The 142982-nt window shown below is 38.4% G+C and overlaps 10 protein-coding genes and 1 pseudogene across 19 annotated transcripts in view; 2 read left to right on the forward strand and 9 right to left on the reverse strand.

Annotated features, from left to right (window-relative positions):
* Positions 1-549: 549 nt before the first annotated feature.
* LOC132141963 (T-cell surface glycoprotein CD5-like) lies at positions 550-6154 on the reverse strand. Its single transcript, XM_059551608.1, has 7 exons — positions 6074-6154; positions 5446-5497; positions 3025-3420; positions 2706-2825; positions 2078-2122; positions 1934-1996; positions 550-999 (listed from the first exon to the last, which is right to left on the reverse strand). The coding sequence occupies exons 2-7, from the start codon at positions 5495-5497 to the stop codon at positions 923-925; spliced, it is 753 nt and encodes a 250-aa protein (XP_059407591.1). The 5' UTR covers positions 6074-6154; the 3' UTR covers positions 550-922.
* Positions 6155-8708: 2554 nt separating this feature from the next.
* LOC132142593 (vacuolar protein sorting-associated protein 37C-like) lies at positions 8709-15413 on the reverse strand. Its single transcript, XM_059552571.1, has 5 exons — positions 14914-15413; positions 12848-12956; positions 11426-11597; positions 10202-10284; positions 8709-9471 (listed from the first exon to the last, which is right to left on the reverse strand). Exons 2-5 carry the CDS (start codon positions 12938-12940, stop codon positions 8854-8856), a joined length of 966 nt encoding a protein of 321 aa, XP_059408554.1. The 5' UTR covers positions 12941-12956; positions 14914-15413; the 3' UTR covers positions 8709-8853.
* Positions 15414-27191: 11778 nt separating this feature from the next.
* Positions 27192-33216, reverse strand: LOC132142594 (uncharacterized). 3 transcript variants are annotated; one of them, XM_059552572.1, is made up of 9 exons: positions 33050-33215; positions 30586-30632; positions 30153-30440; positions 29780-30064; positions 29065-29270; positions 28804-28902; positions 28395-28469; positions 27905-28009; positions 27192-27428 (listed from the first exon to the last, which is right to left on the reverse strand). In XM_059552572.1, exons 1-9 carry the CDS (start codon positions 33211-33213, stop codon positions 27321-27323), a joined length of 1377 nt encoding a protein of 458 aa, XP_059408555.1. In that variant the 5' UTR covers positions 33214-33215; the 3' UTR covers positions 27192-27320. The 3 variants fall into 3 exon arrangements, with proteins under 3 accessions (XP_059408555.1, XP_059408557.1, XP_059408556.1); XM_059552574.1 differs by having other exon boundaries at positions 30586-30628; positions 33050-33214; XM_059552573.1 differs by lacking the exon at positions 28395-28469 and having other exon boundaries at positions 33050-33216.
* Positions 33217-56452: 23236 nt separating this feature from the next.
* Positions 56453-84905, reverse strand: LOC132142595 (lysine-specific demethylase 2A-like). 6 transcript variants are annotated; one of them, XM_059552578.1, is made up of 22 exons: positions 84617-84905; positions 79695-79833; positions 79533-79611; positions 79328-79374; positions 79059-79237; positions 78862-78968; positions 78549-78642; positions 76078-76231; positions 75762-75877; positions 68437-68563; positions 68109-68341; positions 67812-67889; positions 67005-67256; positions 66806-66922; positions 61918-62004; positions 61495-61653; positions 61138-61164; positions 59473-60614; positions 58752-58915; positions 58453-58599; positions 58156-58371; positions 56453-57257 (listed from the first exon to the last, which is right to left on the reverse strand). In XM_059552578.1, exons 1-22 carry the CDS (start codon positions 84665-84667, stop codon positions 57076-57078), a joined length of 3897 nt encoding a protein of 1298 aa, XP_059408561.1. In that variant the 5' UTR covers positions 84668-84905; the 3' UTR covers positions 56453-57075. The 6 variants fall into 6 exon arrangements, with proteins under 6 accessions (XP_059408561.1, XP_059408562.1, XP_059408559.1 ...); XM_059552579.1 differs by lacking the exon at positions 84617-84905 and adding an exon at positions 83520-84284; XM_059552576.1 differs by lacking the exon at positions 84617-84905 and adding an exon at positions 81173-81323.
* Positions 84906-85525: 620 nt separating this feature from the next.
* LOC132141964 (syntaxin-3-like) lies at positions 85526-92407 on the reverse strand. Its single transcript, XM_059551610.1, has 11 exons — positions 92153-92407; positions 89436-89510; positions 88987-89086; positions 88802-88876; positions 88596-88666; positions 88410-88518; positions 88213-88286; positions 86674-86808; positions 86448-86558; positions 86032-86117; positions 85526-85966 (listed from the first exon to the last, which is right to left on the reverse strand). The coding sequence occupies exons 1-10, from the start codon at positions 92180-92182 to the stop codon at positions 86040-86042; spliced, it is 858 nt and encodes a 285-aa protein (XP_059407593.1). The 5' UTR covers positions 92183-92407; the 3' UTR covers positions 85526-85966; positions 86032-86039.
* Positions 92408-93265: 858 nt separating this feature from the next.
* Positions 93266-96864, reverse strand: LOC132142596 (NADH-ubiquinone oxidoreductase subunit 8-like). 2 transcript variants are annotated; one of them, XR_009434085.1, is made up of 8 exons: positions 96778-96864; positions 95865-95921; positions 95665-95730; positions 95500-95589; positions 95216-95388; positions 94997-95125; positions 93667-94035; positions 93266-93629 (listed from the first exon to the last, which is right to left on the reverse strand). XR_009434085.1 is itself a non-coding variant. In XM_059552582.1 (7 exons), exons 2-7 carry the CDS (start codon positions 95905-95907, stop codon positions 93904-93906), a joined length of 633 nt encoding a protein of 210 aa, XP_059408565.1. In that variant the 5' UTR covers positions 95908-95921; positions 96778-96864; the 3' UTR covers positions 93266-93903. The 2 variants fall into 2 exon arrangements, 1 of the variants encoding a protein (XP_059408565.1); XM_059552582.1 differs by having other exon boundaries at positions 93266-94035.
* Positions 96865-116789: 19925 nt separating this feature from the next.
* Positions 116790-119258, forward strand: si:dkey-9i23.8 (C-C chemokine receptor type 8). The gene is made up of 7 exons (XM_059551611.1): positions 116790-117000; positions 117218-117357; positions 117610-117799; positions 118244-118382; positions 118457-118621; positions 118839-118917; positions 119046-119258. Coding segments are annotated over exons 1-7 (927 nt in total). The 5' UTR covers positions 116790-116999.
* Positions 119259-120061: 803 nt separating this feature from the next.
* On the reverse strand, positions 120062-120782 carry LOC132141687 (transmembrane protein 187-like; annotated as a pseudogene).
* A 1478-nt stretch (positions 120783-122260) lies between these two features.
* On the forward strand, positions 122261-127480 carry LOC132141966 (uncharacterized). 2 transcript variants are annotated; one of them, XM_059551612.1, is made up of 6 exons: positions 122261-122452; positions 124486-125406; positions 125553-125641; positions 126387-126891; positions 127039-127129; positions 127228-127480. In XM_059551612.1, exons 1-6 carry the CDS (start codon positions 122432-122434, stop codon positions 127314-127316), a joined length of 1716 nt encoding a protein of 571 aa, XP_059407595.1. In that variant the 5' UTR covers positions 122261-122431; the 3' UTR covers positions 127317-127480. The 2 variants fall into 2 exon arrangements, with proteins under 2 accessions (XP_059407595.1, XP_059407596.1); XM_059551613.1 differs by having other exon boundaries at positions 125556-125641.
* A 6668-nt stretch (positions 127481-134148) lies between these two features.
* On the reverse strand, positions 134149-135391 carry LOC132141967 (lectin-like). Its single transcript, XM_059551614.1, has 5 exons — positions 135262-135391; positions 134835-134977; positions 134572-134712; positions 134379-134493; positions 134149-134255 (listed from the first exon to the last, which is right to left on the reverse strand). Exons 1-5 carry the CDS (start codon positions 135329-135331, stop codon positions 134167-134169), a joined length of 558 nt encoding a protein of 185 aa, XP_059407597.1. The 5' UTR covers positions 135332-135391; the 3' UTR covers positions 134149-134166.
* Positions 135392-136799: 1408 nt separating this feature from the next.
* LOC132141968 (P2X purinoceptor 3-like) overlaps positions 136800-142982 on the reverse strand; it is a 6503-nt gene continuing 320 nt past the window's right edge. Inside the window, exons 1-12 of the mRNA XM_059551615.1 lie at positions 142537-142982; positions 142008-142143; positions 141010-141081; positions 140841-140910; positions 140180-140273; positions 140021-140098; positions 139778-139919; positions 139268-139404; positions 138940-139033; positions 138771-138836; positions 137543-137620; positions 136800-137435 (exon numbers count right to left, since the gene is read on the reverse strand). The exon at positions 142537-142982 is cut by the window's right edge and continues 320 nt beyond it. Coding sequence (XP_059407598.1) covers positions 137307-137435; positions 137543-137620; positions 138771-138836; positions 138940-139033; positions 139268-139404; positions 139778-139919; positions 140021-140098; positions 140180-140273; positions 140841-140910; positions 141010-141081; positions 142008-142143; positions 142537-142679 — 1239 coding nt within the window. The 5' untranslated portion in view covers positions 142680-142982 and the 3' untranslated portion in view covers positions 136800-137306. The remainder of the gene's footprint in view (positions 137436-137542; positions 137621-138770; positions 138837-138939; positions 139034-139267; positions 139405-139777; positions 139920-140020; positions 140099-140179; positions 140274-140840; positions 140911-141009; positions 141082-142007; positions 142144-142536) is intronic.

Consider the following 142982-nt stretch of genomic DNA (forward strand, 5'->3'; position numbering starts at 1 on the left):
CCAAGCTTTTTAACTTTCTCTCTCACTGGTGCACTTAGAAAGAGAGTTTTACTTAGCTGCCATCAGTCTTTTAAACTGATTAAAATGATTTTAAACTGCACTCTGTGAGCGCAGTATTAAAAAATCTTCCTGAGTCAGCGAGAGAGAAAGAGAATAGATAATATTCAAAGGATAAAAAACAAGGAAAGAAAGAAAGACAATGAAACCAATTGAGGAGAATGAGCACATTGAGTCTACAGTATATATAGAGCATGAGCAACAGAAATAACACAAACAGGAAGTCAATAGAATAATGACAGGAAACCAACATTGCTGCACAATTGTGCATTAACACCACATTCCCTCTCCCAACCTTAACTTCACTTCCATGCCCCCTCAGAAGACATTTCTCATCACATTTCTCAGCTCAAACATAGCTTATAATCATAGGTATTGTTCTACCAATTTACTCCCAATTTTATTCTGATTCTGCACCAAAAGTCAAGTCAAAAGTCACAAAAGATTTAAATGTTTGTCTTTGTAGTTTATTTAAAATTATGCATACTTCAATTCAAAAATCAATCACTTTCATAAATAAATAAGAAAAAAAAGTCAACATCTTTCAGGACATAAGCAAAATCCTATTTTGTTGCTATTTAAAAACAATATCAAAAAACAATCATAGCAAAATCAAGTAATCACTATATATATATATATATATATATATAAGCATGTTAAGTGGTTGTTATGTTGAGACAATCATTATTATATATTTTTTATACATTTTATACTAAATGGATTTCTCAGCTGGACTTTTCAAAGATATATACACCTTCCTTGACTTGCCAGACAACCGAAGGAGTGCAATGTAAACCAATGTGGTGATTGTTGATGACGGGAGACTTGTGCTTAGGGTCAGTAAGTCTTTTGTGAGCACAGGTCTTCAGCTGCATGAGTCATAGTCACTGTTTCTGTTGGATGAGGGCTCTCGGCTCTGGTTTACCGTCAGCCTCTCCAAACCTGACAACACAGAAAGATGGGTACCAGTGTGAGCATGGCTCTTCACAGACAGAGGCTGAAACTCTTAAGACAAGACACCCCAGATGAGGATTTAACTAATAGAAAGACTTAACTTACAGAAATCACCAAACTTAATTCTTAATTGATTAATCACATTAAGAATTTCACACTTTTTTATTTGTACCTATATATTTTTTAGAAATGTTACATTCATGGTATTATCAAATTATATACTAATTTACATTAATTTGCAGAACAAAAAATCTGAATGTTGGATAAAGCTAGGTTTATTGTTTCATTTTGAAGATATATTAGAGTCAAAGAGTTTGGATTTCTCTTTCTAACGCTTTACATTAATCAGAAAAAAAATCATTTTCACCATGTCTTTTGGAATTAAATATATAAAATCAGATGAATGATATATCATCAAACCTGTCAGTAAAAACAGAATACAGACAGGAATAAAACTGGAAAGTGTAATAAATGTAATTACTGCTGAAGTGGAGACTTCTGGCTCAGTGCATCAGAATAAATGTATTTTGAGAAAATAGCCTTTCAAATATGTATTGTTATTGAAATCTATACAGACCCCACATTTGAACATTTGGGACAATATTCCTTTTTTTCCTGTTTTCTTCATACAAGTTAAATTAAATTTTCCCCTCATTCAGCTAAGTAATTATAGATTGTCAAAATTATGACGTCACATGATCTTAATTGTTGTTTACAGTTGAGAAGTTTAACATTTATAACTGTTGATGATGATTTAGATACTTTCATATCCAAGTGAATTTGATTGAAAAGTCCAATACATCATAATACTCAATTTATCATTATGCAATTGAGTACAAAGTAAATGAGCATGAAAGCGACTGGGAGATTAAAAGAAAGGGTGCAGATTGGTCAGGAAAGAGAGAAAGAGGGAGATACTCACCAGGAAAGGACTGTCTCTTCTCTGTGTTTTTGTTTGCAGGACCTTGACCTCTGTGATAGCACACTTAAAGAAGAAAGATAAAATGCTGAATCCTCTCTGAGCATGCAGTCATGAATATGTTAATGTGTGAGATGAATGACTCACCACTCTCAGTCGGGCCGATCCAGCGATTCTGACGTTTTTGTGAAACTGCATAAACCAGGTAAAAATAGTCAAATGTTAAAAGCATTTAACTTGGCAAAAAAAAATGGCAAAAAACAGGAAATTGTGAGAGTCAAATAGTGCTTTTTTTACTATATAAAGCCATATGTACTGATTTTAGATGTCATTACATATAATGCCTGAGAGCACTAGTGAAAATGCTTTTACAAATTATATTCTCAGCAAAGGAATTTGAGCGAAAGACTGAATTGAAATTTGACAATTTTCTAGTCACTTGAGCTGTAAATGAACTTGTGTGCTTTAATGGAAGAAGAACATCTGACCATCTGTACAAAAAAGTTCACATGATCAATCAAAAAAATTAGCTTATATTTGTTTAGTGATCTAGAAAAAGTGCAGAATCTCATATTCCTTCTTAGTTTTTTCTTTTTAAATCATTTTTCATCTCTTTAACATTTTTAATATAGCCTTAGACTGACGGACTGAACAAAACAACGCTAAGAAACCACATAGAAGTTTCGAAGATGGCATGTGCTTGAATTCAAAAGCATTTCTATCTTTTAGAAGTAATATGGAATGAAAGCCACGCTCGTTGACTTCACAGACTCACATCTTTTGCGGATGGCTTTGTACATGGGCCGACTGAACTGAAGCAGAATGACACTCAAGATAAAGAAAATTAATAGGCCGGTTACTGCTTTATAAGCAGCCAACTCTTTTTCTGGAGAATCTGAGAAAGTGTAGGAAGAAAAGAATATATTGTGTTATTCAAAATGCACAGAATATTAAATAGTGTCACAGTAACAATTACTTTGCCTATGAAACCGGATAGGAAACAAAAACATCAAGAGAAGCATTCCAGCACAGAGTCGTTTATAATCTATCTCTTATAAAGTTCTCTGAAAATAGACATGTACACACACACACACCTTGGCACATGATGTGCAGGCCCTCGCACTCAGTAGTAACAATGATCGTCATATTGCTTCTGAGCATAATATATTCAGTTTTGTTAGAAATGTGCTTTTGGTCCTTGAAGTCTCCACATCTTCTGTCATTACACACTTCATTCCTCCAGCTGTGTAATATTGTACTGTTAAAGCACAAAGGCCTTTCAACCTCATGAGTATTCAGAAACAGCTGACCTTCACATGGACTCCTTTTTATCCATTTTACTTTCAGCCAGTACAGAACAGACGTAGTAATATTTTGGGTGATTTTCGAACATGTGGTCTGTGGGGCTTTGGATGTCGTAACATTAATAGATTGTGGGGTTGAGGAGACATTTGTAAGATTGTTGGTCTGGGTCTGAGCTGAGATTCCTTCTGTAAAGGGAAAAGGCACGTGGAAATGGTTTACTTTCATGACAAGGTTGGAATACAACAATCATTCCTCTCCACATGGAATGTAAAGTTTCAAAATAAATTCCAGGGATTTAAAACATTTTAAGTTTCAAATGTAAAAGAAAAGAGAGTTGTACCCAGAAACCATAGTTAATTCGTGTTTGCAGACTGCTGTTCTGTGATCTTATTTTATTTCATTGCAACTTATGTGAAGATATCGCATCCGTTGAGAGATTATATTTTTGATAGTTCTGCAAATCTCACTACATATTCGGTTTTAAGAACTTCACATCTTCTTGTAATATCATCTATGTAAAATATGCCATGATATACACTGCATTATTCAACGCCCTGTTACTGAGGTCAGAGAGCAGAGTGCACTCACTACAATCTTGCACTTTTTGCACGGTGCTCGGAGGCATTCACATACATTTTGCACATTTGATTTTCCTGATTGCACTTTACAAAACATGGATGGATATTCATAATATTCCTAATCACTGCCCTAACAAATGTATCTGAATTTGTATTATCAAAATTAACCATAATGGTAACACGTTAGAATAAGGTTCCATTAGTTAATGTTAACTACTTTAGTTAACATAAACTCAGCAAGAACAATGCTTCTACAGCATTTATTAACCTTAGTTAATGTTAATTTCAACATTTACTAATGCATTATTCAAATCAAAAGTTGTGGGTTGTTAACATTAATTAATGCACTGTGAATTAACATGAACTAACAATGAATAACTGTATTTTCATTAACATCAACAAAGATGAATAAATACAGTAATAAATGTATTGTTCATTGTTTGTTCATGTTATTTTAATAGATTAACTAACATTAACTAATTGAACCTTATTCTAAAGTGTTACCGCTTAAAACCTATTTACGTTTAAACTGCCTATATATTATAAATTATATGAATACATAATTACTATTGCATATATATTTGAAAATCTTATGATTCTAAGAATTCTTATGTACTATGCCTGTGCTTATTCACAACAACATTCTTCGATAACATAAATTTTGTGTAATACAGGAAGCATTTATATGATTTTCATTGCTTAATTAATAAAATTTAAGAAAGTGTCCTTTCATTAGTTCTGAGGCTAAACATGTTAAACAGTTAAAAACCTTATGTAGTTAATCCCTTGGAAATTGCTTCCTGTGGTATTGTTTACATTTTCTTATCCTCTAAAATTCAAAAGGTAAAATTATTGATCTAGCTGACTACTGGCTGAATTTTATTAAATTTTTTGGCATGATTTTTCTTTTTAACAGTATGCAATTTAATCACTCATAGATTCTTGGCATTTTTCCATAGCAAAGACAACAAAAAAATGCCATGTACCATTTAATATGTAAACAATAATCATTATCAAGGGCTTCTCTTTTATGACTGTATCGTGCAGTTTATGTTAAACACAAAATCTAAAATACATCTTTTATGAATAATACAGAAATGTGTAGTTATTGCAAGGTTGACCCATATTGGATGGATAGCATGCAACAATGCTATTCGCGTTGGCATCGGTTTCCATTAAATATGCAATTAAGAGTAAGAATTTGAAAGATCAATAAATAAAAAAATCAATACAACCATAAGGTTTTTTATTTCTCAGTTACACTAATTTTGTAATGCTTTCTTGCAGGCCCTTAAGTTGTGATTTATATATAATATTCATTATAGCTCTTCATTTCTAAAGGAAAATATGTTTTTGCATTATAAAAGTTTTTAAAAGTAATGTACAATACTGTGACTGAAAGCATGGGAATATATTCTAGCTGCGCCCTATTGTTTCTTGGACCGTTTTGTCTCACTAGAGAAATATTAAATCAAATCGATAAAAATCTAACTGTACTTCAGCAACTCACTACAAACATTTTCTGCAAGTTGTAGGGTTTCAGGAGTAGAGCAGGTCATAAATGTGTCAGTACATATAATGATCATATAACATAAGAGTGCAACATATTTAAAGAACAAACAATTTACTTACGAACTCCAAGGAGCAGGAGCGCCGTAAGAGTCATCAGCAGAGAGTTTTCCATCTGGCAAAAGGTTTGCCGAACATTTAAAGCAAAACTGAACTTGATTTGACTAAACAAAGTGACTCTATGCACTTAAAAAGATAACAGGCCCAGAGGTCAAAAGAATGACCTCTGGTACATGACAAGCAACAATGTTTTTTCTTTATCTAATTGGGCCTCGGCTGAATTATAATGTTACATTTTGTTTTTCACATACTTTTTAGTGGTTCAGATAAAGCAAATAAATACAAAACCATGACTGTAATTAAATCTTTGGCCTGTAGTTTTTTGTTTTTGTTTTGTTTTGATCAGAATGGCAAAGACCAGTTGTACCAGGGCTTGAACCACAATAAGAACACATCATTCACTACAATGACATACTGTAATACATTTCTCGATATAAACTTGACTCCCTTTAGTTATTTAGATTCTTATTTTAGAAATGTTAAATTATGGCTGATTTGTAATTGACAGCTGTCTTCACTCCTGTTTCAGCAGCTTTTGAAGATTCTTTTTCTCAAAGAGAGTCAAACATCAAACACCTATGAACGACCACCACTTCTAACCAGCTTTTTATCAGATATTATCAGATCTTACCTTTCGGATGGCTGACAAGAACAAATGTGTGGAGCAAGTGACAAGGAAAAAAAATCAAGTGAAAGGAAATAAGCAGAGGTGTGGAGCTTCAATCTTTATTTCCCCGCCCACAGCCTCTGTTTCTCCATAATAGAGCATGTCTTTTAAACTCAAGCGTTGTTTGATTGCACATTGCAGTGCTTCCTCACTTCAAAGAGAGCTGCAAAGAAAAAACTGAAGAAAAGCTTGAAAAAAATGCGCGTAGGTAAGTGGAAGGGGAGAATTTTTTAAGTAGTGTAATATTGTCTAACTTGATATGAAATGTTTAAAAATGTATATTTTAATTTGTAAAAATGTAAAAAAGTAAGAAATATATAATATATATATATATATATATATATATATATATATAAAACATTGTAAAAAAAAATTGTGAAAATGAAAGATGGTTGGTGGGGTAAACAATGAAACCGCAATCAAATCTGCATAGTTAAAATATTTCTCTTTGCATACATGAATCGAGCCTCTTGTGGTGTACGGCACACTGAAAACACTCACATAAGTTGCAAAAAGTTGATTAATCGTGCTCACAGGAATCAACTGCGGCAATCGGTAAGGCTGTAAAACCACCGATATCCGCATCTACGCTTTCATTTCACTGTTACTCAAATCTTCTTTTCATTCACAATCTTTCCAGGCCACCTCTTTCCCTCCTTCACTCTCTCGTTTTTTCTCAGGTGTCGTCGGGGTTGGTTTACCATATCGTACAGTCGGAGAGACCCGTAAATAATCGGGTTTTGTATGTGTACAACAAAATTCCCCCAACACCCTCTTGAAACTCTCGTCTATGATTCAATATGAACGGAATTTAAACAGCCTTCAAAAGTGAGTCAATGAGCTGAACTACCATTTCTTTTCTTGTAAATTTGTGAAAATGTGTGTAAAATGTCTTTACGGTCACCTTTGATCAATGTGTGGGATAAAATAATTAATTTATTTCATTAACAAAAATAAAGTCAGTTATTCCAGTCAACACAGAAATCGTAGATCAACTTCAGTCTTTAATATTCACACCCGAAAAAAAGGACAATAAAAATTAAAATACACTTTTAACAGAATACAGTCATCACAACCAATGCAACAGAATTTCTCTCCACTAATGCTGCAAATCAATGTGCTAATAAAATTTTCATCCCATTTGTTTCCTCTCATCCTCGTGTCGTATCACCCCTCTCCCTTGCTCCAGGTGCTGGGGAGGGAACCTAAACGTGGGGGTTTTGCTACAAACCTGAGTTCATGAATTAGATAAAGCCACTCGAGGCTTGATTGAGGATGCCTCTGGTTTTGAATTGCTTTAAAGTACAAAAATAAAGAGAGACCCCACACGTCTATTCTACAGCTGACGGTTCGAAGGCCCAGCTCCCAGGTCCTGTTGCCAAAGAGTTTGGGACTGTTAGTGTGGAGTGCTAGTGTGATTCACATGGTCCTCCGGTTGGCCGACAAGGAGATCTCAAATAGATGGGGCTTTTACGGATCTAACACCACGCAATGACACGCACAGGCCGTTTTGATGGATAGGCTTACAACTGTGGTCTAGTGGGGTGTTCATGTGGTTGAATCTGAAGGTGGACTCAAATCAAACCACAAAATAAAGCATTCTGTTGGTTAACTAGATCCAGTCCCACTTAGCGTATGATTCTGAGGGCGATGTGCCTCTGAAACAGACTGGGCAGCTAGCTGTACAAGACCATCAAATGTCTTGCTCGGTCTAAATTCAGTGTAAAATATGCAGCCAGGCATTCATCTGCATAGTTTTACCACAAAAGGACTATCTACATTAACGGTAGGTGCAGAATGCTATATTTACTAAAGTAAGCATGTTATGAAACTCCTATTTTCTTTGCATATGCTCTGTGCTATGTTATGCCTCAACTTCTCCATCAAATCCTGTGCTATAGCAGATAGATATGTCTATATTAATATCCCTTGTTCTCCAGTTTCCCTTTAATATTAGTTTAATTTGTTAAATACACCATCCCCAATAGAGAACTTACAGTAAAAGTTTATTTCTTCCGATCATTGTCAAGTGGTATATTAAATAAATGGAGTGGAAGGGTGTGAAAGAACAAAAAAGAGGAAGCAAAAGAGGTATGGAGAGGGTTTGGAGTGATCGGTTGGCGCATTGGTACACTAAGCATTCATAACTCACCCAGATCTGCACACGTGGAAGTTGTCTAAATTTATTCATGATAGCGAATAAGCTCTGTTTTTTAAGGAGTTTTCATCTGTGATGGAAAGGAAAATGGTGCTGTGCTTTCTGGATTGACGTTGTCAACAAGGGTCGATATAGACAAGAGATTAGCCTAACGCTAACATAACACTTTTATGTAGTGTGGTATGTCTGTCTCAGTAGAGTTTGGACAAAATGATTGGAAAAAAAGAACAACAGCAAAATAAGGAGCTGTTCCACAATGTTGTCAACAAAAAAGACTCCCATCATTAAAGATAATAATAAATCAGAATTTTTGCAAACTGATAACATGCTTTAAAATGGAAAGGAACTGAGCCGTTTAAGACTGTGTGGCCCATACTGAGTCTCTGACTGAGGTCTCATGGGGGAAACAAGCACACGCTCAATCTCAATTGTCTTTATAAGCCTCAGACAGGAACAGAATGTGACATGGGTACACAAACCACAAATCTGAGGGTGAGGAAAAGGTAGAACAGGAGGATAAAGGAGGGAGAGAGACGAGAGGGAGGATGGTGAGACTAAGAAAAAAGACAGACACACACAGAGTGGCTCAAGAGTATGGTTGTGGTACCCCAAAAGCTGGCCTATTAGCTCTGGGTGATTGGTTTGATGGGCCATGGGGGCCTGTGGGGTAGTTGTACCCTCCATAAGCATATGGAGCGGGGTACGGGGCAGGCGTGGGACCAAACTGCCCAAAAGGTGGGGCAGGAAATGGTGGTTGGGTGGGGTATGGGCAAGTGGGAGGACCAAATGCAGGCCTGGGAGCTGTGTAGCCTGTTGATGGAGGGAAGGTGGGACCCTGGCTGGGGTAGGGCTGAAATGCTGTGCTAGGATTAGTGCTGGCCGCTGTGGAAGCTGAGGGGGGAGCAACAGGGTAGGGGGTGTAGGGCAGAGCGGAAGTGGAGGCATTGGAGGGTGCACTGATTTTGGAGCTCTGCTGCTGTTGAGGCTGCGGTTGTTGCCACGGCGATGATGATCCAGCGTCCTGATTAGCACAGGTTTGTGATGTCACTGCAGCATCGCCAATCCCTTTGCTCTTTTGGCTGAGAATTTCTTGCAGCTTTTCAATGCGCACTCGTCTCGTGTGAGCCAGAGAGCGGAGGGAAAGGAAGCGTTCGAGGAAGGAGTCCAGCGGTATCGAACCTTCAAGAAACTCATCGGCTAAAACCTGAGAGAAAGAGATTGAGTGATTTTCTAATCTTCAATCTGTGGGGTTGGTAACACCATACAGGTTTATTATATTATATAATTCTTAGGAAATCAGTAGTTCATCAGCCTTCAGATATGAAAATATGCCACTATTCAAAAGTCTGGAAACACTAAGACTAACTTAGATACATTCAATTAATCAAATATTTTTGTAAAGCATTCATTATGACCATTTCATAAATGACTATTTGCATGTAAAAAATAAAATAAATAAAGTACTGCATTATTCAAGAACTCCTCATTCAACCTTATTCAAGAAAATCCTTTTAAGGATTATATAGAAAGATTTGCTTAGCAGACAGCTAAAAATGTTGTAATAAGTTATACATATATTTTAAATATATTCTATATAATAGAATAAATATAATATTATACTATAACATAATATTATTCATAATTTGATTTGAATTACTTCTAGATTATTTAATGTAAAAATGTCTCATGATGTTAATAATGCATTTAATATAAACATATAAAGTTAATATAACAGATAATTATAAGGTATAATAGATTTTATTTACAACAAGAGTTTTATTCTCTTTCTTTTCTCTCTCTCTCGCTCTCTCTCTCTCTCTCACTCTCTCTCTCTCTCTCTCTCTCTCTCTCTCTCTCTCTCTCTCTATATATATATATATATATATATATATATATGATGAAAACTTGTGATTATAAAGGGGATGGTGGCCCACCTCTGATTCTTCCTCTGTGTTGGTGCCCTCTGTCTGCAGACGAGACAACAGCCCCTCTGGAGAAACCTGCCCCATGATACTATCTGCAGAGGGGGGAGGGAAAAAGAAAACAGAAGTGGGAGAGAGCTGATACATACCGTAAATTGAAAAAGAGTAAGAAACTGAAAAGTGAGAACTGTTATGCAAACAAATGAGTGACTAAAATGTGTAATCATTTTAAACAAAGGAAAAAGCAGTAATGAATAGACTGAAAGAAAGAAAGGAAAATGAGACAAACAGAGAAAAAGGCCAGATAGGTAGTTATTGTGTTATGTAATATTATAGATGCAAAAAAGGGGAGGAGAATGAGTATCAGAACAAAACAAGCTCATAGAACAGCACTATTTGACAGACATAAGCACATATAGAAGATTTTCTGGCTGAACAACATGGCTCCGTTTAGAAACAAAAGAATTCCTAAGTCTGTTTAAAGGTTGATGGTACCAGGGTGCCTTCAAGTGTCATGAAAACTACCAGTGCAGTTTAACAATAGTGTGAACAATAGTTAAAAGAACACTGCAATTTCAATTACATTTCCTTGAGCTAAAAGCAGGGCTAATAATAGATTATTTAAAAAAAAGACTATTTTTCTATTTTTCACACTGCCTAAACCTTCTCTTTTACAATATTAAAATTCATGTATTTTCTTACACTGAAACACCTTCCTAAGATATTTACATTTGATTTTTCTTAGGATTTTGTTTATTTCAATGACTTGCCAATACACAACAACGGGACATTCAAGATATAAACCGTCCAGTTACAGTTGAACAGAAACAGAATAGGGAAAATGTATTAAATAAAATATAAAAAATATGACAAAAAAAGCCTTTCCAATAAAATCTATAAAAATAACACTTGCTTTAAACAGAAATCTGGAAATGTTAATCTGGTTTGATCATGAATTTCATCAAAAAGCGATATGCAAATATTTAAAATTTCTTTATTCTTTGTGATGATCCCAAATTGTTTCTGTTTAAAATAGTTTAATAAAAAAGCCCATCATTACCAACATAATGAATTTCTTCTCAGAGCAAAACTATTCGCCAGGTTTTAGAAAACTTGCTCTGACATCAATTCATTTCTCTCCCCCTTCATTATTCATCAATTTACCCAGCATTCATTGCTACATTCTCTTTGAAACCTTTACGTTCATAACCCAAATCGATTCCTTCTTTCCCTTACCTTTCATGGCACAGTGCTGTTTGTATTTCTCGCTCACTTCCTCTAGTTCAGAGTATTTTCCCACCAGTCGCGCCCTCTCTGTTTCGAGACGGGGCTTCATGTCCAGGTTTTGCTCTGCCAGACTGCGGTTTGCAGCCAGAGCCATCTCCCTCTCCAACTGAATGTTCTGAATCTGCAGAATAACAGTGACACATGACAAAAGCTACGATGCTATAGACATCATAAAGTCCACTATAGGACATCCATCCTCAGCAGGACTCCAAAGACTGTGGAGTTTACTTCATGATGGATGTTGATGCTAAGTAGAAGTGGACATTTCTGAATGAACTGAAGAGATGACCAGAAACATACAAAAATGATGTACAGAGAGGAATGGATATATATGATGTTTCAATTAAATTCTTTAGCAGTACATACAAATGTGACTGTTCATTTATAGCCTCATTAATATAAGAAGGCTAAAGGAGTAATCCATACAAAAATGAAAATGTTGTCATTATTTACACACCCTCGAGTTGTTATAAACACGTATGAGTTTCTTTTTTCTGATGTTCACAAAAGATGATATTTTGAAGAGTGCTGGTAACCAAACAGTTTCTGGTAGCCATTGACCTCCCAGTGGCTACCAGTAACTTTTTGGTTACCCAAATTCTTCAAAATATCATCTTTTTTATTGTGTCAGAATTTACATTTTTTGTGAACTATCACTTTAACCAATTATAAAATTACAGTTCAAATAGACATAGATTGAGAAATACTGATGAGAAATACAGTATTTTGCCTTATATTCATTACGCAAAGAACCCAATTATTCACTGACTAATTCACTAATTGAATAATAAAATTTTCTCCGTTACCAAAGCACTGAAATCTCATTGATGTTAATGTACATTCAAATATAACACATAAAGATGTGTCTCAGTAGGTTTGACAACAATGCAGCAAGGCCTTGTAATTGATCCTGACACACTTTTTTAATTTCAGTATAGATAAGACTTTGGTCTGCTGGACTTTTTATATAAATATATATAAAATAAATAAATAAAAACATGCAATATGGTGAATGAGTCTTAAGCACTTCTACTACACTCTTGAATATAGAGATTGCAAACGGAGGGTTTCACAGACAACTTTTTTAAGAACCTTTCAGTGAACTTTCAAGGACAGATTAATAATCTGAATAACCAATTCTGTCCAATGGAAAATTTCCATGGATGTTAAAGGTTCTTCACAGAACCATAGATGACAATAAAGAACCTTTACGTTTAAGTATGTAAGGTACATTTAAAGGTCTTTTTTGGACTATGGACTTTTGTGTTCCACGTAAAAAGTAAATAAAATAAGTTTGGAATAATGTGAGGGTGAATAAATAATACCAGAATTGTCATTAATGGGTGAACTATCCCTTCATAATCATCTTACCTCATCAGACTCTAGTGCCATAGACTCCACCCGCTCCGAGTTGTCCAGCAAATCCTGCAACTCGGACTGGTTGAGGTCTTGAAGCTTCTCCATTGATTTGCTAGGACAGCTAAAGATAAACAGTGAGATTACTTACTGTATGTGCTAATCATTTACATATTACATTGTAGCTCATCTTAATCATAAGACCAGCATGCTATTGACATCTCATAGCGTGTTCCACGGAAGAAAGAAAGCCATACAGGTTAGGAAAAAACATTCAGAATTTACATTTTTGGGTAAAAGATCCTTTTATGTTGAACCAGGTTAGCAGTTTATAGGTGTGTCTCAATAGTCAATATATCGACTTATCACACAATATATGGATAAGAGCACGATAATTTTTGTTACCACGATATATTGCGACTTGATACATTTTTTTATAATAAAAAATTATGATTTATATATAGATTTTTTAACATTAAAATTAATGTTACCATCATTTTAGTTGATCGCACTGCCTTCGTGATCGCACGCACTGATTGATGTGTAATTTAGCACATATCCAGGGGACGGCGTGTTTCTGCTGCTCGTAGAAGATATTTTTTGAGAAGACAGCTGAGTGCAAGAAATGCATTTGTATTACTCACGAACGAACGAAAGTTTGGTGGGCACCCGGGTTCGATTGATGTCAGAGTTTGGTTAATTTGGATGATGTGAATGCTGCCTTCTGAACTCGGATGCGCACCCACGAACCGTACCCGAGTCCGTATAAAAAGATTGGTCTAGAGTACGGTTCATGTGAACTGCGGTACGGTTCACAGCTGATGTGAATGCAATCGTACAAAATCGCGGAAGTGAACTACTATTAATGACATATTATTACATGTTTGTGTGCATTTCGCTCATTTTCCAGCAAGCGTGACTGACACTCTGCAAGCAAAGAGCTGTATGTCTCATTTCTGTTCGCCTTCAGCATTCTTTAGAGCATTTGCAGTACTTTCCTAAGACAGATATAAGTGCTGTTATATACCAAAGCTTTGTAAACAAAACGATATAAAAGTGCTGAGATCAATGTTATTCATTTGCCGCCTTCTCCTTTGCTGTTGTTACTAAGCAACGGGGAAACAGCTGCTGGCTTGATGACGCAAACGAACCGCTGTTCAGACTCAAATAAAATAATATGAACACATAGGGGGGAGCAATCGAACTCAGGTGCGGACCAGGCAAGCTAACCAAGTGTGAAAGCACCCTAAGGTACTGAGTCCCTTTTGGAGCCAACCTCCAGCGGCCAGTCGATGAATTGCAGTTTTAGTCACTTCCTTGTTGGTTTCAAGACAGAAACTGTATGCAAAAGCATACTTGGCAATAAAGCTCTTTCTGATTCTGATTATTTGTTACCTACTAATGTTATTTCACTAAATGTTTAGATTTTATAAAATTATTGTGCACACATGATTTTTCTAGAATAGCCTAACCTAGTTTATAAAAGTATTATTTTATTTTATTTATTTTTCATTTGTTATTTTTCATTAAAATTAAGTTGCTTATATTTGGTAGATTAGACACAGAAGTACATTAATTCTACAGTGATTTAAAAAATTTGCTGGTATTGACCGATACTCGTGAATTTATCGGAAAGTATCGAATTGGATTGGTTCTAAAAAATTTTTTTTAAATTGGATCGCTGCATCCCTAATTTATTTATTATTTAGGATATAGTTTTCACGTTCCGATTGCAATGTCTAAATGTCCTTTATTTTATATAATATTTTTTGTTCTTTGAAAAAGTGTACTTGCGTTATTATGCTATTGTCAGACTGTCATTAACCAGTGGCATAAAATGGTCTTAAAATGTCAATAATATAATTTATCGCAAATATTTTATATTTGGTAGGTGTAATTTCGGATATCAAACCACTACTTGAAAACTGACAGGAAAATTAATCTGGATCACCTATGGCAGTCATCTGTCAAACAGACAGGGCATGTGACAGTGGATTACTGAAATTAAGGCAAGGAATTATGGAAATGAACCTAATCTTAACTCTACAGGTTAAGGATATAAAGAATCCCTCAATACTTACAAGGTACAAGCAAATCAAAGTCCTCTCCACACAGTGCTCATGGAAAAACATCAAACTTAACTGGCAGCGAGTGACGTAAACATGTAGACGGAAGTGCTGATCCTGGCAACTCGCGAGCGTCCTCGGCGTTAAAACCTGCTTCCTGCGAGAAACTCTTAGGTGACAGTATCGGTACCAGCTGTCGCGCTTTATTTAGAGTGGCAAAGTGGAAATATGTTCCCGAAATTATTCCGGGTGACAAGAATCTCCCCGCGGTTAGCAGGACGGCTAGCTCTGTTTAAAGAGAGCAGTTGAGCAAGGCGGGTTGGTATTCAATACAAAACGGCGTCGGACGAAAAAACAACTCAGAAAAACATAATAATGTGTGTCCAGTAAAACCGCATGGATGTCAATTCGAGCAAAATAGTCCAAATGAAGGTTAAATGACGGGGTATATTCCTATTCTTTTCAGAAGTTTCACTTCTGTTTGACAGATATCGTGGCCATCTTTGGATGAAACCATTTTGTCGAGGGAAGTGAGATATGTTTAAAACAGTCTAAAAACACAATTTACACTTCTTGTCAAGAATATCACATTTAGTTTGGAATAAAGATTTAATACCTATATACAGGTTTTATAATGCAGAAAATTAAAATACATTCTCCTCCTTTTGTGAAAATATCATAATTTCCCCCTTACATTTATTTGATATGGTATCGTCGTATTTTCAGGTGACTGAAAGCAAAGAACTTCTGTAACGTTACTCTGCTGAAAGGGAAACCCCGATGTGACGGGAATATTCCATGCATGTGACATGGCAGTAGGGTTGGTCCTAACATTTCACCAGAAAGGAAACAGAGAGAGAGAGAGATGCTTAATATTGCTGAAAGAATTGTCTTACAGATTTATAAATATAAGCACTAAAGAGACACCCATAGTAGAACATTAATTTTAGCGTTTGGAATTACAGGCACTTTAAAACTATACATTTTCATAATTTATTTTACATATTTGATTATATCCTTTTCATTTGTCAAAGTAATTTGTGATTTTATGAGCTTTCAGAATTTCATGGATCGTTTCATAGCAATGATTTCATGGCTAATGAAACATAGTGGTCGAAAATACCATCTTGATTGTTTTTACTTAAATAATAATAATAAAGTAGCAAATAATCTTACATTTTCAGTAATAGCAGGTAAAATGTTTACAGTATAAGTTAACATCACCAGTTTCAAAAAGACTTCCAAATATGTGTTTTGTACATGACACTATTGTAAATTCACATTTTTAAGAAGAAAAAAAAAACAGAAAAACAATAGCAGTGATTATGATTCAGAGACAAAATACTAATTTGAATAGAGATTAAATGCTCGTAAATAAAAATATATATAAAAAAAACCTGCCTAAAAGAGAAGGTGTATGGATAATGTAATATCAGTGTATTCTCAGTCCTTTAAATGCAGAAAATGATAGGAAACAATAAAGAACCAGATCTGCAATAACATAAAACAACAGCTGTCCAGAGATTGTTTTGTAACAATTCTGTCAAAACAAAAAGAGAAGATTTATTGAGTCCATGTTAAATATAAATCAGAAAAATACATAGAACTATTTAATAATATGCCATCAGTGGCGTATACATTCTCCATTAACCATGACTAAAATAGTGTGTCAGCACAGAATGTGTATTATGCTCTTTTGCAATGTAGTGTTATCTTTTAGCGTTAACATAGGCAGGAAGATATTAATGTGTAAAACAGGCCAGTTTTTATTTTCATTTGTATAACTGGCTAATGGCAGGATAAATCAATCATTTCACTTACTTGAAAGATAGTTTGTGGACAAGTTTCATCTTCATATAATTCAAGTGAGCAAGGAGGGATGTCCAGAGAGGTACTTGCAGCATAATTATACAGTGTCCCCAACAGACCAGCAAGACCAGAGATCAGACAGTTTTTTAAATTGGAGGGAGAAAAACAGATAATTGCTTATATACTTCAGAATAAAGTTTAACATTCCAAATCCAATAAGAAGCTCTAGTTACTTGAATTTACCAGTTCTCTCTTAGGAGCTAATGGGCAGTAGGTCACTAGGACTATGTGTTAATATGCTATGTTTGCTTTGTGTGTGATCATTTGATGTATTTTGTGTTTTAGCAAACTTGCCATAATACTAAGACAAACATTTAAAACCATAACAACTACACTTACTAGTGAAATAAACATACCACAGAACCAACACAGAAGGGGCACACAAACAAATATTGTATATCAATGCTGATGTTGTAGGTTGGTATAGTGAGGAGGAGCTGGAACAAACCTAGTAATATTGCCATAAGCTAGAGAAGGAAAACACATGGTGAGAGTAAAAATTCAAACATAATATTCAACAACAACATTAAGCAAAACATCTCAAAGGAAACGATTACAGCATGATTACAATAAGATCTCAAACTATCTGTCTTCTTTAATGACAAATTATTTGGCCCACATCCACTTGCTGCCGCCACTTCAGGGTCATAAAACTTTAACAGGCGATGGAATTTGGGAGGATCTGAGTCAGCAGGCGCCATTTGGTTGCTTGACATATTGAAAACCCAGTTCGAACTCAATTGAGGTACTGGAAAATAGGGACATTTCAAAGTCCAGATCAATGATTATAATGGCTCTTTACAGACTGAGATAATAGTAAGAGAGTAGGTATGAAACATGATCTGATCCCCCTATAATGGAACGTATTGCAGGAATACAGATGCTGGTGGAAAAAAAAAATCTTTGTGAGGAGAGGAAGTGGGCGGATATAATACAGAAAATGTGTCTGGAGAGAAAAGCAGCACACACATCTTGATCCCATCTTGATTGCTTAACAGCACTGCAGAGGAAAAGGGTTAGGGGCAGATTACACTACATGCATTGCCTTAAGTGGGCTGGACTGACCAGATGTTCAATACAGCTCCTTCCAGTTTCCTTTTTTTCCTTTTTATAGCTTACAGTCACAAATACACATGGTAACCATTTCAAGCCACTACACAATTTAAATGCAACAATTTTCAGGCATCATCAAAACAGAAAAATAAATTACACCCATGAATACATAAAATATGTTATATGTTACTAATAAACATATCCGGTCACATTTAATTTATATTAAATATAATGCACCACCGACTCACCTAGAATGTGAGAATCCTAAAAACCTCGTGGCTGATGGGAACAGAGAGCTGTTTATGAAGTGATCGAAAAAACGTAATAAAAGCACTTATGGGGAGAAGGGGGCTGCGTGGACAGACCCCCTTTTTGTGATGTTTGAATAAAAACACAAGGGTGGGTCTAACTGTTTTTGGATTGCAGACAGAATTGAAGCCTAGATCTTTTTTTTTAGGATTGTTCCACTCTGCGTGAACATCAAGTTTATTGTACTTAGAATCTGACATTACTTTAAAGACATGTTCATCACTGTCGCGTTTGTTATTACAAACTTTACTTGAAAACGAAGGATGACTTTGACCGTGTCGAAGGACCTGGCAGTAAACACTAGAAATAATTAATTATTTCCAGTAGGACCATTGTTATGGGGTTATATTGGTCCCTGTCCATTTTTGCCATTTTAAATAACAATTTTGCCTGGTAGTTTATTTTATACATTACAACAATTAATAGTTAAGTTTTATAACATTTCTTAAGAAAATCTAGATTTAAAACTACAAATATAGTGCAGTATATTAATTATAAAACAAATAGTTCTGATTCATCAGTGCTATGTTCTAGTCTTATAAATAAAAAGCTTGTGTCATTAATATTTTTGGTATAGTCTTGACTATTTACAATTTAGGACTACTACACATATTGTGTTAATGTGAAAGAAGTGTTAATGAAAGTCAAATAGTGAAGGTGAGGTGTAGCGTAACAAAGTATGGTGTCCCATTCTAGGAATTTTTGCTCTGCAATTAAACCCATCCAAGTGCACACACAACGTGAACACACATTCGGAGCACTGGATAGCCATTTTTGCTTTGGCGTGTTTGGTACCTTTGCAGCAGTTGGGGGTTTGGTGCCTTGCTCAAGGGTCTCACTTCAGTCGTGGTACTGAAGGTGAAGAAAGGTCATTATATAAGAAAGATCATTTTTGTTATAGATACGTTCTGAAACATTTTAACATCACAGCTCAGCTAAAACTGATTGAAATTTAATGCCACCTATTACAAAAAAAATTATTTTACTTGTATGAGATTTTTGCTGAGCTATCTCTCTTGTCTTTTTTTCTGTCTCTCATAGGTTGCTCAGATAGTAATAGGATTGCTGATCATCTCCTATTCTATATCACTGCTGTCCACTGAGACCACCATGAGAACGTTGGTGTGCCATGGTGGAGTAGCCTTATATAACACTAATACATTAGGAAATGGTGGTTATACAACAGTTTAAGGTGATAGCAAAGTATTTAAAGGAATGTACAGTAAATTGTATACCTGCCAACGATGGACATATCACTGAACTTCATTTTTCTTTCCTTTTTCCAAACAGTTTGTCATTTCTGGTGCAGCTGGAATAGCAGTGGAAAAATATGCTACCTGCAAAGCAGTGAGTCTGAACTTAAAACAAGACGGACAAACTGTTAGAGCACATTTTAGATATTGGCACATGCCATTCCTGTATTTCACCCGTAATCAAATGCAAAGGCTCCACATCATAAGCACATTCTGTATAACAGAAAATCTAAATAAATAATTAAAAAGACAAAAAATTATGAAATTTGCACATAAACTCTGTATGTTTGGTGGTCTCTGCTGTGGCTATTATCATCTCAGTTATTGCACTTATCATGTACTATGCTGACATTGCTTTCAATCTGCCAACCAAATGCCACATGGGACTACGCCAGAAGTTTGACCACCAGTATTATGCCACTGTAAGTATCTCATACCCTCATATGTGAGAGTTATATCATATTAAACAGTTGCGTATTTTATTAAGGACTCTTTCTTTAAATCAGCATTTTAGCACAGCATTGAAGACAACCATCTCCATGGTCAGTATGGTCCAGACAGCAATTTCCTCTGCTTTTACAGTTATACTGTAAAATAAGAGGAGGAACTTTACAGGATATGCTGTAAATATTTCATTAGAAAAATATTTTATTATATAGATATATATTTTATCATATATATTTTTCTCTCCCAGACCGTGACTGAATGACATCCTGCTTATTTCTGGATCTAAATTAGAGGTCCTTATCCACTTCATATAGCCTATATGTGTGTTTTTTTCTTGTACATATGCATTTAAGTGTTGTTGTATTTTGATAAAATCTAAAGTAAATTGTATTCTTTTATATAAAGATTAAAATAAAAATACAAAGATTGTTTTTTTATTTAAGTTACAATTAAAGATGACTTTTTTTTAAACAACTTGATGAAACACCACCACATTATGATGTCCCCATCATTTTAGCTCAACTTCGTTTGTTAATAACAAAAAAAAAAGTTAGTAGTTAGTAATGACACGAGCTAGCGGTTTACTTTATTTAAAAAATGATACCTTTTACGATGAAAATGCTTATCTCATAAAGATAAGCGTTATTTGATATTCGCCGTTTATGGACATATTTTTGTGATGGCGAAATACCAAAGTCTATTGTAAAAGAGCTTAGCCCACGAAATAGTAGTCAAAGAAAACTTATAAATAAATAAAATAAAATAAATAGGAAGCTCAGAACACCATGCAGCAAACTAACATCATGTATTAAATATTCATGGTACCCCGTCAAAAGATTCGTGTGTTGTTTGTTTGCTATCAAAACAGGCAACGGTCCTCACTACAACAGAAGCGATTTATTCCCGGTCCTGTCATATATTAGTTTCTACTAGATTTAAGGTTTATTTCTAGTCGCAGGGCAAGTAATAATGCTTTGTCATATATTTGTCATTTTTTCTCCAAAGACTGTACATAAGTCTTTGTACAGCGTATGTATTGAATTTGGTTCCTGTCTCCATCACAACATTTCTAGAACTTTTCATTTTGAAATTAACAAATCACCTTTCTTTATGTCCCTCTCATAGTTTCTGTGATGCAGAGACCAGCTGTGGTGATTGACAGCTTCAAGCCCATCATCATATTAACACCGTGGTGGTCGAAACCAAGAGATGCTTCATAGACCGGGCAAAGTGCTGAAAATAAAGTGGCTTGGGAAAGAAGTCCAGGCATGAATAGACTTACTTGCATATAGTGCCAGTAAAACATTAATGGACACATTAATTACTTTGTAGGTTTGAAACATTTATATTGAAGCTTCTATTGTTTATTTAAATCCTCTGAAGATGGATGCCAATTGTGGAACCTTTGATGATTACACACACATTCATACACAGTACACCACTGTGATGTGAAATTAGTTGATTCAGCTAACATTTTTGACTAGTAAATTATGTCAACTAATATTATCAATCACCATTTTTCTATATGTTTTACTCCTGTCTAGCATTTATAGTGCTGAAGTGATGACATATTTTTGTAGGCCATAACCAAGAAATGAGAGAGCATTTTAGCAATTAGAGTTCCATTGTCCTCTAGTCAACAGGATTTTTACCAGATTCTTTACTTTTCTATTGATTAATTTTTTGTTAAATGCCTGAAAATCTTAAGAAAAACTTACTTGGCCTGCAAAAATGTAATCACTGAAGCGCTATATTGACAGCTGCCCATTTAGCCTACCTGTACAGGTCCTTCTAAAAAAATTAGTATATTGTGATAAAGTTCATTATTTTCCATAATGTAATGATAAAAATGAAACTTTCATATATTTTAGATTCATTGCACACCAACTGAAATATTTCAGGTCTTTTATTGTTTTAATACTGATGATTTTGGCATACAGCTCATGAAAACCCAAAATGCCTGTCTCAAAAAATTAGCATATTTCATCCGACCAATAAAAGAAAAGTGTTTTTAATACAAAAAAAGTCAACCTTCAAATAATTATGTTCAGTTATGCACTCAATACTTGGTCGGGAATCATTTTGCAGAAATGACTGCTTCAATGCGGCGTGGCATGGAGGCAATCAGCCTGTGGCACTGCTGAGGTGTTATGGAGGCCCAGGATGCTTCGATAGCGGCCTTAAGCTCATCCAGAGTGTTGGGTCTTGCGTCTCTCAACTTTCTCTTCACAATATCCCACAGATTCTCTATGGGGTTCAGGTCAGGAGAGTTGGCAGGCCAATTGTTCATGGTCAGTAAACCATTTACCAGTGGTTTTGGCACTGTGAGCAGGTGCCAGGTCATGCTGAAAAATGAAATCTTCATCTCCATAAAGCTTTTCAGCAGATGGAAGCATGAAGTGCTCCAAAATCTCCTGATAGCTAGCTGCATTGACCCTGCCCTTGATAAAACACAGTGGACCAACACCAGCAGCTGACATGGCACCCCAGACCATCACTGACTGTGGGTACTTGACACTGGACTTCAGGTATTTTGGCATTTCCTTCTCCCCAGTCTTCCTCCAGACTCTGGCACCTTGATTTCCGAATGACATGCAAAATTTGTCCAAAAGTCCAGTGCTGCTTCTCTGTAGCCCAGGTCAGGCGCTTCTGGCGCTGTTTCTGGTTCAAAAGTGGCTTGACCTGGGGAATGCGGCACCTGTAGCCCATTTCCTGCACACGCCTGTGCACGGTGGCTCTGGATATTTCTACTCCAGACTCAGTCCACTGCTTCCGCAGGTCACCCAAGGTCTGGAATCGGTCGTTGTGCAGCGTTTTTTGCCAAATTTTTTCCTTCCCACAGACTTCCCACTGAGGTGCCTTGATACAGCACTCTGGGAACAGCCTGTTCGTTCAGAAATTTCTTTCTGTGTCCTACCCTCTCGCTTGAGGGTGTCAATGATGGCCTTCTGGTCAGCAGTCTTACCCATGATTGCGGTTTGGAGTAATGAACCAGGCTGGGAGTTTTTAAAAGCCTCAGGAATCTTTTGCAGGTGTTTAGAGTTAATTAGTTGATTCAGATGATTAGGTTAATAGCTCGTTTAGAGAACCTTTTCATGATATGCTAATTTTTTGAGATAGGAATTTTGGGGTTTCATGAGCTGTATGCCAAAATCATCAGTATTAAAACAATAAAAGACCTGAAATATTTCAGTTGGTGTGCAATGAATCTAAAATATATGAAAGTTGAACTTTTATCATTACATTATGGAAAATGATGAACTTTATCACAATATGCTATTTTTTTGAGAAGGACCTGTATATTATCTCGAGCTGAATTCTAGCTCAATTTAATTCAAACTAACAATAGGGGGCAGTAATAAACATGTGAACATGCTCAGCTTGAACATGTCAATGTAACTGTTCCCAGCATATACTGTACATAGACTGGTGTTTCTTTTAGGTGTTTTCATGCTGTCACACTTATCAGGAATCGACATGGACACTAAAGACTATGATGGACAGACAGTAATGCATGAGGCAGTTTATCTGAGAGACAAATCCATGATCACCAAACTAATAGAATATGGAGCCGCACCCCAGACAGCAATATAGTGTTGGCCCAGATCCGGCCCACATCTGGCCCATGTGAAATCCATTTGGGCCAGATCTGGGCCGACACTGCTTGCTGTCTGGGACCCCTTGTTTGAACTACACTCAGGTTGGACAATACTTTGGGCTTTTAATGTTTGAAATAAAATAAATAAATAATCTCTCATTTCTCTTTCTATTTTTTTTCTTATTTATTATTCTGTATTTGTGACATTCTTTCTCACTCTGCTTGTTCTGTATTTGTATGAGGACTATACTTTCAGTTTCATATAAGTTCCGTTGTGTCGCTCGTTCGAATGGGACGGGCAGTCTAGTCCACTCCAAAAGTTTGTCCGAGGAAGTGCACAGTTGATTGGTGAAAAGACAGTAGACCTGTCTCTCAAGGTGAGCTGACATTGTAAAAATCTAGTCTATCAAGTTTATACTAAACGTTTTGTGCCATCGTTCAATATAATTAATGCTGGCTCTATGAGAAACCAAGTAGCAACCAAGCAAGACATTTGACAAAAAAAAAAGTTTGTTAGGTTGTTAAAACATTTGTTCAGTGTAATATTTGTAAAATTTCTGATTGTCAAATATGCAATATTCAACAGTTAATGTGTGAACTTGAGGTACTCTGAAATGCCAGGTTTTTTTTACCTTGACACCAGATGATGGACATTTAAAATGTCTAACAAAAGTGAAAGTAGTTCTCAGAAAAGCAGAAGAGTCATTTGCCACATGGTTTGCTAATTTGCTAATGCAACATAACTTACCACATGATCCTTGCTGTACTGGGAAGGTCTTTTTTTTTTTTTTTGAAAAACAATGATATTGTATTTGTTTATTTATGGGCATCAGTTTCTACAAAGTGGTTGTAAAAGGGCTGTCAGATGACCTAGCATCAGCCCTTAACATGGTCATCCAGTACGTTATGGAAATCTTGGAATCGGCAGGAATTGAAGGTAAATGTGAAGGTAAATGTATAAAAATCATACCTGAAAGCTTGAATTTATTTTAAACAAAACACATTTACACATGTACGTTTTAATGTTTTTATCTAGCCAAGTTAACCTACCAAAAAGTTAGTCTGGAGGGAGTGATTTTTGTCACACAGTGGGCACTTGTGGTTGTTGTGGCCTACTGGATAATAGCCTTCATCCAGCGTTTGGTTGTTGGAGCTGTAAGGCTGGCTCTGCGGCTGCTGAAGGTCACCTTTGCCATGGGCGTGTTTGGATTGATTCTCAGCGACGCTGGAGCCTCTGCAGAAACCACAGCAATAAGACTAGTGGGCCTGGCGTGTGTGTGTGTCCTGTTAGGAGTAGGTACATCTGCAAAGCCAGATACACACCTTCAGGACAAAATCAAGATGTTGGAGAGACGACTAAGAGAGATGGAGAAAAGCAAAATGGAATGATGGGGAAATCCTCATCAGACCAGAAATATTTACAGTTGTAAATCCATGTAATCCAGCATGATATTGTAACTTGAAACTCTGCAAAGGAACCACATTGTTTGTCTAAACTGGGAGGGTGCTTCAGTATTCCAAGTGTTAGTTAAAAGATGATTCATTCTCAAGTCGAACTTTGGGTCCAATAGCACGACAGGATCTGGCATCTGAGGGGTTTAATTGTTAACAAAAGGACTGAATCTAATGTCCAAACACCGTTTGTGGGGTCTTGAGGTACAGCGAACAGCAAAATGTATTTACACTGCATTTAAATAATCATGTTTTTGTTGCTTAGTACATTATTCACTGATGTGATGCACAGGGCAACAGTACAACATGTATTTAATCAGTTAATTATAGTATTATAGACAATTATTGACATTTTTTTCAACAAAAGCACTTTTGATAAATGGCAACAGTCTACTGCATTTTTTCTTTGACTGTATTTTGGAGTGAAAAAACATGACACGAATCACTGAAGTCAGAAAAATACATATATACTTTTTTTGTTGTTGTTGTTGTTGTTACATCCAATTCTACATATCCCCTTCAATTGGGTGAATCCAGTGGAATATTTTGTGTTATGGGGAAATTATTGAAACCTCACTGGTTGCAGTGTCTGTTATGATAAAAAAATAGAGTAAATAGAGATGCTCAATGTGCAGACCTTAAAAACAACATAAATATGTATTATAATCATGTTTATTGTCATTCTTATTATAGTTCAAAGTGTGACAACAAATTGCATTTCATTTCCAATAATGCAACATATAACAAGGGAAATTACTTTGCCGGTTGGCACTAGATGTTAGACAAAATTAAAAAAAAATATATGTATATATACTTAAAACATGTAATGATAATATAAAATATGAACAGTAAACATAGTCCAGGTGAGGAAATTGATAGCAGTTGAAGGGCAAATAAAATGACCCATCATTATGCAGGTACAACACAAATCGTATTAAAATGTCACTGTAATATTTTACACACATTATCAAGGTTCAAGTATATCAAGTAGCATTTTTTTTTTCAGCTAAAAGCACTATGAAACTGCAAATGCAACTACTTGCATGGTAGTTAAGAAAATTCCCTGAAACACTGGTAATACATCTAAATTCACTAACATGCATTACTAATAACATGCATTATATCTGTTTAACTTTAGACATCCTGTCATTTTTTCATATATATTCCTGATTCCTGAGGCTTACATGATACTGTTTAAGCAGGTAAAAATATCAATATATATTTTAGTTTTCTTAGGTTACAGGTTTTTGTTGTTGTTGTTTCCCAACACTACAGTAAGGTAAGCGTGTACATTTAAGTTTGCAAAAAAGTAAATAAGAGTGAATACATACACTACAATCAATAGTTTATGGACATTTGCACAACTACATCCTACAATAATAAAATAATGGCTTCTTATTCAATGTAGTTCTACACAAAAGTGTAGAATATAGCCTTTTCAGCCTGACTGAATGGAGAGATTAGATAAAGTAGTTCACTTTCACCTTCAAACTGAACTTCAGGACAGGTCATAACTAGTGTGCGTCTATGGTAATTGCTCTGCTATTAACTTAAACAAACACGTCTGTTAAAAGCCCATTCAGAGGGTGAGTCATTCTTTTGTCCATATTGTAACGTGACTTTGATATGAAAACATATTGGTGAAATATGGAGGTAGGTTTTTAAAAATTGTTGGTATCATTCAACAGTTTTTTCTTCTGTTATTAAAGAGTAGCAAGAGAGTGACATTAAGCTGTAAGAAAAAGACACGCATCTTTGGAAGCTGTTTTTCATGGGAAAACAGTAAACGGATTTGAGGTACAGTAAGTAATAGATAAATTGATTTCGTTTTTTTTTTTCCTTATGCAAATTGTAATAACCTCCTACATCACTTAAGCTAGACTGAGTCCTGAAAGAATAGGTCTAATCATAAACAATTTAAGTAGTAGTTTTAATTAAGGTCCTATTATTTCTAACGCCAAAATTATTATTATTCTTTTTAAGGCTTGGATTTTATATGAATCTAACAAACAAGTGTTTGTTTCTACATCCCTTGCAGGGATAATTCAGGATTTTGGAGTAACTACAGGAAGTTGTTGCCAGAAGACTTTCCTTTGTTAACATCAAACTGGAAACCAGATTCACCGGAGTTAAGGATATCCATTGAAACGCCGGTCCTATCAGATGGTTGAGACTAGAAATAAAACAGGTAAGAGAGTGAAACACAGAGAGACATTGGGAATATGAAATGTGTCAGGTGTAAAGCTTTACTTTTTCTTACAATCATTTTCAGCAATGCAAGGCGCTTTTACTGCAATTTGTAAAAAAAAAAAAAAAAAAAAAAGTAAGAAATTTAATGCAAAGTAACTGTTACTGAATGACTGAACAGTTAAAAATACTTAAATAACACTAAAATATGGTCCAAGAAAGGTTAACTCAAGCAGATGTTAATAGAAAAAAAGTTAAGGGTAGAAAAGGTTAGATGTTACCTGAGGCTGAGGTGTGAGCAGTGGTGCAGTTGGCGGCAGTTCAGGCCCAGAAGGAGCACTGCTCATTACTGGTGCATAGTTCTGAGGACACACAGTGTCTTGTTTAAAAAATCTTGTTAAAATAAGCAAGTTAACGGGTAGATCACCCAAAAAAAATTAAATACTGTCATTTACTCACCCTCAAGATGATTCAAACCTGTATTAGTTTCTTTCTTTTGATAGTTGACAGTAGCCAATGACTACCCTAATATTATTTTCCATACTATAGAGGTTAGCGACTAAGTTGTTTGCTAACCAATATTGTTCAAAATATCTTCTTTTGTGTTCAGCAAAAGAAAGAAATTCATACATGTTTGGAACAACTTGATAGTGAACAAATGTCAGAATTGTCAATCTCTTTAACTTTGTGTTGCACCTTTCAGAGCAATTCATGCATTTTAATTTCATTTTATCCTTTATATATTTGCTTGCTATCTTTGATTACAAATAAGCACATAGAAATAAAAACCCACAGGATGAAAAGCAAAGAGATTTGCATTGCAAGATTTTGGATGTACCACAGGTGCAGGTGGTTGGTAGTTGGTTGGAGGGGCATTCCACTGGGGCGGCTGAGCAGGTCCAGGTCCAGAGGCAGGAGGGTAGACAGGGTTTTGATAAAAACCCTAAAAAAACAGAAAATGCACAAAATTATTTTTTTTTCCAGGCAAACTTAAATAAATAAATAAACTTTGTACTGGTTAATTAAGTTTTTTCATGCGTCCACAGGCTAAAAACCAAACCAGATTTCATGTTGGTCTTGGGGACCGTGCACAGACAACATGTTTAGACCTTTCCACTGCTTGCTTTAACATAGTTTTTCTATGTAAACATGCCTTTCGTGATGGACGCCTTTGTGAGTGCTCTCGCATCTAGCACTGTTTACAGCAACTCACATATGGCATAGTGTTTCAAAATTATGGTTCTTGACAACTTCTTGTGTTGTAACATTCCTGATTTGTCACTTTGGATAGAAGGATCTGTGGTAAATCTCTGTGCATGTAAACTTACAGAGTTGGGAGGAACAGCAGGTTGTCCGCCTGACTCTGGTGGATAAGGATGAGACGGATAACCAGCGATGTAGCCCTTCAGTCAAAAACAACAAACCATTAATATTACTTACAATGCACACCAGCTACAATTGTTTGTTTTTTTATGCATTGATTTTGTTTGCCTTTTTTTGTTTACAGGATAGTGGAGAACGGGCAGGAAAGTGTAGGGAGACAGACAGATTTTCACATTTATTTAACCTGGCCAGTGTCTCCAGGACCTACTGGATCAGCTATTTAAGCAATTTGGAACATGTATTCAAAAGATTTTAAAGTTGCTTCCACCTTAGGATGAACTTGTGTTGTAAAATTCCTTATTTGTCACTTTGGATGGAAGGATCTGTGGTAAATCTCTGTGTATGTAAACTTACAGGGTTGGGAGGAACAGCAGGTTGTCCGCCTGACTCTGGTGGATAAGGATAGTGATTCTGACCTGGATCTGGTTGAGACGGATAACCAGCAATGTAGCCCTTCAGTCAAAAACAGCAAACCATTAATATTACTTACAATGCACACCAGGTACAATTATTTATTTATTTTTTATTTTTTTATGTATTGATCCCTGTTTTTTTTGTTTGTTTTTTTTACAGGAAAGTGAAGGGAGACAGAAAGGCTCTCCACATTTATTTTACCTGGCCATTGTCTCCAGGACCTACAGGACCAGACATAGTGTTGCTGCAAGGTGTAGACATTGGTACACTGTTGGGCTGACTTGTGTTTGATTTAGTGGTCTGACAACATTTGCAGATTCTCTTTCTGCAGCAGAAGCAGATTCCACCAGGAATGCCAAGCAGCAGCAGAGCTAGAAGACCTTTATTGGCGGAATAATCACGATGATCTACATAGATATTTGAAGAGACAAGAGAAGAACAGACATCAAGAGATGTAATAATGCATGTGGTGAACCAAATCTCTAAATGAAAATCAGCAAGACATACACATACACAAGACACAGCCCGATTTTCTTTCTTGTTTTTAAGTCATCTCTTACTTTCACCAATTCTGCACTTTTTTTAAAAATACAAAATACAGCTTTCAGTGTCATATTAATCTTCATAAATCATTCTAATATGCAGATTTGATAGTGATTTGAAAGATTTCTTATCACTGCAAAAACAAAAATTTGTGGAAAGCGTGATACATTTTTCGGCATTCTATGATAGAAAAAAGTCAGAACGGCATTATTTGAAATTGAAATCTTTTGAAACATTATAAATGTGTTTTGATCAACTGAAACTGTCACTTTTGATTTATTTAACTCATCCTTGCTGAATATCCTTGTGTTGACTTATTCTTTTTTGAATGTGTCATTTTAAAAGATTTTTTAAAAAATAAGTATTTTCTTACCCACTAGTATCATTGTATTGTTGGAGACGAGTCTTCGTTTCTGATCGGTGAGCTCGTATCTGCCTACATCTGAAACATTTACATTGAGAATCTGAATCATTTCACTGCTCACTTTAAGCCGGCTGACATAGTCTGGGTAGTTTCGTCCCACAGGAACTCCATTATCCACCAGGAGGAGAGATGAATAATTATTGTAAAAGCGAAGTATGGCATCAGCCTGCTTGAGTCCTGCCAGAGATATGCTCAGAGTTTCACCTGCGACACAATCAATGATGCCTCTGTTGGCTGTAAAGGAGAGAATGACAGATAGTGAGGATATGTAGGACAATCACATAGATATTATTCTGAGTGGGAGGTTTAAATTACTACTCACACTTGACCTTCACTATATAACTGCTGATGGTTGCACCAAAGTGATTTAACAAGGTGTAGGTTCCCTCATCATCAAACGTAACACGTTGGATTCTGAATGTCCAGTCCTTACCGACACTGGTCACGTAGCCTTTACTTGGCCGCAAAGAATTGGTAGCGTGGTTCCAAATAGTAAATCTTTCAGTCTCATTAGCATTTACAAACTCCAACCTCTGTGTCCTCTCAGGAAGATCCAGAGTCAGCTGCTGGCCATGGAATACAAGCTTCTGAGATAATGCAGAGACTGACACTGGGGGAGAATTTTTTTTTTTTAGTTCTTTTGAACTGTTGGCAGTTAACATCATGTGTAGGCTGTTTATTTGTATTACATGATTCAGCTTGTCCTGTTATTCTTCTGAATGTTCAGGGAGGTTAATAAGCAAATGTTATAATACCTGCACAAATAGCAGTTGAAAGGAGGGTCCAAACACTCAGCATCTGTCTGAGAAAAGTTCTATCAGTATTACAGATGTAACCTGTTTGTTCAGAGTATCCCCACACTCTAAAAACACTAGGATGATTTATATATATATATATATACACATTTTTTTTTTCAACCCAGCAGGAAATAGGACAGAACATGTTGGCAAATGCCTGCATATTTTTCTGTGTGCATCCAAACATAAGTAATACTGGCGGATATTAAAAGGTTAGTTCACCCAAATAGCAAAATTATATCATTAATAATTTCCAATACGCACCAATACCAATACCAGAACCAAACTGATTCTTTCAGTGTTTGATTCTGAACTGATTCTGTGCTAGTGTTATGAGCGCGGGTAAACCGAAGGCTTGAATCAAGGGCAATCATCGCAAATGACGTCATTACGTCGAGCGCAAAAGAACCGGTGAACCGTTTTCTTAAACCGATTTATTGAATCGAACTGTCCGAAAGAACAACTGGTGATGCGAGAACTGATGCAACCGGTTCTTGACTCGTGAACGAGTCAATGGTTCGTTCATTATCTGGCTCGGCTCGGTGTTCATCTTCAGTTCTCTCTTCACAGCAGTTCAGTCAGTGTACTGTTTGAGTACATGAATTACTCCGGGATAGTGGTTTATTTGAAATCAAAGGGAGAGTCAGCCACATTAAAAAAGTTAACAGCTTAAGTCATTTGTGGATTAATGCGTATTGAAGATGCGAACCGTTTAAAACGATTCAGTTCGATTTGGTGAACTGGTTCAAAAAGATCTGGTTACATCGAATGATTCGTTCGCGAACCGGATATCACAAACTGCTTTGTTTTGAACTCTCTCTCACAACAGACACGGAAGAGAAGACAATGCTGAATAAAGTCGTAGTTTTTGCTATTTTTGGACCAAAATGTATTTTCGATGCTTCAAAATATTCTAACTGACCCTCTGATGTCACATGGACTACTTTGAAGATGTTTTTCTTACCTTTCTGGACATGGACAGTATACCCTACACACAGCTTCAATGGAGGGACTGAGAGCTCTCGGACTAAATCTAAAATATCTTAAACTGTGTTCCAAAGATAAACGGAGGTCAACGGGTTTGGAAAAACATGAGGGTAAGTTATTAATGACATAATTGTGCTATTTTGGTGAACTATCCCTTTAAAGGGGTCCTATTATGCTTTTTCACGTTTACAACTTTATTAGTCTGTTGCTGTTTGAGCATTAAAAAGATCTGCAAAGTTACAACGCTCAAAGTCCATCTCAAAAAGAGATATTTTATTTAACAGAAATCACTTATCAAAAACTACAGCGAATGACTCGTATTGACTGTACAACGCCTATTTTCCGGGATTTGTGATATCACAAATATAAAGGAATGGGACGAGACCTAGTTAAGCTGCACTAGAGAAGGCATTGAGGGTTATCACTACGAGGTATTGTAATAATGTAAAATATGTGAAATATAATGTGTTTCTTGAACAACCTAGTATGAGAGCCTGTTCTAGTATGCACCCCCCCCCCCCCCCCCCCCCAAAAAAACCCATGAAGACTTTGTAAAAGAGCATAATAGGATGCTTTTAAACATAATGCCTACCACATCATATTTGATACATGAGTTTCTAAGGTCTCTAAATGATCATCTGATAGATAGTTCATACTTTCTTGCAAGTGGAAGGCCTTTTAGTGTAATTCTAAATATGTCCACTTTAAGGGTGTGGTAGCCTACTTGTATAAATCTTTACAGATTTTTGTAGTCCTCTACCAGTTCAGTTGCAATCATAGATTGCAATTCTTGCTTCTGCGATCTTTAAGAATTGTTTAAGTGTAGTACTGTTAACACGGTGTTTATTAATTAAATATCCTATAGACAAGATGTTTTAGTACACTGGAACGCCCAAACAAATGGCGGCTAATGGACAGCTTTCCTGAAGGGCGTTAGATCAACTTGATTGAGCCAGATCCTCAAATGACCACACGTTACGCCCGAATACACGAAACAATTAGATTTAGTAATGCCGAGAAGCCCCATAAATGAACGAAGAAAAAACGGCTATAATTTAAATTAAACAATGTCATTAACGTAGGCTAATCAATTAGACTGAGACGCTGTAGATGCAAACTATAAACTATATACAACTATAACGCAATGTTTGACAAAATATGCATCTTAGACGCCTGTAAAAAATATTAGGATGGCTTTCAACAACAAACGCTCACGCGCCTCTTGCATGTGGATTATAACGTAGCCTATTGTTACTTTTATTGTAAAGCGAAAGGAGAAAACGGATGTATTGGGGTTTAAAACAACATACTTTACAGAAAAACAACGACTTTGAATAAGAAAAACAAGCTTTAAATCGCAAAAAAAAATTGCGTTTGGTTATTTTCTGCAGTTTTAACAAAGATTATTCACACAGAAAGTCCATTGCATACTCACGGTTTCATTAATATGATGGATGTTACCGTTGAAAACTGAGGATTTAGCCGTGTAACCGAGCTGTAAATTACCGTCAGTAGGAGTGTCATGTGTGGAACTGGAAGAGTTCTCAGCCCTTCTGCTCTCGTGCGAATAAACCAATAACAAAACCCCCTCGGGCGCATTCCTCTCCTTTTGTCTCTCCCCACCCGCTTGAATGCGAGGAAAGGTTAATATGGTCGTGAGGATTGATGTGTGTGGAGGTTTGGACTGAGTATTTGAAAAATATGAATGGCAAACGTAATCTATGATTGTGAGAAATATGATCCACACCTTAAAAGTCGAAGAGGAGAACCAACCTTGTTCCCTAAATGTTGGGTTAGGCACAGGATTGGGGATTAACGGAATACATTTTTAAAGTAACTCTCCCAAGCCTGGGTAGCGGCGGCATGTGATATCTAAAATCTATTTCCCTTCATTGCATTACCATGTTAAAATAGTTGACTTGACCTTTAGAAGATTTAGAATATTTTTTGGAACTATTCGTGTAAATAATTAGCCAAGTAGCTTTGACAGCTTGGCTTTAACACAACTATTTGTTGTTGATTTAATAATTTTAAAATAAATACAGGGGTAGAGTCATCACACCAATTAATGAATTTTATTCTACAAACCTAATTCATAATCCCGAATATAGAGGAGGCTGGGACTGGCCCGTCTATTTATACTAGTGCTTCAGCCTTCAGCTGTTCCTTCTATATTTTCTGCAACAGCTTATGGTCTCCATTCACAGACACTAACAAAGACCTTGCAAGTCTGCTTAAAGAAACGCAACATGATACATACTTCAGAGGTGTGGCTAGAGGACCCCTCCTATCCCAGCATGCATCTGTCTCAGTGCAGTGCTCATGAGTAGCCACTTTGTAGAGGGATCTATAGGCCTTGTTGTTGGAATACAACAACAACAACAACAAAAATTAAAAATTAAAACATAAAATTAATGGTTAAGAAACTATAGCATCAGTTGAATGATTGTGTTATGCAAAATTAGGAGATTTCTGCTATAGCTCCTGTTGTCTTCATAAAGAATTCTGCCAAACAGGTGTTGTACCGAAGCTTGTTTCTGACACGGAATAATGAATAAATAAAAAAATGCGACTTTTTATCTTAATTATGAGTTCTGACGTCGTGACTTCTCAGAATCGCAAGAAATGCTGAATTACAAGATGTTGACTTGCAAAATAAGAAAAATCTGATTTGTGAGATAAGAAGTTGCTATACGCTTTTAAATTGTTTTGCAAAATATAAACCATAAAAAATAATTGCTAGATGCAATTTCATAAAGTTGATGGGAATAAACTCAGATTTTGAAAGAAAGGGAGAATTTGGAGATATATAAATTGGTAATTGTGAATTGTGAGGAAAAAAGTCAGAATCGCAAAATATATACTCAGAATTGTGAGATGTAAACTCAGAATTGTGAGAGCCAGAAATAAAAAGTTACAATCACATATTTATTTACTGTTTTTCAGCTGTTTGTTATTCCATGAAGGGAACTTCCCCATCTTTGCTTCTAAATACAGTTTGAAAAGGAAAACTGCTTCTGTGATTTTTCTGAATAACTATGATGATTGTCTTTGGAGAATATGGACTCCTGTTAGAGAAAAGGATTATTATTTTGCTCACATACAGTGGTAATTTAGATCACTCCTGAATTGATGTTGCAAGACTGACCCACCAGATTTCACAACAGCCCTTTATATTTCACATAACTTTTAGTCTTAAATTAAACAGAGAAATCGATGGTAGTTCTGCCTTCACAAATATTATCTGTCTCACTGAATGTTAAAGGTGCCATGTGCAAAAATTGAGCTAAAAATATTCAAAAAATTACCTACACGCATCAAAAGTATGAGAAGAAATAAGGGCGATGATGTCATTAAAAAAATGTAAAGTTATAGTGCTGCAGAGATATCAACCTTAATTAGCAGTAGCATTACTAGCCCCGGCCCGACAGGTGTCGTTATACCAGTTTCTGCCATGGGAGGCGGTATGCGGGCAACATAACCACCAGCCAACCTGCAATACACGAATAACTCGCACGGCTTGTGGGCGTAATCTAACCTGATGTCAATCAAGCGGAAGGATGGTTGGTTGAAGCCCTTGGCAAGAGACCACCACCCGCTACAGGGAAACAACCGCGCTCGGAAACACAAATCAAATCCGATAAGAAAAGGAGCCAAACCAGAGTAAACATCGGCACTGCTGATGCATTGCTTTCAATCGCTGGAGACAACTGATGGACCTGAAAGAAATGAGGTTCGACACCGAACTTGCAACATTTCTTTTGGATTGGTAAGTTAGATGCTGTTAGTATTTTGCTAGAAGTTTGTTTTATATGTTTGTGTATTTTTCTTCGGGAAGTTATAACATAGAAATGTATCGAAGGCTGTTCTATAAACGTGCTAATGTTAGCGATGGCTTACCGTAGCTGCGTTTGATAATTAGCTAGCTATAACTTTCAAAATCACTTGACATCACCCAACGTTCCTCTGGAGGCAAAACGTCCTCTTATAGCAGCGGTTCTCAATTCCAGTCCTCGCGCCCCACTGCTCTGCATATTTTGCACGTTTCTCTTTAACACACCTGATTCAGATAATCAGCTCGTTAGAAATGAACTCCGTGCATTAACTGTTTTTCAAATGTTCATTGCTCCCTACTCTCTGAGCAGGGGAAATCTGTTGAAGTTTACCTCACATCGAAACATTCATTCACTTTTGTGCTGTGCAGCGTCTTTAAACATGGACAACTGTGACATCATATACCTCTGTAAATCAATACAATTTAAATTCACGTCTTGCACACTTCAATGCACTTTGATTGGAACATATAGCTACGTTCACTTCAAACTGGAATCATGGCTGAATATCCTGTGATGACCACTTCGCAGGGCACTTATGTTCGAATAGAACAAATGTCTGAAGCTCTAAGAGAAACGTTCAAAATGTGCAGAGCAGTGGGGCGCGAGGTCTGCAATTGAGAACCGCTGTCTTATAGGCTTCGGCTATGCTCTAGTGTTGTTGTGAAGGTAGGGGCGGAGCATAGAGACTATGCCGTTTCTCGTTTGTTACTCTAGAGCAGGGGTTTTCAAACTGTGGGTCGCGACCCACTCGTGGGTCACGGAATGGAACAAGGTGGGTCGCACAAAGTCACTTGGCTGCAGCTAATTTTGCGTTTCAATGACACACAGACACTAACACAGTTCAGTCTAGGGCTGCACGAATGTGACGAGTGGGGCGGGGCCTAGTGCCATGGGAACAGAGCTAGGCCGGTGGAGTGATTGGGAAATGAGCAACACTCACCGGTCTCAAGAACCACGGAGGAGATCGGAAAGATACAAAAGAGGAGCGATGACAGTGAAGGACGAGAGAGGACCAGGCCTGGGTTTTATTTTGTGTTTGTTTTTTATTTGTGCACGGCAGTCATCCGAGAGGGGCTGTCGCGCTGTTTTGTGTTTATTTGGTTATTAAAACTTTGTTTGATTGTCCGCCGGTTCCCACCTCTTTCCACGAAGGAGTCATCGAGGCGGTGGGCTGGAGTGAGTTCGCCCCCCCCCCCCCCCGGCAACTCACTCCAGCCCACCACATCGAGCACCCTCGGCGGCAGACTCCTTCGCCCTGCTCGATGGCACTGCGGATTCACCCCAGCGGCGAAGGATCTTCGGCAGCGCGCCCCTCCTTCCTCCCTGGCTTCGGCACCAGTGTAAAACATTAAAATCTTCACAATCACAGGAAGAAGGAGGCGGGAACTGGGAACCCACTCATCACAACGATATAGCCCACCAACATTAATAATGAACTGCAATATCCTTAGTGTGATTTTCAAATTGCAATTAAGTCCGTGTGCGTTGCGTGTTTTGAAGGTCTCAGAGCAATGTCATTAAAAGGTTCAATCGGTCTTTTTTTACCTATTTCACAATTATTTTAATCTCCAAACTGTTTTAGATAGTTCTGCTTTGCTTCTTATGCTTTTCTAAAAAAGTGTTGGATTGTGCTCCGTTCTCGCCGACACACACGGAAGGATCATGAATGCAACAAAACACAGCAGCGCAGATCACACTTCACTGGAGTGAGCCTGCTTCACGTTTTTATGGACACTACATATTTTAACGCCAGTAAACAAAAATTAAAACTTGTAAATTTGTAGTGAAATTTTCAGTTGTACTCTAAAATAAAATGGTTATTTTTCTTAAATACTTAATTTCTGTCATAAAAATTTTAAGTAAGATTAGGTTTAAAGTAATTTCACTCGTTGTTTTTTTTTTTTTTTTTAATATTTTGGTGGGTCGTGAAATATATTACACTTGTCTAGGTGGGTCGTGGAATGGAAAAGTTTGGGAACCACTGCTCTAGAGTAGACCAATTCACTTTATTGAGGCATACTGCCCCCATCTGGTATGGAATGTGGAGTATGACTTGATTTTTTTGCCAGATATGACAGATGGCACCTTTAAAGACTTTTGTACACAAGTCCCTAACTTTCACAGTGATCCTCCAGTCCAGGGCCGTGGACAGACATTTTGAGGGGCAGTGGTCCTAACCAAAAAAAAGTGAAAATTAGTGAGGTCTGGGTGGGAAATGTGCTATAATAACCCCACTCATTACATATACTAAACACTTTAAAAGAGAAAGATATGTAGATGTTTGTGAAAGATTTTTTCTCTGTTTTGGAGGAATGAACATTGTTAAATTATGTCATATTGCACCATTACTTTTGGTTATGGGTAGGCCTAATTTTATCAGTCGTTTATTATTCATCGAGCGATATATAGGCCTATTGTTTTCATTAATAATCATTTCTATATAGATGATAACTTTTGTCTAGTGCCCTTATAAATGTTGTTGCCACGACTTTGTGGAAATTTAACTAGCATAGACATAACATACTTGTTATACAGAACTCTGCTCTATTGTTAGTCTAGTCTAGTATTTTTACAGTTTTACAGAGTTTTTATAACGTTTCTAACAGATTATATCGTGATGTTTTTTTTTTTTGCGTTTGCAACTTTGCCTTACCCTATGTGGTATCCTGTCAGCAATAACATGACTGTGGGCTCTTTTGATTACTATCAGTTTAAGTTCTGGCAGTGTTGCCAGATATTTTGGCTTGTCAGCATAACAGATGTAATGGTTGTTACATCAAAGCAAATGTATCCAGCTATAAAAATATGTTGTGCTGTTTTCCGGTGTGGTGAGTTGCCTGTGGCAACTGAATGCAAATAGTGAGAGCTCATGAGGCTGCTGGGATCTTTATTCATGCCACCAGAGATTGCCAGTCAGCTCTTCTGAGGAACAGGTTTTAGTCACCTGTTACATATTGTTATAACAACACCATGCTCTGTGTTGCTGTACTGAGCATGGTCACATTCTTGCTCTCAGTGGCAATCTATTTTAGGGCATGTCCCCCTCACTTTCAACATTTCTATGTTTATTTCATGACTGTCAGATGGACATTTGGAATGTAGTCATACCAGTTAGAGCATGTAATTGACCACAGTAAAGTGTTCAAAGTGATTTATTTTTTAAGTAATCCTCTCCTCTCTCTCTCTCTCTCTCTCTCTCTCTCTTTCTCTCTCTACTGAACAAAATCTGAATTTACCATTCCAATTGAAATGTATTATAATTGTTATATTATATTAAAATTAAAAGCATTAGCCTAGATATTAATATATACGCCTTCCCTTGTTTTGTGATTTAGTATATCTTTTTCCAAAATAGAAGGATAAAAACAGTATCTGATGCATTAAGAGCTAATGTCAATCAAAATGGATAACTATTATTTTTTTCTATTAGCCTACTTTGTGCAACCTTAAATTTACCATTGCAGATATTATTTTAATAATCTCTTAATTTTATTGAAATTGTATTAGTTTTTCTCAAATGCTAAAACACAAAAGCCAATCCTCTAAACCAAATGACCAGTTGTCTAAACACATTTACTAAATCTAGCCATCATTTTCCAATATCATAAACACATTTCACATGAAGACACAATTCACAAAACACAATCCTCCGTTCTCATAAATCTTAACACGTCTTTTTTGCTAAAACACAAGTTGCAAAAGAGATCTGCTCATATTCTCAAATGAAAGCTCATGTGATGCAAAATGCTTGCAACAGTCAGCAATATTTGAACACAATGAACACACCTGGCATCATTCATTACACACAATGACTCAAAATTGAAGACACTTGTTGCTAATGCTGTGACCACATGTATAAAAGCAAGTTCAGAGTGTACAGTTGGCTGAAGATTCCAAACAAACACAATGGATGAAGGCAGAGTCAGGGGAAGAGGAATTCAAGTCAGAGGAGGGAGAAGAGCTGGCCATGGAAGAAGAGGAGCAGGCCAACGAGGAAGAGGAGTTCAAATCAGTGGAGGAAGAGGAGCAGGCCAACGAGGAAGAGGAGTTCAAATCAGTGGAGGAAGAGGAGCAGGCCAATGAGGAAGAGTAGTTCAAATCAGAGGAGGAAGAGGAGCAGGCCAACAAGGGAGAGGAGAAAGTCCAGGAGGGAGAGCAAGACAACCTCGCACCATCATTACGGACGAGATGCGAGCAACAGTCATTGACCATGTCATTGTCCATGGCATGACAATGGCTGTAGCAGGACTGTGAGTCCATCCAAACCTGAGTAGGTTCACCATGGCCACCATTATCAGGGCATTCAGACAACCACAACAGGTATTGTACTCTATTGCTTTCTTTGTCACAATACAATAGACTGAGTTCTCCGGCGCCAAAAGATGCGGATGAAACCGGTCTATAGGGTTCACTTTGAGCGCAACTCTGCGCGACACAAAGACCTACGTTACGAGTACGTGCAAGTAAGTATACATCCATGTTCACAGTACAGTTAGTGGACATACTGTGTTGCTCAGTGGCCTACATTACTTCTGGTCAATACTGTGCTACCTGATTGTTCTGAACACCTGTGAACTTTCACATTTTCACAGAGGATATTACAGTCGGACGCGATGGCCAGACCTCATGAGTACCTCTTCCTGGATGAGGCTGGCTTCAACCTGCAGAAACGAAGGCAAAGAGACCGTAACATCATTGGCCAAAGAGCCATCACTGAGGTTCCTGGCAAACAGGGGGGTAATATTACTCTTTGTGCAGCCATGGGTTTGAAGGGGCTTGTCCACCGGCATGCTGTCCTTGGGTCTTACAACACCCAACGTCTCCTCACCTTCCTAGAGGAGCTAAAAGACATCCTCCTGGACCGCCAACAACACCATCATGGGCCCGCACATCACATTTATGTGATCATTTGGGACAATGTACAATTCCACAAAACAAACCAAATCAGAGTGGTTCACCACCAACAGTAACCACTTTTTAAACGTCTGTCTGCCACCCTACTCCCCTTTCCTGAACCCTATAGAGGAGTTCTTCTCTTAGTGGAGATGGAAGGTTTATGACAGACAACCATACACTAGAGAGAACCTTCTAAGGGCAATGGAGCTGGCCTGTGTTGACATCCCAGTGGAGGCCTTCCATGGATGGATTCGCCATTCCAGGGCGTTTTTCCTGAATGCAAAGTTTTGCCTGGCAGGAGACAATATAGCCTGCGATGAGGTGATGTTGCCCGATGCAGCTCAGCGACATGATGCCGCACAGTGATTGTGGTGTGTGTGTGGTGTGAATAAAGTAAATAAAAAAAACTTCACACCCTGATCCATTACTGTAAAGTTTCTATAAATATTCATTGGTATGGGATTTAAATCCTGCCATGATTCAAAACTGAAAATACAGTCTGAAAGGTTGAAACTAAGTGTTCGAAAACTCAAAATCTTACAAAAAAAAGTTTAGCAAGATCGAAAAGTAAGATTTGCAAGCTTGCAAAATGTAAAAAAAAAAAAAATATATCTATGCAAACATCATGTTGTTTTTGAGATTTCCTTCTTCAGAACTGCGGAAAAAAATGTACGATGTTGCGCAAAGAATTTTTCAGAGTTTCAAATTTGAGTGTTCTCCCACTGAATTAGATTGTTTTCCAGGTTTGAAACCTTGTAAATGTTGATCTGAAAACTGGTGTGCGAATGTGTGAATTTTTTTTTTGAAACTCTGAAAACAGAGCTTTGCATATGGAAGCACATGGGTAGCGATATTCAATTTGGAATGTAATATGCAAAATGACAATGCAATATGTAAAATGACAATGCATTTCTGTATTTACATTTTCATTTTCCAATACATTTGTGCAACGTTTGGTGCAAAATGAAAACGAAAATTTAATTACATAATTTTCATTTGCCATTTCATACACCAGTTTTAATATGTAAAATGAAAACTAATTTTAACGCTTTATAAGTTGCAAAATGAAAATGAAAATGTATTACAGAAATGATTAGATATGTACAGAGGTGGGTAGTAACGAGTTACATTTACTTCGTTACATTTACTTGAGTAATTTTTTGGGGTAACGAATACTTTTCGGAGTATATTTAAAGATGGGTACTTTATACTCTTACTTGAGTAAATTTTTGGGGAAAAATCTGTACTTTTACTTCGTTACTGTGGGCGACGCTCCTCTCGTTACTTTATCTTAATGCAATAAATGTTATAATGCTTCAGTTTATGCCAAACGCGCCGTCTACTTTTCTCTGGGCAATGAGCGATGCCCATTCGCGAATGATTCATTCTTTTGAGTCAATTCTGTTCAAAGGCTTGATCAAACCAATTGGCAAACGAGTGAATTGGTTCATGAATCAGTTTGAATGAGTCGTTCAGTTCCCTGCCGCACGCGCTGAGCGTCTGAAGTGGTTCACTCGGAGTTGTAACGTTTAAGAACAGAAAGAGCGTTGAAAACGGGGCTGGAACTGCACTGAATTGAAATCTGCAAAGGTTATTATTTGCTAGCGATGGAGATCCTTATTAGATGAACACCGCGTGTGCTGTCTACTGTTTAACAGGTAATAACTTGGGCTACATTCGATTACAGTACACGATACCACTGTGACATTAGTTTGTTGTACGTGTTTGGCTTATAACAGAGGGGAGTCAAGTTGAATGCAGCTTCCAAAAGACAAAACATAGCCGATTAAGATTTTATTAATTTTAATACAATCTCACTGGTGCAAGTACGTTCAGCGAGTCATATTATCAGCTGCTAAATTCAGATCTGTGATTGCTTGCTGGCGCTGAGCCAGAGATAGATGCGTTTATACAGCCTTGCGCATTATAACAAATCACACATGATTCTTTTGAGCTTATTAAAGCATTGGCCAATCAGAGGCGTTCAGATGAGTCATCGCTAAAATGCCGGTGCTTCCTTCACTCGCTCACTGACTGAATAGGCCTACCTCTTTCTGGCGAATTCTCTCGCAGGAACAACAAAGTGCAGATGTGTGTACGAATCTTTAATTAAGATATTGATTTCACAGTGTTAACAGTTTCAGTGATTTTAATGGGAGTTTCTGAGAGTGATTGAAATCTAGACTGTCAGTGAAAATTATCTTTAATAATGTAAATGTTATTTGCTCTCTTTCTGAACAATGAAAGATAAGTAGCAATATTTATATCACATTAACTTTCAATGTTAAATTCACATTTAATATAAAGTCAGTCGTATTAAAAATATGTTATGGCATGACACCTATATCTGTTACTTAAGTAAACAGACAGGGTTTTATAATAAATTACATAAATTGGAGTAAAGGCTGATGAAATATATACATTTATACACGCACACATACATTACATACATTTTATCTATATATCTAAATAAAAATAGGCTCAGTATATATGACCCAAAGTAACTAGTAACTAACTACTTGAGTAGATTTTTTATCCGATACTCTTTTACTCTTACTCAAGTAACTATTCAAGACTAGTACTTTTACTTTTACTTGAGTAAATATTTCTAGAAGTACTTTTACTTGAGTACAGTTATTGGGTACTCTACCCACCTCTGGATATGTATAACATGTTCAAGCAAAAACTGTGGCAAAATTATCATTTAAATGCTATTTTTCTTAAATGAATTAACACTCACAGTCAAGACACTTACGATTGCATTTTCATTCAGTGTCCCGCAATGAATGTAGCAAAATTCAAGGTGCACATTGAAAATGCATTCCGAGCCGATCACGTGTCCGCCCCCTGGCGCCATGTCAATTACTGCTTGAACAAGGTGGGGCTTATAGAAGGTCAGAGACTCAAATCTCAAGAAGAGGATTCAAGTAAGAGAACATGGACAAGACCGTTGGTCCGTGTACGATTTGATCATTTCGGTTTATGGCTTCAATATTTCATTCGACATTACAGTCATACAGACATTGCTTCACTCGCACTGACTCTTATTCTGCCTGAAAGAATGGAAAGACCGAGCTGAAGGTTGAGCGATTCGACCAATCAGATGAAAGGAGCGTATCAGCGCCGCCCACAAGTGCGAATGTAATATTGAAGCCATAAACCGAAATGACCAAAACGTACACGGACCAACGGTCTTGTCTATGTTCTCTCACTTGAATCCTCTTCTTGAGATTTGAGTCTCTGACCTTCTACAAGCCCCACCTTGTTCACGCAGTGATTGACATGGCGGGAGGGGGCGGACACGTGATCGGCTCTCAATGTGCGCCTTGAATTTTGCTACATTCATTGCGGGACACTGAATGAAAATGCAATCGTAATTGTCTTGACTGTGAGTGTTAATGCATTTAAGAAAACTAGTATTTAAATGATCATTTTGCCACAGTTTTTGCTTGAACATGTTATATCTAATCATTTCTGTAATACATTTTCATTTTAATTTTGCAACTTATAAAGCGTTAAAATTAGTATTCATTTTACATATTAAAACCGGTGTATGAAATGCCAAATGAAAATTATGTAATTTAATTTTCATTTTCATTTTGCACCAAACGTTGCACAAATGTATTGGAAAATGTAAATGTAAATACAGAAATGCATTGCCATTTTACATATTGCATTGTCATTTTGCATATTACATTGCAAATTGAATATCGCTACCCATGTGCTTCCATATTTGCAGGCTTGCAAAGTGGTAAAAAAAAATTACATCTCTTCAAACATAATTTTGTTTTTGAGTTTGTTTTTGCACTTCAGAAGTGCAACACTCTTTTTTATGGTGTTGTGCAATCATTTTTTCACACCAGTTTTCAGATCACTCTTTACAAGTTTTCAAATCTTGAAAGCAAACTATACACTGGGAGAACAGTGACAAATTCGAAACTCTGAAAAAATGATTGCACAATGGTTGTGTGCTGCAGCAGGTCTGTGGCTGAATCGCATGTCAATGTCAGGAGTAACGAAAGGATGTGGGTTCAAAGACCTGCTATTTGTGTCGTCGCGTTTGTATATGCTTCTGCAGTAACGGGACACTTCCGCTATTGCACTCACGCACAGACTGTCCTCCAGACAGCATTAGACTAAGTGCTCTCCGACAGACTCCAACAATTCCCATGAAGCCACGTTAAGGAAGAAAAATGATGACATATGTCTTTGAAACCAAAAAGAACGTTGAATAGCACTAACTGAAAAACATAATGCACTGCATTAAGAGTGCTTGCATTTAAATGCCTTGTATTTCCAAGGCTTTGCACTGGCATTCTCCATTGCACAAACGGGAGCTGCAGGAATATGATCATGATCTCCAGCTGCTGTCAGTCACTCACCAGCAGGTGACGCAAGCGGCTTTTGATGAAGACCAAAGCGACAGGTGACAAGGGATAGTTCACCAAAATACTTTGCAGATCTTTTTTATGCTCAAACAGCAACAGACTAATAAAGTTGTAAACCTGAAAAAGCATAATAGGATCCCTTTAAAGGGATAGTTCACCAAAATAGCACAATTATGTCATTAATAACTTACCCTCGTGTTGTTCCAAACCCGTAAAACCGCCGTTTATCTTCAGAACACAGTTTAAGATATTTTAGATTTAGTCCGAGAGCTCTTAGTCCCTCCATTGAAGCTGTGTGTACGGTATACTGTCCATGTCCAGAAAGGTAAGAAAAACATCATCAAAGTAGTCCATGTGACATCAGAGGGTCAGTTAGAATATTTTGAAGCATCGAAAATACATTTTGGTCCAAAAATAGCAAAAACTACGACTTTATTCAGCATTGTCTTCTCTTCCGTGTCTGTTGTGAGAGAGAGTTCAAAACAAAGCAGTTTGTGATATCCGGTTCGCGAATGAATCACTCGATGTAACCGGATCTTTTTGAACCAGTTCACCAAATCAAACTGAATCGTTTTAAACGGTTCGCTTCTCCAATACGCATTAATTCACAAATGACTTAAGCTGTTAACTTTTTTAATGTGGCTGACTCTCCCTTTGAGTTCAAATAAACCACTATCCCGGAGTAATTCATGTACTCAAACAGTACACTGACTGAACTGCTGTGAAGAGAGAACTGAAGATGAACACCGAGCCGAGCCAGATAATGAAGGAACGATAGACTTGTTCTCGAGTCAGACCAAACTTCCCCTGCTGCAGAGCGCTCTGATAGAAGGAACGGTGAGATAAGACTATTTAATAAACTTAATAATAAATTGTTCACAAAAAAAAAAGGTATTGAAGAAGTATATAGGGTGAGGGCTAGAAATGCAGGGAAATACTTATTTTCTCATATACTAGAGGATCTCGAGCAGTGAATTTTGCAGTGGAGTATTGTTTTTTTTTTTGTCATTTCAGTTTCTTAGAGAAAGAGCTGTAGCAGTGTGGACTCTTACAACCATCTACCTGTACCCACATCTCCTCCAACCCTCTTTAATAGCAACATACTCACTTCCATCTTCCAGAATATAATGGATTCTTATGGTGTGGCTTGTTACAGAGAGGTTAATCCAGGTAACTCACACACAGTCACACGGAAGCAGACGCAAGTCATTTTAGTTAACTAAAGTTTGAGACAAACATAAATCCCATCACAGTAAATGTCTTGTGTGTGTTTGTTCCCTTCTCAGCTGTGTACACCACTGTTACTTTTCCCTTCCTGTTTTTTTTTTTTTTTGTGATGTTCGGAGATGTTGGTCACGTTTTACTTAAGACATTGGCTGCTCTGTGGATGATCCTGGAGGAAACAGACCCTAAAATGAGGAACAACACTAATGAGTTTTCTTTTTTTTTTTTTTACACAACCTAATCTTTTCAGCTGCCATCCAGACTAAGAAAAACATTTAAATAGAACATGCTATGCAGTTTTGGGATTATGCATTACTGTTCAAAAGTTTGAGGCCGGAAAATGTTTTGTTTGTTTTAAAATAAGTCCACCCCAAACTTTTAAACATATTGTACCATATCTATCTGCTTTCTTTGCATACATCTCTTCTAGAATGCACTTTAGGTTTGTACAGCATTTGTCTGTTAGTACTTTCTGTGTGTGATTTTGTGTATGCTGTTTGCTGAGAGATATCTGATTCTTTCAATGGGGTTGTTCTACATTTATAATGAGTGCTTCAGTAAAGGACTCGGCCCTCTTTCTTCTGGCTGACACCTCAAACCCATGATGCAGCACTACAACTGGAGGTATGCACAATATTACATCCAAGGAAAAGATTAACCATAAGGTAGATTAAAACTTAAATATTTAACTGTGTTCTAATGAAAAGGAAATGTGTTTCCTCAGCAGTAATGGTGAAACATTTCAACATCTTTTTTTTTTTTTAGAGCAAGACTGTAAAGAGTTAATTCTCCTGAAAGTGAAAATCCAGCCATCATAATCTCATGTTATTCCAAACCCATAAAATACTTAATGAAACCTGAGAGATTGGTCCATGCAGCCAAAACTGCATTCAGAAAGGTATCTCAATTGTAAGGGAATAACAGGGAACGATATGGGGTGAAATAAGGCTGTTCTGGCATCTTTGATTAAAAATAAATGAACAAAATCAATTTAATTAGTAAATAATAAAATGTTTTGAATATATATTTGAACTGAAATCGTAAAAGTATCACAAACCATAACAATGTAACCAACATAGGTGATTGTAGATTGCAGAAAATACAATAATGTGAAAAAAATTACATTAATGTGTTCAAAATGTTCAACACAGAAGAAAATAACATCACATGATGCTGGTTGCATGATGTTGTAATTAACCATTTTTAGGGGCAAAGGGTTGTTCATTAAGTAAATGATTCGTATTTTCAATATTTTTTATTTAACTTAAACTCAGTTCTTTTTTTCTAAAGCATTTAGGTTTTAGAAATAAATGTAATATTTAATTTAATCCTCACATCTCAGCTTGTCTAACAGCTGGATGAAGGCCCATCACTGTCATCTCAACCTTGCCAAGACAGAACTGCATGTGGTTTCATCAAACCCATCGTTTCATCACAGTTTCACCATCAAGTTAGGCACATCAACCATAACTCCTTTAAAAACAGCCAGAAACCTTGGAGTTATGATTGATGATCAGCTGATTTTCTCAGACCACATTGTTAAAACTGCCTGTTCCTGCAGATTTGCTTTATTCAACATCAAGAAGATCAGGCCCTTTCTTTCGGAACATGCTGCACAACTCCTTGTTCAAGCTCTTGTTCTGTCCAGGCTGGACTATTGCAATGCTCTCTTGGCAGGTCTTCCAACCAGTTCTATCAAACCTTTACAATTAATCCAGAACGCAGCAGTAAGATTAATTTTTAACAAGCTGAAAAGAAAGCACATCACACCTCTGTTTAGCAATTTGCACTGGCTATAACTCCTCAAGTCAAGGCATTGATGTTTGCCTAAAAAACCACCACTGGCTCTGCACCCATTTACTTAAATTCATTACTTCAGACTTATGTGCCTTCTAGAAGCTTGAACGCCGCTTTATTGTGCCATCCCAAAGAGGCACAAAATCACTTTCACAGACATCTCTTCCATCTTTATTTGACCCTCTAACTCAAGGACTCTCTATTCTAATTCTATTTTTTTTAATTGCCCCTTTTAGACTTGCACTCTATTCATTTACTGACTGATTGTTTTCTTTAAGCTTGTTACTTTTGTTACTTGTTTTCTCTCGGAGGACGAGGTTTGGAGAGCACTAAAGCGAGTGAATGTAAGGAAAGCAGCTGGACCTGATGGGATTTCTGGCTGTGTTCTGCGGTCCTGCGCTGCTCGCTGGTTTGTTTACATCCATTTTTAATGAGTCTCTTGCTACATCGGTGGTTCCCACCTCATTCAAAAAATCTGTCATCATCTCTGTGCCTAAGAACAATAAACCCTCTTGTCTGAATGACTATCGTCCAATTGCCCTCACATCAATAGTTATGAAGGTCTTTGAGGGACTGGTTAAAAACGTCCTCTGCTCCTCCATCCCGGATACTTTGGACCCTCTTCAGTTTGCCTATCGCCCAAACAGATCCACTGATGATGCCATCTCTTACATCCTACATTCTTCTCTCACACACATTGACAGCAATAACAGGAACTAAGTAAGGCTGCTATTTATTGACTATATCTCAGCTTTTAAAACTATAGTCCCCTTAAAGCTAGCTTCTAAACTCATAGACCTCGGCCTGAATTCTTCACTCTGCAACTGGATTCTTGATTTCCTCACCGGCAGACCTCAAGTGGTGAAACTAGGCCAGTACACCTCCAACTCAATCACCCTGAACGTAGGAGCCCCACAGGGCTGTGTCCTGAGTCCCCTGCTCTACTCTCTCTACACACATGACTGCGTGTCTTTGCACAGCTCCACATCTATAATCAAATTTGTTGATGATACTGTGGTTCTGGGCCTCATTCACAACAATAATGAGACCGCATACTTGGATGAGGTAGAGAAATTAACATCATGGTGCCAGGACAACTGTCTCTCTCTGAATGTGAGCAAAACTAAAGAACTGATTGTGGACTTCAGGAAGAGACAGCAGCAGCCCTATACTCCTCTTATGATCAGCGGGACCCCTTTGGAGAGGGTAAGCAGCTTCAAGTACCTTGGTGTAAACATCCCCGAGGACCTGACTTGGACTACTCACATTCAAACACAGGTTAATAAAGCCAGGTAAAGACTGTACCATCTGCGACAGCTGAGGAAATTCAGGGTCTCACCAGCAATACGGAATACTTTCTATTCAGGGGCTATAGAAAGTGTATTGACTCAGTGTATCTCAGTGTAGTATGGGAACAGCTCCAGTCAAGACTGCAAAGCCCTGCAGAGAGTTGTGCGCTTAGCTGAGCGCATCTCAGGGTCTGCTATCCCCTCTCTGCAGGACATTTACCGCAAACGCTGCAAAAGCAGAGCTGTTAAAATCATCAAAGGCTCCACCCACCCCAGTTACCATGTTTTCATTTTGCTGCCATCTGGTAAGCGCTTCCGTAACCTGATGGCAAAAACCGAGAGACTCAGGAGGAGTTTCTTCCCCCAGGCCATCAGGCTCTTAAAATTCAAAACCAACCTCTTAACATCTTCCTGTCTCCGCTTAATGTTCACTTTATCAGTAAAATATTCATCATTCACTACCTCACATTGACACACTGACAGTGTCAACCTGTTTGCACATTTGCCACTTGTACATTACTTTGTATCTTAATATTTAAGACTACAGTATAATGCACATTGTACATCCCTGTGTATCTTAATATTTAAGACTACAGTTTACTTTCATGCACATTATTTTGCGTTTTTTATATTTTATTCTTATTTTTATTGTTTACTTTTATTTCATTCTTACATAGCTATATTTATGTATATTTTCATCTGTGTTATTTTCTTTAATAATTGCACTGTCCATGGAGCGGACCTGACTCGCATTTCACTCCTGGTTATATATGCTATATATAATTTTGTATGTGACGAATAAAACAATCTTGAATCTTGAACCTTAAAAAAACAAACACTAGCTTCTCAAGTCCTCTTGTATTCAGTTTTCTTTTTATTTAATTATACAATTAACAAAAGCAAAAAAAGGCTACTAACACTAGCTTGCACTATTCTTTTTTCTACTCTTTCTGTTTTCGTTGTATTTATTATATGATTAAGAAAAATAAAAAAAAAACAACTTGCTACTGCGTTAAGCTAACTGAGACTTGTTACAACACTTGAATGTCATTGCTCTCTTGTTGATTTTGATTGCTTCCATTGTCCTCATTTGTAAGTCTATTTGGATTAAAGTGTCTACTGAATGTCTACATGTAAATGTATATAGATAATGTTGACGTTATTTATTTTTTTCCTTATTTTGAACTTGAGACCCATTCACTTCAAAAACCGAGACTGCTAAAACTGTAATTAAAGAGACATCAAAGACACAGTGGATTAGTTTTGTTTTTGATGTTAATGTGCCACCAAATACATCCAAATGTATTTATGTCTGCGCATATCTTATACATAACTCCAGACTGCTTTCTGAAAGAGGGGCAATTCAAGGCAGGTTTTGCTCAAGGATGGATCAGAGCCCACTGTTCGTGATCCAGCTGCACCTCCAGAAGAAATCTCACACATTGTATTTTTATGATTATTTGCCAATCGCCTTTCTTCTTTCATGGAAGAGGGGGGTGGGGTGAGCAGAGCTCATTAGCATTTAAAGATGGTGGCTGTGAACAGAGCTGTTTTAGATGAGGAATTTTAACCAAAGTATGTTAAAGACATTTCAAAAGGCCCCAGAGAATCATAAGAACTTGTGGAAAATGGGCATCTGATGTCCCCTTTAAAATAAAAATAGAAAACCATAATTACAAACTTTACAAATATTTCACAATATTATGTATATAATATATGTGTATTTACACTTACCGTCCACACTGGAGACATTTACACTGGCCTTCTCAGAAACAGGAGGAGCAGCGCCCCCTAGTCACAGACACCAGCTCTATAAACACTCCTCTAGAAGACCAAGGGTGTACTCACACTAGCCAGTTTGAACCGTGCCCGAGTGCGTTTGACCACCAAAGCACTGTTCGTTTGACTAGTGTGAGTGCTCCGAACCGTGCCCGGGCGCAGCTCGATTGGCCGGCCCTGGCCCGCTTGGAAGAGGTGGGCCAGAGCACGGTTCAGTTGGACTCTGGCGCGGTTCGCATGCAGTGTGAGCGCTAACCGTGCTGGAGCACGGAACAGGACGCGTGGCGTCACGGTTTTGCGACGCTCCAAAAGTGCAGCTGCAAAGTCCTTGCTGCACTTCAGCTGGTACCTTGCAAACCTCCTCATACGAGCAGCACGATTACGTGAAAATTTTCGCGCCACTACACATCTGTTTAACAACAGTCTGTGAGAGGGCTGTGGACCACCATGGATCAAACGACACAAAATTATCCACAAAGAAAACAGAGCGATGGACTCCATTGTGTTCAAAGAGCGCCGCTCTTCCTGTTTATCCCGAAACCGTCGCGTACCATAATGACGTAAGCGTGCTCCGGCACGAATGCTGAAACCATAGACAGTAAAAGAAATGGACACAGCGACCCCATTTGAACTCAATTGAGACAAGTGAAGCCCGTTTTTAGCTATTTTCAGCACTTCCGTTTCTGACGCGCAGACTCAAACTAAGCTTGATGATCATCGTTAATCTTGCAGAGACTGCGAGCTTGAGCGGGGAGTTCTTTGGCGTGAGTGAGAAGGAGTAAGTATTCTGATTAATTATTTTGTATAGTATTTTAAAATGTAACGCCAGTATGCCATATTAAGTTAATTGCCTGCGAGCTTCTCCTCCTGTCTGTACGGTAATGCGACAGAGAGTCGAGTGGTTATGACGCAATCGTTAGCCTATTTTTACAAAAACTGTTTCTACGGGGCCATAATGTAACATAGAAGGTAATGGAGCACTTTATACATTGTCGTGTATCTTTAGAAATAAATAATGGAAAAATGGAGTCTTTAAACGCCTCAGATGTAAAGTTATTCGCTGTCAAAGTGACGCCAAAATGAATGGGAGGTCAATGGGATGCTAACGCAAGTGAAGTTCTGCTACAAGATGGCAGCATCCAGCCGACTTCAACTTCCGGTCGGCTTCCTTGCCGCCTGGGCTGAAACCATATGTGAGTGCAGGTCAGAGGGGGAGTGGGGAGGGGGGACAATCGTACTCGGGCCGGTTCATGGCAATCGTGCCTAGTGTGAGTACACCCCTAGAGGCAGGAGGAGGAACAGAGGAAAAGATCGAGACACCATTTCACATACGAAGCTCAGCACTAGAAGACTCATGGACACCGCTGAAAGGCTAACATTCTGGTTGAAAGTATTCATATACTTAATCGTGCTTCTTTACCTCTACAGGGGGTTGATTGCACAGAGGTTTTGAATGTCTGGGCTGCATCTCCAACACCGCTTCGTACCTTCGACTTTGGGCCCTTTGCCTCGCACATGCATGTATGCAAACACTCACAAGCATCTACGAGTATTGTATGTTCACATATAAAGCTTAAATTTGTCATAGAAATGAGTGCAGCCATTTATAACTTGAATATGCAACATTTCTGTTATAATCTGCTTCCAGTTGTTTTTATCTCTACAAGTACAAGTTATTATGCTGCTTGATTTTGAAAACAGGTATTTTATTTATCATATTATTTTAATGTATTGCTGTAATTATAAACAGTTTTAACATTTACTGCACTTTTTATTTCTCTAGTTACAGGGGCGGACTGGGACCAAAAAGTGGCCCTGGACTTTCTGGCCCACAGCAGCCCACCACATCAAAACGCAAACGCCCCTGTTTTGATGTAATTTATTTATTTGATATTTAAGTATACTGTTTGGGGATTTTAACCAATAGGGCAACTGATCCTCCATTGAAAAAAAAAAAAAAAAGATAACCTGCGTGCTGCAGCTGTTCATTTAGCGACTCCTAGTGAGCGATACATGTTCATCACGAGACAAACATTCTCCTAGAACTCACACTTTGCATTCAGTTAACAGATGCATGAATATGCGGTAATATAAGTTCATGATCCGATTCGTGAACAGATTATTCTCTTGAGTAAATCTTTTAAAATAATCATTTATTTTGTTTAACAAAAACATTGTGGAAACCAGTGGTTCACAAACTGGATAGATCTGAGGTGGCTCGTTCAAAGCACGCGCTGTGAGCAGCATTTCAGACAATGCGCGTACAAAGAATTAATTCATCTTTTGGGTATCCTAACTTCTGAATGAACAAATACACACACAATTATTTCAAAATAATTGTCTCTGCAAGTATTCTCGTAAACACAGTCGGTTATGTTTTAAGTGAACGTATACAGTGGCCTGCTGCTCAGAGAAATTCGCTGTACCAGATGAATCTGTCTCTCTCTAAATTAGACGAAAACGCGCTTGTTGGCTGCGCGATCGACTCACTCATCCATTTGCGTAGAAAAGAGATGTAATATTATGATTTCCGTCAATTAAAAAAAAATATATATATATATATATATATTATGTATAGTTATGTATAGTGGCTAATGAAATGTTACTCATTCACAGAAAATACTTCTGCATTGCAAAATAAGGTGGATAGAATAATAAGTGCTGTTGTATATGCTTAATTAGTTCTGTATTTGTGTGGGTTGTAGTGGTCTGAGGTTCTCTGGGTGATGGTGATGAGAATTTCACTCTTGTGGCAATGCTATGGCCTCTGTGCTTCTTCTCTGTCTTTGTCAAGGCTGTGAGCCTTCATGCAAACCCCGTGTCTGCACTGGTGAGAGAAATCACATAAAAATAAACCAACTAGTGCAGTGGTTGTCAACCAGGGCCAAGGCGCTTCTTGAGGTCCCCAGTAAATCTTAAAAGTTATGTACATTTTTCATTTAATCTCAGTTGAAATGCTAAAAACACAAAAGTAAAGATTTACAACATCTAATATTAAAATAAAATAAAAACATTTAGACATCTGAAATATATATATATTTTTGAGTTTGAGTATGTTTGAGGGCCTTTGATTATCTTCCATCATGATTCTACAGGCCCCCTGCCCCACTCGCCATTGCCCTGCAGGGGGCCCTAACTTAAACTTCAGATACCAGCAAAATACTGTATCTGACCATATTTACTGCTCCCTGGTGAAGAGGATATACCATATGTGTATCTAAGTTTACTAGATTACTAGGCACGCTAAATGACATTCAGTGAGGCAATACATTCATAAGAGCCGAAATTTCTTTATTTAAACATATCAAGATGAAACACTCTGGTTTCCACCATGCAAAAATTAAATCTATTCTATGAAGCTGATCAATGAAGTATCAGTCACGAGAATTTTGAAGACTTAACTGAATTTTCGTGGTATGTAACTTACTCTTGATGAAGAGTTAAATTTTTCACGTTTGATGCAAGGTGGAGTTTTAAGTTCTGGATACAAGTTCAACCCTTTTCTTTTCATCAATTCAGTATTTAGAGTAAATATAAATATTATTACCATATTTCATTTTAAAGCTGAATGTGTTAACCTAGTAGTGAAGCGTGATTCATTAATGGGTTTGTTTACCCTGAAAAGAAAAAAGTAACCATTAACTCACCCTTGCGTTGTTCCAAACTTGGTATGACTTGGTTCTTTACTTGCTGCAGAGCCAATGGACAAAGCTCGACGTCCAGTTCTCTTAAGGGTGAAGATTAAAGGCCCAACCACACAGAGATCTTAATGCTGAGCATAATGAGGATGAATTACAAAAATGCAGAATTCTAATAAAGGCTTTTGGAACTTGAGAATATTTGGATTCTTCATGATCACGGTTCTTAACAACCCTTTCACATGCAGCAGGTTTTAGCTGTTTTTTTTGTTTTTTTTTTAATGCAAGTGCAAACTTTATAACCTTTTATAGAATAAGGTAAAACAAATGCAATCTTACCTGAAAGGTGGTATTGAGGAATTAGGAGGCTTGTATACAGCAAACATAAGAAGCTAATATTTAAATTCTGCACATGCTCACAAAAGATTGAAATCACTAAAACTTTAAGTACTACCCATTAATTTGCTTAAATTTGTACTATTATCAATGCATGTTGCTTTGGATAAAAGTGTCTGTCAAATGCATAAATATAAATTATTGGCATCAAAATGGATTAAACTGATTAACTGTTTTAATGGAATGTTGTATTTAAATATTCACACAGAAGCGGTTTTGTGTAAATCTGAGTTCTGATGTCCGTTATCAATTTAAAATGTTATTGTTTTTCATTTTATTGAGCTGAATGACACATTTTCCGAAACCCATGTTATTGAACTGATGTCAGCTAAATAAACAACCATTTCAGTAATTTAACTCAAATTGTGAAACTCATGTATTACATAAATTCAATGCACACAGAGTGAAGTAGTTTAAGTCTTGTGGTTCATTTAATTGTGATTATTTTGGCTCACACTTAAAAACTTCTTCAATGAACTTCACAAGGAAGGAATGGACTGAGGCTGGGGTCAAGGCATCAAGAGCCACCACACACAGACGTGTCAAGGAATTTGCTGAACCACAGACAACGTGTTGTCCATTGTGTTTTTTTGAGAGCCAAAGTCACTGCACCCATTTAACAAGAAATTGTGGAGCACTTCATGTTTCCTTCTGATGACCAACTTTTTGAAGATGCCGATTTTTATTTTCCAGCAGGATTTGGCACTTGCCCACACTGCCAAAAGCATCAAAAGTTGGTTAAATGACCATGGTGTTGGTGGCGTTCTTGACTGGCCAGCAAACTCACCAGACCTGAACCCCATAGAGAAAATGAGAAACAAGAGACCAAAAAAGGAGATGAGCTGAAGGCCACTGCCACAGAAACCTGGGCTTCCATACCACCTCAGTAATGTCACAAACTGATCACCTCCATGAAATGCCGAATTGAGGCAGTAATTAAAGCAGAAGGAGCCCCTACCAAGTATTGAGTACATGTACAGTAAATGAACATACTTTCCAGAAGGCCAACAATTCACTAAAAAAATTTTTTATTGGTCTCATGAAGTACACTAATTTGTTGAGATTTGGTAGGTTTTTGATAAATGTGAGCCAAAATCATCACGATTAAAAGAACCAGACTTAAACTACTTCAGTTTGTGTGCATTGAATTTATTTCAATACACAAGTTTCACAATTTCAGTAGAATTACTTAAAGGAACTTTTCCAAGACATTCTAATTTATTAAGATGCACCTGTCTGTAGTCATATGACAAAATATTCATGAATTCTGTGCTAAAACACAACATGTGACAAAACATTAAGTCAAACACATTGTTTGCTTTCCATTTTTAATTTTTCTGCTTTTTCATGAAAAAAAAAAAAGATTTTTTTTTTTTTTTAAAGTCTTCAGAAAATAATTGCTATTGGGTTGCTACAAGTTGCAGTTAAATTATAGCTTTCCAAGGGTAAATGAACAAGTCTCAACTGTGAGCAACCCTTTCCTTGTTTAGGCAGGACAGGAGAAGGCAGGTGAATCACCCATTTGGGCAAGCAAGGTACAAAACATCAGATAAAAAAAAAAAAAGTGACTTTGTTTGGTACGAGGGAGTAAAAACTTAGTGTGAGTGAACGATATAAAATGGTTGGCTGCAGTCTCTATGATTCAGATTCATCCTGTACTGCCACTATATTCTTTGATCAAGTTGTGGTGGAGGAGAAGTATCAGGATTGGCCAAGTCTGTCATTTTCTTTCTCCTTGCTTCAACTCGTCTGCGTCAACAAATCATCAGAACATCAGTGGCCACACCTGGACTGAATTTCTGATCAAACCATCTCTTCCTCATTCACCAAATCCCACCTTGGCTAGATTCTGAAATTCAGTCTGAAGCATATTAGCAACATCTTGTGAAAGACTCACTTTGGACTGAATGCCCAAAGAAGAAGAAGAAGCCACATGCTGAATGTGTCTGGATCCGTCACATGGGTTGTGGGAATAAAATCCTCCACTTCACTCGAAGACGGCGGATGAAATATCCTCTCCTGTCAAGCCTGTTTTTACCTACTTTTTCTACTAGAACAACAGCCATATCCTTCCATCCGTCTCTTTTCTTCGGCCTCATCCTCCCATTCAGGCCAGATGAGCCTGTATTGAGTGGGATGGAGCACTCGTGAGCTTGCTAAGCATAGTTGTGCGGAGACTGTGTGTGTATGCATGTGTGTGTGTATGTATGTGTTTATGTTATGATATTCTCTGAATGAGTTTGTCCTCGGTCAGACAGAATACAGTGCAGTAGGACAGGTCAGAGATGAAGTTTTCACAGCCACGTCGAGTCACATTCCTACAGCCCCGCAGATCCAACAGAGCCAGAGCCGATAATCGCTTCATATAGGACAGACAAGCATCTGTCAACTTATTACAACCTTCAGAGATGAAGAACAGATTAATCCACCAACTGTGAGTAGTATCAGACTTTAGCATTACATCACTTGCTTACCAATGCAGTGAATGGGTGTCGTCAGAATAAAAAGTTCTATCAACACCACCGTAATTCACAAGCAATTTGTATGACTCCAATCCATTTTTAATATTCTGTGGAACGAAAAGCTGTTTGTAAGAAACAAATGCACTGAAACATTTAACTTCAAATCATTATTAAATACCTCTATCCATAATACTGCTTTCTGCAGTGAAAAAAGTTCTCGTCTTCATCAGGAGACAAATATTTGACTCATTCTGATGGCACCCATTCACTGCAGAGGGTTCATTGGTAAGCGATGTAATCTTTTTGATGTGATCTATGTGTGAGTAATTTGTGTAATGATGTAACCTCTCTAAATTTGTTCTGATGCAGAAACAAACTCATCTACATCTCTGATGCTCTGAGCGTGAGCAAACTGTCAGCAAATTGACATTTTTACATTGCAACTTACACATTTATTTAATTAAAACTAAATTAAGATTTTATGACCTTATATTTGATCTGGAACTGAATTTAAGACATTTAGATTTTGGTGACAATCTAGCTTGGGGACCAGTTCTTACAATTAACGCCAACTTTTGCATCAGTAAACTCCTAATTTGCTGCTAACTGATAGTAAGGTCATGGAGTGGGATTAAGGGATATAAAATATAGACATGCATAATAAGGCATTAATATGTGCTATATATGTACTTATAAACAGTTAAAATGTTAGTAATATGAATAGTACTAATAAGCAAAAAGTTAATAATGAGAATCGGTTCCTAAACTAAAGTGTTGGCAAGATTTGAGTTTGCAGCACCATTTGTGATAAAAATGTTGGAACAAATAAAGGGTACCTGAAAGATTAAGCTGTCTGAGTGTGTTGCGAGTATTGCAGCCAGTAGCAGTTAGCAGGTTGATGGACTGGTCTGTGAGTCCCTGGCAGTGGGACAAATCTAACCGGCGCAATGAAGGCATATGTCTAACGATCATCTTTAAGGTGGAGTCGCTCACATCCAAACCAGCCAAGCTCAGAGTGAACAAACCTCTCAGCCGACTGCGACTTTCACTGCCTGTTCGATGAGAAAGTAGAGGTGAAAAAAAGTACATTTCTGTTCACACACTCCCATTAATAATGATTATGAGTGCCTCACCTGGCTGCACAATGAGGTCTTTTATCTGTGAATCTTTGACACCCACGGTCCAGCTCAGGTCAAGTGTTCGCAAACCCGGACAGCTCTGTGAACTTAACGCTGACACACACAATGAAGAACAACCTGACATTACTAGATCTTTCAAGCCTGTGAGGGGGAAAAAAAAACAGAAAGAGAGAATATTTTAGTCTCAAATGTAATGCATGCTTTATTTTAAAGCAATTTCATGTAAACATTAAAACATCAGACATTTTCAAAGTTTAAGACTGTTAGATCTATAAAAGGCTGAGAACTGGTACTTGGGAGGTGATGAATGAGCCAGGCAATCTGCTTCTTTGATACTGGTGTCCAGGAGAGGTCAAGCGTCACAGGTTGTCGTTTTATGATGGCTGACAGAGCCTGAGGACTGAGTGCCCGACATCGACTCAGATCTATCTGTGTCCATAAGCGCTTATCACAAACCCTAAAGCAGGAGAGAACCAAAAACAATTACTCTGAGAGAAGGGGAAAAAAAAATCATAAATTAACCAAAATGATCAAGATCAGGAACGGTCACAATTATGAAAGAAACTGCATATGTATGTATATATATATTCCTTTCAGGAAGATACCTTCGCAGATGTGTCTTTATATTTTGTTTTGTCGACCCCCACAACATAGTGTTGTTAACAACAGATTACTGAAAAGGGGATATTATAAGAAATAGAAGCACAGACTTTCTGATAATCAACTCTGTTTTTACTCTGAAGGCATAGCTATATTTCAGCATATATACTATATACTTAGGTGCGACTTATAGTCCGAAAAATACGGTATTTAATTACATCGCAGACTTTGAGACTTGATTATAGCACTAGGCCATATCACAATTCAGGTTTTATTATGCTTAATCATTCATGTCTAATGTGAAAAGGCCTTTTGTTTGATAAAAACAAACAAACAGAAAAAGGAAATTAAAGGAAACACCCCAGCTTGTTAAAAAGGATCTGTTGAGGCTTTAACTGTAACTACTACACTTACCACTTGTACCAAGCCTTGCAGACTCTCATACACACAGCCATATCGATCCGACCCAAGTAACGGAACACTGACATCCAAATGTCCTTTTCGCAGCCACGCTCGTTCCCTACATCACAGAATGAGGGATGAGAGAGGAGGGAAGGAGGAGAAGAAGTGGCGATTGCTGGAGGAGGTGGTGGTGGAGAAACAGAGGACCGAGAAGACATAGAAGACTGTGACTCTGTGTCTCGCTCTCGACCATCCTGGTTGGAGCTCCGCCTCATGTGGCGGCCGGACGTGTGGATGCTTTTGGATTGAGAGAGGCCATTTCCGGCTGGTGTCGGGGTGCTGTTCCTGAGACGAGTCTTGGGTAGCATTTTGCGCTGGTTGAAGCCAGTACCGCTAGGTGTTCGGGGAGACATAGCCGCCTCCAGTTTGGGTACAATGGAACCGGGGTCACGTTTGGCCTTTGGAGGACGCTGGAGGGTCACAGTCAGGTAGGAATCGCTCAGCAGGTCATCATTCAAGTCTGAGACTAGTAAGACGGGTGGGTCAGGATCAGAATCTGATTGGTTCTCTCCATCCTCATCATCTTCATCTTCCTCTCCTCCATCATCTAAGTCTCTCATCTCATCATCCTCTCCTTCAAAGTCCTGTTCCTCACTGTCTTCCTCATCATCATCATCCTCGTCATCATCATCATCATAGTCGTCAACTCTTCGCCTCCGTTTCCTTGAACGATGCTCCTTATCTGACCGGCCAAGATGTCGCTCTGCATCACTTTCATCCTCCTCCTCATCATCATCTTCCTCATCATCATCGTCGTCTTCATCATCATCATCTGTTTCATAGCGCCGTCGCCTCATGTGGGATCCTCCTCTTAGCCTAACCCGACCCCCTCTCTCCCCTCTTGCTCCGAGCCCCCTCCTCATTTTCAGCGAACTTGTTGCCAAGCTGCCTCCCCCTCGACTCCCTCGATGTGAGGAGCCTCTCCAAAGCCCTCGCCTACCAGCTCCATAACCCCGGCGGGATGAAGAGACCCTGCCCCGGACTGATGACATCTTGGCACTATCGTCATCACTGCCTGAATCACCATCGTGTTCCATCCCATGTCGCCGATAGATCTTAGCCACGCGAGGATCAAGAGATAAAGACTTGCGTTTCTGAAAGAGAGAAAATAACATGTAAAAGAGAAAGTAAGAAAAAAGGTACACTAAAGCCACCATTAAACAATCTTTAAAGAGGACATCAAATGCCCATTTTCCACAAGCTGGTATGATTCCTTAAAGTCTTCATGAAAAGTCACATATTTTAGTTAAAATTATTCTATCGTCGTGTAAAAGAACAGCCTTTTTACTAGTTGTAGACCTATATATCGCAAAGGCTGATATTTGGCCTTTTTCAAATATTGGCATTGGACGATAAGTTTTCTGCTTGGTCGATGTGCTCGAGGCGGGACCTTTATTTTGATGGCGCTGAGAGCGGAAGCGCCTGAACGTGCACAGTGCTCACACTTAACGACTTTATATCGGTTATCGGCCCCTCGCTTTCCAAGATATCAGCATCACAAAACTCATTTCGGTCGACCACTACTTTTTATCTTGTCAAAAACAATGCTTAAAAAAATAATGCTTTTTCATTACAAATTTAGAAAATCATTCAAGCACTGATATAAAAAAAACTTACATGTGTTTTAACACCTTCCAGTTTTAGCTGCAAAACAGAACAACACACTGTGGTTAATATGAACTTCAAAAGTCTCAACAGTGATGAACACAGGATCACTGAATGGAATCACACTAGCTGCAAACACAGAGCTGATTCTGAAACCCTCAGTCAGTCAAAGCAGGGGGCACGATGATGATGAACAGGGCAGGGAGGGCCAAAAAGAGAGAGCGAGAAAAGAAAGAAGTGGAAAAAAGAAGGAACAAAACTGGGGGATTTACTGCAAGATGTAGAGTGAGTAGAGAAGGGAATACATAATAAAGAGTAGAGCAGCTGTGCATGCGGCAGCAGTGGTGTGAGGAAGACTGAGCCTCTCACCCGCTTCCTGAGCCGCTGCTCAGGGGCTGCGGCCCATTTCTGGAGCGACCAGTGAGAGAGAGAAGAGGGGGGTCGCCCGACCCTGTGCCATGCCCCGCCCTCACCCCCAAGCCCCCCTGACCCATCCTGTGCCGCGATGTCATCACCACTGCCTGACGACTAGCACACAGGAAAACAAGCGTTACTGTTACACACGCAGATCGGAGTGTGTACATCACAGTAAGCTCTTGGCATGCATCTTTCTACGTGGTGTAAAGGGGTGTGAATGAGTGTGTATGAATGTAGGCCTGCAAAAGCTAGTAGCATTAGAACAAACACTCAAAGCTTCCTTCATTTCAAAGGCATGAATGTATAATCAAACAAGAGGGGGAGAAGCCCTCTTAAAATCGTGTGGGTCAATGTGCTTATAAAGATGTGTTTTACCTCAGAATCGGTCTCTTTGCCCACAACACATTTAGGACACTCCCAGCAGCTTGGTAGGTCTTTGTTTATCACTCCCTCACCAGATGTCTACACAGACAGAAGACATAAGATTCATTACAACAGTGAAACTGTATAGATTGGCACTGTACTCGTATCATAAGAACAAATAAAGCTGTCCATTTCACAAAAGATAGCAAATGACAATGAAATGAGCAATGACATAAAAATAAATTAAAAATAATAAAAAAAAAAAAAAAAAAAAGATTTTGAGTATACTAAGGGTATACATTACCATTCAAAAGTTGTTTTTAAGAATAAATTACAACTTTTATTCAGCAAGGATGCATTAAATTGTAAATAATGTTACAAAAACATCTATTAAAAAAAAAATGCTGTTCTTTTGAACTTTCCATTTCCAAATTTCACAATTTCCCACAAGCAATATGAAGCAGTCTGGTGACATTACAGTTTACAGCGCGTTTAAACGATGTTTAGATCCATTAAATTGTAATATTTTGGCCATATTTATACAAAGGCTGATGTATTCTTTGATGTTGGCAAAGGTTTATAAATGATTTACGTTACAAATCTAGTGAGATAATGCACACTGTTTTTCCAGATGAACCTTAATTTAAATTCAAAGCATATACAGGGGAAGAGTTTACACCCTTTCACACACACAGTCTTTACTGGAATATTACCTGTAAATTACCATTACATTTATGCATTTGGCATATGCTTTTATCCAAAGCTACTTACAGTGCATTCAGGCTATATATATATATATATATATATATATATATATATATATATATATACAGGTCCTTCTAAAAAAATTAGCATATTGTGATAAAGTTCATTATTTTCCATAATGTAATGATAAAAAATAAACTTTCATATATTTTAGATTCATTGCACACCAACTGAAATATATCAGGTCTTTCATTGTTTTAATACTGATGATTTTGGCATACAGCTCATGAAAACCCAAAATCTAAAAAAATTTGCATATTTCATCCGACCAATAAAAGAAAAGTGTTTTTAATACAAAAAAGTCAACCTTCAAATAATTATGTTCAGTTATGCACTCAATACTTGGTCGGGAATCCTTTTGCAGAAATGACTGCTTCAAAGCGGCGTGGCATGGAGGCAATCAGCCTGTGGCACTGCTGAGGTGTTATGGAGGCCCAGGATGCTTCGATAGTGGCCTTAAGCTCATCCAGAGTGTTGGGTCTTGCGTCTCTCAACTTTCTCTTCACAATATCCCACAGATTCTCTATGGGGTTCAGGTCAGGAGAGTTGGCAGGCCAATTGAGCACAGTAATACCATGGTCAGTAAACCATTTGCCAGTGGTTTTGGCACTGTGAGCAGGTGCCAGGTCATGCTGAAAAATGAAATCTTCATCTCCATAAAGCTTTTCAGCAGATGGAAGCACGAAGTGCTCCAAAATCTCCTGATAACTAGCTGCATTGACCCTGCCCTTGATAAAACACAGTGGACCAACACCAGCAGCTGACATGGCACCCCACACCATCACTGACTGTGGGTACTTGACACTGGACTTTAGGCATTTTGGCATTTCCTTCTCCCCAGTCTTCCTCCAGACTCTGGCACCTTGATTTCCGAATGACATGCAAAATTTGCTTTCATCCGAAAAAAGTACTTTGGACCACTGAGCAACAGTCCAGTGCTGCTTCTATGTAGCCCATTTCCTGCACACGCCTGTGCACGGTGGCTCTGGATGTTTCTACTCCAGACTCAGTCCACTGCTTCCGCAGGTCCCCCAAGGTCTGGAATCGGTCCTTCTCCACAATCTTCCTCAGGGTCCGGTCACCTCTTCTCGTTGTGCAGCGTTTTTTGCCACACTTTTTCCTTCCCACAGACTTCCCACTGAGGTGCCTTGATACAGCACTCTGGGAACAGTCTGTTCGTTCAGAAATTTCTTTCTGTGTCTCCTCCTGTGACACCTCTCGCTTGAGGGTGTCAATGATGGCCTTCTGGTCAGCAGTCTTACCCATGATTGCGGTTTTGAGTAATGAACCAGGCTGGGAGTTTTTAAAAGCCTCAGGAATCTTTTGCAGGTGTTTAGAGTTAATTAGTTGATTCAGATGATTAGGTTAATAGCTTGTTTAGAGAAGCTTTTCATGATATGCTAATTTTTTGAGATAGGAATTTTGGGTTTTCATGAACTGTATGCCAAAATCATCAGTATTAAAACAATAAAAGACCTGAAATATTTCAGTTGGTGTGCAATGAATCTAAAATATATGAAATTTAATTTTTATCATTACATTATGGAAAATAATGAACTTTATCACAATATGCTAATTTTTTTAGAAGGACCTGTATATATATATATATATTTTCAGATCAATCGAGCGCAACAAATGGCTTCTGGAAGTAAAAATCGTATTCATGTTCTCAATAGAGAAATGCATTATTATAGCAAGAATCCTTAGCTATGTATATATATATATATATATATATATATATATATATTAGGGATGTGCACGGATAGTCGAACATTCGAATATTCGTTCTGCTCTAATTATTCGATAAATAAAAATGATATTCGAATTTCGCAAAAAAAAAAAAAAAAAAAAAGTTCACAATAAAACCTAATTTGGTCACTTTCTGTGATTCTCCACGGCATATTTGAAGGTGTATGCAAGCAAAAAATAATTAATGAATGATTAAGGGGCCATTCACATATCGCGCCTAATAAGGCGTGGAAAAGGCTATGCGCGGCGCTTTCTCCTTCTTTCCAAAGCGCTCGGGCAGAAGCGCTCCTGAGGCGACGCGTTCTCTCCATGAAGACGCGGAAATTTCAGCAAACGATAAATGGATTTGCAGCACAAAAAATCGCTTTCAGTAGCTCTGCTACTAAATTTATTTCAAAATGGCAATCCATATACAGCTATGATCAGCTGTTCCTTCATCTTGGCTGAGCTTTCAACGTTGTTACAGGAAAGGATGAAGCTGAATGTTTAGTTCTTGTCACATGACCCGCAGTTTGCTTGCGGCATTCTGAAAAGTTGAGATGTTTTTAACTGGATGCTGTGCGGACGCGTCGCTTCCATTATGAGCGCGCATACCGCGCGCCTACATTGGAAATAACGAACTTGAGCATGCAAAAGACGCGATATGTGAACGCCCCCTAAAAGAACTGCGGTCTTCTACAGTACTTCAAATATGCCGTGGAGAATCACAGAAAGTGACCGAATTTAAGAACATTGTGTTGCGGCATCTCTCAAGCAACGAATAAACACCGCTAACTTGGAGAATGCAGTGAAAACTCCTCTTCTCGCGTCTGCCCTAGACCCTCGGCACAAACATCTCAGGTTTCTCGATGAAAACATGAGAGAAGTAAGAAAAAAAAAACTTTTTTGAACATTATCGGATCATTTTCCTTGATGCGAGTGGTGCGGATGCAGTCGCCACGATGAAGAGGATGCAATGCCCACTCGTCGGAAAAGGCAGAGCCAGTTCTTCAGCGATGATTACAGAGAGTCCAGCCGAGACGAGTGGGAACAGTTCTTGCTGGAGCCATGTATTCCACCAGATGAGGATCCCATTCAGTGGTGAAACGAAAACACAAAGCGCTTCACAAAACGTATTCGCTTAACACACCGTTATTTGTGAGTCCCGCCAACGTCTGTGGCGTCAGAGCGTGTTTTCTCCTCGGCCGGCCTTATTGTTAACAGACTAAGGAGCCGACTTTCCTCCGATCATTTTTACATGCCCGTATTTCTTAACAAGAACATGTAAAACAATAGAAAAAAAGTTTAAAAAGATTTGCTGACAGTTTAAAAGTTAAGTGTAAGCTACATTCTGTACAATAGCCTAATTGCTGCAGGCTGCTTTACGTTTGTTCTTTGTTCACTTTTTTTTTTTTTTGCTTTTAATCTGTACTTTTGTTTGTTTGCACGCATTGTTAAAGGTTTTCAGGTACAAAACACGATGTGTTATGTTCAAGCTTATTGTAAGCTTGTTCAAAATGACGAAAACAAATGTTGCTGAAAAATAACGTCTGACTCATTAAACTTAATTTAAATAAACGAATATTCGAATATTCGTTTTTTGTGAGCTCAAATATTCGAATGTGATATTTGTGGAAAACACCCATCCCTAATATATATATATATATATACATATCGCTCTTATGCAGATTACATGATTACTCTGAACTGTTTACAAAGCTCCGCTGCTTTATAATTCACTTTTCTATATAAATATGCATTAGATGGACATCTCTGACAATTGCGCCTCACAGCTTTTTGTCACACTTCTCCATTCATCAGGGCTGCGACTCTGCAATTGTATACTATTATGCGCGTTTCGTGTTTATAAGAGCAAAACATTCTGATTGGCTAGTAACGTTAGTTTGATTGAGAGTGAAGCTGCTCCTCTCTAACCATTGGCAGGCGCACTCATGGACTCAAAAGTGAAATCATTTAAGATTTTTTTTTTTCTTTCACAGCCAAACGCTGCACGCCAGAAATCCGGCACGCTTCCGGAGAACTTTAAGCCCTGTATTTAAGTATCTGAGATGTACTCTCTCTAAGACTCTGGGAAGTGCTTTTCATAACTAGAAATTTGGCAATTAAACTCTCATGGTAAAGGTTTTTTAAAGGTCAGGTAAGTCGGTCCCTGAAATGCTTATACATAGCTAAGGATTCTTGCTATAATAATGCATTTCTCTATTGAGAACATGAATACGATTTTTACTTCCAGAAGCCATTTGTTGCGGTCGATTGATCTGAAAATAGTTTTCTGATGTCCACACATCGCAAAGCCTCTAGTCACAATGCTCACAAGATGAATTAATCTGAATAAAGCATTTTAAGAAGTCTACTGAATTGCTGTCTGTACTAATATTGTTTTTACCTTCAAACAGCTAGGATGTGTAATCTGAGCACAGTTGGAGCACTCCATGAGCTCTTCACTAGTTTCCTGGTTGCCTTCCCCACAGATCTCACATACAGCAGAGAGCGGCAGACCAGGCTATTGAGAAAACATTAATCAATATAAACAAACAAAAGAAAGGCTACATTAAAAATAAAATGCACAATGTGAAGACACTCACAGCGAGACACTGGCGCAGGACACAGGTCTGTTTGAGTTTGCCAGGTCCACCAAATTTCTTCATGTCTCTGCAAAAGTTGCAGTCTCCACATTCTGTTCGCAGACAGGCCTCGCACCGTTTACAGCGTACGCGGCGGCGGCGCAGCACCGACATATTAGAGGATGGTTTCGATGCCCGTGGAAAAACAGGTGTGGCTGCCAGCTTGGGACGAATAACAGGTGGAGGAGGAGAAGGGGGCTGGTACCAGGGGGGCTTGGATAAGGGACAAAGAGAAATCAGAGGTAAGTTCTACAGTGTGATGGGTTAAAGGGAGAATATTCAGATGGTATTGTAAAGAAAAAAAAAAGAAAAAAAAGAGAGAGGAAGCCAATTTTAAGGTTTTGTTTTATCCATCATTATGCCCCCTTTTGATGGCAGTTAACTCCAGCTTCATGTTTAAGTTAAATATTTAGACAGTCACAATTAAGAGTGCAGCAAATAAAAGGTTCACTTCATATTTTGCTCATACTGCAATCAAAAGGAGGACAAAAAACGGTTGACCAACATATGGTTGCACTATTAATTTAATGTATGCTGGAACAAAATAACTGTTCTGACAAACTGATTTTCATTACTATAGAAAAAAAAATTAAACAAGGAAATACCATGATGTTACAAATACCTCTTCTGAATAAAATTAATTATTCCACTGTATGGCACGAAATTACAACTACTGATCACAAAAATTACAATTGACAAAAACTGGATGCTTTTCTGGAAAGCCAATTACGAACAACCTATTTAAAGAAACTAATTCCGTGATCTTACCCTCTTTGGCCATCTGACAATGGGTTTTCCTGTGTAAGAGAGTTCAGGGATGTCTTCAGCATGTTCTTTCAATAATGCCTAAAAGACAGAAAACAAAAACACTTTCATTAAATGTAAAAATGACTGAACAGATTCTTAAGCAACAACACCTAATATTAACCACTAATATCCTGCATGTCAAATTACATTTCTTATAAAAAACAAAACAAAAAACTAAACATATCAAAAATATCACCAGCAAGTACATCAAAATAACCATTTCCAGAAGTATAAAACACAATGGGCATGAGTTCTGACCTGTAAGTCATGTAGAAGGGCAGCAGCATTGTGTATTCCCGAAGGCACGCATTTCTTATGTGACGGCAGTGACTCCAACTCCTCCACCAGGTGCCACAGCCCCTGTAGCTCAAAAGGAGTCAAGTGAAGCTTCACCCCTGGTGCATTAGGTGGAGATGGAGCATCGTTGTTATCCATTTCCTCTTCAGCATGGCCATTTAGTACCTCACAACCGGAGCCTTTCTGCCTCAAGCCTGTGTATTGGATTTGGAAAACGAGAAACAGACTTAAGAGTATCTGTGCTCAATACAATCAAATCTGAAGGAAGTGAATGTGTTAATGTGCTTACCAATTCCCAGAGAGTATTTCTGAAACTCAGGGATGAGGTAGGAGGTGTTGGTCATGCTGTACAGATAACGCTCCAACACATACCAGCACATCTCATGAAAGAATGGATACCGGAACTTAGCTGGCACCTGAGGAGCAACCACAGACTATGATCTTTATGACTTTTTCTATCCCCTGTTATTATTTTCATTAAAAATACACACCTTCGCCTACCAAATTTCAAAAATTATGTGAAAAAGAAAACTCTCATTACTGTAAAACAGTAAAAAAAAAACAATAGGTACAATAAATAATACCATGATTATTGGATTGCAGTAATGATACATCTTTTCCTCTTCATTTTGATGAAAATTGAGGAGAAGTGTGCTTAATTTGCAAAATGGTACAGTCCAAATGTTGTGGTTCCCTTATCGAGTCGGTCTCTCGACATTACGTATGGGGGGAAATCCATTTCCTCGAAATTATGAAGTCTGATTGAATAACTCTTTTGCTTGCAAATAGCTAATGGCGCCCCCGCCCTCACCTGATTGGCTGACAGCCATCAATATAAGTGATGGCGGGCGCCAAGATACCTCAGAATCTTTTTTTCTTTACTTGAGTCTGGTTTCGCCGTGGATTCACGCATTCAGAGCGGAAAATTGTGGAAAATTATCCTCTTGGCGTTCCGGCGATTTCTCACTTGCGATGTCACTTTGCCGCATGTGTGGTGGGCCCATGGATTTCCCGGACGCACACGAGCAGTGTGTGCTGTGTCTGGGTCGGGCTCATGCACAGGCGGCATTCGAAGGATCGGGATGTCGTGCCTGTGAGGAGCTTCCCATCAAGATCCTTCGTGCTAGGGTAGCCATTACCCGTAACGGTGGCCCTGTATCTCCTGCCTCTCCCCCGTCCGCCGCCGTCGAGCCGCGAACCGAGAGACTGCAGAGAGCTCTGTCGACGGATTCTGTCGAGGTATTGGCGTCGGCCCAACGCCCACGCCATCCTCACGTGAAAAATCCCCTCTCATACTCTGAGGCCAGTTCCCTCCCTCCACTAGAAGCGCGGGAAATGGTCTTGTTTGGATATGAGGAGGACGACGCCATGTCTACGAATGCCTCCGACCAGGGAGCGTGGTCCGAGGCCCCGTCTGAAGGTGCCCCCGCCTCAATGGATGCGGAGCTTATGGCGATCCTCACGGAGACGGTGGCAGATATGGAATTGGAGTGGACAGCCCCCATGGAGCTGCCATCTAAGAGATGGATGGACGGATCCTTCCTTGGCGCGGGCCGTCAGGCTGAAGCCCCGCAGAGACCCGCGCCCTTTTTCCCTGATGTCTACTAGGAACTCACGCGGGCATGGCGCTCCCCTTACTCAGCCCGAGCCCATGCACAGGGGACCCAGCTGCTGACGATGGTGGAAGGGGCGGAGAAATTAGGATACACGCGACCGCCTCCCGTCGAGGATGCAATCGCGGTCCACCTGGCATCTTCTCCAGGCTGGAAAACCGCCTCTTTGCCTTCTAGGCCATGTCGAGCCACTGCTCACATCGCAGATGTGTCTAAGCAGTCTAAGATGATGCCTCATTTCCTGCCGAAACGGTCTCAAGCCTCCCCTGCAGCGAGGTCCAGGTCCTCTTCAGCGCAGCGCCCGGCGGGATATACTAGGTGCGCATTCCCGAGAGCGGGAGAGCGTCGTGAGCCAGAGCCACCGTTCCGCCAGAGGCAGCCCAGGAAGCCTGGTTTCTGTACGAAACCGGCCTCTAGCAGCCAAGGGAGCCCGGCGGGCAAGAAGGAGCAGCGTTCCTGATGCTCATGCCAGGGAGAAGAGAGCGCGGGACGTGTTCGTCGGACCCGCGGTGAAGAGGGTGTGTTCCCGCCTAGAGTTCGTCAACAGTGTAAATGTTGTGTCAGTGAAACCGCTGTGTTCGGTTTCAATAAACATGCATTACATGCTTCAGCAAAAGAGCTTTCTTACTCCCTCTACTATTACCCGTGACATAAGCGAAGCCTCTCCCCCGAGAGACGCTTCGCAAAGCAGAAGCTCGGGGAAACCCGAGGAGGTGACGATGTATGTTCCCGTGCAAGAAGCCGCGGACGAGTCACCTGTCATTCATATAGCGGTCAATGCTTCCCCGGTGGCTGGCGCGCAGCCCCCGCCACAGCATGCATTAATGCCCCCTGAATTAAGTCATCTGAGCGCGTGGGCGACGCTCCCGGCGGAATCTTATTGGGTGATCAACACGCTAAAAGGCGGCTATACGCTCCAGTTCGCTCGCAGACCACCCCACTTCATCGGTGTGATTATGACAGAAGTATCAGAACAGAGCGCCCTGCTGCTACGAGCAGAAATATCCTCTCTCCTGGCCAAACAAGCAGTCGAGATAGTGCCCAGGGAACGGAGAAATTCCAGTTTCTACAGCCGTTATTTTCTAGTTCCGAAAAAGGACGGAGGTATGCACCCCATCTTAGACCTGAGATTACCGAACAAAGCGCTCGCGAAACGCACGTTCAAGATGATAACTGTGAAGCAGATCCTGTGAGAGCTTCCTGCGTTTTGCATTCGAGGGTGTGGCATATCAGTTCAAAGTGCTGCCGTTTGGGCTCGCTTTGGCTCTCCGCGTATTTACAATGTGCATGAATACAGCGCTCGCTCCCCTGAAGCTCAGTGGAATGCGCATACTGAACTATCTCGACGACTGGTTAGTCATCGCGCGGTCGAGAAGCGCTCTTGAGGAATACAAACACAGACTCCTCGCCCACCTGACAAGTTTGGGGCTGTCAAGTCAAGTCACCTTTATTTATATAGCGCTTTAAACAAAATACATTGCGTCAAAGCAACTGAACAACATTCATTAGGAAAACAGTGCGTCAATAATGCAAAATGATAAAGGCAGTTCATCATTGAATTCAGTGATGTCATCTTTGTTCAGTTAAATAGTGTCTGTGTATTTATTTGCAATCAAGTCAACGATATCGCTGTTGATGAAGTGACCCCAACTAAGCAAGCCAGAGGCAACAGCGGCAAGGAACCGAAACTCCATCGGTGACAGAATGGAGCAAAAAACCTTGGGAGAAACCAGGCTCAGTTGGGGGGCCAGTTCTCCTCTGACCAGACGAAACCAGTAGTTCAATTCCAGGCTGCAGCAAAGTCAGGGCTGTCTGTGAACATTCAGAAGAGCACACTGCAGCCGCGCCAATATATCACATTCCTGGGTATGATACTGGACCCGCGCCCTATGATCGCGAAGCTGTCAGAGCCGAGAATCCAGTCGATTCACAATACACTAGCCCAGTGGTTATCAACCTGGTTATCAACCTGGTATTGTAGGTGGGCCGCCAATTATTTTCTGTTAATTTCGAGTCCATTCTAGGGCTGTGCGATTAAAAGAAATCGTCATAAAATCAAGATTTGAGCATGCGCGATTTCTAAACCGCTTTATAGCACGATTTTCCACGGCCCTGACCTCCCTTAGTTTGCTATCCGATCCAATCAGAATGCATTGCGCCTAGCGCGGGAACAGAACAGACAGGGCATATGCCTAACTCCAGGTTCACACATTGTCTGTGATGCGCCTTTTTTCCGAGCCCATGTTAACGGATCAGAGCGTTCACACTGCATGCGGTAAAAGGCTAGAAATAAAAACGTGCGAAAATAATTAATATCCAACACATGAGCATAGAGAGAATTGTGAGTGCACAGGACGCAGTTTAAGTGAGAGGAGACACGTTTTAACTGCGCACACTCTCTCCGCGCAGAGCAGCGTGTATCTGAGCAAGCACGTCTGGTTTTGTGACAGAGCAAAGGAAATCTGCGTGCGAACAGAGAGATTCGCACTCGTGTAGTATTTTTATTTGCTTTCGCGTTATATTTATGCGCTCTCGCTGCTGACCGCATACACATACTGTATACACACTGCAAACACCTGAGGCACCGCTACAATTAATGAGGTCTATGAACAATGCATGGCAAAAAAGAAAAAAAAAAGTCCCTGTACACGGGATTTTTTATTTTTTTGCCGTAAGTCTATACATTTTGTTACATCTTTACTATAGTGATAATTTTGACTTATGTCGGTTCTAGAGACGTTACAACTTTTTGATAAAGCTCTTATTGGTTTTCTTTTGGAAATATGTTTCAAATTAATCCTGAATGGATTTATGAATGTAAAAGGATATCGGTGTGTGTCACAATCGCAAAATAGATCAAAGAAATCGCGATAGTTTTTTTTTTTTTTCATATGGCACAGCCCTAGTTCATTAAATAAATACAGTTAACAATCTAGCTTCTGAGTACTAAGTTATTAACCCAACAATAGCGGGGTCAGTTAATTTTTTTGCAGTGGGCCGCGAGTTGAAAAAGGTTGGGAACCACTGCACTAGCCCTCTTCGTTCAAGGCAGAGCAATCCCCTTAAGAACGTTTCAGAGGTTGCTCGGTCTGATGGCGGCTGCAGCCTCCGTCTGCAGACTGGGCTTGTTGCACATGAGACCGCTTCAACACTGGTTACAGAGCCGAGTGAAGCCGTGGGCTTGAGAGCGGGAACGGAATGCCTTACCATAACGCGTTCATGTCTCGAGACTCTGCCCCTTGGTTCGGCACGACCATATTCGAGCAGGGTGCAGCTATGGGCAGAGTGGTCAGACGTGTAGTGGTCACTATGGATGCATCACTATCAGGCTGGGGAGCCCTATGCGATGGCAGACCAGCATTCGGTACGTGGGCAGAGGACCAGACGTGATGGCATATAAACTGCTTGGAGATGGAAGCGGATCATCTAGCGCTGCAGAGTTTCCTTCCATTCGTGAAAGACCGTCATGTTCTCATCAGAACGGACAACACGGCGGTGGTGGCTTACATCAATCGCCAGGGAGGTTTGCGTTCGCGATCCCTGCAGCGATTAGCGAGACAGCTGCTTTTATGGACGGACAGGGTACTTCTGTCGATTCGAGCAGTGCACGTACTGGGCAGTTTGAATTGCGGAGCGGACATGCTGTCCAGGGATGGCATTGTACATGGAGAATGGAGGCTCCACCCGCAAACAATAAATATGATCTGGAATCTGTTTGGCAAAGCGGAGATCGACCTCTTTGCGTCGCAGGAGAACGCCCATTGCCCTCTGTACTTCTCGCTGACAGCATCCCCCCTGGGGGGAGACGCGCTGTCGAGCCGCTGGCCCAAGGGACAGAAGTATGGTTTTCCCCCAGTTAAGTTAATGCCGCTGGTGCTGCAAAAGATCAGGGAGGAGAGATGTGCGTTGATCCTGGTAGCACCCAAATGGCCCAACCAGCCGTGGTTCCCGGAACTGGTGAACATGTCACGGCTTCCCCCGTGGCGGATCCCGCCGAGAAGGGACCTCTTATCCCAGGCGAGGGGCACCATATGGCACCACAACCCAGAGCTTTGGGACCTGCATGTGTGGCAGATCAGCGTGGAGTATATCAGCGAGTGCTGCAGACAATAGCAGAGGCTAGAGCCCCTTCGATGAGGCGTTTATACACTCTGAAGTGGAAAGTATTTGCTAACTGATGTGTTGACAAAAATGAGGACCCCAGGAGTTGCGATATCTCCATTATTCTGGACCTTCCTACAGGAATGTCTGGATATTGGCAGTTCTCCATCTACAGTGAAAGTCTACGTGGGCGCTATCGCCATTTTTCGTGACTTGCTAGACGGCCTTCAGTGGGGAGGCACCCCCTGATAAGCTTTCTTCGGGGAGCTAGGCGGCTTAATCCACCTCGCCTTTGTCAGATGCCGGTCTGGGACCTGTCGTTAGTGCTTAGTGCGCTGTCCGACCCACCTTTTGAACCAGCCGAGTTTAGCGACCTTAAAGTGCTCTCATTTAAGACGGCGCTACTGCTCGCGCTAGCTTGCGGGAAATGAGTGGGAGACTTACATGCCCTGTCAGTGAACAGCGTGTGTATGCAGTTTGGACCGGATGATTGTATGGTCAGACTTTTACCCAAACGCGGCTACTCGCCTAAAGTGCTCTCAACGCTGTTCAGAGCTCAGATAGTAACAATTCAAGCATTTTGCCCCGAGGAGGACAGTAATTCAGTGTCTCAGAAGTGTGCTTTGTGCCCCGTGCGTGCTTATGTGAACAGAACTAGCCAGTTTCGAACGTCAGAGCAGCTTTTCGTCTGCTACGCGGGTGCCAGGAAGGGCAGCGCGCTGTCGAAGCAGAGGCTATCACACTGGATAGTGGAGGCTGTGCGACTGGCTTATGTTTCCCGGGGAACCGCCTGCCCAATCGGGGTGCACGCCCACTCCACAAGGAGTTTGTCGTCGTCATGGGCTTGGGCGAAAGGCATGTCTATTCAGGACATTTGTTTTGCAGCGGGCTGGTCGTCTCGCAACACGTTTGCGAGATTCTATAATTTGGACATTCCTTCATTCGCATCACATGTGCTGTCAGTGCAGGAGGAAGGAATTGAGCAGTCATTGGAGTAGGCTATGGGCACGCGCCAGATGGGGCCATGGTTTCAACCAGGTCGTAAAGACAGCGTCAGTTATTTTAGTAATAGCTGCGGTTGATGTATTCATTAGCTATCTAATGTGGTCCCCGTATTATGCCCGCATTATAAGCCGGCAGTGTATTCCCAAGCACCAACATTTTGCTGCATTTTCCCCATATCACACCAGTGTTGCTTATCTGGTTGCACGGGATTACGATGGTGTAGAAGCCGATTTGACTCAGTGCCAAGAGAGGTTTCAAACAGGATTGGTACCCGACCTAGAGCTAGCGCTGTAAGAATTAGTGCTTATGCTCTACTGTGGCTCGATGCGAGCCGGGCCGGACAGTTTTTTTCCACACGGCGGGGGTTTTATTGTTCCCCATACGTAATGTCGAGAGACCGACTCGATAAGGGAACGTCTCCGGTTACTCACGTAACCTTGGTTCCCTGAGAGGAGGGAACGAGACATTACGTAACCTGCCGTGTGGAAAGCCTTACAGCCTCGTAGCTCTCGTTCAGTCGAAGATTCTGAGGTATTTTGGCGCCCGCTGTCACCTATATTGATGGCTGTCAGCCAATCAGGTGAGGGCAGGGGCGCCATTGGCTATTTGCAAGCAAAAGAGTTATTCAATCAGACTTCATAATTTCGAGGATTTCCCCCCATACGTAATGTCGAGAGACCGACTCGATAAGGGAACCAAGGTTACGTGAGTAACCGGAGACGTTATATATATTTAAAAAAAAATTATTTCTTACTACTTTGTTTATCTCTCTGGTGAAATATGACCCACTCATGTTCTTGCAGGTTTTGTGAAATTTATTTACTAGCAGTAAGCCCATAAAGGTTCATGTAAGTTACACAAGACAATGGTGGTTGCAGTAAAATGCTAGACTCACCCGTGTCCTGTCCTCAATGTTGGAGATGTAGAGCTGCATGGGGATGTTAAAACTATGTAGAAAGTTCCCACCAAATACAAGTGTGTCTACTGGAGTGTACACAGCATGGACCCATCCTAACAAAAAAAAATAAAATAAAGGTTTTATTTAGGTATTATTCACCGCAAACATGTCATTTAAGAAAGCTCAAATGAATCATTCAAAACTAAAACCATGTAAACACATGGTAATCTAAGAAATTCTAAATAAATATACACACAATATAACAATTAAGTGTTTTTCATGTAAACAAATGTGTTTGCCTGCATGTGCTTACCTGAAGGAATGATGAAGGTGTAGCCCTGCTTGAGCTCAATCCTCTGGCAATCAGTGGCCTTGTCACCAAGGAAGATGTCGCCTTGTTTCCCTGACAACACCCAGTTCTCATAAAGCTCCAGGTTTTGTGGCGTGGGCGGGATTAACCAAAACACCTGTAGCAGACACATCCAAATCGAGCTCATCTAGGCCAAAACCATTTTGGGGTATTTTGACAGCAAACTAATTGTCAGATACAAAATAAAACAGTTCATATGACATTATCAATGAGCTCTTGTGTCCCTGCTAAATTAAAATCACAATGATTTCAGCACGTACACTACTCTTCAAAGGTTTTTTTTCAACAAGAATCCCGAAATGAAAATTGTCATTAATCACTTACCCACCATATCGTTCCAAACCCATAAAAGCTTTGTTCGTCTTCGAACACAATTTAAGATTTTTTGGATGAAAACCGGGAGGCTTTTGCCTGTCCCATTGACTGCCAAATAAATTACACTGCCAAGGTCCAGAAAAGTATGAAAGACATTGTCAGAATAGTCCATCTGCCACCAGTGGTTCAAACGTAATGTTATGAAGTGACGAGAATATATTTTGCACGCGAAGAAAGCAAAAATAACTGACTTTATTCATCAATTTGTCTCTCATATGTCTTTCATATGATGTCTTTCATACTTTTCTGGACCTTGACGGTGTAATTTATTTGGCAGTCAATGGGACAGTCTGAAAGCCTCCCGGTTTTCATCCAAAATATCTTAAATTGTGTTCGAAGATGAACAAAGCTTTTATGGGTTTGTAATGACAATGAGATAAGTGATTAATGACAAAATTCTCACTTTGGGGTGGAGTAACCCTATAACTATGACTGGGAATGTCGTATACACACATTAGAATGAAAATACTACTATAAAACGCTGAGTTTAGTTGCTGTGTTTCGCAGGGGTCTTGTGGGAGCATTGTGCATAATCCTACACATTCCACAAGGTTTTGCGATTATAAAGCTGGAAATTCCTGCAAACATTTATGCACTATTGTATGCAAGTTGAAGCCTAACCGATTACGAGAGCAGATCAGTCATCCGCATCTTTCCCACTCTCAAAATGCACAAATGGCCTCATCCATAATATCCATGTTGAGTTTGCTCTGCAAGGGAGCTGCATGCTGCAATACAAGACTAGCCCGCATTCCCACTCGTCTCGGCTGGACTCTGTAATCATCGCTGAAGAACTGGCTCAGCCTTTTCCGACGAGTGGGCATTGCATCCTCTTCATCGTTGGTGACGGCGGCTGCACCCGCACCACTTGCATCAAGGAAAATGTTCTGATAATGTTCAAAAGTATTTTTTTCTTACTTCTTACTTGAATTTGGTCACTTTCTGTGATTCTCCATGGCATATTTGAAGTACTGTAGAAGACCGCAGTTCTTAGGGGCCGTTCACATATCGCGTCTTTTGCACGCTAAAGTTCGTTATTTCCAATGTAGGCGCGTGGTATGCGCGCTCATAATAGCCGCACGCGGTGCGACGCGCTCATTTTTTCCAGGCGCGTCTGCACCGCATCGAGTTGAAAACATCTCAACTTTTCAGAATGCCGCAAGCGCACCGCAGGTCATGTGACAAGAACTAAACATTCGGCTTCATCTTTTCCCATAACAATGTTGAAAGCTGAACAGCTGATCATAGCTGTATATGGATTGCCATTTTGAAATAAATTTAGTAGCAGAGCTACTGAAAGCGATTTTATTTATCCTTTACTGAAATTTCCGCGTCTTCATGGAGAGAGCGTGTCATTGTTGCTTAGTAACGGCAGATGCCCCAGGAGCGCTACTGCCCGAACGCTTTGGAAAGAAGGAGAAAGCGGCACGCCTAGCGTTTTCCACACGTTTTTAGGAGCGATATGTGAACAGCCCCTTATTCATTCATTAATTATTTTTTGCTTGCACGCATCTTTAAATATGCCGTGGAGAATCACAGAAAGTGACCAAATTTTTGCGAAATTCGAATATCATTTTTATTTATCGAATAATTAGAGCAGAACGAATATTCGAATGCTCGACTATCCGTGCACACCCCTACAAGTGTCAGATTGAGTTTACATATTTGATTAAAATAATTTCCTTATTGTCCAGCTATTCCATTTTATTTATCCATGGAACATGCATTTTTATATGTAGCCTAGATATAATGTTGTCCAGTGACTAGTTTGCATTATTTAGGCATTATTTCATAAAAAAAAAAAATTGGTAACACTTTACAAAGCAACCATTTTTAAAGCCTAATTTGTTAATGCATTAATTAATGAACTAACAGTGTTCACTCAGTGAACACTCTAGTGTTCTTTAGCATTGCTTGTCCCATGCCATGAACCCTACCCCCACAGCAAAATGAACCATGGCTCCAAATGGTGATATGAACCGAACCATTGCATTGGTATATCGTTACACCCCTAGTATATATACACAGTGTTCTCTGACCTTGCAGCCCCGCTGTATGTGATACCACACAGATGTGCCTCCAAAGTCTACATGGAAATCTGTGTAACAGCCCTGCACGCTCATTAGGCAGTACCTGGAAACAGAACACAGGCAAATTTAAAATGGGGGGAAATTACGGTTTTGTTGAAGAATAACAAAAATGAACAAAGAGAGCTGTGTGAGAAATGGGACATGAAGTTAATGCAGCAGGCTTATTTCCTTGTCCTTTTTTGCTTTAAAGCCTTCGCAAGATATAAAATAAGACTGAGCATTCATTAATATAGACTCTTTTAGGGATGTAATATATGCTCACTTCTGCACTTTAGGGTATTGCATGTCAGTGATAGAATTTGTGGCATCTCTTTGTCTTTCCTTCAAGTGTCTTGGCCACATGTTGTCCACCCAGTCAATCATGTCCACCTGTAACAACATGGAAAAAATATTCTAACCATCACAGACTGGTCTAAATATATGTATTTTTTGGCTAGTCTTAAGTGTTAAGGTACCTACCGTGGCAGGTCTTTGGACATAACTCTCTAGTTTAGTGTGGCTAAATTCAAGGCTGATAACATTATAAAGCTTCTCTCTCTGAGAGGGAGGAGTCGTATAATAGCTCTTCCATTGCATCATTGACATCTCCGTCCCCTTTTGAGTATCCACATCCATAACGTCAATCATACGCCGACTTCCTGTAAAGAGCGATGAGCAGGAAGGAGATGCTGAAGCTGATGCTAATCAACATGAAATTCATCAGCATATTGAACCACAAAAACACTTACCTACTAACGACTTCACATTATTTACACTGAAGTCTGGATCTGGCATTCTTAAAAGAAAATATAGCAAATTCAGATTATATTAAAATGTAAAACTTTATAAACATTCTGAAATGTGAAAGAAAAAAAAAAAAAGAGGAAAAATAGGAACTGTACAGGGCATAGATAATAATAAAAAAAAAAATAAAAAAAAGGGACAATCTCTTACTTGATGCCAAGTCCATCAGGTCTCTCAAACACAATGGGGTCCCGAAGCCCACATCTCTGAATGTACTCATATGTGAGGTCTAAAAAACAACAGGCAGCATTAAATTACACACTCCATGAAGATCTTTGAAGAGTTCCATAAAGAGTCTGATCACTTTTTCACCTTTGCCCTCCATGCGTTTGACTCGGTCTGAGCCAAAACGGTTGCTGTGGAGCTTCTCTTCCAGATCGAAAGTCCTCTTTCCATCGATCTCGTCATCGGAAAGGCCATCGTCTTGGTAACGCCGCCGTGTGCCAGACCGCTGTAAGAGTGAGAGAATGAGACCATGAAAAAACGATGCAAGAGCAACACTATTTCTCTGCATACACTCCTCCTTGTCTTCTGAATGCTGAACAAATGTTGCATAACTACCACCATTTCAACTCTTGGGCTATTTGAGCACACACCTACACAAGGCCGAGAGATCCACTTGCCCACAATCAGATACAGTGAGTACAGAAAAGCCCTCTGACTTTCAACGGTGGTCAATTTGACTAACTCAGCATGAAAAGAGCTTTTACTTGAGCATTTCAGTCCTTCATAGTACCAACTATATTATTATTTAGTGAAAACAGTTGTGCCGCTTAATATTTTTGGGGACGGTTTTCACAATGATTTTTTTTCTTTTCAGGATTCCTCGATGAATAGAAAGTTCAAAAGAACAGCATTTATTTAAAATAAATGAATGTTAGTGTACCGATTATGTGGATGGAACTTCTTTCACAAAGGAAAAAAGTATCTGAAATAATGCATGTTTGCAATGTTAATGATGCTGACATGCACCACAGCTCACCGAGAGCAGGTGAGTAACACACACAGAACAAAACAATAAGGCCCTCTCCTCTGCCCTCAATATCTCTGTGGTGAACCATGTGGACCTCTATGAGCAAGCAAACAAAGCCCTACTGGAAAAGAAAAAAGAACCTTCGCATTAGCAGAAAATAGCCCAAACACTCGAATATTGGCCTCATAACTCTTCATTCAAAAATTGAGAATTGCATTATGTCATGTTAAAAACAAGCGATTCAGTATGCGTGTTCTGTTCCAATACATCAATTGTGCTTTGTCTAACTGAACGCAAGATCATGTCCTGTGTGTACATTAATCTAAAACTGCTGTCACAAATTGAAAGTCACCATGTACACCATGTTCCCATTCCAACCAATCAGACAGCAGGGAACCGCCCAAACGCATGCTTGTGTCCATCCCTAGTCAACAAAGCTTCAGTTTTCACCTCCTCTGGGCCTGTGCGCAATTCCTGCACCTGTCACTGCATCTTTCCACCTCTTCCATTCACACCAGATCAACAAACTGCCAGATCTCTCAGTAACTAAAGCAGCAAATAAGCATTTAGGGTGAAACAGTACAACCTGTACTGCAACATGAGTACATGTTAATAATAGAGCACAATAGGGGAACACTGGAGGGGAATGAATGAGGATAAAAAAAAGAACAATGAAACTGATTCCAGAATGAAAACCTTAAATGCACTCTTGTTATTTCCTTGCTTTTGATCACCATCTCATTAAGCAAGCCCCTAGACTGCAGTGCACTAAGAGGAAGCCCATGTGGAGGGCAATGAGACACTACACACCTCGCACCTTCAGTGTCACATCTTCATCCCTCTGCTGGATTTTCCTCTTCCTGCCTCTGCGTCTCATCAACAACACTCCTCCATCAACAAGCGTAAGGATCTCCTGCCCATTCTCCATCCCTGCCTTTCTTTCAAAAAGTGAAAATCTGCCGTCTGTTCTCCTCGGTCATCCTTTCGCCTCTGCAGTGCCCCCTCCCATTCCTCCCCCGTTTCCACATGTCTGATCACATGGTCCACTAAACCAATCTCATCATTCGTCCTCCACTTCCCCAGCCTCGACAAAGACAGTCTGCAAACAACAATCCATCCAATCATCCTTACTTTCAACCACTGTCCTGTTCTTCAAAAACTATTGGGGGAAATGTTACAATCCAACCAACAATATGATTTTAAACAACGCTAACATTATAGATGATAAATTATAAATTCATATCTTGAGCACAAGGCTAAGAGATCTTTTAACTACCTGCTACAAATTCTCTCAAAGCGTCTTTAAACAGAACCACTACAGACAATCACACATTAATAATTTTAAAAGTTAAAAAAGTCAGCGTCAGCAACTAACATTCAGCATTTTTGTACACATTAAGTTGTTAACTGACAATATTTTATGCATTTATGAAATCAAATAAGAGTATTTTTAAATGCCACTTGATCAGACTTTGGTGTGCCTGGGTTTGAATAAAACTAAAATAATTACATGTTATACATACATACAAACACACACACATTTATATATATATATATATATATATATATATATATATATATATATATATATATATATATATATATATATATATACACACACAGTACAGACCAAAAGTTTGGAAACATTACTATTTTTAATGTTTTTGAAAGAAGTTTCTTCTGCTCATCAAGCCTGCATTTATTTAATCAAAAATACAGAAAAAAATGTAATATTGTGATATATTATTACAATTTAAAATAATTGTTTTTAAATTTATTATACTTTACATTATCATTTATTTCTGTGATGCAAAGCTGAATTTTTAGGATCATTATCACATGATCCTTTAGAAATCATTCTAATATGATGATTCATTATCAAAGTTGGAAACAGTTCTGCTGTTTAATATTTTTTCAGAACGTGATACTTTTTTAGGATACTTTGATGAATAAAAAGTAAAAATAAAAAGAAGCTATGTTTTTAAAATATAAATATTTTGTAACAATATACACTACTGGTCAGTAATTTGGGGTCAGTAATTTTTTTTTTCGTTCTTTTTAAATAAAATCAATACTTTTATTCAGCAAGGATGTGTTAAATTGCTAAAAAGTGATAGTAAAGAAAATATTATTAGAATATATATTATTAGAATTTTTTTTATTTTGAATAAATGCAGTTCTTTTTAACCTTTAATTCATCAAATATATTACGTAGACAGCAGAACTGTTTCCAACACTCATACTAAATCAGAATATTAGACTGATTTCTAAATGATCATGTGATAGACTGGATGTTACATGTGACACTGAAGGCTGCAGTAATGATGCTGAAAATTCAGCTTTGCATCACAGAAATAAATTATTTTTTTTAAAGTATATTCAAATAGAAAACTATTATTTTAAGTTGTAATAATATTTCACAATATTACAGTTTTTTCTGTATTTTTGATCAAATAAATGCAGGCTTGATGAGCAGAAGAAACTTATTTCAAAAACATTAAAAATAGTAATGTTTCCAAACTTTTGGTCTGTACTGTGTATATATATATATATATATATATACACACAAAATTATATGAATATTGATAGAGCGAAAGTGACCTGTCAGCTTGGATCAAGAGAACTCGACCATTTTAAAATCACAGGTAAAAAAAACATTAAACCACACACAAAACATTATTAAATAATAAAACAGTATTATGAATTATTAATATTTTTAAAGTTTTGTTTAATTTTGTGGTTATGCCAGATATTCGCGCCAACCAGCCAATCATTTTTTTGTCATCAAATATTGCAAGAACGCTTTGAGAAATTACAGTTATTCTTATTATTTTACTGATTTTTGATGTGACAATGGAAATGTTTCCAGGTCATAAAACGTGGTTCTTCTGCGAGTCGGCCCAAAAAAATTATAATAAAATTCAATCTATACTGTATCCAACCTGTTCGCGAGAATGACAGACTTAACGTTACCTAAATACATGTAAATAATTTTAGTGAACCGTTGCATTCTCCTTTTCCCACTCAAATGACAGCACTGGTGTAGTTGAACTCTGCTAACATTTCAACAGCTTCAGCTAAAGTTTCTGTAAAAATGCAGTATATATAAACAATGTACCATCCAAATCAGAGCATTTTATTGTCCAGGTGTCCACTGCACTTACCAGTCGCTTGCTGTAGCGCGGTTTCGGATCGTCCATCGTCAGGATGAAGAATCACGCGCCAACGAACACGCCTACGTCAGATTATCGCGTTTTAAATAACCGCTCCAACTGTGTTTGACTGTCACTTTATATCAGTGTCCGTTTAACCATACGTTACATGAATAATTGCTGCATTAAAAAAAATCTAATTGTTTTTGAACTTGTCAGCAGGTTCGTTCACACAGAAGCGGGTTTAACGATATCAGCGTGCTCCTTAATACTACAAAACTATTGTATTATAATCTCACACAAAAAGTGGAAGAGGGCAGGTTATTAAAACAACCATAAAAGATGGTCAAGCTAAGCGCTGCTGATGATCGAGAACGAGCTTCAGCACCAACCGCTAACCAGCCTAACGTACAACAAAACAAATATTTACATTACAAAGCGATATGGGATCTTGCTCGTACATACGGATTATATGTACAGCGTTTAATATTGTGGACAACCATAAAGAGTGCGGCGAGAAACACAAAATAATCCCGGTTCAAATTTCAAATGAAAACATATTTCCACAAGACTTAAACTCGCGCTCACAGTGGGGAAAATCCAACGGTTCAAATAGTCCTCTTTTAACTAATAAAATGAGCACTCCGAATAAACTCGTCTAGTAACTTTTCTATTCTAAGTGAAAGTAAGCATTATTTAGACAGCTCCACTGTGTGAATTCACGACAAAGTTAATGTAGTACATCATCCGCCATTTTCACTTCGTCACAAAAACACCAAAAAGACCCGCCCGTTATTTGTTCAGCATCCAATCACAAAAGCATGCGACGCCATGGCCTTTGCTCTTATTGGTTAGTGTTGCTGTCACTTCAATGGGAGGCGGCACTAAGATAAAATAATTGTACACGTGACCAAGGGAGTCACACACTCTCATTGGCTGGAGTTGCATGCCGATCAACACATCTATACAAAGACTGGTTTACATGTGCTGAAAGCTTCTCGTTGCCAACCAATCAAATATTTAATATCAACACGCTCACTTCGTTTTATGAAATTTTCTGCTATAATTTTTTTAAAATCCTTACGAGTAATAGGATTACTAAAAAATACCTTTATTCTTCCGTGGCTTGACGTCGCATCTCCCGCGGACGTCCAGTCCATGATGACTGCATATAAAGCTCTCGCTTGGGGTCGTCTGGTAAAAGAAATCTAGATTTCTTGCGAATTAGCCCAGTGACAGTGAACTAACTTCACTTAAGGTCTTCATTAAGTCCTTGACTTAATTTCGTTGAGTCTAATAAACTGTCTGGAAAAACTGTAAAATTGAATTGTCGGTAAGCCAGCACAGATAACTCCGCATGGTGCAACTTTTCGTTCAACCCAAGCGATCAGGAAGTCGTTGCTGATTGGTCAGATACAGCTCACCGCAGCCACTCATTGAACCGAACAGCTGTCGATAGCTCTACCCTCAAAACCAACTGCAGGAAACGTTTCTCTCATAAATAAAAATAACGACGATTTACTATTTTAAGCTTGTACGAAAGAACGAATAACACAGATCTTATTCAGCTCCGGTTTTTTAATCACAATTAGTCTAAACAATTCAAACCAGACTACTGCAGAGTTAAACTTAGTGTCTCAAAAATGCAGTTCTACTATTACGTACATAAAAGAAAATACCAGCTAAACATACGAAATAAATCAACTAAGTGCTACTCATCTACACTTAATAAGCAAATGGTCAGTAAATATAGAAACATATTTACCCTCAATGAAAAACTTAAAACAATTTGGACTAATGCTAAAATAAAACTTTAAACATTATATAAATATTTAAGAATTAATGTGGGTTTTTTTTTCAACAAGGACAAAATATTTGTAAGTGGTAGTGTATAGTTTTTCCCTTGTCAGTTCCAAAAAAATGAGGCCTCAAAAAACAAAACTTATCCCTGCTAAAAAAAAAAACGCTACAACTAAGCTGGTTGGCTGGTCTTAGCTGGTTTAAGCTAGAAGTAGCTGGTTTTAGCTGGTCTCCCAAGCCTGACCAGCAAGAACCAGGCTGGATGACCAGCTTAGGCTGATTTGAGCTGTTTTTTGTTTGTCTGTTTTTTTCAGCCGGCATGTATAGTTTATCATAAGTTCCCAGAAAACAATTAATTAAATAAAAGCAATATTTCATACCACAGGCTTAAAATTAAAATATAGATTGCATGTCACATTTAACCGTGATGCCTCTAACAGTGCACAGCCAACTGATAGGACAGGAAGAACATAAAAGACAAAAAATATATAATAATAAAATAAATAAACAAAAATAAAAAAGAAAGGGGGAAATTTAGATGAACAAGCACTGGAAAACATCTTGTGTGTGTATAGGGATGTTTTGGGTTTGTCGGCACTAAGATGTTTCCCTTGATTCTTGATCAAAACATGACTTGAAAAAGTAGACAACCTCTTTACCTGGAAAAGACAGGATGTTACTCACAAGTTGTCAACATGCAGTTTTATGTTTTATGAATGCTTACCTTGACGTTTATGTCAGCCAGCTGTACAGCAGAGAACCACAGATGACCGCAAGAATTGTGCAACATACCATGATCATCATTTTCTTCTACAAAGGTGTGAGTGGGCAGCCAGTGACAGCATGATAATGATATAAGAAAATAAGAGGAAAGAATGATTGGGAAGGAGAGATTTGGAAAGTGTAGAGAACAGACTTATAGAGATGAGGTTGAAATTATGAGGGAGAAATGGAGGACATCTATACATGAAGAAAAACAGATGGATGAACAATTAAAAAAAATGCTGTGAGAAAAATGAAATGCTATTTGAGAATCTTACCATTGGTAGTCTACATTTAGTATATGAAAATATACTATAAGTGAAAGTGTAATTTATTATACAACACAATTGTAGCGCCCCTCATAATTTCCCAGCTCACCCTGCGTGCTTCTTGTTGGAACTTGGCAGCCTTTTTGGTGTCAGCCACAGCTCTTTCTACAAAACCCACCGACTGGTCCATGTTGCTCTCAATCCTTTCAATTATGCTTCCCTGTTGACAAATGAGAACAGAATGTTGTCCAACAACAGCTTTAATCATATTCGTAAGGACTCCAAAATACAGCTATAGCTTTGCTTTATTCTCCTAAGAAGACAAACACATGTACCTGATTCTCCACCAGCATTGCAATGTCCACAAACATGTCATGCAACTCTTTTATGCTGCTCTCTAGTCGCATAATATCTTTGTGTCGTGCCTCAATCTCACTTAGTGCCTGTTTTGATATCCCAGAGTCCATAATCTATAGAAAAGGAGAAAGTGTTTGAAAAATAAACATACGTTACCATTTAAAAGGTTGGGGTCATTTAAGTTTTTAAAAAGATTTATCTTATGCTCACAAAGGCAGAATTTATTTGATCAAAAATATAGCAAAAGCAGTAATATTGTGAAATATTATATATATAAAAAAAGAGTTTTCTATTTTAATATATAATTTATTCTTGTGAAGCACAAGTGAACTTTCAGTGTCCAGTGTCACATGATCCTTCAAAAATCATTCTAACATGCTGATTTGGTGCTCAAAAAACATGTTCTATTACATTTACATTTAGTCATTTAGCAGACGCTTTTATCCAAAGCGACTTACAAATGAGGACAATGGAAGCAATCAAAAACAACAAAAGAGCAATGAAATATAAGTGCTTTAACAAGTCTCACTTAGATTAAACACAGTACACATAGCAAGGGCTTTTAAATAATATAATAAATAAAAAGAAAACAGATAGATTAGAAAAAGAATAGAGCAAGCTAGTGTTAGAAGTTTTTATATATATATATAATTGCATAATAAATGAAAAGAAAAATAGAATACAAAAAGATTAGAAAGGTAGTTAGATTACATTTTTTTAAGAATAGAATTAGAATAGTGAGTGTTAAAGTTAGAGGGTCAAATAAAGATGGAAGAGATGGGTTTTAAGCCGATTCTTGAAGATGGCTAAGGACTCAGCTGCTCGGATTTTGTTGGGGAGGTCATTCCACCAGGAGGGAACATTTAATTTAAAAGTCCATAAAAGTGACTTTGTGCTTCTTTGGGATGGCACAATCAAGCGACGTTCACTTGCAGAATGCAAGCTTCTAGAGGGCACATAAGTCTGAAGTAACAAATTTAGGTAAATGGGTGCAGAGCCAGTAGTAGTTTTGTAGGCAAACATCAATGTCTTGAATTTTATGCGAGCAGCTATTGGTAGCCAGTGCAAATTGATAAACAGAGGTGTGACATGTATTCTTTTTGGCTCATTAAAAATTAATTTTGCTGCCGCCTTCTGGATTAATTGTTAAGGTTTGATAGAACTGGTAGGAAGACCTGCCAAGAGAGCATTTCAATAGGTCAGCCTGGACAGAACAAGAGCTTGAACAAGGAAATTATCTTCTATTATCATCAATGCTGAAAACAATTGTGCTGGTTACAATTTTTTGGGTAATTGTTTAGGATTATTTGATGAACAGAAAATCTAAATAACAGAGTTTATTTGAAATATAATTTTTATGTAACAATGTACAAGTCTTTAATAACACTTTTCAACAATTTAAAGTATCCTTAATGAATAAAAGTATACATTTCTTTAAAAGAAAATCGTACAACTTACACACAAGATATATTCTTACAACAAAACATCAAACATCAATGTCAAACAGAATCACTCACTCCTGCTGTGAATACTGCAGCGTTTCCTCCATCCAGCATTTCCTCCAGTTCTTCATCAGTAGTGGCTTTGCCAGCTGTAAGACATGATCCAACACTGGCCTTAAACATGCATATAAAATTGTGATCACTGATGTTTTTTATTATTTTATTATTATTCAACCCTAAAGTAGGGTCTGTGTATGTTGTTTGTCACTCACTGATCTCCAGCTGTCTTTGGATGCGCCCTTTGCTCTTTTCTCTAAACTCCACTTGGGCTTCATTGTATTTGGTCATCACCTCTACAAACTTCTTAGCAAGAATGGCTTGCTACAGTAGGAGATAAACACTGTATAAATAACTACTTGTGGAAATCCATGTGGGTTACTGGGAGGGCTAGTGGTTACCTGGGATTTCTTTATTCGCATATCTGCTGAAATCCTCTCCTCGGTGTTAGATGCCAAAATCTGCTCAATGCCTTTTGACAACATTGGTTGACAACATTTTTAAACTCAGAATTTATAGATAATAGTGATGTAGCATATTATCTAATTATTATTGGAAAATAATTATGTATTTTCTGCAACGAGCAAAAGTATAACAGAAAACTTACTTTTGAGTTTGTTGCGAGCATTGTTGGCCAGTTTCTTTATCTCATTAGTAACAGCCTCCAATTCATCCTGTGTCTCTGGTTGAGAAATGAGATGAGATATACTTAAAGCATGAAAGTGGAAAAGAGGCGATAGAGAAAAATGATAAATAATTTATAAACTGAAGGTTAAATGTGATTACACTAACTCTGGTCTGATGTAGGAGCAGAGAGGATGACAGAATACAGTCGCTTTATCTCGCCTATCTTTTCATCAATCTTGTCTATACTGGTGCGGATTTCTTCAATCTGTACAAATGCATACAGAAATGACTTTCAAATGTCCATTTAACAGCACTATTTAAAAAAAATAAAGGTTCTTTATCGGCATTGATGGTTCTGTAAGTAATCTTTAATATCAATGTAAATTTTTAATTGCACAAAGGGTGATTTATATTGGAAAATGGTTCTTTTGGCTTTTAAAACTTAAAAAAATGTTTCTTTTAAGAGCCATTCACAAAATGTTTCTTTTGGCAACCCAAAAAGGTTCTTCTGTGTCATCACTGTTAAAGCCCCCTTTTGGAACCTTTATTTTTAGAGTGTGTAACATTCAAATGTCCATATTAATTTTAATACAATGCATTTGATTCACTTATACCTGAGCAAAGAACTCATCCATAAACTCTTTTTTTTCCACTGGAATTTCCACATCATCAGGAGTTTGGTCTGACTTCTGTTTTGACAAACACAACCAAAGCAGAAAGTTTAATTAATTGACAGAAATTGTGTTTTCTCTGCTTAAATATTTGCTTTTTTAAAGATGGTTTAAGCTGGTCTTCCAGGCTGGTGAAATGCTCTGGTTACTTAAGTAAAGTACCTTTCGAATGATCTTTCCCGTTGTGTTGGACACTGCAAGACCACGCCAGAACTATATCATAGACAATCCAGAGAGTGGCCTCCAAAGCATACAAAGGTGTGTCAGAACACTCAACATACACTATAAGAGCCTGATTCCGTGCTGCACACCAGTCAGAGAAGACTCACCATTTAAGGGCATTAAATGTGTTGTAGACACAGCTCTTGCCTCTAAAATGGCATTAGTTACACTCGCAAGGATCAGCAAAGGCTCCCATCAAGGGGCCAAACATGAAGGCTCCACAGCTTTGCCCAGGGATGTGAAATCATATCCTTTGTATGCAAGAGAAGGTCCTTCCTCAGGGCTATCGGCCAGGGGGCTGCTGATAGCACCTGAATCAACTTGACAAATCACATCTGACTCCTCCAGAGTGGGGCCACCAAGAGGACTGAGCATCTGACTTCCCTAACCCGTGTGATGACCTCAGTAAGAAGAGCAAAGTGAATTGGGCACTAAAAGTTGTCTTCTGTGGCAAAGAGGTCCACCTCTACCTTGCCGAAGACAGGCCAGATTATTTGGACCATTTGAGGATGTAGTTTCCATTCTCTTGGAGCCACATTGCCCCTGGACAGGATGTCTGCCCCTTGGTTCAGTCTGCCCAGCACATGACCTGCTCTTAGTGTGAAGTCCCCCATTTGAAAGACGCTGCTAGCAGCTGAATAGTCAAGGAGCGTTCCATGCATCCGGGCAGAATCAATAACTGCCTCCAGAAAGACCACTTGCTGGCTAAGAGATCTTGGCCAAATTGATTCTCCACCCAAGCTGCTCTAGGTGGCTGAGCAGCAGCGACCTGTAAACGATGAGTTCCCGTTCTGATCTGGCTAAGACCAGCCAATCGTCAAGGTAATTCAGAATGTGGATTCCCATCTGTCTCAGAGGTGTCTGCACTTTGTAAAAGTCTGTTGGACCAGAAACAGTCCGAATGGCAGGAGGCCACTCCCTTGAATGTGAATCTCAAGAATGGTCTATAATGGGGGACCTTGGGGCATATTTGCACAAGCATCTGTTTCAAAGTCAGTGTCTTGAATGGCAGTCTCATTTGCAAGCGATTTAGATGTCGGAGATCAAGAATGGGTCTGAGCCTACCATCTTTCTTGGGAACGAGGATGTAACAGCTGTAAATGTAAGACTCGCTGTTCACTAGAGGGACCGTTTCCATGGTTCATTTTGCAAGCAGTGTTCGACTTCGGACCAGAGAACATGAGAATGATTATCCTGTACCATGGTTTGAATGATACCTCTGAAGTGAGGCGGCCTGCGAGCGAACTGAAGCGAGTAGCCTCATTCTATGTTTTAGGAACCCAACTTGTCACATGCGGGATATCTTTCCAAGCCTAACACTGGATGGCAAATGGTTTTAGTTTTTTGAATGGTAGTTCATGGAGTCGCCAGCAGAAGCCTCCTCCTCAGATCCCCTGAAGGAAATCAAGCCACTCGCAGCTGAAGAGGTCCGCTGATCCTCACGTATGATACAGGAGCTGCACCTGCGTGAGTTCACTCGATGCACTGGATGGCTGCAGGGGAAGGCAAAGGTTTCTGACTTCTTCCGCTGCCGGGACTCCTTCACATGTTGGCGAGCAACAGACTGGGCTTCTTTCTTCTTCCTCTTCAGCTTCTTGCTTGCAGAGTCAATGAGGATATGATCTTTATCGCTGAAGGAGAAAAATTCTGACGAAATTTCACTCAGAGAAGACTTAAATAGCAGTCGGCTCCACCCCTTTTGGAGGGTTGAAGTGAGATTGGTTTGTGCAGTTACATGACCATGAACAAATCAGGCTTCAGTATCAGAGTAAACAGGTGCTTCCTCATAAGCATCAGCAATGCAACGTGAGAGACTGTTCGAAAGGCAATGGCTCTCAACGTCCAGCTGGTCTCCCAGCCTGTCCAGACAACAGACCAGCTTGACCAGACTGGGACACCGACCAAGACCAGCAAACTACATTTAAGCCGTTTTTTTTTTTTCAGCAACCACTTGTTATTGTCAATAACTTAAAGATAGACTCCACTGCAATTTATTTTTAACAGAAATTAAACGTTACAGAAATGCAACACTTACTTTTTTTTAATACACAATTATTAATGGAAAACTTTATATTGAAAAAGATATTGTAAAGATATTCAGCCCCTATGACAGGGCAGGTGGACATGGATGGTGTGGATGCTTGTGTGCTTCCAATGCTTCATCTCAACTATTAATGTCAGACGCATTTCTAGGTGCTATTTTAACCTACCCGTTTATAATCATCATGTGTGTAACCTCCGATAATGACCGGAAAATTAGTGCTAACTTTAACAGTTAGATAACCTTCATGTTATTGAGCATAGCTCACTACAGTGACACCAGTTAGTCAATATTGAGCTCAGGACCTCCCAGGTAAAGGTCAAACAGAACCAAATCGGTCCGGGTGTTTAATAATAAAATCATAACTCATAACTTAAGAGGGAAAACCCCCGCTTACCGCTTTTAGCTGTTCCAGTCGGTCCTTCATCTTTGGTTCAATGTGTTATGAGACGTAAAAGATTTCAAACTGCTGTATTGTCAGTGTAGAAGAGCAGTCGAAAGAGCAGCGACGTTTTCAGATCGGATAAAAAGAAAGCATCTCGACTACAGCATGAACACACCAAGTTTAGAACAGCTCGGGATTCTAATTTTAAAATCTCTAGGGGAAAATAAATAAAAAAGAATAATAAGTAATAATGTTTTTATATTAAAAAAAGAAGAATAATAAAAAAGAATAGCGTTCTTCTTTTTTATGTAAAAAAAAAGGTCAAACTACGCCAGTGTCGTTCTCGTCTTCTAGTGGTCTAAGCCTATCCTCTCAGAGCGGATTAGAGCAACAGTTGTATGCTGGGTAGCTAATCTTCCTCTACCGAACTGCCGCTTTTTTCCACTAACACACATTTGATTTGAGTGATGTAACAGATCTCACACAGACGGCGAGGCCACGGATAATTTACTCCAACTATGTTAGTAGGACTGAGATTTAACATTAAACATGAAGGAATACATTATATAAATTTAAATAAACCATTAAGACCTATTTAATTCACATTTTAAATGGAATTAAAATAATAAAAAAATATTGAATTTTTGTATATATTTCAAACTATTTAACTTCTGTCATTCAACATAAAACAAAAAGTCAAGGTGGGCTGGGGTAAACTGAGGGACTTTTAAAGTACCTCAAAAAATGCTTAAAATCTATTTGCTTTTAAAGCAGCGACTGAAATAACATCTGTCAAGAACTGCAAGTATTTAATGTTGTTATTTGGACAAGAGTTGACCAGTTATTTTGTAGATTTCTCCTCACCAACAAAAACTGTTCAAAAAGAGGCCAAAGAATTATGTGTTGTCACAAAGCAGCACATTGACTTAAGTTGGTTTGACACAGCTTGGATGAGACAAAAACAATGATTTACCATCCCATTAAAAAAAAAAAAAAAAAAATTTAAAGAGCAACACAAATATATGAAAAACAAATTTAAGCGAAAGAAAATCTTCATCTTAAGCACACATTACAAAGCTATTCCAAATATTATCAATATAAGAAGAGGTCAGAGATTGTGAAAGATTTGGACAAAGCATTAATTTATTATTTACGGTCCACAAAAGTATTTAATCTTTGTACAGTTCTCACATGGACAAATAAAACGTTTTTAATAGTAAATATTGTGAGATAAATTCAACATACTTGAAGTGCTTCTGTTTGTTACCACTCTTTTTTTTTTTTTTTTTAAATCCACTGATGGTCAAAATATGAAAAGGAAGACAAAAATGGGAACGATGAATCGAATGCCTCAAAATGAGAACGTAACATTGGCCTCAAATTGGTGCATCATCCTTGATGGTTTTCAGGAAAAACTTTTGCTTTTACTTTTTCAACAGTTGCTGTGTGACAGTGATGCGGTGTTGAAATTCCAAAGTTAAAATGACAGCTTTGGATGTACAGAGAAATGTTTCAATGTGTGACACCACTTTAAGGCTGCTGTAGTTTACGGATATGGAAGTGGGAACTTAATTTCAAAACTGAGCATCTATACGTGTGCTCACACTGAAAAATCAAAAAGGATCTGCATCTTCAAAAAACGCTAGTCATTGGGCTTTGAAATGTGCTTTTAGCACAACAGTAACTGTCTAAAACCAAATCTTCCATGTGCAATTGAAGCTGTGATTACTGGTAAGAGAGATGAGACAGTCTGTGACATTTGTTTATCTGTACAGATAGTCAGCTTGGATGTTGGCAGCGATCTCCGCCTCCCACTTGTCTCCATTGTTGAGGAGTTTCTCTTTATTATAAAGCAATTCCTCATGAGTCTCTGTGGAGAACTCAAAGTTGGGACCCTAAGAAAAAGACAGACAGGTAAAGGTGGACATTAACTAGTAAATCTGGTCATTCAGAATGTATTTATCCTTCATCACCATGTAGATTTGAAATCAACCTGTAACCAAAATGTAACATTTATAGACATTTATGTTGCAAATAGAGTTGCAAATGCTAGTTTTCACAGAGGGTAAAAGATACAACCACAAACTTAATTTGGTCAATTTAAAAACACTACCCTTCATTCTCACAGTGTAAAATTGGTGTAACAACCCCACCCAGTGGCCAGAGTCTTACCCAGACATTTACTCGTAACGTTACCTCATCGAGTCACCAGGTACGCCAGTGAATGATTTTACTTCGTATTTGAAAGTAAACCTCTTTAAATGTATATATTATGTCTTTATATTTAGAGTACTGAGTGTACTTTTCTGTCCAGCCATACAACTAGCCTGGCTTATCTTTCGATTAACATCATACGTAATTCATGATATTTCCATAACAGCAAGATACTGATGATGATGGCAGGTAGCCATGAATTTCAAATTTGGGGTTTTACAAACATTATTGGTGCACCCAACCACACAACAACTCTTTGGCATGTTGTAAGGTTAGTCCACTTCCTCAATCCAATACTGTAACTGTATGGCGGTTTGTTTTCCCCTAAAAGTGGGCGTGAATCTGTTCAGAGACATTCTATGACACTGCGCCGGTTGTGCATATAGCAGCCAATCAAAGAGCTTCATTTGGGTTACATAACTCTTTAGTTTTCGGGAAAGAGTGGTATGCTTGCATCTGTCTTTTATAAATCTGATAAAACAAAAGACTCTTCAGAGATATAAAGGATGCAATACTACTCTATAAGTACTCAAGATTAACATGAGACTGGCAAAAACTGTGTGTTATTTCCCCTTTAAATTGTATTAATGTTTTATAAAAAGGGACATGATGCATAGTTGAAATGTGCTGCTAGGTGCTCACCTCTACAATAGCATCCACAGGGCAGGCCTCCTGGCAAAAGCCACAGTAGATGCATTTGGTCATGTCTATGTCATAGCGTGTTGTTCGCCTGCTGCCGTCAAGACGAGGTTCTGCCTCAATAGTGATGGCCTGAGAGAGAGAAAACATGGGGGTCACCTTGTACATTTAAATTTTACTATGACGCTTCTTACTCACATGTGTACTCAGAAAGAAGGGTACCTGGGCTGGACAAATGGCCTCACAAAGTTTACATGCAATGCAGCGCTCCTCTCCAGAGGGGTACCTGCGTAGCGCATGCTCACCACGGAAACGGGGAGACAGAGGGCCCTTCTCGAATGGGTAGTTGATTGTGGCAGGTTCACGGAAAAGATAGCTCATGGTCATTCCCAAACCTGCATCAAGACAAATATCAGGTCGACCTGCTTTTTCGAGTGCTGGGGATAATTTTAGTGATGACTTTATGGAAGTGCATTAAAAGTTAGAAGTCTCATGGTATCACTGACCTCTGAACAGCTCTGTCCACAAAAGTGTCTGAGCTGCACGGTCCGTGATGGACTTCATATCTGTGGCGTCCTCCAGATTATTGACATATTCTGCAAAGAGATAAACGCTACGATATAGTACAAGGTTTTATACTAAGACCATATTTTGTACCATGAGATACTTACTAATCCCTGCTCTGTGTGCCGATAGGCTGAGAGGACGTACAAGATTTTGACTAGCCAGAAATGACCCTAAAGAGTAAGCAAACGACATAATCACTCCTCTTGAAAACTTTATTTTGATTACATATATAGACATTCATAAATGTCACTGTTTCTGTTGCTTGTTTTACTCGTATATTGCTTCTAATAATTCAGAGACCCACCTGGCCTGGATACGGTGTAGACCACACGTAATGCCGCAGACATCTCAATGAAGTGCACTGTAAGAGATAGAGACATAGGGAGGGAAACTAGGGCTTGTTATTACAACATTAAACATTCTTGTGGTCAAATACTGACAATTTTTAATCATCTTTTTTCGAATTAATGATCAAAAATAGGCTAATCCACCATATTCAATATCACATTTCATTACTTTTATAATAATATAACTTTAATTGGGATAAAGGTTAGCTGTTAAGTTACATAAAATATAGGTAAAAATTGATAGCCTGAATGCACTGTAAGTCGCTTTGGATAAAAGCGTCTGCTAAATGCATAAATGTATTTATTTATAAAATGGTGTGCCATGAATTACTTCCCCCTTATAGAACGTAAACAAAAACCCATAACATTGGTTCCGATGACATAGCGAGCAGCAGCTATATAAATGAGGTTAACTTGAGTACCGCATATCAATTATCGCTATTTCATATAGCGTTATAGACAACATGTAATAAATCCAAAAATAATAAGGCAACTGTTTGACTGGGCAACACAGATACTGTAGGACCGCAGCAAGTGGTTTAGCACACGAGCACAAGCCGACTCCTTGGCTTTCTACATATTTACTATACAGTTTCTGCATACTATACAGTTTACTATACATATTTAATCCTTTCATAATTATATATAGCTCAGTGTTCTTAGCTTCTATGGCAGTGCAGTGTTTGTAGTAGCATAGCCACATGATGATTTCTCAAGGACTTTCAATGACTACTATCGTTCGTATAACTGTTATGCCAATGTTTTTCTTTTTTATATAGTGTTAATTACATCGGTTCCACAAAATGCGGTGCATGCTCACTCAAAGCATAGACAACCAAGGCAAAAAGTTTAAAAGAAGTTCACACTCACCGGACACTCGCTATTTGGCCTTCTGAACCAGAACAGCGGACGATTGAGGAAACGCACATGCAAAACGCCGGAAGTGATTTTTTTCTTGCAGACAAAATACATAAAATCCCTGAAATACTAAATAAATAAACACACAAAAATAATCAAATTAATAAAACCATCATTATTGCGAACGCGTGTTTCTCTATTACCTCATTACAAATTCACCACTGTAACGTTGTTTCAACCTCATTCTATTCTGTAGAGATGTAGGAAATATTTAAACCAGTGCAAAATACAGATTAAGACACACACACACACACACACATACTGGTTTTTGTGAATTACCAGGACACTGCAGCCCAAACAGGTGTGTTGGTGTATTAGGGGGACACCCCTTTCCACTTGCTGTACAGAGATGTGGTGAAGATCAAAAAATCTATTTTGACCCATACAACACAGATTTCACTTTAAAGTTTGTTTACACAAAACACAATCTATAATGTAACAACCTGAAAATATACACAATTATGAGGACAATTTATAATTTGATACACAAGCCCCACCTATGACACAAAACGTTATTATAAGGACTAAAGTGATTTCTGAGGACACTAGATATACAACACACAAAAGTGTCATTTGAGTGTATTAAAGGGACATACCTGATATATGAGGACTAATGGCTTAACACATACACAATAGTAAAGACTGTGTATTAAAGGGACATACCTGATATATGAGGACTAATGGTTTAACACATACACAATAGTAAAGACTGTGTATTAAAGGGACATACCTGATATATGAGGACTAATGGCTTAACACATACACAATAGTAAAGACTGTGTATTAAAGGGACATACCTGATATATGAGGACTAATGGCTTAACACATACACAATAGTAAAGACTGTGTATTAAAGGGACATACCTGATATATGAGGACTAATGGTTTAACACATACACAATAGTAAAGACTGTGTATTAAAGGGACATACCTGATATATGAGGACTAATGGCTTAACACATACACAATAGTAAAGACTGTGTATTAAAGGGACATACCTGATATATGAGGACTAATGGCTTAACACATACACAATAGTAAAGACTGTGTATTAAAGGGACATACCTGATATATGAGGACTAATGGCTTAACACATACACAATAGTAAAGACTGTGTATTAAAGGGACATACCTGATATATGAGGACTAATGGTTTAACACATACACAATAGTAAATACTGTGTATTAAAGGGACATACCTGATATTTGAGGACCAATGATCAGACTCAGAACATGGTGCACGCATTTTGCAAGTGTGTAAAATATTTTTGTATAGTGCTGTAAATATGCTACCTTACCTTTTATAGTGTGTATTCAAGGATGTACTATTTGGGAGTGACATAAGGGATTGTCTGTCTGTCTGTCTGTCTGTCTGTCTATCTATACACATAATGTAAATCTAGCCGGTTGTTTGCAGAAAAACCGAGAGTGGGTGATCATATTTAAGCGAAGAAACAACATTCAAACAAGCGGTGCAGACATAACAGTATGCACATTCTGTGAACAAAGAGCAAAGTTTATTTTGTTCTTGTTTACAGCAAAATTACTGTAGTTGCCCTTAATATTTTACATCACAAGATCATTTTGTGTATCAAGAAACATCCTGTGTGTACTGTGTGTAATGAAAAAACAAACGCTCTTACTGTAAGTGTAAAGAGAACAACTTAAATATTTTAACTGTTCCTAAGCATAACAGCTAAACTAAACATTGCTGAAAGCATACTGAATCCATGAACAAACTTTAACAGCAGAAGAATATTCTGCTTACATATAAACAAAAAGTAAAAAACAAAAACACCTAATGAGACTGTTTCTTTTTTAGGGTTAAGCCGCGATTCCTGACAAAATCCCTAATGTTTTGGAGCGTGCGAGTAGCCAAAGCTGGATGCTCAGCATTCTTGCACTGCTGGCATTCAATTTTAGTGGCGAGTTTACCCCTTGCTATGTGGTCGCGGAAATGCCTCTGTACTGCTGCAATTTCAGTTGGAGACCAGGCTTGTTTCTGCTTCCTTTTAGCATCATCCAGATTTTTTTCAGCAGAATTTTCATGATTCCCTACAAAAGAGGAAAACAGGTTCCTGAACCCTGGGTTGAACACTATGATGGCCAGAGCTCCTCTCCCTCTTCTCCCAACCAGCCACACTCTTACCAACCCTTGTCTTTAGTCAAGTCTTGTTGTATAGGTCACTAATCCGTAAGAGTAAAATTGGTTTTAACTGTTGGCCCAATGTTACATTCCTCATACATCAAATATCAAATTGTAAATAAAAGAATAAAATTAAAGACCTGACTACATGGTTGCTTATTTCCTAATATAGATTTAGGCCTGTCACTAGGGATGCAACGATAAACTGATTTCACTATTAACCGTGCTTTAATTCGTCACGGTTAATTAATCGTTAAGGCTTCTCAACACAGCGTTTCTTCTGCACGGAATAAAACTGCTGCAACTAAAAGTTTTTCCAACTGTGCGCTAGCTTAAAGTTCAGAGGTCAAGACTGAGCACTGAGAATGTGAACATGCTTACATTTCTGCACTATAATATGAACAGAAAGGACTGAAGATAAGTGTGCAATTTGAGGGCCATGTTGTATGTGGGTCCTGCAGCTTTTGACTCCTTGTTTTGTTCCAAAAGGATATGTATAGCTTGCTAATATTCAATACCAGAGATGTGTTTCTTTTTATTTATTTTCACCGTACTGCATTATTCATTTTCAAAAGGAGGCTATATTGTTAAGTCAAAAGCCAGTTAGAGCTTTTTTATTTTCAATGTTTCTACTCTGGTCCAAAAAAAATGAAAATACCAAACAATTTTGTAATATAGTTGATCACAACTTAAAGTGCATTTAACTACATTTGTCCTCTTTAATAGGGAAATACTTAGCTAATATTTAGCTAAGATTTTATATAGACAAATACTATTATTTTTTATTCTTATTTTTATTTATTTATTCATTATTCTGTTATATATTTTCAGTGTAAAATTATTACAGGACTGGAAATGGACTATTATTTGTTTTAACTAATAGTGTTTTGAAATGAATTAATGAATAATAATTACTGTGATAACTGTGAAACCGTGATTATTCCTCAGACTATAATCGTACAGCCAAAATCTATAATCGCTGCATCCCACCCTGTCACGATAATCAATATATCGACTTATCGCACAATAAATGTACATGATCTCAATTTTTGCCAATGCAATACATCACCATTTATATTTACATAAAAAACACAATAACATAAAACATAACATAAAACATAAAAAAAGGAAAAATCTGTAGATGGAAAAATCTCCATAACAGTTCTTCGTCCATTTGTCTTTTTTCTATTTGTAAGAAAATGTGGATTTACTATTATTATTAATTTTTTTTACTATTATTCAAGTTTTTTAAGGTATCTAATATTTGGACACTTAATTTTCATGATCTAAATCATTTATGAATTAAATGTTTGTTTATTAATTGAAAGTGTGTGGCCTTCTTGCATTATTATGCTGTTATATTATTATTTTACATTCACTGGCATAAAATGGTCTTAAAATGACAATAATATCACTTATCACAATTATTTTAAGGGGCAATATATCGACCAACAAAAAGTTATCATGACAGGCCAATATAGATAAGTAGTTCTCATTATACTAGTAGTATTCTCATCATACCTTGAGATGAGCCTCCAAAGGAAGTCTCAATATCTGTGAATAGACAAATAAAACACTATAACAAACAGTAGTATTGCTTGGTCTGCATGAATTGAATCAAACCTTAATGGATATGCTGGCTGAGTGAGGTAGATGCTCATACCATCTGAGGTGCCTGTAGGGTTCACAACAGGCCGCCTAGCTTTCTTCATTCCTGTGGTATGAATAGAATGGCTCAGAATAAAGGTTCTGATGGAACATACTCAAACATTTCATAAATTATTCTACACATTTAAGTGGAAACTGTAAATCTCTAGCAAAAAATCCTCCTTTACTATAAAACCAGCTAAAATGATTGATCTAGAGAATTCCCTAGTACAGTGTTCTTTCTTTATATGATTGTGTGCTTTTACCAGGTTGTTCATGCTCCTCCCTCCTGCTGTGATATTTGTCCTTCATGCAATGAGCTTTAAAAATAAATAAATAAATACATATTCAAAACATGGTAACACTTTATGGCAAGTGTGAATCTCATGAATTATCAGGAACTAACACAAGCTCAAAGTCTTTCATTCATGACTTCATGGATGAAAAACACCTTAAGGTTATGTTCACACTTAGCGTCTTTTTTCGAACTACCAGCGTCTGTTCTACATTATAACCCTATGGAGTAAACCGTTTTTTCAAAAAAGTCCTGAGCGCTTTTTTAGACGCCACCGCCGGCGTCTTTTTCCTTTCGCGTTTCCTTTCCCGTATAATGTCGTGCACCCACAAACGTCTTTGTGAACCGACATTCTCCTCCCCGGTAACTTCAAAAGCCAACGCAAGAGCCAACTTTCTCTTTCTCGACATTTTTTGCATCACACAGCACTAGGCTACTGTTGCAGCTGTTGTTATAGCAACAAAAGAACCGAACGCTGCCAGCGTTTTCTTTTTTGCTAAAAAAACGGCATTGTCAACTTTTTCTTGTCAAAAAAGACACTAAGTGTGAACATAGCCTAAGACATTAAGACAAGTACATCATCATGATTTATGTTTATTATGCATGATCATGATGTTTTCATTGTTCACAAAAAACAAGGTATTTACTATACATTGTAGATAAACCTATAGTCATGGCACATGATTCAAAATACAAAAAAACATTTTGTGCATGTAAGACTACTTGAATTATTAAAAGGAATATAGAAAAATAATAAATATTACCTCATGCATGCATACAGGCTAGAAGAGTATATCAATTAATGTCAGAACTCATGTTTTTCATTAAAGATGAGGTATCAAGCATGTTCATGTCTTCTTCATAGTAGCCTGTAGGAATATGGACAGAGCGCAACACTGGCCAATCACAGCACAGTGTGCAAAATTTGTTGACATCTCAAACAATTCATCACCACAGGCACTCACAAATCAGGCAACCAACTGGATCTGGTTTACACACGCAACTGCATCACAGACAACATCTTGGTGAGACCTCTCCATGTTTCAGATCATTTCCTCATCACTTTCAGTCTACAACTCTCTGCCCCTGCACCACCAACCCCACCACCAGTCACTTTCAGGCGAAACCTGCGCTCACTTTCTCTCGCCCATCTTTCATCTGCCGTGTCATTTTCTCTTCCCTCACCCCCACAATTCTCATCTCTGGATGTGAATACCGCAACGGACACCTTATGCTCCACTCTAACCTCTTCTCTAGACAATATCTGCCCTCTTTCCTCCAGGCCAGCACACGCTACTCCCTCTAACCCCTGGTTGTCTGAGGTTCTTCGTGAACACCGGACCGAACTCAGGGCAATGGAGAGGAAATGGCGCAAATCAAAAGACACATCTGACCTGAGTATGTATCAATCTCTCCTCTCTTCCTTTTCCGTTGATGTTCATGCTGCAAAATCTTCCTACTTCCACAACAAGATCAACAGCTCCTCCAACACACGATCACTCTTCAAGACATTCAACTCTCTATTCTGTCCTCCTCCACCACCACCACCCACCTCCTCTTTAACTGCTGACGATTTTGCGAACTTCTTCACCAACAAGACAACAACTATCAGCAGTCAGTTCTCAGCTCCTCACACACAGGAGCACAGACCGACCCCTTTCACAGCCAATCACCCTCTCCCCTCCTTCTCTCCGCTAACCGAGGAAAAAGTATCTACACTTCTCCTCTCCAGTCATCCTACCACCTGCCCTCTTGACCCCATCCCCTCACACCTTCTACAAGCCATATCTCACACACTTCTACCAGCTCTCACACACATCATCAACTCATCCCTCCATACTGGCACTTTTCCTACTGCATTCAAGCAGGCTCTGGTAACTCAACTGCTGAAAAAATCAACACTTAACACATCACTTGTAGAGAACTACAGACCTACCTCTCTACTTTTCCTTTCAAATTACTAAATGTAAATGTAAATCCAAATACAGTAGTCTTACATCCAAATACAGACTGTATATGTCACTCATTGTTTACACAGTGCAGAGATTGTGAATACAACGGTTAAACAAAATTCGGTTGCAACAATCAGGATAAGCACAAGTAATTACCATTCTGATTAGCTGTAGTGACCACAATCACTCTGCACTGTATAAACAAATAAGTGACCTATACACAAGATAGAATACTACTATGCCAGAGCATGTATTTGGTTTAGTCTGTGCATGTTTGGGACCCATTGACTGCCATTATATCCCAGATGACACACGCAAGTCTGCAAGATGTCTGTTAAAGATCTCTTGATCTGGAAACATCCGCTGTCTAAAAACTTTCTTTCAGATGTCAGTTTTACATACATTCTAAATTATAAACATCTTAAAGACATCTAACAGACGTCTATGTGACATCTAAAAAGAGACATCCAATAGACGTATTGCAGATGAGCAAATAACCTAAATAATACATCTTGCAGATGTAAATGCAGACGTCAAATAGACATCTTCTAGATGTACGTGCGCTATCAGGGATATGACTGAAAGACTGCAGCGGTTTGAGTTAAAAATCTTTGAGTTCTACTGAAGAAACAAAGTCATCTACATCACTGACTCCTAGGGATTAGCAGTTGAACCTCACATTTTCATTTCTGGGTGAACTATCGCTTTAATAACACACTGTTTATCAGTATTTCCAGAAGACCAAGTTACCACTTTACTTGAGGGTTCACACACGATGAGGTCATAAGAAATTAATGCTTAGTTAATGATGACTACTGTATTTGGATGTCAACAGAATTCACATACTCTGTGCTGTGATTGGCCAGTGTTGGGGGTCTGTCCATTTACATGCAGGCTGCTATGAAGAAGACATACTGTATACGTGCTTGATAACTCATCATAATTAATGAAAAACATTAGTTCTCACATTAATTACTGTTACTGATATACTGTTCTAACCTGTATGCATGCATGAGGCAATGCAGATTTTTGTATATATTATTATAATAATTCAAGTAATCTTATTTGAGAAAACAAATGTTTTAGTACATGTACCAAAAGCATAGCTTTATCCATAATGGATATTAAAAATCTTGTTTTCTGTGAAAAAGAAAACATCAAGATCATGCATAATAACCTATTAATCATGATGATGTACTCATCTTAGTGAATGTCTTAAGGTGTTTTTCATCTATGAGGTCATGAATAAAAGATTTTGAACTCATGCTAGTTCCTGATAATTGAGATATTAATGGATGAAGTAATTCATAATTCTTCATTAATTTATGCATTAATTCATGGTAATTCATGTACCCCTACTGTAAAGTGCTCCCCAAAAACTTGCATCATTTACACAATGTTATAATTTAAGCAATCAAAAGCAACCTAAACTGCATTTTAAACATTTCTAACAGTCATTTTGGTTTCAAAAGTATATATACACATGTGGGTTTGAAGTTAAAGTTTTAGTATTGTCATACCTTTAGATGGGCCTCCTAAGGCAGGATCAGTATCTGTGAATAGAAAAATAAAATGCTATAACAAACAGCAGCGGCGCTTGGTCTATATGAATTATGCTTCTGTGACATCTCTGAACTACTGTATAATGTTTTGGTGCATCATATGGTGCACTTCTTACACTGACTTTACTGATTTGATGTTTGTATGTTTATGTGCTTTTACCTGTTTCTGTTTGTGTCTGTGGATGCGCCTCCTCAGCATCACTGTCTTCACTATGTTCCGAATCAGAAAAGTCTAACTTGTCTAAAAAAAAAATTGAGTATCAAGTAAGCTTAACATTGCTAATGTTAGAGTAAAAATAGAAGACATAGTGATAACTCTAATATCTGGTGAACATTACATTAAGATCTACGTTAGGGATTATCTTTAGGATATGAATATACTTAGTTAACTTCAAAATGTCATTTGTAACAACTTTAGTAGCATTACCTTCAATTTCAATTTCTTCTAGGGTTTTGCCGTGGAGATTTGAAAGAGAATCTTTCTCCATAGCGAGGAGTAACTTTGAAATCTTGGCCAGCTGGGTTGTAGCCTCCGGAAGTCGATAATATTCTCTGTGCACACGAATATCGTGGCCCAAGAAGTCCGCAACTTGGTCCAACTCGTGGTTTTTCAGGTTAAGCACCTGCGACAAAGTTGCCACATGTTTGCGCAGTTGGGTCGACCGGAGGAGTTCCGGGTTTTGTGCACCACACTCGTGTGCATAGATCCTCAGACAGTCTTGTCCTCTATAACAACTCAAACAGCTTGGTCGAGCAAACAGGAATTGGTTTTCCTCAGGGACTCCACATTCCCTTCTTCTGCTTATGAGGAGGGTTAAGGCATCAACCATGTCTGGTGACAGCAAAACTGCCACTTTTCGCCCTCTTTTACCCCTAAGTTCCACCCGACTAAAATGTGTACAAAGTTTTTGTTCAAACTTTGTTAGCCCAACAGCAACATCTTTGTGTAGGGGAGCTGTATCCCTCTCTAGAAAACCTTTGAGTTGCATTTTTGCAACCTCTCCTCCACGTCGCCGGTTGAACACAATTATTTTTGCAAGAGTTGCTTTGCATAGGTCGCCATAGACTTGTGCTGATGGCATCTGTTTCAAGTTCTCAGAACCTAAATCAACAACCTTTTCAAGATGCTGGTGAAGAAGTTGTACATCCTCTGTGAAAGGGAGGGTAGACGGCTTGTTAAAGCGCCCCTCATTCAAGGTGGTCAAAGCTGTGTGGGAAACGAGTTCAGACCATTTAGCATCATACAGCTTTTTGAATGCTTGGGTTGACTTTATCCCCTCACCATCTTCTGCCATTAGAGCTCGGCAATGTACAATGTCACATATCTTATTCAGTGAGTGGCCCAACTTAAGGGCAAGGCTTGGAGTCTGGAATGAGTGTTTTACATCATCAAACCCAGATACCTTTTTGACAGCCTGGATAACCACATTGAAATTTTCAGGTCTCACAGCATCTTCAAGAGTCTGTACAGAAAATTCCTTTCTCAGAATCAGCAGAAGTCTTCCAACTTCCCGGAGCTTCTGTCGAATATAGTCAAATTTAGTGGGATCTTGCCCATGTTTATTGTAAAATGACTGGGCCAGCTGAAGAATGCAAAAGTCACTCCGCACAGCAGCAGAGATGTCATCGTCTTTCATCACAGTTAGCAGTTTCCAAACACCTTGTGATATTTGTTGGCAGAGGGCTGCATTAGACATTGTTGCCAAAGACAAGACCCTAGTTCTTCCTGGCTCTGCCTGATCTTCCACTGGTTTGGAAAGACAATTTCGAACGTGTCTCCAGAGATCCCTTCGGAGAAACATTGCATGGCAATACATACAGTGCACATAATCTTTTGAATCATATCTTTTCTTTGGCTTACGTCTGAGTTTTAACAATCCAGTCCCATTCGCTAAAACATCTGCATTGTGTTCATAGTTTCCTTTGTTCCGCAGTTTGTTCAGAAGTTTTTGACGCTCTTTGGAATGTTTTGGTAGAGCCAAAGCCCGAGCAACATCGACGTTTGAATTCTCATGGACTTTTAAGTGGCGTGTAAATTTTGACTGCGGTTTTCCACAAATGTAGCAGTAATTCTTCTTGCTTACTGAAGAGGATATATTTGAAGATTGTAAAGATGGATCTTCCCCTGTGCCTGTGATATCCTCAACAGTGCTTTCAGTATTGCCATCGCTGTGAACTTTCGATATTTGTACTTGTATGGCTTTCCTACTAGGCATTTCAAGCTGTGCTGTGCAGACTGGAACTTTTGGGAGTGAACCTATGACACTTTCTTGGCATGGTCTGCCATTTTGAATTTCTGCAGTAGATTTGATGCAGAACACTTCAGTATTTTTAATGTTTAAGAGTTTTTCTGGAGGCGCTATGCTTACGTCTGAACCTTCTGAGACAGAATTAGGTACATAGTCCTCATCCGACATGTTCTCACTGGAAAATTCTACTTCGGAATCCTGAAATAGTAAACATATCTTTTGTACATACTCAGAAAGTTTAGTTCTAAGGAAGAAAATTGCTGAAAAATAAAACATATCTGACTATTTAATAAATCATACTTACGGATGTTGAGGGGTCAGGTTTGGGCTTCACATTTTTCTCGTAGCAAGTTTTATGCCAGAAGCGGGAACAAACTAGATTGAGCATATAATAAACAAGGTTGGTTTCATTTGAATAAAAGGTGATTTAAGAAAAGATGCTTTAAAAAGTGATAGATAAAGCAGTGATAGATGATCAGTGTGTTTGAAAGTGTGGCTATAAGATGGAAGAGAACAGAGAAAGGAGAAGACTAATATAAATATGAATCGATTACACAATTACACAGGCAGACAGACTGAGCAAGACAGAAAGAAAGAATGAAAAGTTAACTTTTTCAAGCTAATTTAAAGATGCATTTAGAACGTCAAGATTACACAGTTTTAGGGTTTCAATGGTAAAGCATTTTTAAAAGTATTAAAATTGTCTGAACAAAATACTTACCCTTACATCTCACACCAGCCCACTTAAAAGCGGAATAAGGACCACTACAGCAATCACATTTATTCAAGCTTGATAGTACTGTAGATATTATGACATGTTTACAGTTCTGTTGAAAAAAAAAAGTTATAATTGATTAGAGGAAATTATACTGTATTACTATAGTTAGGTGTTAAAGGCACAATATAATGCATTAATACAATATTTAAATTGGTCTCTGATATCTATACAGAAGGTATGTGGCTTAGGTAAGGGCAAAAATGATTTAGAAACAGTTTTATCTTTCCATATTATTCAACAATGCCAAGGTAAATTTCAAGGTTTTTCATTATATGGCACCTTTAAGACATAGGGCTAAGGTTTGAACAAGTTATTTTAATTTCACAAATAACAAAATGTATATCACAAATGTACTGCACTGTAGTATGACAAAAGCAGTAAGTATGGGGGACTTACGATACACAAACCATTGTGCAGTTTGACAAAACACACACTGAACTTCTACCCATCCCCCACAACATGACAAAAGCAGTAAGTATGGGGGACATACGATACACAAACCATGGTGCAGTTTGACAAAACACACACTGAACTTCTACCCATCCCCCACAACATGACAAAAGCAGTAAGTATGGGGGACATACGATACACAAACCATGGTGCAGTTTGACAAAACACACCCTGAACTTCTACCCATCCCCCACAACATGACAAAAGCAGTAAGTATGGGGACATACGACAAAAGCAGTAAGTATGGGGGACATACGATTCACAAACCATGGTGCAGTTTGACAAAACACACCCTGAACTTCTACCCATCCCCCACAACATGACAAAAGCAGTAAGTATGGGGGACATACGATACACAAACCATGGTGCAGTTTGACAAAACACACCCTGAACTTCTACCCATCCCCCACAACATGACAAAAGCAGTAAGTATGGGGACATACGACAAAAGCAGTAAGTATGGGGGACATACGATACACAAACCATGGTGCAGTTTGACAAAACACACACTGAACTTCTACCCATCCCCCACAACATGACAAAAGCAGTAAGTATGGGGACATACGACAAAAGCAGTAAGTATGGGGGACATACGATACACAAACCATTGTGCAGTTTGACAAAACACACACTGAACTTCTACCCATCCCCCACAACATGACAAAAGCAGTAAGTATGGGGACATACGACAAAAGCAGTAAGTATGGGGGACATACGATACACAAACCATGGTGCAGTTTGACAAAACACACCCTGAACTTCTACCCATCCCCCACAACATGACAAAAGCAGTAAGTATGGGGACATACGACAAAAGCAGTAAGTATGGGGGACATACGATACACAAACCATGGTGCAGTTTGACAAAACACACACTGAACTTCTACCCATCCCCCACAACATGACAAAAGCAGTAAGTATGGGGACATACGACAAAAGCAGTAAGTATGGGGGACATACGATACACAAACCATTGTGCAGTTTGACAAAACACACACTGAACTTCTACCCATCCCCCACAACATGACAAAAGCAGTAAGTATGGGGACATACGACAAAAGCAGTAAGTATGGGGGACATACGATACACAAACCATGGTGCAGTTTGACAAAACACACCCTGAACTTCTACCCATCCCCCACAACATGACAAAAGCAGTAAGTATGGGGACATACGACAAAAGCAGTAAGTATGGGGGACATATGATACACAAACCATTGTGCAGTTTGACAAAACACACCCTGAACTTCTACCCATCCCCCACAACATGACAAAAGCAGTAAGTATGGGGACATACGACAAAAGCAGTAAGTATGGGGGACATACGATACACAAACCATTGTGCAGTTTGACAAAACACACCCTGAACTTCTACCCATCCCCCACAACATGACAAAAGCAGTAAGTATGGGGGACTTACGATACACAAACCATGGTGCAGTTTGACAAAACACACACTGAACTTATACCCATCCCCCACAACATGACAAAAGCAGTAAGTATGGGGGACATACGACACACAAACCATTGTGCAGTTTGACAAAACACACCCTGAACTTCTACCCATCCCCCACAAAATGACAAAAGCAGTAAGTATGGGGACATACAACATATGATACACATGCTAGTTTAGAATGAACCATCATCCATATACCATTGTAAATTAAACAATTCCTATGACTGATGATACATGGGGCAACTTTATGAGCAACGTTGCGGGGCAACTTGGGTTAATGTTGGCATCAGTGGGCAACCAGAAGAGACACAGGTTCCATGACTGATTTAAAGTCTGAAAAATTTTTTTTTTACCCATTCTCAGTTGGGAAAGTGCCCAAGCAACATTGTTCAAAAAAAGTTGCCTGGCAAGATTGCTCAGAATGTTGTCCTGTGTATCATCAGCCTATCACTATCTTTTTTAATTCTTTAAGTTTGTAATTAAAAATCACTGTTGTTGCCAACTAAAGAACATTTAAGAAATAAATGCTTATTAAATGCTCATTTTTAATGGAAAGTACATTACCTGTTGAGTGTTGTCATGACATGTCAGCTGAGAATCAGACGTTGTTGAGATCTGAAAAGGTTTGAGTACTGAACATTAAATTTGGATAACACGGCAGTACATGGTGATGCTTTGAGTATCCAAAACAACTAATGTGAAAATGACATAATACAAGTGAATTCTTAGATCAAACAATCAGGGCATGTGAGAATTCATTGCAGCACACAGTCCTAATCGTCTGTAATGCTAAGGTAATGATTCTACATCATCTTACCAAAGTTGATGGAGATTTAACTACCTGTTGAGCATTAGAAACACACACTTACCTCCTTTGACCCATCTCTTGCTGCACAGCTGACCAAAGCATGCACCTGTTGTTCAATCTCAGAACAAACCTGTGAAATATGAAAGATTTGTGTAATCAGATTGACAAAAGGTCAACTATACTATGCTATAAAACACTTTTTATGGAAATTTTAAAGAAATCAATAGTTTATAAGGATTTTGCATCATCTTACCAAAGTTAATGGAGATTTAACTACCTGTTGAGCATTAGAAACACACACTTACCTCCTTTGACCCATCTCTTGCTGCACAGCTGACCAAAGCATGCACCTGTTGTTCAATCTCAGAACAAACCTGTGAAATATGAAAGATTTGTGTAATCAGATTGACAAAAGGTCAACTATACTACGTTATAAAACACTTTTTATGGAAATTTTAAAGACATCAATAGTTTATAAGGATTTTGCATCATCTTACCAAAGTTAATGGAGATTTAACTACCTGTTGAGCATTAGAAACACACACTTACCTCCTTTGACCCATCTCTTGCTGCACAGCTGACCAAAGCATGCACCTGTTGTTCAATCTCAGAACAAACCTGTGAAATATGAAAGATTTGTGTAATCAGATTGACAAAAGGTCAACTATACTATGCTATAAAACACTTTTTATGGAAATTTTAAAGAAATCAATAGTTTATAAGGATTTTGCATCATCTTACCAAAGTTAATGGAGATTTAACTACCTGTTGAGCATTAGAAACACACACTTACCTCCTTTGACCCATCTCCTGCTGCACAGCTGACCAAAGCATGCACCTGTTGTTCAATCTCAGAACAAACCTGTGAAATATGAAAGATTTGTGTAATCAGATTGACAAAAGGTCAACTATACTACGTTATAAAACACTTTTTATGGAAATTTTAAAGACATCAATAGTTTATAAGGATTTTGCATCATCTTACCAAAGTTAATGGAGATTTAACTACCTGTTGAGCATTAGAAACACACACTTACCTCCTTTGACCCATCTCTTGCTGCACAGCTGACCAAAGCATGCACCTGTTGTTCAATCTCAGAACAAACCTGTGAAATATGAAAGATTTGTGTAATCAGATTGACAAAAGGTCAACTATACTATGCTATAAAACACTTTTTATGGAAATTTTAAAGAAATCAATAGTTTATAAGGATTTTGCATCATCTTACCAAAGTTAATGGAGATTTAACTACCTGTTGAGCATTAGAAACACACACTTACCTCCTTTGACCCATCTCCTGCTGCACAGCTGACCAAAGCATGCACCTGTTGTTCGGTCTCAGAACAAACCTGTGAAATATGAAAGATTTGTGTAATCAGATTGACAAAAGGTCAACTATACTACGTTATAAAACACTTTTTATGAAAATTTTAAAGAAATCAATTTGTACAACCTCAGAACAAACCTGTGTGGGTTCAAAATCAAATACTAACACTTCTCCACATGTAACTGTAAACTGTGTCTTTAAATTAAAGTAAAAGGATTATTTCAATCTGTTAATACCTTTGTTCTCCATGGCCAGTCAGAATCTCCATAGTTATACGTTATCTCTTCCCCAGGACTTATGTCCTTTACTGCAAATAAGCACAGATGGGGCTTTCCGTCCACTCTGATTGTTTTCATTTTGCTGTTGGGGTTCACATGATCATCATTGACGATTCTCCCTAAAGAAGCATCTTCTCTGGCAGCATCAACCCTGAAACAGCAAGAACATAGTGCTATCTCCACGGTGTAATATTGACTGAATCATACAATAGGAAAGTTTCACAGAATAATAATAATAATAATAAAAAGTTAATTCTAGTTTACCACTGCTGCATCAGGAAATGCAAAGTTTATACATACCACAACTGTTTTCCATCACAACGAAATTCAAATAAAAAAACTTCAAGTGCAGCATGGTATACTCTGTGCCTTCTTTCATATTCTTTTTTAGATATGATTTCCCCTCGATATTCAATGAGGAAATCTCCCTTTTGAAAGTGGCGACAGCTGAACACTCCTCGACCTAACCAAGAGCAGATCAGTCAGGGTAGAAGTTAAAACAATACTTAAAACATAGACAATTGTGTTACTCACCTTTAAATGAATTTATGTATTTTATTTCAAATCCATCCTTATCTTTGAGCATGGATGAAAAATATGCAGCTTCATCCTTTGGTTTTAGTTTGGCCCTCCGGGACCTTGTTCCTGCCATTTCCTGCAAAAGCCAGATGATGTATTTGGTCACTTGATGAAATTATAATAATTATATGTTTTTTTTAGACATCACTGACCTAATCAACAATGAGTTTATACTTTTATTTGCTGTAGAGGGCTTAAATATAAACAATAGGGATCATTATGTACTACTTGCAGGTCAGTGAAACAGGAAAGCATCTTAGACCTTACAAATGTGTTTAGTATTTTTAACAATCTGAAACATGCTGCTTTTCTCCTTCTCAACTACACTGTGACTGTCACTAAAGAGAAACATTATGATTATGGCTATCAGACTTTTACAGGTCCTTCTCAAAAAATTAGCATATTGTGATAAAGTTCATTATTTTCCATAATGTAATGATAAAAATTAAACTTTCATATATTTTAGATTCATTGCACACCAACTGAAATATTTCAGGTCTTTTATTGTTTTAATACTGATGATTTTGGCATACAGCTCATGAAAACCAAAATTCCTATCTCAAAAAATTTGCATTTCATGAAAAGGTTCTCTAAACGAGCTATTAACCTAATCATCTGAATCAACTAATTAACTCTAAACACCTGCAAAAGATTCCTGAGGCATTTAAAAACTCTGAGCCTGGTTCATTACTCAAAACCGCAATCATGGGTAAGACTGCCGACCTGACTGCTCTCCAGAAGGCCATCATTGACACCCTCAAGCAAGAGGGTAAGACACAGAAAGAAATTTCTGAACGAACAGGCTGTTCCCAGAGTGCTGTATCAAGGCACCTCAGTGGGAAGTCTGTGGGAAGGAAAAAGTGTGGCAAAAAACGCTGCACAACGAGAAGAGGTGACCGGACCCTGAGGAAGATTGTGGAGAAGGACCGATTCCAGACCTTGGGGGACCTGCGGAAGCAGTGGACTGAGTCTGGAGTAGAAACATCCAGAGCCACCGTGCACAGGCGTGTGCAGGAACTGGGCTACAGGTGCCGCATTCCCCTGGTCAAGCCACTTTTGAACCAGAAACTGCGGCAGAAGCGCCTGACCTGGGCTACAGAGAAGCAGCACTGGACTGTTGCTCAAATTTTGCATGTCATTCGGAAATCAAGGTGCCAGAGTCTGGAGGAAGACTGGGGAGAAGCAAATGCCAAAATGCCTGAAGTCCAGTGTCAAGTACCCAGAGTCAGTGATGGTCTGGGGTGCTATGTCAGCTGCTGGTGTTGGTCCACTGTGTTTTATCAAGGGCAGGGTCAATGCAGCTAGCTATCAGGAGATTTTGGAGCACTTCATGCTTCCATCTGCTGAAAAGCTTTATGGAGATGAAGATTTTGTTTTTCAGCACGACCTGGCACCTGCTCACAGTGCCAAAACCACTGGTAAATGGTTTACTGACCATGGTATTACTGTGCTCAATTGGCCTGCCAACTCTCCTGACCTGAACCCCATAGAGAATCTGTGGGATATTGTGAAGAGAAAGTTGAGAGACGCAAAACCCAACACTCTGGATGAGCTTAAGGCCGCTATCGAAGCATCCTGGGCCTCCATAACACCTCAGCAGTGCCACAGGCTGATTGCCTCCATGCCACGCCGCATTGAAGCAGTCATTTCTGCAAAAGGATTCCCGACCAAGTATTGAGTGCATAACTGAACATAATTATTTGAAGGTTGACTTTTTTTTTTTATTAAAAACACTTTTCTTTTATTGGTCGGATGAAATATGCTAATTTTTTGAGATAGGAATTTTGGGTTTTCATGAGCTGTATGCCAAAATCATCAGTATTAAAACAATAAAAAACCTGAAATATTTCAGTTGGTGTGCAATAAATCAAATATATGAAAGTGTAATTTTTATCATTACATTATGGAAAATAATGAACTTTATCACAATATGCTAATTTTTTGAGAATGACCTGTATACAGTATATGAAACCTCTACAGACACCTACAGCAAGGTTAAAACTAACAGCAGGTCTGATAAAACAACACCGATTACCCTTACTGTACTATTACAGGAATAACCTTCACAAAGAACTGTAAACAATAGAGCTCCGGACGCCACGTGACCTATTCTGTTTACACCGCCATTTTGGCAGTAAAGAGGCCGTACGAGACGAGCGTGAACGGATGACGGCAGCATGAGTTTTAAGGCAACAGAGTTCACTGCGCACTTTAATTAAAAAGATATAGACCTGTACATAGCAAAACTTAATAGATTAAACATAACAGATCCCTATAATGCCCCCGGGGTGCTTTTCATGTGTATTGATAAAGGAACTTATAGCTTTCCTGAACTGCAGTATCCTGATATAACGTTATATAACTAACGTTACTTCATTAACTTTTCCTCGGCCTATTCCGGAGACTCTTTAAAGGCCTACAAAAGCCTGTTTTTTTTTTATGTTTATGGACAGTGTGTGAAAATGTGAGTTTATGTCCAATCATAAACCGGTGGGATAATGTATCTGATTGATATATTATATATATATATATATATATATATATATATATAAACTGATATTAGTTTACACATTATCCCACCGGTCACAATTGTGACTGAACATAAAAAAAAATAATTTCATACACTTTCCATAAGCATTTAAAATGCTTTTAAATGCTTTCCTCCACCTGTTCTGGAATCCAGGCACACAGCAGCTGTCCACCATGTTGAAATAGTAATTGTTTTGAATTATTATTCGACCCGACCGCTATCGATAACGCAAAAGCCGCTCTGGTGCTCTCCTGGTTGACTGCCAAAATGGCGGAGTTTAGATTGCATGACGTCAGCCCCCGGAGCTCTATTAAAAGGATCTGATCAGACACACAAATAGTTTACAACTAAACAGCTGTGTGCCCTGAAAAACCTCAAGTTCACCATTCCCATATGAAAAATACATGTAGTAGACTTCTGTACTATAGTAAACTAGAGTAATAATCCTAGATACAATAGGTTTTTTTAAACTTACCATAGTAAAAATTAAATAATACTATGGTTTATCAATTCACTAATATTACAGGATACTGAAGTGCATTAACAAAGTGTAGTAATCACTATTATACTAACATACTGCAGTAAACTCCAATTTACTACATCAAACACTACAATATTTGTCCATTAGGCCTTTCATAGATTAACCCCATTATCACAACACTGAACTGCCCAGATAGCAAAATAAATATGATCTCAATCTGGCATCATGAGTTATTTAACCATTAGCCATTAACTTTTAAACCCAAAACATACATAATACAAGCGGTTTAGTTATTGCTTGTTTATTTGTCAGACTAACGTTAGAAAGTCAATAGTTAATTCCTTATATATCCTTATACTCCTTATATTTTGTGAGGAAACGCTAGATAAAAGCTTACAAACGTGACCAAAGCTGTTTGTCTGTTTTATAACGTTAACTAATATAATATACTGTTTTATTGTTTATTGAGTTTTATCATCAATCTTACCTTAAGTGTCTTCAGGGTGACTTGCTGATTATCTCAGCCGGAAGAGACTCGGTCGGAGGTGGGGGAGGGTAGGAAAATGATTCCAATGATATTGCTTCTCTGTGTTTTTATTTTTATAGTTGTGGTGTGGACTTTGTTATTCCTTTATATTTAGATCTATTTTACAAACATATCTTTATCGTTATTGTCCTTTGTGTGAATGGCTAAAACACAGTGGTTAGACAAAACCCGAATTTACAAGGACTTCTCACCTTTCAGCCAATCAAAACCCGCGATTCCATTCACAAGTGTGAATATTAATGAGGAGGTGCAGTACCAAGACCCACCTGCAGGAGCGCAGTTCCGATACACACTCTTAACACAAAGTCCGATGATTGTGAACTATAAGGACTTTTGGAGAAAATTTGAATTTGAGCTCCTCCCACATGTAGAAGCACTTCTACGTTGTCTGAATTATGAGGACACTGACACTGTCCTCATAATCCAAAATGTCCTCGTAGTGTGGCGTGTATTCATATAAAATGTCCTCGTAAATCACAAAAACCCACACACACACACACACACACACACACACACATATATATATATATATATATATGGCTTTATGAAAGTCCGATATACCAAAATAATAATAATAATAATAATTTATAAAATAAAATTTTAAAATAATTTTATCTACTGAATTCTTCAGATATTAATACGGATTAGTGAGTCCAGAAATCTGAAAATAAATAAAGAGTACTGGGGGCAGGTAGATTCCCAATTATAATTCACCAAACATCTTTTTTTCTGAATCAAAATATACTTAAATAATAATATAATGTAATAAATAATTTAAACTTTTTTTTTTTAATAAGATCCTTCACTTAAACAAAATATAACAAGTTTATTTCACTACCTGATGGGTTCTACAAGTGGTTACACAGCCAGTGGTGCTGTCACTGTGAAGAAAGCTGAATAAGTGTTAGATGGTTAAAGCTTAATGAAGCAGGATAAGTTTAATTGCAGAAAGCTGTGACGTAGCCTGTGTCCGCATAATCACTGTGTTCAGAGCTCTCTGTGTCACATCCACAAAACAACCGAGTGTGAAGCTTGCTTTCCTTTTTGTAATTGTTGGGTTTATCCGTAGGTCTCTGCTTCAGTGACAAAGTAAGTCTATCACCATTAAACAAATTCTCAGTAATGTTTTGTGAAAGATAAATCTGTGCTGCTGAAGTGATGTTTCATATCGACCTGTTCAAGTGACAGGATGAAGGTTGATGTATATGTATAATTTTTGTATTTCAATTCTAAATTGATTCCTGATTCCCAGAAGCTGTGAAATTGTAAAGTGAATTTGTCTGAATAAAACGTTTACTCGTTTCAGTGAACACCTCAGATAATATAACGGGATCACAGGAGAATTATTGGTCCAAAATTGAGAAGTCTGTGCTGGCTCCCATTCTCACCACTGAGATGGTACTGGGTGTTTTGGGAAATGGATTGGTTTTGGTAGTCAAAGTAGTGGTAAGAATATTATGTTATTTTATAAAATAAGTTTTTGTTGTTTTATATATATATATATATATATATATATATATATATATATATATATATATATATATATATATATATATATAGAGAGAGAGAGAGAGAGAGAGAGAGAGAGAGAGAGAGAGAGAGAGAGAGAGAGAGAGAGAGAGAGAGAGAGATTTTAAAATGTAATAATTCCTACCTCATGTCTTTATTTTATATTATTATTTTTTTGCTTTCTCACAGTGTAAAGACCACTTTCAGTGCCTTTACTGGCTGCCACTTTTCAGTCTCACGCTCTCAGATTTCTTCTGCTCCTTCCTCATCATCTGTGGCTCCCTCTTGGCTGTGCTGAGTGAAGGTCAGATTTCACCGTGGTGTGAGGTGGTGAGCTTGCTCAAGTTCACCTTCATCACCTCTTCCATTGGAAGCATAGGTATGGCTTTGTCACTAAACAATTTACCTCTATAATACATCATCATGAATGTTGCTTTCACTGTAATTAGCACTATTAAGGAACAATAAATAAACACCACTTTGTCCATCTGAATGGGTGCATTGGACTGTATTGTGAGTAAAGAAGAAAAACCCTGCACACTACCATAGCTTAATTGAAATGTAATATTTATTGAGAGAGTGAGAGAGCAATGCAGCTGTCTTCAGAAATGCAGAAAGGTTTATGTTTTAATTAATATTTCTAACAAGTGATGGAAATGTTTAGGATTTGTCCTTCTTTCATTATTAGTTTAGACAACAAAATATATGATTTATACAACAAAGTTATTCTGAGAACTAAACTCCTCTTTTGGTGTCTTAAAACATTTGTCTTTAAAAAAGTGTTATGTTACAATAATACCGTTCTTTTTTTCTGTGTCCTCAGCTGTTCTCTGTGTACAGAGATTTCTGGGAATTCCATCTAAAGGTAAAAGACTGTCTGTTCTCATGGCCGTGGCATGTGTGGCATCATGGTGCACTGGAGCTATATTTGGAGCAGTGCCAGTAGCCTTTGACTGGATAAGGTGAGCCAGAGTTAAGGTGATCAGAGGTGCTCTGAATATATATGCATCTACTGTATTCTGCCTCCTATTATCAGGTATGATCCAGCAGAAATGCTGTGTGCAGTGTTCTGGGAAAGCAGTTACTCTGACATGATGGTCTACATCCTCTGTGCCTTCTCCATCTCCATCTTCGTCCCATTTCTACTCATACTCTCCTGCTCCATCCTGACTCGTGTAGGCTTTGGAAAAGACGTTTCCAGGTTTGTAAAGTTGGAAAGGGTGAACACAGAATATTTAAAGCATTCATATGGAGTTTTACAGATATATACCTATGAACGTATGTACTTATAAAATGAAAATATGCTGAAAATGTACTCACCCTCAGGCCATTAAAGAAGTACAGCGGGTATAGAAAAGAATCACAGATTTCTCTACTTTCCTGTGTAGTTTAAATGTCCACACTTTATCTGTTCATAGCCAGGGTGACCTGTCTTCTATCACGCCACTGCTGGTGATCTTGTATCTGTTCTGCTATGCTCCATTTGCTGCATCAGAGGTGAGAAATGTCTGTTAGTGTGAAATAATTTTCTGGTTTGTCCGTTTATTTGGGGAGTCACTCTCTCAGAGGCTTCATTTTAATGTGTTTTTCCATTTTAACAATTTGTTTTTTTCTTGTCTTGTTAGTTGGTTCTCCTTGGAAGGCTAGATCTATCCCCATCCCCTGAATGGCTGCGATCACTGTCATCAGTAATGGCATATCTGGACTGTGTTTTAAACCCCTTTATCTACTGCACTAATAAAGACTTCAGAAAAGCAGTACTCATACTGTTTTGGAACAAAAGGAGACCCGTTTTCCCCGATCCAGTGTTGACTGGCATTACAAGGCTTGAAATATGAAGATTTAAAATAAAGATGAATAAAAAGTTCCGTTGTGTTTTTTTTTTTTTTTGTAATGCATCTCATCAGGATTTTAATGGGAAGAATTGACACTGTCTTAGGGCTAGATGTGTGCTGAGTTACAAATATTGCAGTGTAGATAAAGGCAGACACGCATCTAAATCTGATAGATGTTTTTGCTCAAAGTTTGATTTTAATTCATCAAGTTAAGGCATATATAACAGGCTGTCCATTTTTTATTTGTCGTCAACTTGAAAACCTGAGAATGAAGCTTAGGACATGACATCATGAACTACACACACACATTAAACTGCATCAAATAGAGAATTTGTACACACACATCTGGTTTACTATCCTTGTTTGGACTCTTCATAGGTGTACATTTTTCTACTATCATTCAAACTATCATCCTACACCAACCCTACCCCTCAAACAAAACTTTCTGAATTTTTAAGTTCTCGAAAAAAATAAAAATAATTCTGTATGATCTGTTTCCCAGTGGGAACCTCAATTTGGGTCCCCAAAGTGACACAAGTCTCCATGAGTCAGTCCCCACTGGGATAGAAAATCATGTACATACATGCACTAAAATGTTTTTTTTTTATATAATACTGCATACTATGAGATGAAATCCAAGTATTTGACATATTTGACGGTTTTCCTGAAAAATCTATTACCAAGTTATTTTATAACACTGTTCTGAACATTAGATATTACATTACATTAAAGGGTTAATCAAGATGAAAGTGGACAAAGAACAGCATCCATTTAGACAAAATAAGAGTTTATGTAACATGTAATGATCATTTTCTTATTATTCAGTTGTATTGTGTTCACAGTACACATTAAATATATTAAATGTGAGTACGTATGAATGTATGAGAAGGCCTAGTATTTCTGAAGAGTGTTTGTGTGCATTTTCATTAAGGAGGGTGAGAAAACAAAAATTGTAATGAAACTGCAGAATGTCGCAAACTTTGGAGCAGAAATGTCCTGTAAGATTTTGTAACACCCAGTACTCTGCGAGAGAATGATCCAGAAGCTTCAGAACCACAAAACCTGCGCAGGACAGCACGGCCAAGCAAAAGTAGTGCACGGATCCCGTATCTCCGTGGCTCAACTGAAGACAGAGCACGATTCGACACCATTAAGGCACAACTGGATGACCAGCCTTTCGTTCCCTCGGAATTATAAGGTTCTATCTGCATTCCGAGTAGTTTTGAGATATTGAGCTTCAAAGTTTTTGCATTCTATTCGACTGTGTAGATGGAACCTTATTGTTTTTTAAATAAAAATCCCATAATGTATACAACATAAAAAAAATCTATCACATAATGTAAATTAGTTGTCACAGAATAACAATATGGGAATGACTAAATTTTGACTAAAATGTCAGAAAGAACCTTATAATTCCAAGGGGACGCTTAGTGATCATAAGCGACATCCACTAAAACTTTGTCAAAAATGTGAGTGTTTGCAAGAGCAATGCAAAGCAAGGGAGGGTATAAGAACGTGGACGACCCCCGACCGGTTCAAATAAAAGAGATACAATCCAAATCAAAACGACAACTGCAAAACACTTGGAATATTGTGTACAATGTACTGAGGTTGGATTCCGTAATCTAGATCATGTGGCGACCACTATAGCCTTTAATTGGTTTAGCATACAACCATTCTGCACATACTAGTTATGTAGTATGTGTACATTGTGCAGATATTATATGGGATAGCCCAGCGTTTCAAAACTGATGTTCCTGTAAAGCCACGGCCCTGCATTGTTCAGCGTTAACCCTTATTAAACGCACCTGATTCTTCAGACTTACTGGAACAACACATCAAGTCTTACTAAAATCAAGTCATTCAGGCTTACTGGAAAACTACATGGTATGTGTGATGGAATCAAACTCTGCAGGGCTTGTGGGCCTCCAGGAAGTTTGACAACCCTGGAATATACATTTGCCAAAATATGCAGCATGCAGAATAGCACACTGCATGGAATACTGTAACTCACAATGCAATGCTACAATATATTCCAGCTATAATTTGACCGGACTGTCAAAAATATGATTTTAAAGGTAATGAGGTCAAACAACATATGTTGAACTGTTTTCTGCTATATATATACAAATGTAAGTACGTAAATGTTTTTTTTTTGCTGGAGTGTGGAGTGCTGGATGTGTGTTTATGTATGTACGCATACAGGGGTCATGAAGGAGTGAAATAATTTGCGATCAAGATTGTAGTCCAAAGATGAAGTGGAAACTCCCAGAAGGAATTATTGAGACGTTCCTGTTTGTCAAGTTTGTCTGACCATTGTGCTTACTTCTAGCTGGCCAGTCCTTTGCACTGCATTGACTAAGTTACTACCTGTTATTGGAGTCCTTAATGTTAATCCAAGAAAATAAAAGAGAGAAAATCATTTGCTGTTCTCAACTGAATTACTTTGTAGTTTTAATAAGAATTATTCTATATTTAATTTATACCGTGAAGACTATGCAATGATATTTGATTATTCTGTTTCTGTACTTGAAAACCTACAAACTTGAAAAAACGTTAACATTATTTAATTTGTATGTTTGTTTTATTTCTGTATTTGTGCTATTTACAGGATTTCAAACAGGGCACACGGGTACAACCTGCATCAGGGCCCCGCAAACCCCTGTTACGGCCCTGAAATTAAAACATATTCACATCTTATTCTCTATGTAAACTGTAGGCAGGTATTATTGACTTTATATTTGACAGTTTCCCTGCCTCTCTGTGTTGCATTCAGCTGGACAATTTGAAATACCAATACTTTATTTCAAAATCATTTGATATAAACATTTAATGATATAAACATTTAATGATATAAACATTTTATTGCAAAGTTATTTAATGTTGATTTAAGGACTTAGTTAATAGGCTACATGGGGAAAGAAAGTGGATTGTGAGATAAGATTTAGAAAACAGGTTTTGCCATTACGGAAATGCTAGACTATACGAGGAAGATAAACAACAGAAAAGGCAGTGACTGAGAGAGGTAGGCACAGAAACAAGGTGCTTTATACAGGTTACACAACTGCTTGGCAAGTGCTGTTGACTGGTTCGAAGAAAAGTGACAAACCAACACTGTATTTGACCTGAAAGATGAATGTAAAGGACCTGTAAAGGATGAAAGAAAATGAGAGGCTATGGAGGAAGAAACAGCAAAGGTATGAAAAATAGATGCTAGATACAATAGATAAGATTCCTTTGCAAAAAAAGGCTTTTAAGTGTTAAAAGACAACAAAAAGGTCATGTATGATAAGATTTTGTAAGATATATAATATATAAGAGCAAATGGTATGTCACTAGTTTTGTAAACAATAAAAAAGTACAAAGTATTATTAGTACTGGTGGATGACATTGGCATCAATTACCACGAAGAACTGTTAACACTCATGGAACCTTTCCATTGCACAAAAGTTGTTTATAGTGTAAAAAGGTTCTTTAGATCAGGGGTTTTCAAACTGTGGGTCGCGACCCACTTGTGGGTCACAGAATGGAACAAGGTGGGTCGCACAAAGTCACTTGGCTGCAGCTAAATTTGCGTTTCAATGACACACACACACACAGTTCAGTCTAGGGCTGCACGAAAGTGACGAGTGGGAACGGTGCGAGGCCGGTGGAGTGATTGGAATTGAGCGACACCTGCTCGACTCACCAGTCTCGAGAACCACGGAGGAGATCGGAAGGATACAAAAGAGGAGCGTCCGTCTCCCCGGCAACTCACTCCAGCCCACCGCCTCGAGCATCCTCCTTCGCCCTACTCGATGGCACTGCGGATTCACCTCAGTGCCGAGGGATCTTCGGCAGCGCGTCCCTCCTTCCTCCCAGGCTTCGGCACCAGTCTAACACATTAAAAACTTCTCAATCACGGGAAGGAGGAGGCGGGAACCGGGAACCCACTCGTCACAATGATATAGCCCACCAACATTAATAAGGACTGCAATATCCTTAGTGTGATTTTCGAATTGCAATTAAGTCCGCGTGCTTTGCGTGTTTTGAAGCGCGGGCGCGCACGAGTTGTAATAACAGTGAAGGTCTCAGAGCAATGTCATTAAAAGGTTCAATCGGTCCGCATTATTAAAAGAGAAAAACTTGCTCACTTCAATACACTATATTCCGCATGAGATTGCATACACCAGAAAACAAATGTTACGAAAACGGTTTCAGGTAGGCCATGTTCATTCATTTCTATCATCCGTTTGAGCTCTGTGCACTTTTTTCGTTCGGGAAACGGTTTGTAAAAAGCATTTCACATGTACAGGGTGAGCAGTGCACAAACGCAGGGTTAATTGTAACACTACAAGATTTAAACATTTCCACATAACAAAATGCACAAAAAAATAATGCAATACTCCTTGACGTATCATCTCTTTTTAGAGAAAAATTTGCCAAAGTTCAGAAATCTTTTGAAGATATTGCTGAACATTAATTTAACCATTGCTAAAATAAATTTCTGCCTGAACTTAATGTCATCCAGTTTTTTTTTTTTTTGTTTATTTAAAACGAGACACATGTTTATTATTATTTTTTACCTATTTCACAATTATTTTAATCTCCAAACAGTTTTAGATAGTTCTGCTTTGCTTCTTATGCTTTTTCTAAAAAAAGTGTTGGATTGTGCTCCGTTCTCACCGACACACACGGAAGGATCGTGAATGCATTTTCTGCAACAAAACACAGCAGCGCAGATTACAGTTCACTGGAGTGAGCCTGTTTAACGTTTTTATGGACACTACATATTCTAAAGTCTGTAAACAAAAATTAAAACTTAAATATTAATAGTGATTTTTTTCAGGTGTAGGCCTACTCTAAAATAAAAAGTTTTTTTTTCTTAAATACTTCATTTCTGTCATCAAACTTTTAAGTAAGATTAGGCTTAAAGTAATATCAACCTTTTTTTTCCTCAAATATTGTGGTGGGTCATGAAATAGATTACACTTGTCTAGGTGGGTCGTGGAATGGAAAAGTTTGGGAACCACTGCTTTAGATTATTAAAAAATCTAATCTACACACACACAAAAAGGTGTATTAGGAACTGTTCACTGAAAGTTTCTTTGGGGAACCAAATATGGTCTCACTGTGAAAACATTTTTTTTAAACCTTTATTTTTAAATGTAAGTTAAAATAGCTATTTCTTAAACAGGAATAATGCCATGAACTCATTTTATAAGAACATAATATGTCTCTTTTCATGCAGAGCGATGTGAGGAATGGTCTGCAGAATGATGTTCCACTACTGCAGTCTATGCTGACAAAACTTAGTCTAAAACGCAAACATTCCTTTTCACACCCAGATAAAAAAGTGTGTAAAAGTGTGTTTTACCATCCTCTGGAGTCTGAAGAATGTTTAACAAATGGAGAAGACAGGAAAGATAGCACAGTCAGATCTGATGGTGATGAGGAGCAAACGAGTTCTGAAACAGAATATGGAAAGGAAGTTTCTGAAGAGGTCAAAGAAACACAAGCTTCAGAATTAAGTCAGCAGCCAAGTAAAAGTGAGTGTTTGGAGGACCAAAGAGACTTGGAGGACCAAACAGACTTGAACCAAGAGACTATCAAGGAAGAGCATGTGGCTGGAGCTGCATTATCGCCTAACAATCCATCTCAAGAAACATCTGCACACACATCTTACCTCTCTGTGTCCTCAAATAAAGTAGAGTCCTCACAGATGGGGTTTAAGCATGAATCACTAGATGAAGCTTGTTGTGGTTCCTCAAATCTAGTCAGTATGGACAGGGTTCTAACCCATCAAACTGCTGTGAACCTTACAAGCAAGACAACAAGGTCTGCTTCAGATCCAGTAAAAAACAAGCCCAAGGAAGAGAGACCCCTCTCAGCTCCAAGTATTTCAAACCTATGGGAATATGAAGAAATTGCAAATGCAATGTCAATGAAAAGCTTCAACAAAGCTGCCAAGAGTTTAGGAAAGGAGGATTCAGGAATGAGCATCGGGGACACAGAACATGACAACCCACTCACCAAAACGCAAAGGAAAGGAGTGAAAAACAAAATGAAGAACCTCACTCAGAAACTGATGGAAAAGCTTAAAGATAAACATGACTGTGAGCACACCGGCAGCAAGAGCACCCAAGACAGTGTGGAGCAAGAAGGACAAAATGTATGTTTACTTCTTCATACTTCTATGACAGATCTCTTACACTATGAATGAACTTTAACAAATGTTGTAACTTATAATTAACTCTTTTTGTTAGCTTTTTTTTAACTATTGAACTTTTCAAACTTAAATCACTATGAATCACCAAGCAGCTGAATTCCATAGAGATGGAAGCCGAGGCTCCAGCGATTCCACCACCACTTCCACCAAAGAAGGGGAAATATGTTTTCTTAGACAGGTGGGATACTTTGTTTTATTTGTTATATTTTCATATTAATTTCAATTAACTACAATAATCTTTAATAGTTTCATTCACATATAGTTTTATTTCATTGTTCGTTGTTTTATTTTCATATCCATTTAAATTAACTAAAATGATTTTGAATAGTTTCAGAAATGTTTTTTATGGAGAGAGTTACTTTTAATAGGACAATTATGCATTTCAGCTGATAAACAACCTAATTATATATTATACAGACACTTGTTTCTGCCATATGCACATTATCTTTTGACCGTTCTTCATTTGAAACATTGTTTTACAAAATCTACAACACTTCCTTGATCGTAACCTATTTATAACTCGGAGATCTTATTTCTAGTCCTGTGACATTCCTTTTATGTGAAGTGATGGAATAAATCAAACACAAACATGCATGTTATAACAGACGTCTGTTAGTCCTTCCCTTCAATGCTGCATGACCACATAAAACAAGATTTCTAAACACAGAAAAGCTGTTAACGTATACGGCAATGATCTGTCAAAAGATTAACAGGGCAAATATGTAGCCTCTGGTGATATCTTGGGTTGAACACTGTTAATCCATTGCTAATTAAAATCACTGTATCAAACATTGAGGGAACAACAAAGGTTTGAATTTACAAAGGCTACATTTAGGGATGAAAATAACAGTTTGCACAGGTTATAACCATTACAAAACAAAACAATTTGAAATTAATTGAATATTTCTTGTCTTTCCAAGCAGAAGATTTACCTTAAAAGACTTCAAACTCGATCTTGAACCGATCAACTTAATGGAGGAAATATTCTCTGGGAGCGAATGGCTCAGTTACCTGCCCAGCAAAGAAAGTCCAACTGAGAAAGACACTAGTGATCAATCAATAACAAATGATGTTCTCCAACCAGAAAAGGACATTCAGCTCAACGTTCCTCTTCCGACACCAGAGCAGGACCAGTCAGAGGACATAAAGGACAATCAAGACAGTGCTAGTGATGTTCAAGAGGACAATGTAGCAAAAGCGAACAGTGACTTGGATGTAAAACATGTGGAACAGGATGCAGACATATTTGCTATACCTAAGGCACTGCTAACAAGTAATGCAATAAAACAAATGGCTGGGATAGACTGTGAGTCAAACAAATCAGAAGACATCTATGACTTTGTGGACATGTATATTATTCCCAGAAATGACTTTCCATTAATGAAAAGAAAGGCATCAGATGCTCCACTGGACTTTTCAGCAGTCAAGGTGGGGAACATTTTTGTACATTGCTTCCTGTAGTGAAATGCTAGATTATGCTAATATGTGAGAGAATGTTATTTATTTTAGTTTTATTTTAACTATAACTTAATGAATAAGTGGAATAAATGATTAAAAAAATACTCTCTCTCTCAGTCAATTGAATTGCTAGACAACTCTGCCCTCAAGAGTCGAATTCGTCTTAGCAAAAAGAGACACCACCGACCGCCCAAAAAGAACAAAAAAGGTGAGACGAAGCTGAGAAGGGTTGGAGTGAATTTAATGAGAGGGAGCAATGAAGATATGCAAAACTCTGACATTTATTGCACTTTTTTTCACTTCCAGTAAAAAGAGAAACGTCGAGTGCCATATTCTACACGATTCCCCCTGTAATCCTGAATGAATCCTGTCAGCGCATCTCAACCACATCATAGCATCCCCTTTTCCACATCTTCTCCTCTGCATTCACCATCACATCAATATCACTCCTGACCAGTTACTCCATGACACCATGGTCATTAATCTATGAAACCCAAAGCACAAACAGAGAAAGACTGTATTGCATAACATCTATTCCATTGTTTAATCAGAATTCACTTTGTGATCACTGTATTAATGGTGTGCCTTGTTTCATACCTCCTTGGCAGATTAAAAGACACTTCGACTGTAAAGTCTCTAAAATTCAAAAGAGAAGTTGAAAGAAACTTACCAGTGTTCAAAAAATTGTCTAGAAAGAATGAACCTTTTCTCACCTAACAATTATTTTCCTAAAAAATCTCAATTCTCAGAAAGTCATAAATATGATGCTCTGTCAATATACACATTTGTTTTTAGTTTGTTAGTTTTAGTTAGTTTTAGTTTTAGTTAGTTTGTTCATTCAGAGCTGTTGATTAACTGTAACGCACAGTTTCTTTTCCTACAATCCTTATTATTATGCAAAAAATAATGTAATATTACATTGTATGTGTCCTTTGCTGTCCTTAGATTCCCCTTGTTGTATTGTAATGAATTATAAATAACCAACATGTATTAAAATGTGTTTTCCTTCTATTGAGTTCTTTATCACACTCTCTGAACTTAGTTTTAGTTTTTTCTAATTCTATCTGATTAAATATTGTATTCAAATATATATATAAATCTGCTCTCCTTAATGTTTATAGTCATTGCAGTGAGTAATCGGACAAACAATAAAAAAAAAAAAATTAATCACCTGGTGATTTTGATTGCAAACATTCTTTATTATAATTTTCTTTTTTTGTAAGGTTTTTTTTTTTTTTGATGCAGAGTAAATAATTTTATTCAGAAAGTTGTATGGAATTATACACAGATAAAATCTACTTCATCTTTTCAGAGCCTGGTTTCAAGATGGCTTTTTGTTTGAAGGCACATAGTACCTTGAAGGGAAGTCGTGGCCTAATGGTTAGAGAGTCGGACTCCCAATCGAAAGGTTGTGAGTTCGAGTCCTGGGCCGGCAGGAATTGTGGGTGGGGGGAGTGCATGTACAGTGCTCTCTCCACCTTCAATACCATGACTTAGGTGCCCTTGAGCAAGGCATCGAACCCCCAACTGCTCCCCGGGCGCCGCAGCATAAATGGCTGCCCACTGCTCCGGGTGTGTGCTCACAGTGTGTGTGTGTGTGTTCACTTCTCTGTGTGTGTGCATTTTGGATGGGTTAAATGCAGAGCACAAATTCTGAGTATGGGTCACCATACTTGGCTGAATGTCACTTCACTTCACTTTTTTTTATATGTAGTTTTTCTTGACACAACAAAAATCATGATTTCATCAGCCAATCTCTGAAAATGTGAGGGACAATGAAATGAAGAGATCATTTTACCTTCTGCAGTGTTTAAAAGTCCTCAAAGCATCAATATCACTGCAAGAAATCATTCTGCATAACATGTAGTTCAAATTGAATGTGATTATTCAATAATTATTCAATTAGTGTGTTCTTACCGTTCCAGTTCATCTCAACACATACCTCCGAGCCAGTGTATACATGTGGTTGGGCTCACCACGTGTCCAAATTTGAAAATCCCAGAAGGATCCATCAAAACCAAAAAATTTACCAGACTGAGAGAATGACAAAGATATTTTAAAGAAGAGAAAATTACAAAAGAAAGACAATGTGTTTGGTATATGAGAAACTATAGTGCATGAATTTAATTGAAAAATAGGAAACAACTCAATCATTTTTCTTTGCTCTCCCTATTTGTAAACGCCTTCACATTTCTGCCTCTTTTTTAACCTTAAAAAATTCAAAGCCTCCGAGCCAGATGAGCAAGTTCTATGGGTTGATTTTTTTCACAATGCTGAGCAAGGAAAAGCAATTTCATAGAAAATGCATGTTTCAGTGGTACAGTCAGGAAGTACTGTATTGTGTTAACAGCCACAGATATGAATGTCCTCATGGGAGCAATATACATCTATTAGATAATGTGGTTTGTGAAATACAGTTTATCAAGTTGCATGAAGTGTAAATATAAGGCCAAAATACTTCTCCTAAGGCAATTATTTGTAATTACTTAAACTTTAGTGTAAACATTTGGACGCTGCTGTCGAGATTTACATTTTTTTTTTTTTACTTCACCTTTACCCTGATATATTTGCATGATATATTATAACTCCTCCTGTTTCTCTCACATATCATTCTCAGCTTTTCATCATTTATTAATATCTTTTCAATGAATCTGTGCACAGTGCACAGACATTTGGGTCTGTTCCTTGCAGTCGTATGGAATCGGAAGATTTGGATTACAGCGCACAAATAATATTGTTTCATTTTGTAATTATGTTGTGTTTTTGGTGTATTTTATAGTTCTATTAATTTGTCAGTCCCAGCATGTCAGAGAAAACACAATTTTGTGCACCCATCCATGGCAAACAAAGTAAACATTACATGACCAGTAACCTAAAGGTTTAACGTTTGCAGAAATATTATTTATTATAAGGTTTTAATGCTGGAATAGGCCTATATCAACTCACTCTGTTACTATGCTTTCTCAGTGAATAAATTGATGAATGGGAGACGATTTATTGAAAAAGAGTTCTCTTACGAGAGCTCTCTCGTACTGCGTCTTAGCTAAGACGCTACGGGAAAAGTCTCTTTTCACGAAATACTGAAGCAAAAAATTATCCTTAATTTTGTATTTTTGTAAAGCGCATTTGCAGCAGTACACAGCCATAGGCGAGACGGCTCGTTCGCTCATTGGCTTGTTCTGCGGCAATTGCACAGCCTATCGAGCGCGGGCTGATGCAACATCAGACCAATAAGGGCGCTTCACGCCCTTCTTGCCACTTCCCGCCGAAACGGGTGTGGCCCAACCTATAAAAGGAGCTCGAAAAGGCTGACTCACCTGATTTTTCATCTCTTCAGCGAAGCTCACGCATCGCTGGATCACGGAGGAAGCAAGCGCCGTCTGAGAAAGCACATCAGCAGGACGAGCCATTCTGAAGCTGCTGGCATCGCCACCTTCCACTGCCGTTCCTGCTGCGCTATCCGGCGCCTATATCCTTTCAATTCTGTTATATCCAAGCTGTTCTTTATGTGTGTGTGTGTGTTCGCCCTGCGACACACACTCGTAAAAGAGCTCGCGTCTCTTTTAAGATGCCTTCCTGCGGCTCGTCAGAGCCCCACTCAGCGAGGGAGACCGGTACGTCATCTGTGTCTCCTGCCTGGGTGAAGATCATGCAGCGCTCGCGCTCGCTGACGGCGGATGCCCCCACTGCGAGCTGTTGCCATGGTGACTCTGAGGACTCGCCTGGCCTTTTTCTCTGAGCCTGCATTCTCCGCTGCGCTGAGGCGCCGTAAAAGCATCGCTTCCAGCGGATTCCGGAACCGTCTTCAGCTCAACCGAGCTCGCCGGTTCGCCCTGCTTCACCGGCCCCCCCTGCATCGTTTCCCGGTGGGCAGCGCCCGCTGTTTGCCGCCGCGTCGTCCGAGGAAGTCGATCTCAGTGCCGCGTCGGAGGAAGAAGACACGCGCTCTCTGCTAGCTTCGGGCAGTGAGGGCTGGGCGAGCTCCGAGGATCTCGCGCCTTCTGCTCAGAAGCCCAGCAGACAAGCTGACATCGAGAAGGAGCCGGGGCGAATGCTCGTGTTGGCCGCGATGAGTCTCGGCCGCGAGTGGTTTGCACCAGCGCCCCCCCTCTCGTTCCCGGCTGGATGCTATTTCCCTTTCGGATGAGCGTACTTCTCAAAGCCCGCCCCATTTCTTCCTGAGCTTCACGAAGAGGTGGCGAAGGCTTGGAACGCTCCATATTCAGCGCGAACTCGTTCCTCTGTCTCACTTGCATTCTCCACACTGATGATGCTAAAAACAGGAACTACCAGTCACTTCCGCCGGTGGAACAGGCGATAGCGACGCATCTTTGTCCGCCCTCTGCTGGACGGCGGCAAAAGCGGTGTTGCCATCTAAAGCCTGCTGTGTGACGCTGCGTCGACACTACTAACGATGGCTGCTTCATCGAAGCGCAGGTGTACGAGTTCCGCTGTGGCCGAGCTCTCACCCAAGCGCGCCGCTGTTTCAGTTCCAGGAATTGTGACTGTCTCAGCGTTTTCTGCAATGCGCAAGCCTGCACAGTTGCCCGCTTGCCTGCACACAAAAGCCGTTATCACAACAGCTTCAGCAACGCAGCTCGAGACCCCCGTTCTCGCTCTACTGGCCGTCGCCCCGCGCCGCGGGGACCGCGGCAGAGGATTACGGTGAGGCCGGGAACCCCGAAGCCATCCTAGGAAAGCCATCTATGCATGCTGCATGACGCTGCGTCGTGCATACGAGTGCTGAATTATTTGGACGACTGGCTGGTTCTGGCCCGATCACGAGCGGAGCTCGTGGACCACAGGGCCGTTTTACTCGATCCCCTCGAGAAGCTCGGCCTCAGTGTCAATTGGGCGAAGAGTTCGCTGAACCCCAGTCAGACGATCCTGTTTCTGGGTATAGTTCTGAACTCGTGTTCCATGACGGCGCGGCTGTCACCACAGCGCGCGATGGGCATTCAGCGCGCAGCGAGTTCTTTCCGCTGCGGCGTGACCGTGTCGCTCAAACTCTGTCAAAAGATGCTGGGTCTCATGGCCTCAGCATCTCCGGTTTTGCGGCTGGGCCTGCTCTGCATGCGCCCCTGCAGTTCTGGCTGAAGGCTCGGGTGCCGCGCAGAGCGTGGGCGTCTGGCCGGCTGCATTTCAAGGTCGATCAGAGCTGTGTTGCGGCTCTAGCACCTTGGACAGCGAACGGCTGGTACCGATCAGGTGTAAGCCTGGGGACTTCCCCGAGTGTGAAAATGGTGTCGACGGATGCCTCCACTTCGGGATGGGGAGCGCTGCTCGAAGGCAGACCGTCCTTTGGCCTATGGTCAGAACGGGAAAAGCTCCATCATATCAACTGCCTGGAAATGCTGGCAGTGGAGAACGGGCTGACGCGCTTTTGTCCCCATATCAAGGATCACCACGTCGTAGTCCGCTGCGGACAACATGTCCGTGGTGTCCTACATAAATCGCCAGGGCGGTCTCGGGTCCCGAAACCTGTGCAGGCTGACGGAACGCCTCCTGGTTTGGGCTCAGCGCAACGTGCGCTCGCTGAGAGCAGTGCATGTGCCTGGACTGCAGAATCTGGATCCAGACAGGCTGTCCAGAGGCAATGTTCCTACGGGCGAATGGTCTCTACACCCGCAAACAGTCCGGCTGTTGTGGGAGAGATTTGGCATGGCGGAGGTGGACCTCTTTGCGTGCCACGAAAACGCTCACTGCCCCGCGTTCTTTTCCAAGAACGAAAGCGCGCTGTCACGGAGATGGCCGTGCTGGCCGCTTTATGCTTTCCCTCCTGTCTCCCTCCGTCCGCAGGTGATAGAACGGGTGAGAGAAACGAGATGTTCAATACTGCTTGTAGCACCTCTTTGGAAGAACCAACCATGGTTCCCAGATTTGATGCAGTTAGCAGATGTCGCCCCGTGGCCGGTATCGTTGAGGAGGGACCTCCTCTCGCAGGCCAGGGGCTCGATTTGGCACCCTCAACCGGAGATGTGGTCCCTCCATGTGTGGGCGCTCAACGGTTACCCGCTGATCTCGCAGTGGGAGTGCTAAATACCATCACTCAGGCTAGAGCTCCGTCGACACGACGTCTGTATGCCTCGAAGTGGTCGGTGTTCTCCAGCTGGTGCACAGCTCGAGGTTATTCACCCCTTAGTTGTGAGGTGACGGAGGTCCTCTCCTTCCTACAGGAGCTGTTGGATAAGGGCAGAGCCCCATCCACGCTCAAAGTTTATGTGGCGGCCATCGCGGCGTTTTCTGAAACGGCGTCCGGTCAGTCAATAGGAAGGAACGATTTAGTCATCCGGTTCCTCAGAGGAGCTAGGAGGGCTGAATCCTCCCAGACCTCCGTCAGTCCCTATGTGGGACCTCGCGGCGGTTTTGGAGGCCTTGAAGGGTCCACCTTTTGAGCCTATCCAATCGGTTAGCCTTCAGCATCTGTCGTTCAAGACAGTATTCTTGTTGGCTCTCGCTTCTGTGAAGCGTGTGGGTGATTTGCACGCGCTCTCGGTGAGCCAGTCGTGCTTGGAGTTCGGGCCCAATGACTCAAGGGTCATACTCAAACCTAGGCACGGTTATGGGCCGAAATCCCTTTCCCGAAGTGAAATCCCGATTCACTTTGGTTCGCTTCGGCGATGAAATAAATCAGGTGAGTCAGCCTTTTCGAGCTCCTTTTATAGGTTGGGCCACACCCGTTTCGGCGGGAAGTGGCAAGAAGGGCGCGAAGCGCCCTTATTGGTCTGATGTTGCATCAGCCCGCGCTCGATAGGCTGTGCAATTGCCGCAGAACAAGCCAATGAGCGAACGAGCCGTCTCGCCTATGGCTGTGTACTGCTGCAAATGCAATTTACAAAAATACAAAATTAAGGATAATTTTTTGCTTCAGTATTTCGTGCAAAGAGACTTTTCCCGTAGCGTCTTAGCTAAGACGCAGTACTCGTTCGCTCTTCTAGAGAGAACCGAGGTTACGTTTAGTAACCGAGTACGTTTTATTGACAACACAACGCAAAGGATAAGAGACCAGTTACATAGATAAAAGCCTATTTTCCACAAATATGTATTTATGCAGTATTTGAAGGCAATCTCTACCAGTACAGTCAAAAACTAACAAAACAGTGCAATACAAAACAACTTTTTTTTAATTACAATGCAGTTTTTAATTTGAAAAACATTATATTTTCACAATTTTAAACAAAGTTTTTAAGTTGAAGGTTTCATTTAATGATTCCCTGATAAAAAAAAAGTTCAGTCTAAACCTACTTAGTCTGAATTTAAAGCTGTCATCACTTTGAAGGCGCACATGTAGTTTCTTCTCACATGACATGGGTAGTCATTCCACTTGCCAACATCTAAAAAAGCAGAAAAAGATCAAACCAACAGAGAATGAATAATCATTATAGATCCTATATGATATTTTCCACCAAGCAAGCAAAAGAAAAAGAAAACTAATCTTTAAATAACGAAATGCTTACGACTCCAGTTCATTTCCACACAGACATCACTGCTGCGGTAGATGCGGACGGGCTCCCCAGGTGACCAAACTTGATAGTTCCAGAAGGAACCATCAGTCCAGATAAATTTACCAGACTGAGAGAGTAAAACAGAGATAAAACATTTAAACGAAAAGGTTACTGACAAATAAAAAAATGGAAATGTCTCAATTACCCGAAAAAGCTCAAAGCCTCCGATCCAGGTGATCAGGTTGTGTGGGTTATGGTAGACCACAATGCAGAGCACATCAGCATTAGCTTTTGAGTTATGCACTGACACCAGATGTCCACCAGGGGCTTGGCTTCTGCAGCTAAACTGTGCAGGAAGAGCAATAATATCAATACTAAAGAAAATGTGGAAAGAATACATTTTAGAATGTGAGAACATGTTCTTTTGATTATCTGTGATGCCTGTTTTGTCCCACTGACACTACTTACCTCAGCTTCAGTGAAGTTGAGAGGGGTGCTGAAATATCTGACACACCTTGACCCCACTCTGTACCAGTGATTATAGCCAGCCACTGGACATGTTTTAGGCAGAACACAGGCTGATGATAGATTTGTATGTCTAGCAGCTTCATCTAAATGACAACATTAAACCCCAAATTTATCCTCTATTCTTAAAAATAAAGGTTCCACCTTTCAGTGAACAGTTCTTAAAATATTGCATTTTTGTATGAAAAAAAAAAACATATCATTGCTTTGTTTAATAACATTTTGTGCAATGGAAAGGTCTAACTATGGATGTTAAAAGCTCTTCATGGAATCATTAATTTGCATTAAAAAACTTTTGTTTTAAAGAGTGGTGTGTTTAAAAAGTCTGTTTGTGTTCGTTTCATAAATTGAAATAAAAGTTTAACATCACCTCTCTCCATTGTTAAGAAGCTACCACTTCCAAACAGGAGAATGATCAATAAAAAGCTAAAAGACTCCATTCCTCCTACACTGTGAAGAAGAGAACATTGTCAGTGGAAGGTTACATGTTTTTTTTTTATTATTAAATAGAATTTTAAAGATTTTTTCCTTTATCATTATTCATTTATTTTGAATAATGTTAAAATAATACAAGGTTACCCAAAGTTATCTATGTGCAAAAAATAAATGACTACATTCTGGAGAAGAGGACTTACCGCTGCAATTCTTTCACTCTTGTTTTCTATGTCTCTTCATAACACCATTAGTCTGTCTTAAATCCATTGCATGCATTCTTTTTCACAACTCCTCCCTTTCTATAACTAGGGTTATAATAGTTAACTAGAACTAAAACTTAAACCATTAAAAATCATTACTAAGAAAAATAAATAAATATATAAATAAATAACTAAAATAAAATAAAACATTTCAGCTCAATTTCAGCTAGTTGCAACATTTCTTTGCATGCATTAAAATAACTCAACCTAACACTTCAAGTGCAATTTAAAATAAAACTGAAGTTATAAAAATGAACCCAAAATATTAATAAATGTATGATAGAATCTCAATGATGCTAAAATAATTCTGTCTCTAATTCAGCCTTCAGTGTGAGTTTAACATGGAAGCTCCATACATTTTCAGTAAAAATGAAGGTATATGATTAATACAAATGATCTGTAGCTTAGTCTAAGTTTAGACATGTGAATGCATTACTTTGTTCATGTTAGACAAACACTTTTAACCTAATATAACTGTTCAACTTAAGAAAAGCCTGTTCTTTTATCACACTAGACGGTTATACCACTGTCCCATGTGGTTACAGACACAGTTGCTGATCTCTTTACATTTTAAACTTCTACTTTTCACATTGCAAACTACAGATGATGGCAATCAGAAGCTGAGTGCCTGCACTGTTGTTCTGACTCAAAATGGTAATGTCATGAAAGTCTGAGATGGTTGTTTCTTAGAAAATGACTGCAGAGCTGATTATTTCTCTTTCAGCTTAGTTAAATCATATTTCTCCTTATGTAAAATACTGTTATGATGTTCAGGTTTTTTACAACTCCTTCTACTTCTCACTTTTTCTTACTGCACGAGCTGTGATACTTATTCAGCAATCTTCACACCACAAACCAAATGCTTTTAGTAATGTTAGCCATTCTAATGGTTACCATGCATCTTTTTTTACTCCAAAATTGAATTCTCAGTTATTGATAGTGGTATATTGTCCTGTTTTTCTGTCATAAATAACAGGTTAAGAGAACAATTTATTTATATTATAAATGACAAGTAAATGTACATTTGTTTTTATTGCCCTGAGCCTCCACATAACCTGCATCAAAGTTTACAAGCAATTTAATGGGAATAGTGGTAGTATAAACAAATTATTAACAACTTCTGAAAAAGAAAAATCTGATCATGCAATGTTACCATACAGACTTGGCCAAAGGTGAGACTGATTCTCTTTAACAACAAGTCTAACAATAAACAACATATTCACACACACACACACACACACACACACACACACACACACACACACACACACACACACACACACACATACACACACAAATTGCTATATAATCACATGAAATATTAAACATTTGTAACTAATTGCTAGTCAAGCCCATGCAAACTCTATGAGCATACATTGCAGAATTTGAGTATTTATTTACTATTTAATACTATTATTTACAAAATATAGTCATATTTTTGATCAGTCAGGCAAGTAATACATTTTGACTGATTGATTTTGATTTTGAAATGTTTAAGATTGGGACCATGGTTATAATCAAAATAATCAAGTTAAATGTAAAATTAGGGGGGAAAGTTCAGTTGACTGAACCATTTTATGTGTGTTTATTGGTCTATATTGTTCTTTGTGGAAGGATCTAGGATTAGTGGCAAAAATTATAAAGATTTTGACTGGAATGAAGAACTTTGAATTATTATTTTTTTTTCAATCCTTCCCCAAGTGCTTTGTGACCAGCGCTATTAACTATAACGATCAATGGAAAATGCTCCGGAGTCTTTGAAGAACTTGTCCTCAGTTTTGATTGAATTCTGGCTTTGGTCTCTGGTCCTGTACAATGAAATATTGCTCTTAATATTTGAATCTGATACCTAGAAACAGAGCAAGAGAGAGACAGAGAGGCAAAGATTATTTTCGTTTTCATCATAACTAAGATACTGTAGGTGTAATGCTGTTGTTGACTTGCTTAAATGCAAACCTCTTCAAATTTCTTGGCCTTGTATTGGTCAGCTCCTTTCAAAAAGTTCAACAGTATGATGTCACAAAGCACTGTACCCTAAAATAATGAAGATTAAGAAAAAGTGTCAGTTTTGTCCACTCAAATTAGTCCTCATACACTTCATTATTCTGAAATGTAATCTTCTGATAATTAGGATAAATTATGAATTATTTTAACTTGTAAATAATTTCAGTATTACACATGAACAATAATAAACAACACATTTATAAGCATCCATACAGTTTATCATGCGTTCATGGAAGTGGATGCTAATGTTTAAAAATATCAGTAAAAAAAAAAAAACTTAATGCATCTCCAAATGCAATTTAATTAATGATAAAAGTTGAGGATGGAGATAAAACTGATGTCATGGAAGTTATAGTTATATAAAAAGATAAATATATATTATACAAAAATACTGGCATGTGGTTCTCTGAGACATTACCTGGTTTCCAAAAAGTGTCTCCATTATGCAAGTAAATGATGTCTATACTGATCGATCTTTCCTAAAGGTCTGGGGCCAGTCGGGCAGCTTCTCACTTGGGTCACATTTCAGATGATTTAACATATTTTCATGAATTGACTTATGCTTAGTAACTGGCAGGACAGATCAGGACTATCACACACATGCATTATTATTATTATTATTATTATTCATTTTTTGCAGACTCTAGTACCATATTTGCTTGATTGATTGATTGATTGAATGACATTTTCATGTTTTCTTAAGAAGGCTGTATGCCAAAAATGTGCACTGAATGAATTAAAAAAACGTGACCAATTTGGATTGTTCTTCATATTTACAATGAATTGTTTATTGATCCCAACATCGACCCCCCCCCCCCCCCGATATTTATTCATATTTCAAATATATAAATATAAATATTTTATGAATATTTATTAAGTATAACATTATTAATTAAAATCTACTTAAATTTATGAAATAATATGGAATGAAATGGTTTTTGAATAACATTATGCTGCAAGTCAGCAGTGCAATATGAAGTGACCAAACTAGATTTCATTCTAACCAATTGAATCTTAAAATAAATCTTAACTTAAACCTTAACTCGAAGCAAATATCAGAATTTTACTAAGCTACTGTTTATGTCTGTGGTACTGGTATCGCACAAAATAACTACTCTGTACTCTGTACCACTTAAAAGTTTAATGTTAATGCACAGAAACAATTTATGAAGACACATACCACACCAACAGAGGTGAAGGCAGCAACCATGTTGATCAGAGTTGGGATCATGTCAAATTTTCCCGCCTTTGAAGAGAAGATGTCATGAGCAATTACAAACACACTTGCACAGAAGTGTGAAACTCAAAAATACACAAACATGTTGATGAACTATTTTTGATAACCTTACATCTCCATTAACCAGCACATCAAATCTGATGACGTAGGCTTTCAGCAGAGTGCGATACTCGGTTCCGTTCTCTGTTTTAAAATACTTAGCATACCTAAGAACAAAGATTTATAATTGTTAGCAAATGAGGATTTCAATAAGGATTATCCGATTCCAACCTGTCAGCCTTTTTGTAATAGTTTCCAGTATGTGGCGACTATAAAAGTTTGGCATGCAATAAATTTGAACGTCAATATTTAGCTTTGTGATAAATATGTGAATGAAGTCATTAGATCATTAGAAGCCCTGAAGATTCAACTTTTAAGGTGGAAAGAAAAGCTTCCAGAACCTGAAGTTGTATCCTGGAGACACACGGGTCTTCTCTGACATGGCGTCCAGGCGAGTGAAGGAGTAGGCTGGCTTACACTCATCATCTGCCTTGTCTAAATCACACACCCATGCTATTTTTATCCCTATCACTCCCCCCTGAGAGAGAGAGAGAAAGAGACAGAGACAGAGAGAGAGAGAGAACTTACACAAATCCAATTTGACATTGCACTTAAGGAGAAATGAAGATAATGCAAGTTTTTCAAATACAACACCTACCAGATTATTTTATAAAACAGTTATTATTTAATACAATATGTATTTCTTTGTCTTCTTTTAAACTATTTCTGTTATAACATTATGAACTAACTGGCCAAATTACTTGTAAAGCATATGTTTATTAAACTTATAGAACTGTTGCATAGAAGCAATTGTATGATATTTCTTACATATGATTACAGTAAGAAAGCAAGGGAGAAATGAAGCAAAAAAATAATATAACAAATCTAAAAATAATTAAATGAACACTCACTTTTTTAGCAAGATTTGTAAAGTTCTGTTGTGCAAATCGGATCACATCTCCCACTTTGAATATTGGACAATACATGTTACTCTCAAAGTCAAAATTACACTTCTTTATGTAGGATGTATTGATGTTAGACAAGAAATTTCCCCTGAAAGGAAAAGAGAAATATTTTATTTAAAAAGTAAACAAACATCAGAAACAGATATTAGTATGATGCAACAATTTGTCTTTGTGTTTGGTTGCCATTACTTTGTGAAGTTAAAACGTGGGAAGCGAATGCTGTTCTTGATGAAGATGGTAAAGTCCTCCACCTCCATCATGGGGTCTCTGAGTAAGAAAAAACTTCCTCAGTCCTTTTACTCAACCATTCACACATCTATTCATTTGTTCATTTACAACTGGACTCACGGCTGAACATCATCAACCTCTGCAGGACACCATCCTTTGATCTCACAGGTGTTGTGGGTAACGTTGAAGTTTACACATCGTCCTGTAAGCAACCCTTGAGAAAAATACAATGGAAAAGAACATAACATATATATAACAGGGCTGCCCAAACTTGTTCCTGGAGGGCCACAGTCCAGGTGACAATGGGATTTTTTTATTTTTTTGGTGAGAAAATTCCAGATTTAATTTAGTATTTAGTGTTGAGATTAAAAAAATATTTAGACAGGTTGTGAACCTTGTTTCATTTTCTGTAAAAAAATAAAATAAAATAAATCCTCTACAGTCTAGATGGTCCCACACAGCTACTAAAAATTTCCAAGCAAGTATATTGGAGCTGGTTGGAGCTAAACACTATAGGATGTTAGCCCTTCAGGAGCAGGATTGGACACCCCTGCCCTGATATAGACCTTAATGTGATGATTTGGAGCTGTGCACAAATAGACCATTAAGGGGGTTGAATTCTACTTGACTATTTCAGGATCACAAAACAATCCACAATGAAATGCCAAGATTAAATCCAACCAATTCACAAGTTTATTTAATTCTGTTATTGTGGTAAAATAATAATTATTTGCTCCTTCAAAAAAATCATAAAATCTACGAAGAAAAAAGAAAATCTTACCATTGCTAGATGGTTTTGACATCCGCTTCTTACAAGTAGTGTCATTCGTACATATGTATGTCCCGTCAGTCTGAAGAGTTACATGTACAAACACGTGAACACTCACAGAGGCAGGAATCTATCAAATTTGTGTACATTCATCTTGACAGATTTCAGTGTCCTCACTCACTTCTGGACAGTATCCTGGAACTTGATTTTCTGTTGTGATGAACTTAGTGATGATGCAGAACACTGATGCCCCCTGACACACACACACACACACACACACACACACACACACACTACTTAGGCTACATAAAAAAACATACAATAAAATAAAGAAGAATAGTAGAAAGAATAGTAGAAAGTACTTGCTGTGTTTATGAACAGATATTCCAAATTATTACACAGCTCTGTGGAATACTTGATTCTGATTGGCCAGTCGCAACATTCGGTAAAACAATCGGTAAAAGCGAATAACAGGCTCATCCGGGTAACAGCAGTCGGCACCTTACTATTTTTTCTTGGTGGAAGCTTTTCTTTTGTTTAGCTAATAAAATATTAAAACTCTAAGAACTAATAAACTGGTAAGATTTTAAAACATTTAATCTTAAATCTAAAGTATTTTGTGGTGAAATGTTGTGTAATAAGTGGTTCGACTGCACCATTTCCCTTAAATGTCCATCTTGCTCGCAACTGCTGTCTTCACGGAAGCTTTGCGTTCAAATCAATATTTCGTGTCGAATTATTTACTCATGTGGCAAGTAGCTGTGTAATAAGCGGGATAATACATTATCCCTTACTTAGAACATCCTCAAATGTCCCCAAAGGGAGATATTGTTATATTTAATTATCTTTTCATGACAATTCTGTCATCAAGCAATGTGATATGTTCTATAAACAAACATAGACTAACATTTACACACACTTAATACATATTGATTACAAAAGTATATATATATATATATATATATATATATATATATATATTATAAAGTATAAAAAAAATTAATAATAAAATAAATAGTGTAGGCATTAAATATATAAATATATATATGTATACATATTTATATATATGTATATGTATGTATATATATATATATATATATATATATATATATATATATATATATATATATATACATATATATATATCATCTAAATATTGTAAAACTGCTTGAAATTTACTTGAGTAGGTGTGACATAATCGGCTACATCCATGATCCGTTTGTTAAACTCTCCAAACCCCTTCACTTTAGTCATGACAGATGACTCGATAGCTGTGTCTCTCACTTGATATGCTTTCTCATACAAAAACACCCAGCTAAGGGAAGGTGGAAATAGAGAGAGGGAGGGGGAAAAAGATACACAGAGCGATTAAATGGCTTTCTTTTTTACTTTCTTTAATGTAAAACACTCACAAATATGACAAAATACTTAATTTAAATAAATAAATATGTAGCCTATGCTTTTATTACTAAGAACAAAAAGATAATTCCTATAATTATACAATTGTCTCTTAATGTACTTTACATCATTTATGTTATTGAAGACTAAAAACCAAGCCATTTAATTGTCCCGTAATGATTAATCTAATTCACTACAATATATTTCTCTTTACAATGTTTTTAAATGTAAACCCGTTTCATTAGATTTTTTATTTGTTTAGGCACAATTTTAAATCTATCAAATACTGACACTATAAAAACAAACTCACCCAATGAAGTATGTGATGATGAGGAGTTGGACGACACGGTTTATGATGCCAATAGTCCAGCTCTTTACCACCACGGACTTGGTCGTCTCATAGGTAAAGAAATCTGTTATGCAGTTCGCCATTTTTTCAGAACACTGCTGCATTCAGAAAAAAATTAGATTCTGGGTGTATTAATGTATTTATGTGAAAGACTAGTTAGAAATATAGTGTAGATGGTTCAGATATATCCGTCCAAATGCTTGATCCTGTGTTTTTATAATCTAAAACCTATGGATTGTCAATAAAAGTCCAAAAAGCTCTTCAATAATCTTCCTTATTTGTTTACCTGATAAAAAGTCTCCACGTCTTGAGAGAAGATGCTTTCATAAAAGACCCCTTCTCTCTCCCTTCTAGTCCCTCCCCTTCTCCTCCCTCTTTCTTCATTCTTCCTCCTTCAGTTATTCTGT

This window comes from Carassius carassius, chromosome 6 (genome assembly GCF_963082965.1).
Source record: "Carassius carassius chromosome 6, fCarCar2.1, whole genome shotgun sequence".
Lineage (NCBI taxonomy): Eukaryota > Metazoa > Chordata > Actinopteri > Cypriniformes > Cyprinidae > Carassius > Carassius carassius.

What these genes read in the sequence shown, in the direction of transcription:
- LOC132141963 (XM_059551608.1), bottom strand. Translation starts at nt 5,497, where the DNA reads ATGGAAAACTCTCTGCTGATGACTCTTACGGCGCTCCTGCTCCTTGGA. An exon ending in CAAAGCCATCCGCAAAAGAT is followed by an intron (nt 2,123 to 2,705) that starts GTGAGTCTGTGA and finishes TGGTTTATGCAG; the next exon opens with TTTCACAAAAACGTCAGAAT. An exon ending in GATCGGCCCGACTGAGAGTG is followed by an intron (nt 1,997 to 2,077) that starts GTGAGTCATTCA and finishes TTCTTCTTTAAG; the next exon opens with TGTGCTATCACAGAGGTCAA.
- LOC132142593 (XM_059552571.1), bottom strand. Translation starts at nt 12,940, where the DNA reads ATGGAGAAGCTTCAAGACCTCAACCAGTCCGAGTTGCAGGATTTGCTG. An exon ending in TGGCACTAGAGTCTGATGAG is followed by an intron (nt 11,598 to 12,847) that starts GTAAGATGATTA and finishes GTTATTCTGCAG; the next exon opens with ATTCAGAACATTCAGTTGGA. An exon ending in ACACAGAGGAAGAATCAGAG is followed by an intron (nt 9,472 to 10,201) that starts GTGGGCCACCAT and finishes TCTTTCTCTCAG; the next exon opens with GTTTTAGCCGATGAGTTTCT.
- LOC132142594 (XM_059552572.1), bottom strand. Translation starts at nt 33,213, where the DNA reads ATGCGCCCGAGGGGGTTTTGTTATTGGTTTATTCGCACGAGAGCAGAA. An exon ending in TTATATAGTGAAGGTCAAGT is followed by an intron (nt 30,065 to 30,152) that starts GTGAGTAGTAAT and finishes TCTCCTTTACAG; the next exon opens with CCAACAGAGGCATCATTGAT. An exon ending in CTGCTGTTCCTCCCAACCCT is followed by an intron (nt 28,470 to 28,803) that starts GTAAGTTTACAT and finishes TTTTGACTGAAG; the next exon opens with GGCTACATCGCTGGTTATCC.
- LOC132142595 (XM_059552576.1), bottom strand. Translation starts at nt 81,283, where the DNA reads ATGGAGAATGGGCAGGAGATCCTTACGCTTGTTGATGGAGGAGTGTTG. An exon ending in CACCTTCATCATTCCTTCAG is followed by an intron (nt 75,878 to 76,077) that starts GTAAGCACATGC and finishes TTTTTTTGTTAG; the next exon opens with GATGGGTCCATGCTGTGTAC. An exon ending in GCTCATTCATCACCTCCCAA is followed by an intron (nt 58,600 to 58,751) that starts GTACCAGTTCTC and finishes TCCCCCTCACAG; the next exon opens with GCTTGAAAGATCTAGTAATG.
- LOC132141964 (XM_059551610.1), bottom strand. Translation starts at nt 92,182, where the DNA reads ATGAAGGACCGACTGGAACAGCTAAAAGCG. An exon ending in TGCTCCTACATCAGACCAGA is followed by an intron (nt 88,877 to 88,986) that starts GTTAGTGTAATC and finishes TTTCTCAACCAG; the next exon opens with AGACACAGGATGAATTGGAG. An exon ending in CTGCAGTATTCACAGCAGGA is followed by an intron (nt 86,809 to 88,212) that starts GTGAGTGATTCT and finishes CCTTTTCTATAG; the next exon opens with ATTATGGACTCTGGGATATC.
- LOC132142596 (XM_059552582.1), bottom strand. Translation starts at nt 95,907, where the DNA reads ATGTCTGCGGCATTACGTGTGGTCTACACCGTATCCAGGCCAG. An exon ending in GTGGACAGAGCTGTTCAGAG is followed by an intron (nt 95,389 to 95,499) that starts GTCAGTGATACC and finishes GTCTTGATGCAG; the next exon opens with GTTTGGGAATGACCATGAGC. An exon ending in CTGTGGATGCTATTGTAGAG is followed by an intron (nt 94,036 to 94,996) that starts GTGAGCACCTAG and finishes TCTTTTTCTTAG; the next exon opens with GGTCCCAACTTTGAGTTCTC.
- si:dkey-9i23.8 (XM_059551611.1), top strand. An exon ending in TTTTGGTAGTCAAAGTAGTG is followed by an intron (nt 117,358 to 117,609) that starts GTAAGAATATTA and finishes GCTTTCTCACAG; the next exon opens with TGTAAAGACCACTTTCAGTG. An exon ending in GTAGCCTTTGACTGGATAAG is followed by an intron (nt 118,383 to 118,456) that starts GTGAGCCAGAGT and finishes TCCTATTATCAG; the next exon opens with GTATGATCCAGCAGAAATGC.
- LOC132141966 (XM_059551612.1), top strand. Translation starts at nt 122,432, where the DNA reads ATGGAGGAAGAAACAGCAAAG. An exon ending in TGGAGGAAGAAACAGCAAAG is followed by an intron (nt 122,453 to 124,485) that starts GTATGAAAAATA and finishes CTTTTCATGCAG; the next exon opens with AGCGATGTGAGGAATGGTCT. An exon ending in TGGACTTTTCAGCAGTCAAG is followed by an intron (nt 126,892 to 127,038) that starts GTGGGGAACATT and finishes TCTCTCTCTCAG; the next exon opens with TCAATTGAATTGCTAGACAA.
- LOC132141967 (XM_059551614.1), bottom strand. Translation starts at nt 135,331, where the DNA reads ATGGAGTCTTTTAGCTTTTTATTGATCATTCTCCTGTTTGGAAGTGGT. An exon ending in GAGGCTTTGAGCTTTTTCGG is followed by an intron (nt 134,494 to 134,571) that starts GTAATTGAGACA and finishes TTACTCTCTCAG; the next exon opens with TCTGGTAAATTTATCTGGAC. An exon ending in TGTGGAAATGAACTGGAGTC is followed by an intron (nt 134,256 to 134,378) that starts GTAAGCATTTCG and finishes CTGCTTTTTTAG; the next exon opens with ATGTTGGCAAGTGGAATGAC.